The sequence below is a fragment of the Vipera berus genome (assembly GCF_964194415.1).
Source record: "Vipera berus genome assembly, chromosome: 3".
Classification (NCBI taxonomy): Eukaryota; Metazoa; Chordata; class Lepidosauria; order Squamata; family Viperidae; genus Vipera; species Vipera berus.
In genome coordinates, this window is record NC_138204.1 from 148,215,545 (window position 1) to 148,339,762 (window position 124,218).

A 124,218-nucleotide genomic window follows, 5' to 3' on the forward strand; every position below is an offset into this window, starting at 1 on the left:
ATTTGGCATATTTTGAAGGAAGGTAGAAAGAACAAAAATTTGTAGCACCCAAAAATGAGGTCTTGAAACCAATTGGACTTGCTACATGCACGATTAAGGAAGGGGCTAGCAGCTGATATATTATAAAGACAGATTCTGCCCAGTAAAAGAACATTCCTGAGACTCACTTTCTCAAAAGTGCATGCTTTCTTTCACCCCAAACATTCGGTCATTTCTTCATATCAGTCTTGTTATTGTTTTTAAAGTTCCAATTATTGTTCCCTTTGAATTCATCAGATATATATCTTCATTAACATCCTCCACCTTTTTGAAATAGCGCCCAGCTTCATCAAGGAGAGTTGAAGAAATAGGGACTGTCTGAGAGGAGATCTGTATGGCTCAATCTTTGGTGATCGAGAACACTTCACTGTGTTGGTTGATTGTTATACCTTGTGCTTGCATTTTTTTTATTGCGTGCTTGCCAGCAGCAAGCATTTTTGTTATTATAGTGAACATTTCAATAAAAAACTTAATCTACATTCATCTGATGTCAATTCATGTGACTAGTAGCAAGAAGTGAAGACAAAACTTTTCTATCAGATTCATCTTTCAGGTCACCAGAATTTTGTGATATTCTTTTGTAACCTGGGTATTTCTCCATATATTTTAGAAGAAAGAAGCCCAGTCTATAAATATAGCAAAAAGCAGTTGTTTATTAAACTGTAACTACTTCATACTAAGGTGGGGTTGAAATAGAATCTGCATGCCCAATACACAGAGACTATCCACAGAAGAAGTGAGGTAAGAAAGAGATGGAAAATTTGCATTGGAATTTCCTAGCATTTTTGGATTTAGCTTGGTCCAGGATGTTCCCAGTTTTGTAGTTGAACTATAGTTGAGTCTGTTCACATATTGTGGCATTAAAGAGTTTTCATTGTGTCTTCTGACTGCTGGTTGATGTTCATGAATTGCTCTGCTAGTCTTCTGAATATTCTCTTCTGTTGGAATTTTTATACTGTGAAGCTCTTCCAGTTGGAACAAACCAATTTTTCCAGATCAGAACTCTGATGTTTCACCCCCATCTTAATTTGCTTCATGTAGAAACCTGTGCTGATTGATTTTTGGCATCCCCATTAAGTACTAGGATAAGAATTATAGTACTGAGTTGAATGACAAAAGAAGAATATCTTTAAAAAAAAAGGTTGTATATTCTAATTTGAGTGAGATCGGTGAACTAATATTCTCAATGATTAAGAATAGATTGTTGGTATCATATCAGTTTCTCAGTAAAATGCAATTCAATATTATACATCATGGCAGGCAACTTGTACACAAAAACCTGTAGCAATCCATTTTTCACCCTTGTAACAATCCCAAAATCATTTGTTTTCTTGAAAATAGACTTGATGCATTTACAGAAAAGAGCAGAAATATTCAGTCAATCTGTCTCCTCCACTGACATAACCAACATGCTCCTACTTGACCTCAAGGTTTATCAATCCATCCAGGAATTAATGAATAAAATTATAGATGACGCCATAGGCTGCAAAATGTTTACCCACCCCTTTATACATGCCTGCCCAGAAATCCCATTTATCAACCTATGTATTTAATATATTCCCATATAAGTGAAATTCCTTTCATCATCCCTAAAAGCTTTTGAATCTGAATCTAATCCATCTGAGCAGTGAGAAATCAGCATTTCCATATTTCTGTGCTACTAGTTCCACTATAGGCTTAGTTTGACTTTTTTTTTGATATTACTACTGGTAGTTATTTTTGCTCATTACCATTTTCATTTTTAAAAGGCCAATGCCCTTTTTCTACCACATTTTCCACATTATCTACCACACACACATACACATTAGAGTGGTGAGATTCCTTAGGCTAGTTTTATATTACAAAAGATTCCAAATAGACTTTACCAAATGAGTTGTAAATGTCAGAAATTTTAGCGGTCTGTGCATGAGGCATTTTAAACATTTGTTGTTGTTAGCTGTGAAGTTGAGTCCGACCCATCGCGACCCTATGGACAACGTTCCTCCAGGCCTTCCTGTCCTCTACCATCTTCTGGAGTCCATTTAAGCTCACGCCTACTGCTTCAGTGACTCCATCCAGCCACCTCATTCTCTGTCGTCCCCTTCTTCTATTGCCCTCAATCTTTCCCAGCAATAGGCTCTTCTCCAGTGAGTCCTTCCTTCTCATTAGGTGGCCAAAGTATTTGAGTTTTAGCTTTAGGATCTGGCCTTCTAAGGAGCAGTCAGGGTTGATCTCCTCTAGGACTGACCGGTTTGATTGCCTTGCAGTCCAAGGGACTCGCAGGAGTCTTCTCCAGCACCATAGTTCAAAGGCCTCAATTCTTTGGCGCTCAGCCTTTTTTATGGTCCAACTTTCACTGCCATACATTGCAACTGGGAAGACCATAGCCTTGACTATACGCACTTTTGTTGACAGGGTGATGTCTCTGCTTTTTAGTGTGCTGTCTAGATTTGCCATAGCTTTCCTCCCGAGGAGCAAGCGTCTTTTAATTTCTTGGCTACAGTCCCCATCTGCAGTGATCTTGGAGCCCAGGAAAATAAAATCTGTCACTACCTCCATTTCTTCCCCATCTATTTGCCAGGAATTGAGAGGGCCGGATGCCATGATCTTGGTTTTTTTAATGTTAAGTTTCAACCCAAGTTTTGCACTCTCCTTCTTCACCTGCAACAAGAGGCTCTTTAGTTCCTCTTCACTTTCTGCCATTAGAGTAGTATCATCTGCATATCTTAGGTTGTTGATAGACCGGGGCCAATTCGCGCTGTAGCCATGGAGTTGGGTAGACCGGGGACTGTTCGCTCCGCACCTGCACTCCTGGCACCTTGGGTCCGCCGCGGCTGGTCTTGGCTCCCTCACTTTGTCTCGGTTGGAGGTGACGGGTCGCTGTTGTCGGTGGATGGCGTCCACTTCCGACTCTGCCCCGTCCACATTGCCGCAACTGCTCAACTGGTGGATGGATCCGCCCTCTCTCGCGTTGGACTCCTCGGCCGCGTCCCAGGCTAGGAATTCCTCTTGGACATCCCTCAGGGTCAACGTCTGCTTTGTGAAGATTTTCTGGCACAGCTTCCTGTCCCTCAACCCACAGACGATCCGATCCCGCAGCCGGATCTCTAAATTTTCAAAGTTACAGAGGCGAGCTGCCTGCCTCAGGGCGGCCATGTATTGCTTGGCAGACTCACCTGGCCGCTGGTCCCGTTTCTCGAAGCGATACCGCCAGGCGATCTCGGACGTCTCGGGCTTGAAGTGCTCGGTCAGCTTCGCCAGCAACTCGTTGTACCCGACGCTGTGGATGTCTTTGGGTGCGCAGAGACCGACCGCCAGCTGGTACGTTTCCATGCTGCAGCTGCAGAGTAGCGCCGCCGCTCTCTGCCAGTCATCTTTCACCCTGTTTGCCCTTAGATAGCACTCGAGCTGCCCCATGAACGCTTCCCACTCCTCTGGGCGGTTGCTATTGAAAAGGGGATACTGACCCAGTTGTGCCATTCCGCCGTCTCGGTCGTCCTGCGTCTTGGTTCGGGGCTGCCAATTGGATTCTGTCCGCGGCTAGCGTTGTCCGGTGCAGGATCCCACCTTCGTCGCCAGTGCAAGGTCGTGTGGTCGCACAGAGAGACGGACACTTGAGCTGGGTAGTACTTCTTTATTTGATCAGGAATGAAGCTGAAGCAAAGGGGTTACCTGGCGTCTCTTTATACCTGCCCAGGTGAATCGCAGCCAATAGATTCAAACCTGGGCTTCCCGCCAGTGCAGGTGGCCAATGGATTTAAACCCTGGCTTCCCGCCAGAGCTGACCATGCCCTGGGGCTGTCAACGACTAGCTCTATTCAGGCTTTCCCGCCAAAAGCGGTTATAGCCTGGAGGTGTCCAGCCCCCTGCTGTGCTGACATTCCGTGTATGCTTTAAGAGCATACACTACAGATACCCTATTATAACTTTTAACTCTAAGATGACCTAGTGGGTCTGTCAAATTCTACCCATGTTCCAGGAGGCTGCTTTGGTATGGACTGTCTCCAGTCCTACCAAGACTGAGTGGGTGTGAGTGTTTGAACCACTCAAACTACCCAGATGTGGGAATATTTCCCCATGCAAGGGTGGTATACTATTTGGGAGTTTTTCTGGACTCACAACTCCTGCTTGAAGAGGAGATGGCAACTTTGTTCAATTTCATGCAAGGTTACACCTTGTCGCACCCTAGATAGGGGAGAGGGGGAGGCTTCAGAGAGTCACTCATGCCATAGTCACCTCACAGCGTGACTACTGCAATGTGCTTAACATGTGGCTGTCATTGAAAAGCAGACAGAAACTGCAGTTGTTTCAAATTTTAGTGACAGGGACAGTGATGAGCATAGCTCGGTATGGTTGTCAGTTTGCTTCCAGGTCTGATTCAAGGTGCTGGTGGCCATCTATAAAACCTTACATGGCATAGGGCAGGGGTGTCAAACTGCTGGCCTGCAGGCCGGATGCGTCATCCGGAAGCCACGCCCACCCCATTGCTGGCAATGGCGAAAAGGCTCCGATAGGTTGCGCGAAGTCACGTGACGTCGCGAGTTTGACATGGCTGGCATAGGACCTGGTTATTTTAGGGGGCGCTTGTCTCCCATTGTATCTGATCAGGTGGTTCCATCTGGCAGGTTGGTGTGCTCCAGGTTCCATCGATTAAACAGAGAAGTCCATCTGTATGGACCTCAGGAATGCCTTCTCTGTAGCAGAGCCTGCCCTCTTTAACAAGGTTTCCCCCTGAAATTCAAATGGCTTCCAACTTACACACATTTCAAAGGGCTCTTCGCCCAGGCCTTTCTTTGGTGAGGACGTCTGTCTTTTCTTTTTGTTTCCCACTGGGCTTGTTTTCTTTGCCATTGTTATTCTCTCCTCTTACGCTGCTCTGTGGTTGGGGTATTGTTTTTTGTCCTGAATTCTTTTTTAACAATTGTAAAACTCCTTGAGTTACTGGGTGTCAGGCAGCATATATATTTAATAAATTATTATTATTACCGGTTCTCAACAATAAGAAGTCACAGCTGCCATTTCTTTAGCTCAGCAGACCCCAACCTTCTGGGCGTCAGGGACTAGTTCCATGGAGGATGGTTTTTCTGCAGACAAGGGGGGAGAAGGCATGGTTTCACGCGCTGCCTGGATCGTGCCCGTGTGTAGGTGAGGTTTCGCTCGTTTACACAGCCCGGTTCCTGGTAGGCTGTGCACTGGTGGCAGTCCACAGCCCAGGGTTTGGGGACCCCTGCTTTAGCTGAAGTTAGCCTCAAATTACTGTGGTGATCTATTTGTATGTTGGAGAACATTTAAATACACCAGTAGCTTAAATCCTATTGTAGTTAATAAAAAACAACAATTGCAGAAATTGCTCAATAACTACTTCTTTGAGATCTATTTGCTGTTAAAAGGCTTGATTTCATGCATACATTTGCTTTGTTTTAACTTAAAAGGCTTTGGATTAGTCCAATGGACATTAAATTAAGAGTCTGTTGAAACAATTCTTCCAGTAAGGTACAATCAGCAGCTGTGCACAATGAAGTGCTGAATCAGATTTATTAGCCCAAAGGGCAGGGTTATTAACACTCTTCTGGGTTGTTTCCAGTGGCACCATTCCAGCCATGCAAAGTGTCTTCCACTTGCGGAAATTCTGTTTTTAGCCTTTTATGTGTGCTAGAACCAATACTTTCCCAGTGCTTGTGCAACCTACTGCACAAGTCCACACACAAGGCATTTTATAAGCCCCTGAAGTACTTTAGAAAGCAGAGAAGTTCAGGCTCAGATGTGGTTGCAGACCTATACTCCCAGCCTCTTACCATTGCATGGCTGGGTCTACTAGTTGTGGGTTACAATGTCTGCACAATTCATCAGGCGGGTGTGTGTGACAGTTTTAATAGTGATTCTTCCATTAGCACTAACAACATGATGTCACTTATATTTTTTTTCACTAGAGCAACATTGAGGAAAGCCTTTTGTTCCAATGGAGGGTTTACTGAACCAAATTGTTTGAATAAATCACTTGCATTGTGAAGGTTGCAGAAGACAATCTGCTTCAGGATAATATACTTGCAAAGCAATGTAATACTACTTGCCTCCACTTAACTGAAGAACAACAAGGAGATTTGCATCAAAACCTAAAGGAAATGGTGCAGACAATCAGCTGAACCTTCTAAACACTTATTACTATTTTCTGACAGACCTCAGCAAGAGATCCATTTCATGAGCTAAGAAAAAGATGTGCTGCAAATCTTTTCCTTTCTACCTTTTAATTTTGTAACAAGAAACTTCAATTTTCTCTGCGTGTGTGATATTTTATAAGGAGTGCTTTACTAAAATTGCCTTTATGTTTTTTATTATCATGACTATATTAAGTGCCCTACTAATGAAAATTATAATTCTAACAGAAACATAGTTGTGTTCTTCCTACTGCTCCTTCAAATTATTGTCCTTTGTTGGTATAAAACAAGAACACTTACTCTAGTGATTTTGACTGCTATAGCTTGTAGGGATATCATTCTACTGGATATTATTTGAATTAATTGTGAAACCTGTGGATTTACAATTTCTATTAATATAATAAGGTAAAGGTAAAGGTTCCCCCGCACATGCGTGCTAGTCGTTTCCGACTCTAGGGGCCGGTGCTCATCTCCGTTTCAAAGCCAAAGAGCCAGCGCTTGTCCGAGGACGTCTCCGTGGTCATGTGGCCGGCATGACTAGACGCCAAAGGCGCACGGAACGCTGTTACCTTCCCACTGTAGTGGTCCCTATTTTTCTACTTGCATTTTTACGTGCTTTCGAACTGCTAGGTTGGCAGAAGCTGGGACGAGTAACAGGCGCTCACTCTGCTACGCGGCTACGCGGCACTCGGGATTTGACCTGATTTAATACTATATAATTAATAAGGGCTAAAGTAAGTATAATTAATAAGGGCTGAAATAAACTATAGTATAGGACAAGAAAGTATTAATTCTCATAAAATGACAGACTGATGTAGGAAAATATTAGAATTAATATTGTAACATTAACTTGTTTATTGAGGTTTAACACAACTCTCTTAATGGTAAATTTATACACAATACATATTATTTATCAAGTGAAAGATACATTTCAGAATGGAATCTAGTTACAATTTTGTTTAATATATCCTTCTATTACTCTTAGTCTTTGCTGTACCTTTTTCTAAATATATCTTTTTCCATTATTCCTTACAAAGGAAAAGTAAATAATAGGATACTGTATAATGCTAAGACTCAGAATGAAATTTATTTTTTATACAGACTACCAGGAAATATATCTACACTTACGTTAAGCTGTATGGTACCATTATCATACTATACCATTTGGACATTTCTGTTATTTCTTTATAATTTGTATGAACAATTGAGCATTGGGCCAAATCCCTGGATATACTAAAATGGTTTAAAATCCTAGTTTTAATACTCCTGCCAAGTAAGAAAAAGTGCTATCAATTCATTTTGAACTAAATGTAAGAGACAATTTTTCCAATATAACTTAAAATCATGACAGTTGAGCCTATAGTACAAATATGAATGTCTGAGGTGTAAAATATTAGAAATTCCCAAGAATCTGAGCCCAGTGTATGACAGGATTATTCTCTTGGTACACAACATCTGTGGCTCACTCATCAAACATACTAAAAACTTCCAAAGTGGTTTTTGTTCCTGATTCTCAGTTTATAAAACTGTTTTATAATTTTTGCTGTCATTTTTATTTATTATGATTTTTTGACTGCTACAATTACTGCATTTTTGATTAGCAAAATAAAGTTGTATTGTAGAACTGGCTTTATAATACTTTTCAACACTGACTTTTGATTCAGAGAAGACAAGAAATGGATGGTTAGGCAAATATGTATCTTACGTTAGTCAATATGCACTTCTAAAGCGTATATCTGCACACCTCTTGTGCTGCTATAGGAAGTATAGGAGATATACAATACATACATTTATAAGATTTGAAAAGCAATCCTGAAACAGACCAAGTGATCTCTCATTTTTCCTGCAATTATAGCATTGTAGTTATGGCATGTTTTCCACACAAATATTAAAGCACCCATGGCCCTTCCAACTTCTCCCACAATTATAACTATGTGTTGGTGTGTGATGCTTTGCCCTGTTACATACTACAGATTTTGTGTTGTATTCAGTAACATAATCACAGAACAACAATTGTATGTGAACAAACTGTAGGCATAATAATGCATCAGAAATGTCTATTCTCAGTTCTGATTTCAAGATCACAAACATAATCGGGAAAATGCTATTAAACAAAATCTGATCAATATAATTAACAGTTTTATAGCTAATGTAGCTTGTGGATCAAATTCTCCATGCTCATCTATTCAACCATAGAAGTCAAAGAGGACAGGCTGCAAAACTTGTAAAGGCCACAGTTGTGGCCACAGATCCAGCTTTGACACATGCTGTTGTTGAGCTAATCCAAAGGCATGAGTGTTATTTGCTGACAAAGTCATTTGTGATGACTTCCATATATCAAACTCTAGAGAGAGAAGTTAAGTATCTGTTGATGCCAATAATTTCTGACCAAGAAAGATGTGATCAGCACTCATGTTCAATAGGACTGATCCAACTTCATAATTAATTCACAATCCAGATTAAATTATGGGAGGTCTCACATGAAAGAAAAATAAGAAAAATACCATATTAATTATGAATCAACTTGCTGTTACCCTCATAACTGTTTCGTAGTGAGAAAAAAATGCAATATTTAAAGGACTAGCAAATATGGTTATGTACCATGGGCATCTCTTCAAGGAATAATGTGTGTTAAGAGATACCTTTCTTCAATGTAATAGTAATAATAATACTAATAATAATAACAACAATAACAATAATGAGAGTTGGAAGGGACTTTGGAGGTTTTCTAGTCCAACCCACTGCTCAGGCAGGAAACCCTATACCATTTCAGATAAATGGTTGTCTAGTCTCCTCTTAAAAACTTCCATTGATTAAATGTTTTAACTGTCAGGAAATTTCTCCTTAGTTCTAGGTTGCTTCTCTCTTTGATTAGTTTCCATCCATTGCTTCTTGTCCTGCTTATTTTTTTTTAAAAAAATATTATTTGGAGGGGGGGGTCCCATTTCTCATTTAAACAATGCCTTAAAGTAGTTCCTCACCCTTTCAGAATCTTGTTTGATTATTTTTTTGTATATATATATATATATATATATATATATATATATATATATATATATATATATATATATATATATATATTAATTATTAGAATTTTTTAACATAACATCAATGATTCAGTAATTTGTAAACAGTATGTCGCCTGGGTAACATTTATAAAACAATCCTTAACAATTAATTTCTATGATCTATATTCCATATATTCTTTTGTTTGATTTTTAACAAGAACATTTTTCATTTATTCTATTTGAATGCTGAATATTCCTCCTGGAAGAGTCATTTCCCCTAATTTCTTCTTAAGAAATACAGTTGCAAGTTTTGTTTTTTTATGACTGGGCTAACACAAGAGACTAACTCAACAATGTATTCATCACATTTCTTTGCTCTTGAGCTCAGCACTTCACACACCCAACTGGTGGGTGAAGGAAGGAAGAAGCCCCAGAAGCTGCAGGCTAGGAGACTGGGAAGGCCTTAAGCCTCTGCTTCTGTGTATATCATCCCCTACACTACACATTTGTCCCACAATTTATAAAGGAAAGAAAACTTGTATGGAATAGCTCTGAGAAAACCTCCACTATAAATAGGGTTGTGGAGTTTTGTCTACATCCACAGCAGATACTAGAGACTAAATCTTCTCCATCCCCATTGACTGTACTGTCTGGGACACCTGGGGATTACAGACTGGGTCCCAACTTGCATTTCAGCCTAGGACAAATATGCCCTGGCAATCACTTTTTCCCCCATGTCCCCAGGATATTGTTTTGATACTATCCCCAGTTTTATTTATTTATTTATTTATTTTTATTACATTTATATCCCGCCCTTCTCTGAAGACTCAGGGCGGCTTACAAGCTTAGCAGTTGACACTTATACCGGTAGCAGCCTAAAGTCAATGGTTTTGCTTTATCATGCTCGGTGCACCTGAATTCAGGGCACCAATGCCCACTCTATCAGCCAGAGTGGAGGTTACAGCAGCAGCAGCAGCAAGATAGGGATTAGCAATGGGAACAGCCAATTTTATGCTGATAATAGTTTTCTGTTGTTTTAAAGATGGGTGCTTTGGGAAAAGATTCTTAGTTCTGCAATACCTAGAGACCACAGTTTCCTCTTATTTGCGACCTACAGTAATATTTTTTTACAGGCTGTCAGCAGTCTGTTCCTCTCACTCCTTTTGGTGAAGTCTGGAGAATGTACAAACTTTATTCTTCTATTTATTTGTTTTCAGAAAATATGTGCTGCTTATCCAAATCAAGGTTTATCTACCACATTATAATCACAGTATAATCTTTTTTTAAAAAAATTAAATAATACTTTAAAGTACTAAAGCAATATTTAACATGCTAAAAAGTACATTTGTTACATATTAATTCAAAGTGGTAATGTATTAAGAGATAACAAGTCTTGGAGAGTAAGAACAGTTTTGCCCAGCATTTAAAGACAATATTAATAGACAAGAAGCGACGAATGTCCAAATGGTGAACATATTCCAGAATTGGGGGACAGTTGCTACTCCTAGATAGCCATTTGCAGCATTTTCACATGGAAGGGTAGGGAATAGGGCTTCTAGGATTACATTGTTTTTAATGTGCTTCTGAGGATAACCAGAACATCTTCAGATAACGTAGACTCATGAAGGACTTTGTAGCTTTAATACCATCACTCTGAATTGGGACCATTAATGAATCAAAAGCTACTGATTCTAAACTATTGTAGGATATCTATAGGTACCTCTTTCCCTCATTAAAGTATTTTCCCTCCCGTTTTTTTTAAAGTTGGATTATAGAGATGATATCATCTGGATATTCTGTACACTATTATGAACATTGCTTGGAAATGTACACCATCAGTGTACACAATCAAGCAGCAGTTAGATTTATAATCCAAACAAAAGAGAGGAAATAAATTAAGAATGAAGAACAAAAATCTCTTCCAATATACAGATCACAAGCTGAAACCTACGAAAAAGAATGGGCGTAGTGCCATGTGTGAAAGAATAACTCAAAAAACTACTGGTAATGTAAATTACATTTTTTTTTCAATTTAAAAAAAATGGGAAAGGGACTTCTGTGGTGATATGCAAAGCCTTTTGTCAATATTTTCTTACTTTGCAAAATCTGAGTAAGCTAAATTTTCAGATAATTGTGTAGGTAGTCTTTGACTTACAATTATTCATTCAGTGAACATTTGACGTTACAATGGCACTAAAAATTTCTTATGACCGGTTTTCATATGATTGTGGCAGCATACTCATGGTCAGCTGATCAAAATTTGAGCACAATGACAGTTGCATTGTCTTGGAGTCATGTGATCACCGTTTGTAACCACCCCAGTGGCTTCCGACAAGCAAAGTCAATGGGGGAAGTCAGATTCACTCAACAACCACATGATTCACTTAACAACTGCAGTGATTTGCTTACCAACTGTGACAAAAAGACCGTAAGATGGGGCAAAACTCAACTGCTTCACTTAGCAACAGACCTTTGGGCTAAACTGTTATCTTAAGTCAAGGACTACCTTAGAAGGCTAATGAACAAATGATGATGATCTCTCTCTCTCTCTCTCTCTCTCTCTCTCTCTCACACACACACACACACACACACACACACACACACACACACTCTCTCTCTCTCTGTGTCTCTCTCTGTCTCTCTCTGTGTGTAATAACCCCTAGGACATTATATGGTAATGTCCACATCAATTTTAAGGTGATTTCAAGCTCCTATAGGGAAATCGTTTGTCTAATTGGAAATGTGCTTGACATTAAAATAATGTTTTTCTAATTTACTCATATACTAAATTGAATAGTAGTAACAATGACTATGTGACCAACCAACCAGAAGTAACATGACTGGCAAATGAAAGCAAAAACAGTACCAACAGTAACAGGTGCCTTGGATGCAATCCCAAAAAATCTGAAGCACCACTTTAACACCATCGGCATTGACAAAATCACCATTAATCAATTGCAAAAGGCAGCTTTACTTGGTACAGCATATATCCTGCAATATCTATAACACCATTAAACAACATTTGCCTATCCCAGGACCTTAGGAAGAACTCGATAAGTGGATAAAAATACCGAATCCAGTGTAAACATTTGGCTGACTGTGTGACCAACCATAATAATAATAATAATAATAATAATAATAATAATAATAATAATAATAATAATAATAATAATAATAATAATAATAATAATAATAATAATAGCTTCTGAGTGTTCATATAAACTCCATGCCCTGATTGCCTAGCAGAAGGAGCTAAACCCTGTAGCACATTTTTCAATGAATGGCCAAGAATCATAGCATCCAATGGACGAAAGTTGATCTGACATATAATTTTTACCACTCTTAGACTGTGAATCTAACTGCAGATTACTAGGAAGAAGAAGGAGGAGGAAGAGGAAAGGGAGGAAGAAGAAAGAAGGAAGAAGAAGTAGTAGTTCTTTTTTAAGTTGTTATTTCTATTGTCATGAATTGTCATGGCATACCTCTGCAAAGAAAACAGAAAAGACAAAGAGAAAAATGCAGATAAAATTAAAAAAATACTAAACACGTTTTCCTATTTTAGAGGGTGACTCAAGTTAAAACTCAGATAGGAAGATATGGAAAAGTGCTATCTCTGTTCCTAGATCCTGCAATGATTAGATGAAATTATCCTTTGTTGTGCTTTATGGGACAGCAAATTCATACCTATTGTGAATTGTACTGGGCACTTGAAATAATTGCCCCAGCACTTGGTCAAATGGGACATGAAGTTCAGCCAACATGTACATTTTATTTGGCATTGTAAATAAACTAGAGTGAATATGTAAGAAGCAAGATAGAAACCAGCAAACTCTGTAAGTATGCCCTTGGCTGTGATGTGAGTAAATTACAGTATATCTATATATTTATAGCTATATATCTATATCTGGTATACTATGTGTGTATACATATATGCATATATACATAAATACATACATACACACACATACAGACATGTATTAAATACTGTACACATACTCACGCATATAATACTCACTGACAAAACATTGATGCAATTGCCCCTTTACTAGTGAAATACTTCACTTTTCAAGAGCAAAATTAAGTATTCAAAAATACTTAATTTTATTAAGAAATTATGTGAAATTCCACAATAGAAATTGAAACCATATTTGGAAGTTATGTGAAGTTCCACAATAATTTGACTGGATCAATCAGCTGTTACTAGACTGAAATAAAGCTTTTCAATAGTTTTAACTAAGACTAAAGGCAATGCTACGGCTATTTTTATTCCTGGGTAGCAAACCAAGCTGATTGCCATCTACTGCAAATTGAACTTGGTAAAATGGGTAGATACATTTTATACATCTATAAGCTCCAATCAAGGTTGTGTAGTAAGTGTTCAAAATCAAAGGTTACAAGCGTCATTCAGTTAACTCTTGTTATAGAGCGCAGTATTATTAAAGAAAGAAGCATTTGGACTATTGTAAAATGGCCCAACATAATTAACTGTTTAAAACTAGATCAGATGTTGGGATGATGAAGCCTCCTATGTAACTTACTTGGATGGGACTTATTTCCATGTACATAGGACTGAACAGCCAAAGAACTTCGTCATTTTAAGGGAATAGGCAAGGGGTTTTGAGTGACTGAACCAATTGTGTTTAATAATTAGAGGCCATCAACCCATAGAAAGTTTACTAAAGTGAAATAAATAATCTAGAACAATAGTTTACTGCCTGATTCTGAAAGCTGTCTTTGGTGCATTAAGGAGTTCTGAAGGCTTTATTGATGGCACTTAAGCAAGGCAGGCTTAAGCTTCAGGAAATTTACTCAAGTCAGTGCATTCAGCAGGGATTACAATAAGGTAAGCAATGTAGAACAGAATGAAAGCTTTATTTGGTTTAAAGTTATGAGCTACCTTGAACTTTTTAGAAAAATGAAATAAGACATGCTTCCAGTAAAGAAAAGATATATGAATTGATGCTTTGTGTAATTTCAGAAAAGAGTGTGGAAAGCTATCAGACTCATTTCTGGATATTTAGTTATTTTGTTGTTGTTAGTTGCGAAGTCGTGTCCGACCCATCACGACCCCATGGACATTCCTCCAGGGCTTCCTGTCCTCTACCATCTTCTGGAGTCTCTTTAAGCTCACACCTACTGCTTCAGTGACTCCATCCAGCCACCTCATTCTCTGTCGTCCCCTTCTTCTATTGCCCTCAATCTTTCCCAGCATTAGGCTCTTCTCCAGTGAGTCCTTCCTTCTCATTAGGTGGCCAAATTATTTGAGTTTTAGCTTTAGGATCTGGCCTTCTAAAGAGCAGTCAGGGTTGATCTCCTCCAGGACTGACCGGTTTGATCGCCTTGCAGTCCAAGGGACTCGCAGGCATCTTCTCCAGCATCATAGTTCAAAGGCCTCAATTCTTTGGTGCTCAGCCTTTCTTATGGTCCAACTTTCACAGCCATACATTGTAATTGGGAAAACCATGGCCTTGACTATACACACTTTTGTTGGCAGGGTGATGTTTCTGCTTTTTAGTATGCTGTCTAGATTTGCCATAGCTTTCCTCCCCAGGAGCAAGCATCTTTTAATTTCTTGGCTGCAGTCCCCATCTGCGGTGATCTTGGAGCCCAGGAAAATAAAATCTGTCACTACCTCCATTTCTTCCCCATCTATTTGCCAGGAACTGAGAAGGCTGGATGCCCTCTTAATGTTGAGTTTTCTTAATATTGAGTTTCAAGCCCACTTTTGCACTCTCCTTCTTCACCCACATCAAGAGGCTCTTTAGCTCCTCTTCACTTTCTGCCATTAGAGTGTTATCATCTGCATATCTTAGGTTGTTGATATTTCTCCCGGCAATCTTAATTTCCACTTTTGACTCATCTAGCCCTGCCTTTCTCAGGATGTGCTCTGCATATAAGTTAAATAGGCAGGGTGACAGTATACAGCCTTGCCGGATTCCTTTCCCAATTTTGAACCAATCAGTGGTTCTGTGTCCAGTTCGCACTGTTGCTTCTTGACCCGCATATAGGTTTCTCAAGAGACAAATAAGATGGTCTGATACTCCCATCTCTTTAAGAACTTGCCACAGTTTGTTGTGATCCACACAATCAAAGGCTTTAGCATAGTCAATGAAGCAGAAGTAGATGTTTTTCTGGAACTCCCTAACTTTCTCCACGATCCAGTGTATGTTGGCAATTTGATCTCTATTTCCTCTGCCTCTTCGAAATCCTGCCTATACTTCTGGTCGTTCTCGATCCGCATACTGCTGGAGTCTAGCTTGTAGGATTTTAAGCATAACTTTAATTATTTAACAGCTATAGATAATTGCCTTTGGTGATATTTATTTATTTATTTATATGTCATTGGCATTAGACGGTCTTAAGAAAAACCCCCATTGCACACATATTGTATGCTTTTTTAAAAATAAATAAATAAATGAAGCCTTCCGTTAAGCAAGGATTTCGACAGGGCGCTCCTTCCTATTCTGGAAAAAGATCCCATTGCCCTCCTGACGATCTTTATAAACAGCTGATGATTGCAAAGCAAGCCAATCAAAGCAGCGCAGCGAAAACCCGGGCAGGGCCAAAGGGGAGCAAGCGCTGGCGGATGGGGAGGGGGAGAAGAGAGAGAGAGAGAGAGAGAGAGAGAGAGAGAGAGAGAGAGAGAGAAAGGGAGAGAAAAAACGAGTGAGCGAGCCTTAGGCGCCTCCCCTTCTGATTTCCTCTCACGCCCACTTCCAACAGCGAAGGGGGTTGCCTTCCTTTTCTTTCGGCTTTTGTCGCTTCACGTTAAAACTTAACTGGTAGGAACCGGCGCCGACTTGGGTAAGTTTCCTTCTCCGGTTTCGGGACAGATTTGACAGCAGCGAGACGGTGCTTCGCCCGCTCGCGTGGTGGGGTGTGCAGATTTGTGCCCGCGCAGTTTGGCTCAGTCTGTCGCAACGGGAAGGAGGCGTAGGAGGGGATTAAGCGTGGCTCCTGGCGAACGGGAAAACCCAACCAGGAAGGAGGAGGAGGAGGAGGAGGAGGAGAGGAGGAGGAGGAGGCGGCGCCGGCAAGCGCAGCCTGCATGACCTGCCAGCAGCAAGGAGGAACCTCCGGGATCTCCGCGTCAGCAGCAACCCCAGCGATGTGCATACATGGGAGGGTGTGCGTGTCTCTGCCCTGGAGGGATGGGCCTCTGCAGGGGGGCGTGTGACGGGCACCAGGGCGGGAGGCGGCAGCGCTACCGCTGCTTGCCTCGGTAAGGATTCTTCCCGGATAAGTTTGGACTTTTCCCGGGGAGGGAAATCACCCCCCAAACCCTCTTCTTCACTTTAACCTTTTCTTTACTGGACCCGAGGAAAATCTCTCGGGCCAAGAGACCTTATGGAAGGATATTTGGGCTTGCAAGGTGGGGACGGCTCAGCCACAAGGAAGACCCCATTTATGAGCTGCATTCGTGGTCGTGTGTAGGATTACGCTAGGCTTTGTGGGTGTGCCAGAGAGAGGGCAGCTTCCAGGCAAAGCTTTCGTTGCACAAGTACGTTGTTTTATCCAAAGGATTGTATGTTAAGTGCAGATGAAGTCTTCTCTCCTGTTTTTGTTCACAAATTATCTCATTTTTCTTTCCAGAGAAAATCGGTTTAAAAAAAGAAAACTCCAGGGTGATGGCACCTTGCCCAGGCTGTTTTAGCATTAGAAGGCACCTTCTCCTGTGAATCACTCCAGACCAGAAAATAATATAGTGGACAAGCATAACAGGTAAACGCAGTGGCATAAATAAGATAATGTAAATGGAGCAATCTTTGAACATGGTCCCCTTGAAAGTATTTAGGATCTGATTAGTGTTGAATAAATGGAAGAATGTAGTAATAGCAGGGCATCCAATTTTTTTTCCAGATGAGAAGTACTTTTGGCCTTCAGAAGATGCTATTTTCAGCTGTTGCCATCCTTCATTTTTGGTTGGGGTGGCTGAGACTGGGAATTTTGTAATATCTTGAACCCAGAGTCCCTATCCCTGATCATAATTTTACAAAATTGTTTCTTATTCTTTTTACATTGGATGCTGTTTCTTTCAGAATGCAGCATTCTTTTAGATAGACATCCCAATAACATCAGGCTGGATGAATTCACATATTGGCCTGATTTCCTATAACTTCAAAAATACATTCCCAATTCATTTCTCAGGTTGTAAGAACTACTCTGGATAGTATGGTTGGCATATTGTTCATCAGTATCTGTCCTATTGTTCTAAAACTTAAGTTAGAATGACACAATAATAGAAGAGGCCTCGATTATGTCATTACCTTATATACATAATTGTATAGTGAGCACTTGCAATCTATGTTTTGTAAAAAAATTCCGTTTTTTTTATTATATCCCTGTTTTGTTCATTAAGGAAAAAAACCCAAATTAAGCTGTATTTTGTAGAAAGGCTATGCTAGTGTTTCGATAATTAACTAGCAGAAGCTCTCCACTATTACTGTATAACATTTCACAGCTTATTAGATTTCTTAATACTTTTGTGTTTTTGACCAGATTGAATAGTGGATTTTAATTTTAATGAGGTAGGCATTAAGAGGTCCTGGCCTGTGTAGTGTTTCCTGTTTGATGGGTGTCTTAAAATGATATGATTATCCAACGCTTTTTTTTAGAAAAGTGTGCTTCCTCAGACTATTTATGCCTTAATTAGCAATAGAATTTTAGCATACCTATTTCTTTTATTTAGAAACACTTGGGAAAGTTTGAGAATTTCTTATTTCAAAAAAGAGAAAGTCTCTGTATAAGCTGGTCACTCGGTAACTTTATGTGAAATATAACCTGTTAATAACAGCTTGCAGTAAAATTGGAGTTCAGCTTGCTGCTGAAACAGGCTGTGTACTACTTTAGGCAGTGTTGTAAACTAAAATATTTATACCGAAAATTCAGTCCTTTGACTTCCAAGTCAGCCTGGCTGGGAATTCTAGGAGTTGTAAAAAAAAAACACACCAACACAGCTAGAAAGCCAGGCGGGGGAGAGAGATAGTTTTGACGTTTAAAGAACGTTCAAAGCAATAATCCAAGGCCACTGTTTCCTGCGAAGATCTCAGCTCCCTTGCAAGCCAGGGCTTTCCAGAAAAGCGACTGCTGCTCAGAGCGGCTGGGATTCTTCGGGTGGGAGGATCTAAACGGTAGCGAAGGAATTCCCCCTCTCCCCTCCTGCTTCAAGTTCTTAGTTTCACTTCTGCCCTTCCTTGTCGAGGTCTAGAGGAAGCGAGGAAAGCCCCTTAGCCACCCCTTCCTTCCTCAAGTCCCGCCCCCTTCTCTCCGAGGCAGACCGAGAAGGGGGCGGGGCCCGGGAGACCCGATGACGTCACCCGGCCCGCTTCCTGCAATAGAAAGTGAAGGAAGGTAAAGCAACCCCCACCCCCTTTTCCATTTAGCTCCTTTTCTCCCCCCCCTCAAAAAAAGCCCGGAGGTGCAGCCGGCCGCGCGCTCTACTCTCTCTCTCTCTCCCCGCCCGCCCTTACTGGAATGGGGGAAGGGCACCAGGAAAGAGAGAGGGGCGGGGGGGGGGGAAGAAAAAAGGGAAGTGGTGGCGGCGGCCGCCTCAGCAAAAAGCCCAGCCCAGCCCCCTCTTTAACCGTGTAGGGTGTCTCCGCCCATTGACACCTTCTTTGAACCTCCCTCCTTTTGCCTATGGACTCCTACTGCTCCTGAATTCTCCTGTACAACAGCCTCCTTTGCGCCTTGATTTCTCTTTAACTTCCACGCCTAGCCCTCCGAACACCTGCTCTGCTCTCTTTCGAGTACCTGATTTTGACATGCCCCACCAAAGCCCTGTTTGGCCACCCCCCCCCCAGCGCTCTGCAAATAGGGAGTTTCTCCACCTGCTGCCCCGGTACCGCCGCACCCTCTCCTCTCCCTGCTACCTGGGCTTTGTATGGTGGCGGGAGAAGGATGGGAAGCTGGGCTTGAGGGGCGGCTAGTTCAGGCTTCGCTGCTAATCCCGGGTGTAAACGACGGAGGGAGGAAAGGAAGCAAAGCCCGGGGCTCCGTGTTTGGTCTAGAGGCGGGAAGAGGGTTGTGGGGTTTGCAGGGGAGGGTGGAAGCCGGGGAGACTGTTGACGTGTAGCCCGTGAAACATGTGGAATACGCGGAGTTGGGTAAACGGTACGGAAAGGTAATCGTTCTGAGCAAAACAGCACCGAAGATCCTTGGAGGGAGCGCGGGTTGGAATAAGGTGCGAGTTCAACGAAAGAGACGTGGATGTGAAGTGGCGAGAGGGTTCCTCTCCAGTAGGCTTCTCGGGGGAAAATGGGATACTTGCGTCTTGGGAGGAAGGCGGGAGAGGCTTGCTGGAGCTGGAGTTCCTAGCTATCAGCGAACACCTACGGACGTGAAGGAAGGTAGCCGCGGGGGAAAAGAGCCCGGGGAGATGGCAGGTGGGCAGGGAGCTCCCAAGTTGGAGCAGATGCGGGGAGAGTTGGCGGTGACTCTCGGCATGGAGGGAGGGGCGCCGAACTTCCCGCCAGGATGAGGCGCGGTCCCCGAGGAGACGGCTTTCTAGAGGGTGCGTAAGAGCCAAAGAGCCGCTGGGGGGGTGGGACGGCCGCGGCATGTTTCTGCTGCAGCCATCGAGGAGCCAGGCGAAATGTTTCTCGAGGCTGAAGCGCGGATTTGGGCACCTGGCACAGCAGAAGAGGCTGCTTCGCTCGTTTCCCAGCCCCCGGTTTTATTCCGGGCTGTTTCGGAGGCCCTTTCGGCCCATCCTGGCGTGCCTGGAGCGACTGGGGTAGAGAGAGTTGAACCGAGGAGGAGGAGGAAGAGGCGCTGGAGGGGTGGGGGGCGCTGCCGTGTTTATATGTCTGTGCAGAGCCGGCGGAGGGATGCGTACGGCAGAGAGGGGAGGCCTTAGTGAGGAAGAGGATTGTGGGGAGGGGTTTTTTTTTAGCGCCGGGTCATGTTTGTGGAGGAGGCTGTCAAGTAAAGGAGGATCCCAGACGTCGCCGCCGCCGCCGCCGCCGCGCTGGGGTCGCCGAGCTTCTCGGCTGCCGCCGCGGTGGCTGCTGCTCTTCAGGCCGGCGCCGCCATCAGAAGTGGCGGCCGCGGCGGCGGCAGCAGCAGCAGCACTGGCTGCCTACTGAGCGGGGTTGCGGGGGGGAATCCAGGAAGGGTGGCGGAAGGCGAGAGCTAAGCGCGTATACCCCTCCCCCCCCGTCTGCAAGCTTCCCCGCTGGCCGCTTCTTTTAACCCTACGGAGCCTCTGTGTCCTCAGAGCTGGGGGAAAACACAGCCCCCCCTTTCCCCCCCCCATGGAGTCTCCTTTAATCATGAAAGCTTCGGGGCAGGGAGAGTCGGGCTTGAGGCGCCAATGCGAGGGCCAGAGAAAAGCCTGCATGGCTCGCGTTGTAGGCTTTGGCTGGCGCGGTTTTGGCTTGGCTTGCATTTGCGTGTTTGCTCCTGTTTCCTCCTGTCCTTTTCGGCTGCATGCGTTTTTATGCTCTGGCGTCTGCAGCTTCAGCAAGGTAAGGTTTTCGCGTCTGGGCTGTGGCCGTGGTAACCAGGCATCCCGGTGAGTTCTCCCTCCCTCGGGTCGGTCCTGGTTTGCACTCGTTCTCCTCCACCTCCTGGCATGTGTGCTGTGCTTTGTTCAGTTCTGCGTTGCACAGGGGTTTTCCCAAGCTCCTCCCTCTTTATTCATTCATGTTTTTCCCCTTTGCAACAGTACTTCTCACAGGGCTACCCGCCGTCACTGCGCCTCATTTCGTTTCCATTTTTCTCTAACGTAGTTTTGTTAATTCGAATGGTTCCCCTCCCACCCACCCCCACCCCCACCCCCACCCCCACCCCCAAACATTATCCTTTCTCTTTGCTCAGTTACTCACGTAAGAGATACGTGATGTTTTCCTATTTGAAAGAATTGTCACCCAAGCGCTTTTTATAGCCTTAACTATTCTAAAAAGAGAAGGGAAATCCTGCTGGTGGCCAGCGGAAGTACTACTCTAAAAGAATAAATATTATGTAATGTGCTTTTTATATATGGAGTCTAAAAATTCTTGAATCGCTAGGGTAATGGATTCATTTTCCCTAATAGCTGACCAGTCAGTACTCCAGCATTCCTGATGAAATGTGAAGGAAAGACTGAACTCTTTAAATACTGTTTTGTCTAATATGTTGGCAGCATAAGTTTGATAAGAACCTTGATAGCCAATTAAAGAACTATCCATGTCTCACATAGTATTTTTCACATTCTTGTTTATCTAGCAAGACCCTGAAGAGTAATAACATTGAAAAAACAAGAGTTCTGAAACAAAGAGAGAAATGAGTTCTTTTCATATTGGGGTCAAAGAAAATAATCCCTTCCCTTCAATACTACAAATATTCATTTGTGAACTTCTCCCCTTTCGCTGCATTATATGATTCCCAACAACTATTTCAGGGGAGAAAAATGGCTGTACATTAAATTCTCACAATTTAATCATTCTGTTGGGCCGATAAATCCTGAATAAGATATACGTTCTATTAAAAACTAACTGAAACGAGTAGTCTAGGAAAGATGAATTAGAATTATTTTTCTCTTGAGCAATACAAAGGACGTTTTGTGTTTCTGCAGGGTGCATAATTTGTGTTTGATGGAAATCCTAAATGGGTTGTTAGTACTTTTAGTTTAAAGGCCTTTTGATTTCTGTCTGAGATCTAGGGAAATATTAGCAGAACAGATTTGAAATACCATATTGGGTTATTTATTATATGTACATAATAAATATTTCTGCAGTGGAGTTTTAAACTATTTGGGGAGGTATCTCCTTCATGAAGGATTTTATAGTTCCTTAAAAACTGTAAGATTTAATAGATTTGATCTGACCCAGCAACTTTGTCACAATCTTTATATTAGAACCTATTATTCTGGTCACATATTTTGGTGGCCTAACATAGTGATAGGTAAAGCAAAACTCTACTCAGGCTGGCTTGAAAGTGAATTGTCCTGTAGAGACACTTCCATTAGAAGTGGGTTGAAACTTTAAAATAGTTCTGTTTTTAATAATTGTAAGTCGTAATTTATGTATTGCTTTTTAGGTTGTGATTTTTGCTTAAGGAGGTGATTGTAGAAAAAATTATGTTGAGTGTAAATAATTAAGGAATGAGCTAGTTAAACTTTTAGTTCTAAGTACATCATTTTTAAAGATTATCTGTGCTACAAACTAATGGGATGTTTGCTGCTAGATTATTTTCTGTGCCATATTCTATGAAATTTACAAGTATGAAGTAATAATTACTTTGCATATAAAGGTTAGCCGGGTCTCATGTGATTACTGTTGTCCATATTGTTATAATGTAATCAGTTCATGAAACTGATATTATATGTTTATACCATCGCTTCTGACATTATTTAATCTAATCTTTCCCCCCAGTATGTGGATTAATTGACCCCTTTGGCATATATATGGATCTTCTTTTGATCTATTCTCCACTTCTGCAAAACTACCTATGATTGGATGAGAATGCCTCGAACAAAACAAATAAATCCCAGAAATTTGAGAGGTAAGAAAGAAACATTTATGTAGGAGTGTTAATATTTCTATAAATTAATTTTAAGATAAAAATAAAGAGGTAATGTTAAAATGAACTTGCTTTAAAATTAGTGTAATGGCAATAATTTAAAAGAAATTAAATTACTTAAAACTAACATACATTTCAATATCCATTTTCTATCTTGGACACATGCACTCTGGTCTGTTTAGTGATCTGTTCATCTAATTTTAAAGGTTAATATTAGAACATTGTTCATATATGCCATGGTCTCCTATATATACTGAATGCAACCTGACTTAAAGCTTTTTTTGTGACACCTATGACATTTGAAATTGGTTTTGGTTACTGTTTTCTTCAAAAACCATTCTAGTTTTAAATGCTTTGTGTAATTTACATGAATTCCACCCACTTCTCATTTAGTGACTAGGTTACATTCCAAAGACTAGCTCTTGAAGTAAATGGTCGCTAAATGAATACATGGACACAGAGAAACGCTGCAAAGGACTCTTGTTGCTGTCATGTCATTCAGATAAAGTTCTACATATAGTTAGTCCAATGTTATTCTTTGGTCTACATTGTTTTTAGGTGCATGAAATTTGGTTATGAATGCATAGATTGGTTTGAAAACGTTTTTTTTAATTACCATCATATTTGTGAATGATTGCTAACTGTGGTAATCACCAAACTGAGGAATGGGTGGAAAGTACAAGCAATGCATTCATACATATACATATAAACATACACCCAATCTGTAAATCAGGATTTGTGATTATTTTATGTCGTGGCTTGTCCAAATAAATACACTGTAGTTTCTGGGTTGCACATTACGTAAAGTTTTTTTTCTGGTTTGTTCCTCTCTTGTGATAATAGATGAAAAAAATATGAATGCATTGCTAAGTACTTTTCCTTCACTGCTTGTCACACAAGCACATTTTGTTTGTAGTGAGTAAATTAGTTGATTTAATTAAGACAAAAAGAGTTGAATGAAAACTATACATTTGGAAGGTGTCTTTCTATGTACTACTTTACCTCTGTCATCTCTAGTTAATTCAGTAAGCAATTAAAAGGCAATACTGTTATACTGTTTTTAATTTCTCATTCATTAAAATACATCATTACATTCAGCTTTTTAATTGAGGTTTTCCTCATGATGCTAAATATATTCCACCTGTAAAACATGCACTCATAATGCTCTTAAAATACTAATATAATGTCCTGTCTTTCAGTGAAATGCTTTGATAAAGAACATGATACATGTAAATTATTTATAAATTGGAAGGTTTGGTTCAAGTGAAGGAGATAATTTTTCCATTAATACTATTAATCTCTTCTCAGATTTTCCACTTATGCTTTTGTAAAATACTGCAAAATGCTTTGTTGGTTCTGTCCAATTTTTGTTAGCCCTCTGGGTTTTACGATCATCTTTTGATTTGATGCTTCTTAGGAATAGAATACTTGCTGAGCTAAGGAAATCTAAGTATGGAAATTTACTTTCTGAAATAACATATTTATTAACTACTTAAGTTTGCAGATTTGAATCCTCATCCTTATCCTCATTATCCTGTATGACTTCCATTGTATGTACATTTGATAATGAAGCTTTTTGCTGACCACTCATGGAGGACTCAGTCTCTTAGTTTAGAGTCCATTTTCACTTTGGCATTCATAATTTTTAAGAAAAAACTTGTCTCTATTCTAATACAGGGGTTCTAACCCCCGGGCCACGGCTTATTACCAGGTTGCTGCCAGTTCGGAACCGAGCTGCGGAAGCAGTGAGTGAGTGCACATGTGCGCAGCTGCATTTGTGTGAGCAGTGGGCATGCATGCCCGCTGCTCATGCAAATGAAGCTGTGCGCACATGTAGAACCATTACCTCTCTCTCTCCCCCGCCAGTCCTCAAAGCTGGAAAGGTTGGGGATCACTGTTCTAATACAACAATGTATGCTTAACAGCTATTAAGAATTGAGAGAAATGGTTAAATCTTTTGCCGAATAAAATTATATATGATAGCTTTATGCCTTGTCTCATGGTAGTTTACTAGGTAATGTTACTAGTATGCTACAAGTAGAGCTTGATTTACCACCATTCATTTAGTGACCATTCAAAGTCATAGTGACACTGAAAAAAGTGACCTACAACTGGTCCTCACACTTACACTGTCATAGTATTTCCAAAGTCACATGATTAAAATTCGGGCACATGGCTACCGGCATTTATTTATGATGGTTACAGCATCCCAGGGTCATGTGATCGCCATTTCCCGGATAGCTTCTAAAAAAGCAAAGTCAAAGGGGAAGCCTTATTTGCTTAATAAACACATGATTCACTTAACAACTCCAGTGATTTATTTAACAACTGTGGGGGAAAAAAAGATTGTAAACCTGGGCACAGTGATGGAAATTCTGGTCTGAATAGTTCCTTTTTTGCCTGCTGCTAGTGATAAAATATTGTCCAAGAAGTTTTTGCTTGATGGCAAATAAAGTCACACATGTTGGTTCTGCAAATTTTCATTAGTCAACAACTCAGTTACATAACTATTGCATAGGACATAGGTATATCAATAGAATGCATTCAAGACAACTAAAATAATCAGCCAAATCTCACTGGCAGACAAAAAAAAGGAAGAAGAACTATTTCAACAATATATTGGTGTTTTTTCTCTAGCCATATGTATAAATTGAAAGTCTCCATTCATTTTGTTAAAAAAGTATTGATTTGCTGGGGTAGAAACCCTATCTGTGTCAAAACCGTATGAAGAAATGTGAAGAAATGTTTTAATCTAAGCCAGGGGTTCTCAAAGTTAGCAAAACTGCAACCCCACTGAAAAGATAAATTAATTCTGCCACCTCTCAGGAATAAAACAAAGGATTTCATTCAGGTTAGGATTGAGCAAGAGATAAATGAGTCCACTTGTATTATGAAATTTTAAGCTTTAATATTTTTATGTACAGTTTTTAAATAAATATTAACAAACTGATAATTGCAAACATGTAGACTTCTACAGATGCTCCATAGAATATGTATGTATTATTATGTGCCATGCCTGCAAAGATGGTGGAGAAGACAAATATTTCCAAGAAAAACTAAACCCCACTATTGGTGATCAGTGTCAATGCATCATTAACATGGAATGAATTTTCCAAAAACACATCAGCAGCTAAATCTTGCAGAATTAGAATGTTGTCCGTATTAATGCCATTAAAAACCCGACTCCATAGAGTACATAATGGAAGTGATATAATCAAAGCAAGTCACAAAACCTTACTGAGGTAATGATAGATTTTAATGGATACAACATTAAAACATTTTGTAAAAGAAACAGATAAGTGATTATAAACATTTTCATTTCAAAAACTGTATAAACATCAAATCGAATTTTTCTTTTTGAGTTCACAGAATCCTCATGCCTCTGCCAAAAAAAGGAACAGATTGATGGGCATACAAAAATTCAAAGTCCAAGCTTGACAGAGGAAAATTTAAAAAGAAAATTGCAAAACTTTTGTAAACTGTTCACAACATTCCTGGGAGTTGCAAGTTACAGTTTGAGAATTATGAAAGGTTGCCCCTTGAATGAAATAAAACGATGTTCTTTTGTCATTAAATTTTGTGCCTAGATTAAATATTATGACTTGAGTGATGTCTCACTGCATGTCATAAGATTTTATAGGATTACATATTAACCATGACTTATCTGTTGGCCACTGAGCTTTAAATGGTCACCATTATTTGACCAAAATGTTCATCACTGTTGCAGAGACAAAAAGAAGTATGTTTGAGGTTTGCTTGCAAGAATTTTAAAGATACGCTATCTGACGCCAGATATGCTATTTGACGCCGAAACCAAAAAGGCTTTTCTGGCAATTTGATTCCAGTATAAACATATTTCAGTTTTGGAATGAACATAATGCAGAACATCTTGACACAATCCCATCTGTGCTTCTAATGGATCAGAACTAGGCTGATTTACAAAATCTGGAGGAAAGCTTGCAGGAAAGAAATATTTTGTCCCATTAAGATCAATATTTTTATTTCAGAAATTGACACGTGCATGACTGTTTTCAATCTAAGCTCAGACCCAACATAATATGAATAAAAGGAATTGTAGAAGGGCTGTAGAATAGGATCTCCGCATATTTGTGTGTGAAAAATAGTATTGTCATAGATGCTAGGTAAAACAGAAATCAAAATCCTGTGATCTAAAAAGTTCTATTCATATCATATTATGAGCTATGGGTTGACTCAGAAACTCTTTTATTCATCCTTACTAGTATGTCACTATTTTCCAGAGCTCCATAATTATGCACATTACCGAGAATGCAAGCCTAGGATCTTTTAGGGTTTGGCATCTCAAAAATTCAGAACATGTTTACCTTAATTCTGTTGGTGTGTCACCCCCTCCCCCTTCTTCCCGCCCAGACCCTGCCAAGGACAAAAGAGGGTTGGTTGTCTGGATGTCCTGTCTGGACTTCTGGAAGTTGCCTGAGATAGTAGCCCTCCTCTCACAGAGTCTCTGAAATTTGCATGAGGATGCTTGCATGATTTTTGGAGGCCTCGGGCCCCACGTGTCAGCAAAAAATGGCATGACTTGTCACCTGTGACATTTGTGTTATAGGTTCGCCATCACTGGGCTAGATATTTCTGGGGATAACAATAATGATGTCTTAGAAGAACCTTTAACTGAGCATCTCAATGTTGCTAATCATGATATTCCTGTACTAGATTTTGTCCTGGGGCTAGATATTTAAACTTCAATACTTCATGTGATTATTGAACAGCAAATGAAGGCTATACTCAAAAGAATATCATGCTTTTCTTTATTTAGAGAATACAAAGGGAACATGGACAAAAGCTGAACAAATCAGTGATTTAGCTTTTGGAAAGGAATATTAGTCTCAGCAAGTGGTGGCCCATGGCTGACCTTATCTTGACTTAGCAGTTGAGTAAAGTTGGTTAGAATTTGGGTGAGAGATCACTGGTGAGAACCAAGATTATACATCATAAGGAGTCTTATATAACTTTTCCTGAGTAACACATTTTTAAAGGCATAAGTTTTTTAAGCTTACAAAAGAGTATGCTATTTAATAAAATATATTTGCCACAAAAAGTGCTATCGGACTCCTGATTTCTCCCCCCACCACTATACAGTAGATTAACACAGTTCTTCTACAAAGTCTGCTCCAAGACTGAGGATGAGACTAAAAAGAAATTTTTAAAACACAATGGGAAAAAAATGCCCTGTTATCCTAGAAAGAATGAATCAAAGATTTAAGCCCAGGAATTTATTTTGAGCTCACAAATTGAAACTCGGGTTTTATATAAAATCCATTCCTGGATACTTTATTTTCTCAATTGATAAAGTGAGAAAAGTTGTTTTGTTGTCAGTGTTAAAAATGGAGAGTCAGTAAACCTTGCCAATATCATTCAAAAATTTCCCAAATATACCAGTTTGGCCTGATTTGTTTCCTGCCCAGTTCTGATCTACTTAACAGATGCTCTAGGTTATACAAATTTAAGCTATAATAAATATGTGAATTTTCCAGATGGTGCAACACATTTGTTGTATTTTAAAAAAAACGTCTGTGCCATGAGAGCTCTTTTAGAGCAGTTTTATTTGTCAAACTGTCTCTTATCCTCCTGTTATATTTATTATTTGTATAAGTAGACAACTTAACTTGAAAAAAACTACACTTAATGTTTCTGTATTGCTCTATATGCCATAATATTTAAGTCAGGGCGGCATATAATTTGGCTGAGAGACTTTTTTCATTTTCCAGTGGAAATACTGGTGTTGAAATGGTAGCACTAAACATTCAGTATTTTAGTAATCATCTAAACTATGAAAACAGTTAAAATATATTCACAAAATTTTAACAGCATTGTTTTAGTTATTTATTTTATCACTTCAATTTCTATGACTGCTGACTTACAGACAACTTGGGTTCATGTCTCATGAGAGTACTCAAAGCTTTGTTAGTAGTGAAGAAGAATGAGTAACACTTTCCCTGAAAATTGCAAAAACGCTTTCTGAGAATAAATTTAAGTTTTGAAGTAAAATGTAACTTGCTGACAATACCAACAACCATCCCAAATCCACTTTAAAAAATTAGAGAAAACAAGAAAAAAAATGTAAGGTCAGAGACCTGCCATTTCTACTTTACTAATATTTTCTTGGAGTATGTCTGCAAACATAACCTTTAAAGGGGAAAAAGGAAGGAATTAAAGACACCAAAGCTGCAATTAATGAGGAATCCAGTGTAGTAAATTGATTAAATATTAGTGCATGTTTGTTTGAACATTATATACCGGTAAGTTAGAATTGGTTGAAAGGCTTAAAAGGAGCACAGAAAACAACACAAACTGAAGTTAAGCATCTGTAGCTGAGAAGACAAAAATCTTCTTGGAATAAAGTGATTCAAAATGTAAAGGCAGAATAGCATAATGTACATTACGTTACTGTACCCAACAAGTGTTAACTGTGAGCAACTCTGATAAGAGTCAGTTCCTTAGAGGCGGGTTGACTACAGGAACACAAGGACATGTGGGTTTTTTTCATTTCTCCTTAAGCTTCTAGCTTTTTAGAGATGTTAAATACTAATTTCTATGAAATATTTAAAGGACAGCATTGTTTTTAGAACTTTAGATCAGGTGTTCTTTGGTATTGGGTTGGTCCATTTTTCTTAGATATCAAAAAAAAGATTCATATCGTAGTCGGAAATGGATGCTAATAATGTCTAGGATGAGAAGGTAGTCTATGATCACAGTGGATTTTCCTTACATTCTCAGCTGTAAAATGAATCTACTATGTGAAATTCTTTTGGATTTATGGTTGTTTTTATCTTTGTTGAAAGTTCTATACAATTAGCTGTTCATTGGCCAACAGGTAAAGCATGTTTATCTCCCAGCATTTTAACAACTCAAAATAGTTCTTGTCTCTAATTCAGTTAGGTTAGAAATGTAATTTTGAAGCTATTAGATTGTGTACTGCAGGCATGTCAAACTGCTGGCCTGCGGGTCGGATGCGTCACACCGAAACCGCACTCACCCCATTGCCGGCAATTGGGGAAAAGTCACGATACGTCACGCGACATCATGTGACGTCGCGAATTTGACATGCCTGGTGTACTGTATATATTGTAAATTGGTGGCTGAGTTGTGCTAAATTAGGGCTTATGGAAAGATAAGGCCATCTGAACTTTATTTTAAATTGTGTTTGCAATTCTAATGGAATTCTATGTTTTTCCTTTTCAATTTTTTGGTTATCCTTCTAAAAAAAATGTTTCTGCCATTCTCTTCCTTTTTCTTCCTTATCTGTCTTCACTTAGCAAGTAATCCTTTGGGATTCTCCCCATGCATTTTAAGAAACAGGCAGTTGAATACAGCTATGGACTTGTACCTGCTTGTTAATTTGAATCCTGTGCTTCTGGTAAACAATGCTGCAAATGTGTCTCTTGAGTCAGTACCCTAACGAATCGGTCTTTTTCCCCCTTAGGCTTTGGAAACACAGCTTTGGCAGCTGTAGCAAACACAGTTTGAGGCGGGGTTGAGATTTCTAATAAACTGAAGGCTTTCAACCTTTCTGAGAAATCGTCTGATAGTATATTATTTCTTTTAGGTTCAGTGCTTAATTCTCCTCCATTATTGAAATAGGAATTCCCAGATTACTTTTTTAAAAGTTGCTTAATAAATATTTTAATATATATATAATTTTGACCTGATTGTTTTTGGAAAGGAATGCTTTTGTTGGAAAGCCAAAAAGAAATATGGTTAAGTAAAGTCTGGGTGTTTTAGAAAAGATCTGCCAAAGAAACTCCCTCCTAATATTTATAATGGTCAATATCATCACTGAGGAACTTTTATAGTACCGGTACTAGTGATCAGTGGACTAATGTGCTCTTTTCTCTCACACAATTGTAATGTTGATTACCATCACTATTAATTCACATTATTTGAAAGTCTACAGAAAAGAAGAGCAATTACATGCTTCTATGTAGAGACTTTTCCCCTTTCTCTAGTACACGGGTCGGCAACCCGCGGCTCCGGAGCCTCATGCGGCTCTTTAAGCCGTCTCATGCGGCTCCCAGGCCTCCTCTGTCATTCTGCAAAAAAGTCCCATTGAGAGAATGGGGCGGCGGAGGTTTGGAGAGCTGATGCCTTTCGGGGCCAAAAGAAATGCAAACGAAGGCAGCAGCTCTCCAAACGGGGCAACGGCGGTTTGGAGAGCTGTGCGCGCAGCTCTCCAAACCTCCTCCGCCCCGTTTCCAAGGCTGCCGGCTTCGTCCATGTTTGAGGAAGCCAGCAGATCTCCAAACGGCCGGCGGCGGTTTGGAGAGTTGCGCGCGCAGCTCCCCAAACCTCCTCCGCCCCGTTTCCAAGGCTGCCGGCTTCGTCCATGTTTGAGGAAGCCAGCAGATCTCCAAACGGCCGGCGGCGGTTTGGAGAGTTGCGCGCACAGCTCTCCAAACCTCCTCCTCCCCTTTTGCAGGGCTGCTGGCTTCCTCAAACATGGATGAAGCCGGCAGATCTCCAAATGGGTGGAGGAGCTCCAAACCTCCGGCGCACCGTTTGGAGAGCTGCTCCCTTCCGCGTTTCTTTCAAATGCGGACGAAAGCAGCAACTCTCCAAACGGGGCAATGGCAGTTTGGAGAGCTGCGTGTGCAGCTCTCCAAACTGCCACCATCCCGTTTGCAGAGCTTCCGCCTTCGTCCATGTTTGACGGTGGCAGCAGATCTCCAAACGAGCGGCGGCGGTTTGGAGAGCTGCACGCGCAGCTCTCCAAACCTCAACCGTTCTGTTTGCAGAGTTTCCGCCTTCGTCAAACATGATCTCCAAACCGGTGGCAGTGGTTTGGAGGCCCTGGGGGGAGGGGCAGGGCGCTCGGGCAGCTCTGGTGGCGCCCGGGCTGAAAACGGCCCCGCGACCCAGCGCCCATCGCCAGGGAGACTCGCCGCCGCTGCCGCGCAGGTGCCTCCCAAGGCTGCAAGCTTCGCACGGGAAGCCCGGCGTCCGGGGAAGCGGCAGCAAAAGGGCCACCTCCCTTTCCCCCACCCGGCTTCAGTTGGGAGTTTTGTGCTCTTGAAGTTGGCGAGGACTTTTCGGGCTAGCTAGCAGAAGAGAAGCTGGGCCCTTCCTCCTCGGGAGCCATGAGCAGGTGTGGGAAGTGGTGCAAGCGCGGCCTCGTTAAATTTGCCCGCACCCTCTTCAAACTCGTCACGGGCAGGCTTAGCAAAGGTAAAGGCGAGGAGTAAAGGTGACGTGGGAATGGCAGGCGGCAGAGGGAGGGAGGGAGGGAAAGGAGCAAGAAGACCAGCCGACGCCATTCGCTAATCGTTGGGTTTAGGGAGCGGAAGGGTTCCCGGTTCCCTTCGGAGAGGGCGTTTGCTGCGCTTGTGGTGTTTTGCAGGTCGAGAAAGGTGTGCTAACTGTTTGTTGGGTCACTTCTGGGCGATCACGGGGGCCCTGGACGATGTGGGGTTTTGCAGCAAAGCCTGGTAGGAAAAGGCTTCATCGGGACACGCTTTCCTGCTTAAGGGGCTTCCGAAGCTACGAATCGCCCTTTCCAGTTTGCAGCAGTAGTGGCAGCAGCTGGAAGGCGGCGTGAAAACCGGTCCGCGAACCTCTTGTTTCCTGGGCGGAAGAGTTGGAGCCTGTTGTTTTGCGCATGCGCGTGCATGCGCGCACATGCGCACCCTTCTTTGCGGCTCCGAGTTTTTTCTTTTCTGGGGGAACCGGTTCCGAGTGGCTCTTTCACTGTTTTGGGTTGCCGGCCCTTGCTCTAGTAGGTTACCATAGACCAATATTTATGAATTCATTACGGATACTTTTATACAGGTCAACTTTCCTCTTTGTTTTTATTTAGACTTCTAGGGCTGCAAGGTGTATAACTGGTACTGCATTGCCAACACCAAATTGGGTAATATTGATTTTTCCCCCCAATCTTTTTTAATTATTGGAAAGGGAAGTATTGATATTTTCATTGAGTAAGGCTTCTTTCTTGATCAGTCACAGTTAGCTTGCAACTCGTTAATGTATAATGTAAAAGCTGAGTTTTTAGAGCCAATATGTGTTACATTACATTTGCTTACATTTTACTGCATCTGCCGTTTTAAAGCCTATTTCCTCAGTTTGTGGTGATCCTTTTGGAGTTCTTTGCAATCTGTTGTTGATTTTATTATGTGAACAGCTTGGGTATCATCAGAAAATCTGGCCACCTCACTATTCTTTTTCAACTTCAGAGCATTTACAGATAAATACAAGTGAATTAGCCAAGCTGTGATCTCCTGAGGACTTGCACACCTCTCAGATATGAAAATTATTGTTTTCTCCTTAGTATCCTTTACGAGTAACTGGTCCATAATAGTGCTTGTCTTCCTATCTCATAGTTGCTAGGTTTGTTTAAAAGACTGATGAAGGACTTGACAATCAAATTCTGCAAATTCAGTACTTCAACCTTACTCTTTATCAACAGGCTTGCGGTAGTTTTAAAAAATATGTGAATTTAATCAAACAGATGTGTTTATTGTAGAAAAATACTTATTCTTCTACAATTTTTGTGTTGTTGTGAACAATCTTTAGATTAACTGGTGTATAATTTCTTATGTAGACTTGATCTCTTTTTAAAACTTATGTTACTCCAACTGTTTTCTAGTCCGCAAGAACATATGTTTAATAATTGCCTTCTTTAAGTAGAAGAAAATAAGCCCTAGCCACAAGGCAGATCCTTCTCTTAAACAGGATGTCAGTTTGATCCTATTCAATTTAATCAACTGGAAAAGATAAGAGAAGCGCAAACAAGTATTGCAACCTTTACCTTCCATAAGTCCTATTTATATCTTCAAGATTGACAAATTGAAAATAATCCATAGTAATAGGACAATAAATTACTATGGTTTCAATGGTTTGGCCTATGTCAGCAATTTGGCTTCAGGGTGGGCTTACCTGTTTAATTTTAGTCTGTCTAGTTTATATGTAAAGTTGGAATCTAATGTAAAGATTTACCTACTTACCTAAAGAATTTCAAAACTATTTTTTCTCTCCGACTGGCTCTTGCCCCAGAGAAAAATAAATCGGGGATCGCATTTGATATTAAGTGGAGTTATCACTTTCCTTTTTTTCCTTTTTACCACTGTTTTGTTTCTTTCAAAGAGAGGCAAACCTGGGGATGAAGTTCTTTCAAATATTGTAGGCCAACATAATCCATAATTTGGGATTGTTATACTTTAGCTACAGAGCAGAAATTATCTTTTATGAATAAAATTTTGATTTTTTTTCCTTAAGAATAAAACGTGGTTTTTTGGTTGTTCAAAAAGTGTTCAATCTCAAACTTCAAGTTTTTCGAAACAAGAGCAGTTGATTTCATCTACTGAAATGAACATAGACTGTGCATGAATTCTTTCCAAATTAATAAAGTATTAAATCTGGCATAAATAACCACTTTGGTAAATCTCCATTTAGGAATATTAGATAAGTTCACTGCTTTGGTTATATATAAAAATAATAAAGGCGGGATATAAATGAACAGCTGTTGCTTGTTCCAAATATACTTATATTGAATTTTAAAGGGGTAGCTAAATATGCAGTTAACTACCTATTTTGGAATTTTAAGAGTTTTAGTAGCTGGATAATGATAAAATATGGAAGAAAGATGAATAATTTTCTTTATACCATGAATACATTTTTTTCTGGTCTAAAAATTACAAGTTTGTTTATTAAAAATTATCTACAAAGTTCTTATTTAAAAACCCAGCAAAATTAATACAAGAACAATTAACACTAATAAGAACAGTCAGGTTTCAATAATGGCACAGCGGGGATAAGAAAGAATATATTGATCATTTATTTTGAGTGATTCACCTAACTTAGTAATAATGGACACCAGAGATGCAGTAACAATATGGTTTTGTTTCTCTGATGTTCAATCATTAAAGCATGCCAGTTAATACTGCTTGGATAGGGAAGAAGATCAATAGTAGATTTAGCATTGTGTTTCTTAGTCAGTGAATGGTTAGGTATGCAAATTGAAATGATAATTAAAACTGGCATATCATCTGAGTGTGGGCAAAGACCTTCTAGGCTGGGGATTTTTACTTGGAATTTTATTCCAGGTTTTCATCATATACGCTTAGAGAGATCATAACCCACCCAGAATCAAAAGTAGAAAACTCCTAATTTTGCTTGTGTTGACTCTTAGCATTATCCTGGAGACTTTTAGAATCTCCTCAGCCAGACTTTGAAAGCCTCCAAACACCAAATCATGACCTCAGCCACATCTCCCATTTTATTCTGGATGGAAATACAGAATTGGGTATCATCCACACATCTACTGTATATCATACTAAATGTCTATGAATGACCTCTTATAGGTTGGAAGAGAAGAGTGAGCCCTGGGCCACCTCACATTACAGTACCTAAGACCTCTTTTTTCTCATCATAGGCACTGACTAGCATTGCCACCTTACAAAGGAGCAAAATCACTAAACCATAATAATATAGATAATCCTTGATATATGACTGTAATGGAGACTGCTTATCACGGTGGTGCTTATCACAAGTGGTGATGACCATTAAAAGAAATGGTCTCGCTTATGACCCCTACCCCCTGCTCTACCTAATGTAGCCATTAACTGAATGCACAGGTTTTAAGAGGAATACAGGGTGCCTTGAGTTGGGGAGATCTTTAGAGGCCTAGTGCAAGTCCAGGCCTGCGTGGCCCAGGCCTCCCCCATTACCCAAGATATTTCATGCTCCGCTTGCCACCCCTTAGGTTTCCACAGACCCTTCCCTTTCCTACCAGATCACTGTAGGCCTTTCCCTTTCCCACCATACCCTGCCGGCATTTTCTTCCTCCACCAGGTCCTTGCAGGCCAAAGGCCTGATTCCCACCCCACCAGCCTCCGCACCATCCTCCTTACCTTTTGAAGATCTCTGCTCTGCAGACTTTGTTAAGGCAGCAAAATGGACAGTTCATCCATGGGTCTTACAGAATTAGTTGCCATTTTGGTGCACTCACAAGGAATTATGGGCAGCCACATGACCCAGGGATGGATGGCCTGTTCTTCTGCAACATGAGGTCTGATATTTTCAAAAGATAAGTATGTGATGGGTGATGGATGTGTGGGGAGTAGGCCCAAGGCCTCTGCGGTTCTGGTGGGACAGGATGTGGAGGAGAGATGTGTGTGTGTGTGGACACTGTAGTCTCCCCGCGGTCAGTCATAAGGGCGAATGATTGTGGGGCACTGCAGCAGCCATAACTTTGAAATTGGTTAAATGACTGATTTTCATCCACTGCTGGGGATCTAAAAGTAAAAAAGACAGTATCAAAGACCATTAAGACTTCCAATAGGACAAAGATGTCACTTCTTTTGTCCCACTCCTGTCCCAGGCCATCTATTAATACAACTATTTCTATCCTATACTCAGCTGGATGAAAATCTAGATAACCCCTTTTTCCATGATCATCTGTAATTCACGGCTCACCAATTTTATGACTCCTCAAGAATGGGAAGCAAATTTGGGTAACTATTCCATATCACCAACCTTCCATAAAAATAGAGTGATAGTTGGTGGACTTAAGGCAACTTTCTTGAAGAGGAGGCATACGGGGTCTCTTTAAAAGTAGTCCATACTTGTTCCTCGTGCAATGAGATCTTAACTACTTCCCAGATCCAGTTCCTTATCCCATCCCGACAACCTAAACCAGCTAGATGAGTAGGGAATAAATTTAACAGAACAAGGAACATGTGCTTGAAATTCACATGTGAGAAATCTCCCAGTTAACATTGTATTGCAGACATGTCAAACTCGCAATGTCATGTGATGTCGCACAATGTATTGGGACAATTTTGCCATTGCCAGCAATTGGGTGGGCGCAGCTTCCGCGTGATGTGTCTGGCCTGCGGGATGGCAGTTTGACACCCCTGTTGTATTGCATCAGTGGTATCAACTAATCAGATTTTGACCATCAAGCTTTTAGCTTGGAGTAAATGTGAGCAATTTTATCATTGCCCAGTTAAAATATCCAGTTAAAAGGTCACAGCAACATTTTATTGGAACTTTTCAGGCCAACATTCCTTAAACATTTTTAGGACGCTTTAAACACTATAGCTAGATTGCATTCCATGTATGCAACATGGATAGAAAAAAAGGCTTGCCCTTTTCACTATGACATATAACTGAATCTGAGGTTGAAATCTTATCTAAATTCACTCTTGGTCTTCACTAGTGGAAGAATAACATATAAACTTTATCCCTGGAAAAAAAGAGCCAATGATATGTTATTCGCAGTTTAAAGAGTTTCATTATGCAAGAATTAAGGTTGAAAGAATTTGTTTCTACATTTCTTCTCAAAAGTGAATTGGAATTAATTCAGAAAAAGGTTTAGGAAAAATCAGGAAAAATAAAATATCTAAATGTGAAGTGTCCTAATTATTTTTCTTATTTTTTGCATGCAAAAAATCCTGTTATGAATTCACAAATTGTCACAAGAATACATGTTATAAGCTTTATTCTGATAAATCAGTAGATTGGGTAATGTTCTGCTCTTTGATTCTCTTTTGTGGTTAAATAGCAAATATTCAAACATAGCCAGGAATTATAAATCTGTCAGGTGCAAAGAATTAGATTAGGTTGCAGTATAAATTTATTCAAGCCTATATGCATGAAACTGGTCAGTTAAAGTTAAGTTCTAAATTGGCATTACTGTAGATAAGAGTTAACACAATTCAGGAGGGGTTGAACTTGGAGTGCTTGTGGGAATGCAGCGACTCTTAAGTTGATTATATGTTTAACTTTGCTCATACACACCCCAGCTCGGCCTGTTTTCTTCTAAAAAAATCTGACCACATATGTATGTAATCAAAGCTTTTTCTTCTCATACAACAAACTTCTTAAAATCAACTCCTGCAGAGTTCTTTATCGTGTGAAGCAGGCTTATTAAGTAGAAAAATAAAGTTCTCCCCAAACTTTAAATTCCTATGTTTCAAAGGTCGATTTAGAAAGTAGTGTCAGGCATCCTTATTTTTGCACAACTCCAACAATCCCATTCCTCGCCTTTTTCAGTCACAGAGCTCTGCAATAACACAGTTTATCAAAACAAAAAGGCTGCAACTGAAAAAAAACTTTTAAAACAAGTAAGGTAAATATGCAAAATTATATGCCTAAGAAGTAGAAGGCTCATTTAAGTATCTGTTTTAAAAGTATTTAAAAATGGCTGGGTTTTCCACAATGAACTTGCTTGCTTGCCTTGCTTTCCAGTTAAGTTCAGTTCCAGAGCCTTTTCTGCAAGCCACAGCTGTCAAGAGGATCAAAAGGTTTGATTCTGAAGAATTTTTCTTTCCGACAAGTTTCTTCAGACTTAGGAAACCTGCTAAGCCTAGCCAGTGGAAAATTTGGCCCTCAGAGCTCCTTTGGAAACACATTCAGATGGCCATTTTTTCTACTGGAAATCAGCTGTAAGTTGATTACTGAGAAGATTCAACAGACAGTTCATTCCTATGTTAAAAAGATCCATCTTAGGAACTTAAGTGATCTGTGCTTTGAAAAGCTCAAATCTTGTACACAATATCTTTGAGACAGTAGGTTTTAAAAGCAGAAATTTCATGTACAAAACATAGATGAAATTTTGTGGTGCCACAAGACTGCATAACTACCACAGCAAATGAATGCCTCTATTGTGCAAATATCTATTGGAAGCAAGGTTTACTTGGAACAATGAGGTCTGAGCTCACCCCCAGGATTGTCTGTTAGGCATTGTGTCCTAGGCAAGGTATCATGTTGTCACTCTTTTTTCCTTTTTTGAGACCCAAATCCCTTTAAAAATGTATTTTTACATTTGCTTGTTTGCTGGTCTTTACTGTAGGATGTAAAGTTTATCAAATGCATTTCTGTCTATTATTCTTCAGAACCCTGCTATGCTTTTTCTAATAATTGTAACCCCTAGGTTTCCAGTGAACCCCGTTCCTACTCTTCAGTAAGATTTGTGGAATTACAGGTAGTCCTCGACTCATAACCATTTGTTTAATGACCTTTCAAGGTTACAATGGCACTGAAAAAAGTGACTTATCACCATTTTTTACATGGCCTTGTAGCATCCCCATGGTCACCGGATCCAAATTCAGACGTTTGGCAACTGGTTCATATTTATGACGATTGCAGTGTCCCCAGGGTCATGTGATCACCTTTTGCGACCTTCTGACAAGCAAAGTCAATGGGGAAGCCAGATTCACTTAACAACCATGTTACTATCTTAAGAACTGCAGTGATTCACATAACTTTGACAATAAAGGTCAGAAAATGGGACACAACTCACTTAACAACTGTTTGGCTGAGCAACAGAAATTTTGGGCTCAGTTGTGGTCGCAAGATGAGAGCTACCTGTAGTCAGTATAGTGTGGTTAAACTGGGGCCCTAAACTATAAGGTAGATTATTAGCTAATTTTCTGATTTAATAGCATTGCTAAGTAGTGATTTATACAAATTGCCAATACAATCAAAATACAAAATTATGTAATATGTTTGGTTAACATTAACATATTTTAATGCAATGTTATATTTGGCTTCCAAAAGCTAAGAACCATAGTGTAGCGATATCGGTAACGTGTTGATACTAGGACTCAAGTCAGTCACTTTCTTTCAAATCCAAACTATTTCATTGAATCATTTAGAAGAATAAATGAATTATATATGTCTCTTGAGTGATCAGGTGGAATATGATAATGTGCTTAATTAACTTAAAACCTGCAAATATAATGGTTTATTCCCATTCAAGTGGATATAGGGATGCAGTAGGTAAATCACAACTAAGCTCTTTGCTATCTATCAGTCTGTCTGTCTGTCTGTCTGTCTCTCTCTGTCTCTCTCTCTCTCTGTGTGTGTATTGATTATATACATTTTTCTACAGCATCTTAAAACAATTTGACCAAACAGTTCTTGATGTGTCTTTGATTGTTAACTCTTGTACATGGTTCAGATGCATTGTTTTTGCAAGATAATTTTTGACATTCAAAAAAATGTCATTGTGGAAAATGATACATCTTGCAATTTATGCTTAAATCGTCAAAAGGTGGCTTAAAATGATTGGTGTCTTGTTTTTACACATACAGTAGTGGATTCCATTCCTGTTGATGAAGAAAAAGCTGATATTTGTCAGTTATTGTTTCCTTTTTCTCACTTGATAGCAGTAAGCAGATAACAGAATAGCTAGGTTGGCACATCATATTATTCACCAATTACATTTTCATGGGTTTAACTTACTGAATTAAATTATTGTTTAGCTTGCTATGCAAAGGCCACTCACATGAAGGTAGAAATATATTTCTGTGATCTAATTGTATAGTTGATTTCAGTATTACAGGAATTCTATATCCAGTTTTCCACTTGGCGCTGTCAAAATGATTTATTGTAAGTGTTTGTGATAGCTTTGGATGTACTATTTTGATGTAAGGCAATAAAAATGGAAAAGACTTTCAATAAGTATCCAGGTTCTTAACCTGGAAAATATGCACAATAGAACAGCAGTGAAAAAAGGCATAGCGTTTAATGGGGAGGGGGCCAAGTGATGAACTATGAGCCATAATATCATGACATAAATCTTGTGACTAATATTTTGGCATCTGATGTTGGAACAGAAGTGTGAAAGATAGGTTCAATGTACATTTCATCTTTTTTTTGTCATTATGCTTTGATATGGAAGCCTATGGATTTAGGCCATAAAATATTATGTTAAAATAAGTAGGGTACAGACCAATATAACCAAGGATGATGGCAGTGATATAAAGAAAGGAAATTGGGGCTGTGGTGGCAGGGATCAGTTACTACCATCTTTTCTGGAGGATCTTTTGCTGGACAGTGTTACTGAGGAATCGGATGGTTCCTAACATCCCAAGCGCAAAGCCTGCAATACTATTATTTTTCTTTTATGATGAGACTTTGTAGATAAAGAACCATCTATTCAGATGAATATTTCTATACAAATAGAAATCTTTTTGTACCTTTGTATTTCTTTCGGTGCAGAGACAGTTTATCCATGCCCCCCGATAGCTTCTAAATTAGATTGTTGAGTGGCCATTGTTGCTTTTTCTAGACTAACTAACATTTCTTAACTTGACTGAATATCTTAACTTGAATATCCTGATTGTTTTGAAGCTTGAATTGTGGAATTATTCTGAACATAAACCAAGTCATTGAAATCATATAACCTCTATAAATGTTTCTAATTGTGGGATTTTCTGAAATTGTATGGATTCATCGTGCAAAGTTGCCCTTCTTTTGCTGCAATTGTCCGATGCTGTGGAAGTTCTTCTGGAGATTTTTATGATCAATAGAGCGGCATCTCTGTTTAACAACATTATTTACAGAGCTTGTACTACACCCAAATGCTTTAATACTGCTATCAATGTGTATCTGTCCTGGAAAGTGGACAACAGAGTGTCATGATTAATTTGCCCCATTGATTTCAGTAGGTTTATGGTAAGCATGATTAATTCTCATAATGTGTGTGAGGACCTTCCAGAGCCGAGACCTAGGAAGCTTATTAAAGGCTTATTTATGTCTGCCTAATTTTAAAACTTCTGTTACAATTCTGTTTCCATGCCTGCTTAATGGGGAAAAAAACCCCAACACTTGTAAGTAGGATAAAATCTCAAGAGTAATGATTATACCAGGGCTTGGCAGCCTAGGATTTGCTAGTTCAAAAGTGGTCCTAAAAACAATTCATGTTTGTAATTCTATCTCATACCTGATGTAGACTACGCTATTTTAATAAACTATAATAATTTGTACTGAGTAATACGCCCACATATAAATATAGATATGTGGTTATAGTATACCTTCAGTTACTGAAGTCTCTTCTTCCTCCCTCCGTAAGCATTTATTTCTCCAACCACAAGAGGCACTCCAAGACTTTGCAGAGCACACCTTTGGTTTCCTAAGAAAGAAACCCTTCTCTATGGTTTGCCCTGAATAGTCCTTCAAGTACCAGTGTATTTGTGTGTATGAGAGGGGGGGGGACAAAGGGAGGGAGGGAGGGAGAGAGAGAGAGAGAGAGAGAGAGACTATCCTTTGATAATACATGGCCACTGGCCCCTCTATGGAAGAAGGTTGCTGAACCCTGGGTTAATCTTAATACTAAAGCTGATCTAATATTTCAGGGTCCTGCCCAAAGATGAATGAGGTTTTCTTCTGACACTTTATCATTCTATATATTTTTAAAGTAATTGTTTAAAATAAACCTTTGACTCTAGTTTCACTTTATTAAAACATCCCAAAAGTCTTAAAAAGCAATCCAGTGACATATTCTTTGTTTGGTGGTGTTCCAAGAAAACAAAGGAAGCTTTTAGTTTGAGAAACTTTTCAAAGATAGGATATCGTTGTAGTCTTTGGCTTAAAATGTTACTCACACTGAAGAATGACAAAAAGGATGCTTGAAATCCTGGCAATTAAGGAGCAGAAGGCAAAGCCTTTCTGGAAATGTTTGAGAAGAAGTTTTTTTTTTCCAAGTGTGGGGAAAGTACTTAGAGTCCTAATTTGCCATTCTCTGGGACAATGTTTCCCCCCCCCCTCCTTCCACCAGCCCAATGCAGATCAACATGCACAGGTCTTTCTAATACAGTACGAAGAAAATCAAATCAGATTGATTGCTGTTTCTTTAAGACAACAATTAAACAGGGAGGAGTAAGAGTGATGTTTTGACTGCTGGCATTTGTGGCCTCTTTCTTGGCAATGTTTCATATTCCCTTTGCTTGCGTAAGAGGTGGACTGTCTTTACTGTAGCTACTGTTGCCATGGAGAGATAGCGGGGGAGGATTCCTAGGATCCCTAAGCTTGCAAGAGATTACGTCTTAGAATTGCGCTTTGAATATAGCATGATGTGGCAGGGCAATTCAGGTGTATTGTGCCATTATAATGGGGGATGACCTGTCAGCTCTCCGGTAATGTGACTATTAAAAAGCTGTCTAATTATTCTAGACTATGAGAAAAGGTATAAAGCAGTGCATATGAATTAATTGGAAGGAAGGATTTAGGAACAGGAATTATTTCTGTGGTGTTTTAAACAATGTTGCATTTCCTTTTATTTGATATAAAGGAGAAGTTTACACTATTAGGACAGCTATAAATAGAAAGAATTCGTGAGTGATATCTGTATGAAGTCTCTATTGCAGTTTGGATTGTCATGTGAACAAACTTTAAATGTAAGATTAATTTGCTTTAGAATTCAGAATACAGTATATTTTGCATTTGCTTTGTAATCCCAGTGTTACATTGCAGTGTAGCAGTATGCAATAAGAGTAAACACTGTCATTAGTGCAGTTAAAGTATTTTACCAGCCCAAGAGTTAGTCACTGGGAAATTTTTAGCATGAATGAAAAAAATTACTGTATAGAAAAAGGCTTTGTTTGCTTTGGTAAGTTCTTCTAGGGGTTTTTCTTTTCATTTTCTCCATCAATTATTACTGCACTAATTGAGCATTTGAACAAAGGTAGATATTGCTACTTTTCTTTTTTAAAGACTCTGTAAACTGTAGTTGGGATCTTTTTTTTTAATCATAAATTTTGATGACTTCTTTCTCTGTAATCCTAACATTTCAGTACAATATTTTAGAAAATGTGGATCGCTATTTATGTCTATAGTTAAGAGAATGTAAATATGATTTTGCCTTTAGTATTCATATTTTTCATATTTGATAGCTTGCAAATGTTCTGGCAACAACTTTGAGTAAATGCCTTATATTAAAATGATCCTATTGCAGTTGGAAACAGATATGGAATGGAAAAGGATAAGTAGGAAAGAAAGTTGCATCATAGGTACAGAGCAATTCATAGTTATTATGTGATGATAATGTTGGTTGCAGTTAATGGACTGACTTTTTTTTCCTGGCAACTGAATTTGCAGGCCAAGCATATTGAATTTTGAAAGACCAAGTGTTCTAAATGTAGATAGTCCTTACTTCTTGCTTCATATCTTGAGATATAATGTAGCACTGTGAGTGGATAATTATGGACTGTATAGTAGAGATTACCTCACTTATGCAAATAGTCACTGATGGGGTTTGAATATACTAAAATTACCCTGTGAAATAGCTACTAGTTACCATGTGCCTTACTGATGTTTGGTTCTTGTGTAGTAAATGTTTCAAACATCAAGTGGGACTAACAATTGATTTTTGAATGCTTGCGCTAATATATATTTGTTCCAGCATTCTAGACATATTATAGATTTTGATAGTCTTTTAAAAAAAAGATGAAATAAAGTTTCAAACTTGTATGAATATCAGCAACAAGGTGGTACAATCATATGGTGCAATAATTCATAGGAGAAGGAAACTGGTTGTGGTGGTGTCTTAAAGTTAACTGAAAAATATTAATAGGTAATATTATTTATATCAAAATAATTTGCTTTTTTAAATAAGAGTTGAAATCCAAATCTGCTTTAAAATTATCTGTTCACTTTACTGTTTTATATGATCACGGCAAGTAGTGATCAGTGTTGCTGACTCTTTTGTTAACTATATAAAGTATGTCTGTGGCTTCTTGTGTTTGTGTAACTTTCTGGTTATTCTTTTTTTTAGCATTGGGTTGGGGAATACTGTGCTGCAGACTATAATGCTGCTTTATATTTATGTACTAACTTTTTTGCTGCTGTTCTGGTACGTCTTTCTCCAGCTTCATAAATATCGTACTGCTGTTTATAGCTATCAAATGGGTTGTTTTTTTTCTTTAGGGAGGCACACAGTTGTTTTACTATTAAGCTTCTTAAAGGCTTGAGGATCTAAAATAATTTGCTTTTTTTGGAATGTACTTTAGAAGTTTGTTTGTCTGATTGTTAGCTTGAGTAGTAAAAGTTATTTGACAAATAGATCAAAATCAAAACTGTGTTGCTTGACCTTACAATTATTTTTAGCTGCATTTTTAGCTGTATAATCAACTGAAAGAAAAGAATAAACTGTTTGACTGTGATGTTTCACAGTGCAGGATTTCAGTAAATAATTCTTGTGCAACGGAAGTAAAGCATGACACATCTCCTGATTTTATTGCAAAATGCCCTTATAATTGAAGGGAACCATGGAATGTTTTCATCTGTGTTATGTTGTGTACTTGAAGTGGATAGTATGATTAGAATTAGATCTCATTGCAATTACATAGCAAATTGTGACAACATCCAGCACAACATCTCAGAATTCCAGTTCATTATATAGACAGTATACTTTGGGCAACTGTATCATGCAGGCAGGAACAGCATATACTGAATGGCACAATCAAATAGCTGGCATTGTGTTCAGAAACATCTGCACAGTATATGAGATAGAGTATATGAGATAGAGTATATGAGATAGAGTATGAGAGAGAGAGAGAGAGAGAGAGAGAGAGAGAGAGAGAGAGAGAGAGAGAGAGAGAGAGAACGCCTCTTGTAGCATTATTGTAATCCCAAACAATTAAAAATCTATGGGTTTTTAGACAGTTCAGTTAAAGGCTTCCTCAAGGATATGTTCTAGTGATCTCATGACCACTTGCATAGAGTACTCTTAGAAACTTTATAAAATGGCTTATTTTTATCACATTCTGGGATGTTTTTTTACATTCCCTATCTAGCCTATAGGTATTGGGGTTTCCTTGCTTCATCTAATATTAATGAATCTAGGTTTGGTTAGCTTTTTCTAGATGAGCTAAGGTCAGCTTGATGCTGCCATCTACTGTGATATATAAAGTATATCAATATTTGAAATTTTTGGTTCTGTCTCGCTTCTTTGACTCGGATAAATCTATTTTGTTTTGTAAAAACTCTTTTGCTTTTCTTAACTTTGATAAGCCACCCTTGTACTTGAATTATAGTTCCTTACATTCATACATTGTATTAAGCCTAAGTTTGTTTAAAGCATGATTTATTAAGCAAGTCTGGGTTAGTTCTGTAGATGAGCAAAATAATGATGATTGATTTCCGTTTCTGTTTTAGATTATTTGCCTTGCGTGTCTCAGGACTGATTAAAAGTTTAGCAATATGCAAACAAATATCTATAAATAATTCAGGAAGTCAAAATTGCATCTCATAAACCTGTTCATACATCATGTTATTTATTTATTTATTTATTAATGGGACTTATATCCCGCCCTATCTCCCGAGGGACTCAGGGCGGCTAACAACAATAACATATAATAAATACAGAAATTAAGATAAAATTAAAATTAAAGGTCTCTGTACAATAAATTAAAATTAAAAATTAAAATAAATTAAAATTAGAGTTAAAAATTGTAAACATAATTAAAATCCCTGTCAGTCCAGGTCAGCCAGGTGGAAAAGGAGTGTTTTGAGGCCGCGGCGAAAGGACTGGAGATCTTGGGCCATCTGAAGCTCAGGGGGGAGCTGGTTCCACAGGGCTGGCGCTCCCACAGAGAAGGCTCTTCCCCTGGGGGTCGCCAGCCGACATTGTCTAGCTGACGGTACTCCAAGGAGGCCTTCTCTGTGTGAGCGTACTGGGCAATGGGAATTTGTTCCCGGCAGCAGATTGTCCTGCAAGTATCCCGGGCCTAGGCCATGTAGGGCTTTAAATGTAAGTACCAGCACCTTAAATCTCACCCGGAGGGCAACCGGTAACCAATGCAGCTCACGCAGGAGGGGTGTAATATGGGAGTATCGGGGTGCTCCCATCACTACCCGTGCAGCCGCACTCTGCACCAGCTGAAGCCTCCGGGTGGTCTTCAAGGGCAGCCCCATGTAGAGAGCATTGCAGTAGTCTATACGGGAGGTAATGAGTGCGTGGGTGACTGTACGTAGGGCATCTCGGTCCAGAAAGGGGCGCAACTGGTGTACCAGGCGAATCTGGGTTATGATGCTCAGGTGCTACTATTAAGTTAACAAACACTAGTTTTATATTAGTTTAGTGCTCTTAAATGAACAATAGGTTTACTGGTGCACATACATCAATTTGTGCATGATATGTAAATCAGAAAGAAATGAACCATATTATGGCTTAGTGTGATTTATAGAAACATCCTGTTAAATGGGCTAAATTCTATTTTATTAAATGGTTAACTTCAGTAGGAAACATGAAAACACAAGGAGAATTAGAGAAATGCAAAAAATACTATGACATCTCCCCATTTTTATTTGCTGATACTATAATAAATATATTTTATTAAGGAGATGCTAGTTCACAAAACCTCATACTATAATAAATTTGTTGATCTTTAGGTTTTCATAGGAGTTCCCCCTGCGCTTTAAAGTCCCACTTTGTAGTTTCTATTGATGTCTTTATTATTCTGAGTTATTATATCTCTTGTTTTGAATAGTAAACTTTAGGATGCAGTATTGTAACATTCTTTTGGCGGTTAATATGATGATAAAATTTAATTATAATGTGGCATTGATTTATTATAGAATAAAGACCTCCAACAAGGCCAAATGTTCAACTGCTGATAAAAAAAACAACAACTTCTATGCTTTTGTGTCCCAAATCGTTGCAATCTCATTACAGGGATTTAAAATTGAAAGCTAGATTTTTAAGGTTATGTTAAATCTCATACAAAGTTCGAACTCTTGGGTAGTTAGCTCTTATTGAGGGAATCAAGGCCCTATGGGCAGCTAATCATGAGTGAAAACTGGACTTTAATTGGTTTACCCAAAACATTTTTCAAATAAGGTAAGAAAACCTGGATGCAGGTAGGGAGTAGGCATAGAATGAGGCTTAGATAGATTGATGTGAAAGGACTTATAAGATGGCTGTTGCAAATCAGCTATAGATAGCCTTGCTTAACAACCAATTGCTTAGCAACTGAATTTACACCAGATTCCCCCCCCCCAGGTACCGATGACCCAATTTTGAAGTTCCAATGGCCGCATCCCCTCCACCACCCCCACAGTAATTGCATTTTGGATGCTTGGCAACCAACTCACTTTACAGCCATCTGTAGCATCTCATTTTCACGTGACCATAATTTTTGATGGTTTTTTTTTTGCCAGTTTCTAGCATTTATTTCCTGTTTCCAGCAAAAGTCCATTGGATAAAATAGATTCACTTAACAACCATGATATTCACTTAACTGCAGCAAAAATGATAAAATCAGGCATGGTCACTTAACTGCAACAATTTACTATTGTAATTCTAGGCTCAACTTCGTATATAGAGGATTAACTTTATTTGAACTAAGGGAAGGTGAAATCATTCAGGCATAATCAAAGATATTGTATGGTGTATTCAACCATGCTCTTGAACTGCAAGAAATTTGTTTTCTCATTAATGAGTATTTTTGTGGTAGGTATGTTCCCCATAGCATCACTTTGAGAAGAGTTGCCCCACTGACAGTCCTTACTCTCTTTGGCACGCTCTCAAACTTTCAGATCTACCTACTACTTCATAGTTTTGATGGTATCGATTTTATGGTATCGATTTGTGTAACATTACTGGTGTGATGAAACAATGCCCACATTACTGGAGATCAAGGGTGGAGTATCATGAGGACTTTTTAAAGAAAAATGTGGTAGCTCAACTGCTTATACATACGTTCTCCTATACAACTGCATTACTGCTTGACATGCACATGTGAATCTTTGAAATTTAACATCTATCTATGTGTTTCACGCATCAATAAAAATAACAGCCACTGATGGTGCCTTCAGGTGTAGCTTGAGGAACAGTAATATTATTAAGTCCATTTGTCTATTTAGCAAATGGTGGATTAATGTACTGCATCCTGATTGGGGCAATTTAACTTTATAGAAAAGCTTTCATAGCATGCTTATTAATTGCTGCTGCTGCAACAATAGTTGTAAGAGTTATTTACTGACATACTGTATCTGATGCTAGTATTGATACTCTTCCTTTCTTAACATGTACAAAAAGTTATCCATTTTTATTAGCATTAACTTTTCTTGTACACTGGAGAATGTTTGATTCTAATAATTACTTATACAAAGCTGACTCCTAGTGGCAAGACTAAGTCTATACAAGCTCTCATTGACCTTTTGTTTTGTAGGAGTCGAGTCAGTTTTCAATACTCTCTTTAATCTTTATATTGAAGAAAAGTATATCATTTAAATCCCCAATTTTAGAAATGTGGAATCCAATTACAAGTTCTTCAAGCTGTTGGACAGGAATGAGGAAGTTCTGATTTTGTGAAAAACAACAATATTTTGGAGGGGTATAATACAGGTCATTAGAGAAGCTAGGGCTCGCACACAGCGTTCATTCTTTCAGCAGGAGAATTCCAGTACGTTTTAATCATTGCACTTAATAATGTTAACGTTCTCTATTTTAATAAATATTTGAGGATGTGGAATATGTTTGGAGTGAACTGCGTGTGCCAGTTATGATAAATGGGAAGAAAGGAGAGGTTCATTGTATAAAGGCTGAGAAAATAAAGCAGCTCTTCTGTGAATTCTCAGAAGGAAAGCTGTGGGTCATACCTGATCATTCAGTCTGTTACCATGGTTATATAGCCTTGTGGTCCTAAACGAGAAATAGTCGCTGAAAATAACGAATCCATGTGTCTTTATAGTCTGTGAATTCCAAGATATTTGCGAAATACCATCTGCTTGTCCCCATCTGTTTCTTTGGAACAAATAATTAGAAATGCAGTGCTAAGCACTGTACATTGTTTCGATTGCAGTGAACTAGTATGAGAAAATATAAAATGTATCCAGTGTAGTGAAATTATTCCATGTTTTAACAACATGCATAATATCATATTGGCTGTGGAAATCCATTTAGTTGTAGATGTTGGACTGAGAGTGGTTTTCCCATGGCCTATTGGTAGTAAAAGATCTCTGTGAAATAAGATTGGCGGCATGTGGCTCTCCATATATTTCAAGTAACAGGTAAACTTCGAAAGAGTTGAAACCTATTTTAGGATCTATGTTTAATATACAGGTAGTCCTTGACTTACAACCACAATTGAGCCCAAAATTTCTGTTGTTAAGTGAGACAGTTGTTAACTGAACTTTGCCCCATTTTACAACTTTTCTTGCCACAGTTGTTATGTGACTTACTGTAGTTGGTAAGTTAGTAACCTGGTTGTTAAGTGAATCTGGCTTCCCCATTGACTTTGCTTGTTGGAAGGTCGCAAAAGGTGATCACATGACCTTGGGATACAGCAACGGTCTTAAGTATGAACCAGTTGCCAAGCAGCTGAATTTTGATCACATGACCGTGGTGATCACATGATTGTGGTGATGCTGCAAAGGTGGTAACTGTGGAAAAATGGACATAAGTCACTTTTTTCAATGCCGTTGTAACTTTGAACGGTCACTAAATGAATTGTTGTAAGTTGAGGACTGCCTATACTGCATATGGATGTGCTATGCCAATCACATAATTTGGAATTAATGAAAGTTTTCAGTCTTTAGAGGCAGTCCAATAGAAAATGGGTTGAAACCAAGAGATTTTCAGCTTCCATATGACAAAGCGACATTGTCACCAGTTGCTCAGTAATGGCACAATAAAGGAACACTTAGATGAAGGTACATTTGCTTACTATCAATATAATTCAAGTGCATTCAGTCTATAATACTTTGCACAACCTAACCCAGGGGTAGGCAACCTTGGCTCTTTTATGACTTGTGGACTTCAATTCCCAGAATTCCTGAGTCAGCCATGCTGGCTCAGGAATTCTGGGAGTTGAAGTCCACGAGTCATAAAAGAGCCAAGGTTGCCTACCCCTGACCTAACCTATTACTTACTTTCTAGGTTGGGCCCCAAAATTTTGTACGAGTAGTCATTACTAACTAACAGTAATTGGGACTGGAATTTCGATCACTAAGTGATGCAGTCACAAAGTGAGATGCCACATGACTGTGACTGTGTGATGGAAGTCCCAGCAGTCCCTGTTGCCTTCATTCAGTGAAGATCACGGGTCATTAAGGAAAGACTTCACGTGACCGGGACTTGCAACTTCCTGCTGGCTTTCAAGATGCTAAGTTAATGGGGGAGCAGGTGTTGCAAACTCCGGCCATAATAAGTTTTTTCATAAGCAGTTCACAAGTAGGTTGTTGAGTGGGTGGGTGGGTGAGTGCTGTGGAATGTAGGTGCAGACATTTTTGTAAAGTTGCATTACTGTGAACCAATGAGGTTTTACTCCACATCCACCAATCTTTTAGAATCCGAGTGTTTCAAGACCAGTTCACTGTTAGTGAATAAAATTTACATGATAGAAATATAACTGAGTAACCATAATATTACTTTTTTATCAGTTTTATTGGGAATGTATTTTTCGGGAAACTCCCAGTTCCTTGAAGCAGAAAGTTCTTGATATATTCTGTAGCATCCAAGATTACAGGACAATTTAAGACATTATAGGAAGAATTAATTCAATTGCATTTTAAGATAAAACTTTTAAAAGAGCAGTTCTGCTGTGGAACCAGTTATTTAAGGAAGCCGTGGACACCTTTTTACTGGATGTCTTGAAACAGAAGTACGAATCTTATGGCTTCCAATGTATTATTGCATGGCTGTTTTTTCTTTTTCTTTTTTGGGAGCTGCCAGCTGAACGCAGCCTTGTATCTGCAACATTATTTTTTATCAAGTTTGAGCTCTCCATATTTTATGCTGAATGCTAAAAAGAGCTATTGCATTTTATAGAGCCATAAAGAAGAAGGATCTGGGAATACATAGTTTGAAGGTAGAGGTGGGACTGTAACTGAAATAGAAAGATGTCAAATAACAAGGGCGAGGCATGGAACCATTGTAATGGCTTCTTTCATTTCTTTTTGCTTTCAGCAGTCTGTAAAACTGCTATGAATTTTTGTTGTCTAAAACTCTGGCTTTGGGCACACAATAATAATGATAATATTAATAATAATGACTCATAAAGTTTGCCACAAAGGTGGGACAAAATAGCATTACCATTGTGGTCATCATCAAATAAAATTGTTGCTTGTATGGGATTGGAGCTATTCATATACTTGAATTTGATTGATTTGGAGAACTGATAGCAAGGAATAGAATTGCATTACTGGAATTAGAGTAATCATACACAATCAAGCACACAGCCCTATAAACTAAGGGGTGTTAGCATTAAGAGGTTTTACTTTATTTTTAATTTTTGTTTTGTTCAGTTATTTTAGGTAACAGCCATTTTTTATCTTGATACTGATTCTACCATTCAGAAATTACTACAATGATTTGCAGTGTAGGGGGAATTCTGAATAGACACTGCATCTGCTTTCCGTGTTTTCAGAAATACTAGATTACTGTGGGCATCAACATTTAAAGCATCTCCACTGTTGATGGATCAGTTAGATGTGTAGGTGGAATTGATTATCATAAACATTTGCTCTGTAGGCAGTGCTTATTTTCCAGGCTCATATATATTTTTTGCAAAACATTCATTGTAAAAAATAAAATTCTCATTCATCCACCCTCACAGTATCCTGATGTTTTAATGAATAAAAATTACACATTTTGGAGTATAGGGAAATATACATGCATGTATGCACACATGCAAATGCATAATTTTGTGAAAGATTATTGGACTCTAATCTTGATTCAAATCCTAGTTCAGATAAGGATTCATTGGATGGCCCTGAGTAAATCTCATTTTGACTCAGCAAGGTGATGTGAAAATAATAGCAACCTGTCATGGTTGTCATGGCAATAAGTTGAAACAGAGACTGTAAATCAATTTGGCAAACTCACCGATAAAGAATAATAGTTCCAGTTTTTTATTTATATATACACATGCATATATACTTTTAAATACTTGGGGCTTTATACAATCAATTAAGCAAGACATTCTGGGTAGCTTTATTGTAATCTTCATATATTGCTGATGATCACTGAGCACATGAAAGCATCTTGATTAACTACTTGAGTAACTTCACTAACTACTGATTCTACCTTAATGAATCTGGTGCTTTTTGAATATTTTAGCCTACAGCCTTCATAATTCTAATAAAATGCAGTACAAACCATTCATATTTCCCCCCCCAACACACACTAAAACTACATGGCCATGTCAATGAAGTCATTAGGAATTGAGAACGCTTCACATAGTCTTCTTTTTCTGTCCAAGACAGTTGGAGAGTTAAGAGGAGAAAAGACATTAATATCACTCATGTTAATTTAGATCAGGGATGAGAAAAATTCTGACATGCCAAGCTATCTCATTAAAGGAAGAACAAGTAAGAATTAGTAATAGGAATGCCTAATAGATAAGTTTCTTGCTGTTTAAAATTCTTTTCACTATACAGATTAGCAGATTAGAATTCATGAGTGTTTTAATTTTGTCCTTGTGTGTTCTCTTTCTGCCAGTTTTATTTATACAAATAATATCCTGCATTGACATTGTTTTGTGCTTTTTTGGAAGCTGCCAAATACAAATAAGTGGCTATGATGCTTACTTTTCAAATTGCAAAAATGATATTCCTTTGAGAGTTTCTATATTGTTTTTATGTGTGCATGAAACATGTCAAATATAAAAAGTGTGCATTCTGCATGTGCCTTAGGAAGAAGTCTCAAGTTAATAACTTGAAAGCTACATTTTTTTGTATTAAACTGGCATTCATGAAATGCAAAATGAATCCATTGTTTTTGCTTCTTCACTGGGCTCAATTCTATGATTGTTCAGGTAGCTGCAATACTGTAACTAAATTTGCCTCCATTGTTTTCCATGCTATAAAATGTCCAGAATGAACGATTTGACAATTTTTCTATAAGCTGGGTAGTAAGTACTACTTAGCACATACTAATATTGCACCAATCTTTATAGCTTTAGGACAAGAATGAAGGAACCAAGACTTATTTTGTGGTCCTATTGTTCTCTATGGTTAAACATTTCATTTGATTTTGTTCTGTTGGAATAAAATTCAGAAGAGGAAGATACCTTGTTTCAGATTTTCAGTTCATGTACACCTTGTTTTCTTCCTCCTTTGCAGAAAAAAAACCTTTAATGGACATAGTTTTACCCTAGAGCTGGAACATTATCTTTAACATCTGGCCTATTAGAATGTGTGGCGATCAGAAATCAGCTAAATTAGATTTAGCTCAGCACCTCTGATTTAGAATTCGAAGATGATCAGTTATTTTCACTATATATGTTAAAGCTTTGACATTTGAAAGTAACTTCTTTCTACAGCTGTTTAAACTGGTTACACTATGGTAAATCTCATCACCTTTCTGTTGCCTTAGACTAAACTTCATCATCTTAAGGCATTCTTTCATATTTCTTTTGTCATATTTGATTATCTTCATTTTAAAGCATTCTTTAATCCCACTACGTTTGGTGTCTATTTGTTAAATTGAAGCTTCTAGATTTTTATTACAGAGAGAGAATTTTCCTAGGGACAATATTAAGTCTTACTTCTTTGTAGGACTATTTTTATTCAGCAGAAAAAGCAAGAATAGGTTGTGCTAATTAATACTTTAACAGTTTTTAATAATAACATGGGGTTTTGCCCTAAGTTTCTGTAGTGGGCAACATTTACATTATGTATGTGTAAACTACTCAGTAATATCAAGAATATTTTATAAATGGTTATTGAACAACTGTTAGTTGGGAAAGTGTAATACTTAAAAATAAGTTTTGCTTTTTTAGTTTTAATATTTTTTTCTTTTAGATAAAATTGAAGAAGCACAGAAAGAACTAAATGAAACAGAAGATTCTAAAAAAGGTAAAATCAAGTTCGTTCTTGTTCTTCCCCATCAGCCTCATAATCTAAAGACTGTGTTGTTCTGATGTGAAAAAAAGTTTAGTCTGATTTGGAATAATTTTAATTAAGAAAAAGCAGAAAATAAATTCTTACAATAAAACAATAAAAAGCTTGAATTGTACTAGTATGAAGAACATTTTTTCCAATGGAAAGATTAATGCTCCACGATACCCAGAAAGTAATTATTGGAATTATGCTATCATTCACTGCACATACTCCTTTAGGCTATTAATTTATTTTCTTCATGGCTGCACATATATGTATATACCAGGGGTCGGCAACCAGAAAAAGCAAAAGAGCGTCCACACACGCGAATGCGCAAAAAACCCGTTTTGTTTGGGAGGCACCTGTGCAGTGACGGGTCTCCCTGGCGACGGGCACTGGGTTGCGGCGCTGCCTCCAGCCCGGGCACCACCGGAGCCAGCCCCGGGACCTCCAAACCGCCGTCCGTTCGGAGAGGTGCGCACACAGCTCTCCAAACCTTCCCACTCTCCGAACGGGTGGCGGCGCCACCTGTTTGCAGAAACGGGTGGCGGTAGGTCTGCAAGCTGCCATAGCCCGTTTGCAGAGTTGCCGCCTTCAGAGTTGTTGCAAACAGGCCGCGGCAGCTTTCCAAATGGGCGGCACCACCGCCCATTCCGAGAGGTGCGCGCGCACCTCTCCAAAGGTGGCGCCACCCGTTTGCACATCTGCTGCTGCTGGTTTGGGAAGCTGCCGTGGCCCGTTTGCAGAGCTACCGCCTTTGGAGGAAGGCGGCAGGTCTGCAAACGGGCTGCGGCAGCTTTCCAAACGGGTGGCACCACCGCCCGTTCGGAGAGGTGCACGCGCACCTCTCCATATGGGTGGCGCCACTCTCCGTTCGGAGAGGTGCGCACGTACCACTGCCCGTTCGGAGAGGTGCGCGCACACAACTGCCTGTTCGGAGAGGTGCGCGCGCACCGGGCGACTGGGAGCCGCAGGAGACGGCTTAAAGAGCCGCATGCGGCTCCAGAGCTGCGGGTTGCCGACCTGTGGTATATACAATATATATATATACTGTAAAGTGTATATTATAAATTCTTTAAAATATAGCTTTACATCCTGCAAGATAGTATTTGCCCTGCTAGAAGTGCTGTGAATTATTTTTTGGGAAAAAAATTGGGAACACTTGTGACAGGTTTCAGAATACACTATAAGCATGTGTCTGTCCTGATCTATTTGTTATGGGTCTGAAAGGACCTTAAAGTCTGCATCTTAATAAGTCTCTGTACTATACAATATAAAACACTGGATTCTGATTCAATAACTGAGTAGAAAATTCATTTCTCATGCAGAATTTCAAAGAACATTATTAAATGCCAGAACCATCAGAGCAGAGATTATTTTGACAATAAAGAAGGAAGCACACTGTGTGTGTTGATTTAGTTCTTTAACTTTTAATGCCATTCTAACTTTATTATGGAGGAAAAGTTAAATGCTTTTTTTTGCCAAATACAGAATTTCCACAAAGATACCGTAGTTTCCGGCGTATAAGACTACTTTTTAACACATGAAAATCTTCTGAAAAGTCAGGGGTCGTCTTATATGCCGGGTGCTGAAAATTTAGGGACAGTGCTGGCTGGAAAACCTGGAGCGGATCTCCCATTTAGTCTGCGCAGGGAAAGCGGGACCAATTGGAGAAGAAGCTGCAGTCTGTGATTTTTTACAGGCTGGGGTCTGGGCGTCTTTTCTTCTAAAGTTGAAGAGCAGCTGTAGTATATCCCAACTTGAAAGGCAGGTGGGGAAGGCAGCAGCCAGAGCAGCGGCTTAGCTCTAAGGACACATTTGACTCAGGAACTGGGCGGGCTGGCTGGAAAACCTGGAGCGGATCTCCCATTTGGTCTTTTTTTTAAAAAAATCCCATTTATATCTTGCCCTTCTCCGAAGACTCAGGGTGGTTACAATTTAAAGCACAAATCAATGTGCTTAGCAATAGCCTTCATTCTGTGTATATGCCTGTTTATTAGGGCTTTCACCCCCCCCAAGCAGCATTATTACAAAGTCAGCTAATTGCCCCCAACAATCTGGGTCCTCATTTTACCTACCTTGGAAGGATGGAAAGCTGAGTCAACCTTCAGCCTGGTGGGATGCGAACCTGCACTAATTGCAGGCAGCTTGTGTTACTTAAGGCTCTGCGCAGGGAAAGCTTTAGAGTGAATTAGGAAAAGTGAAAAAGTGAATTAGGAAAATAGGGAATGGTTGCTGGAATCAGGGGCTGCCACAAAGAAGAGGGAGTCATGCTATTCTCCAAAGCACCTGAAAGCAGGACAAGAAGTAATGGATGGAAACTAATCAAGGAGAGTAGCAACCTAGAACTAAGGAGAAACTTCCTGACAGTTAGAACAATTAACCAGTGGAACAACCTGCCTCCAGAAGTGGTGAATGCTCCAACACTGGAAGTTTTTAAGAAGAGACTGGACAGCCTTTTGTCTGAAATGGTATAGGGTTTTCTGCCTTAGCAGGGGGTTGGACTAGATGACCTCCAAGGTCCCCTCCAACTACTTCTTCTTCCTTCTTCTTCTTCTTCTTCTTCTTCTTCTTCTTCTTCTTCTTCTTCTTCTTCTTCTTCTTCTTCTTCTTCTTCTTCTTCTTCTTCTTCTTCTTCTTCTTCTTCTTCTTCCTCTTCCTCTTCCTCCTCTTCTTCTTCTTCTTTCTTCTTCTTCTTCTTCTTCTTCTTCTTCTTCTTCTTCTTCTTCTTCTTCTTATTATTATTATTATTATTATTATTATTATTATTATTATTATTATTATTATTATAGTTTAATCCACTTGCACTGTTTTATGTTTACATGTTTGATGACAAACAGCCTTATGTTTATAAGTGACAGTTTTCCTACTAAGCACCTGCATGTCATAAGCATTTGAATTAAAATTACCATATTAAAATCAAATCTGATGTTTTTTAATTTTTATTTGGTGTGCGTTGGAAGAGGGGTAGTCTTATACGGCGAGTATAGCCCAAACCCTATAATTTAACAGGAAATGTAGGGGGTTGTCTTATACGCCCAGTCATCTTATACGCCGGAAAATACGGTATGCACTACATTTTCAAATGGTTGTAGCATAAAGTTCTGTGACGCTTTTCATGGTCGTGAAATGTTTAGTTTGAACAGAAAAACCAACAACTAGCTCAGAACTAGCACATCAGTTGAAGGTTGGTAAAATAAAAAATGTTATTGAAACCATAATGCAGTGTTGAAAATACTCTAGAACCAGAGGTTCTTGTTGATTATAGCCAAGTATTAATCTGGTTTGTAGTAGTCTACAAGAGCAACTTGTAGAGGTCACAATACAGAATAATTCATGCAGCAGTTCCTTGGATGAAGATTAGACAGAATTGAATGGGCAACAGTTGTTTCCTGCTTCTGACTTTGTGAAACACTTTACAAATAAGCCATGCAGAGTTATTCTTTGTTTCTGTCCTTGCAAATTAGATGAACTTATCATCCATAGTTACAAATAATTCGTACAAGTAATTATCCACAGTTACAGATAATTTGTGTTGAGAGTCCTTTGGCTGCAAGGAGATCAAAACACAAATCAAATCCTAAAGGAAATTAATCATGACTATCCTTTGGAAGGACAGATACTGAAGCTGAAACTCAAATATTTTGGCCACCAAATGAGAAGAGAGGACTCATTATAGAAAAGATCCTGATTTTGGGAAAGATTGAAGGCAAAATGAGAAGGGGACAGGAGATATGTCATCAACACAGTGGGATGAGTTTAGGTAGACTCAGAGAAACAGTGGAGGACAGGGGGGCCTGGCATGCTATGGTTCATGGGGTTTGTGAAGTGTCGGACATGATTTAGTGACTGAACAACAACAGCACATAATTTAGGTATTATCAGTCAGTCATTTTGAATTGACTTTGCTTCGCTTTCTGGACCTACTTTATTGGTTACATCTTAAAGCAACCCAAGGAATTGAAAGACTGACCATATCTGGTTAGCCATATCTGGCTGTGGAAAGAGGGCCTATGGGAGTCTGGAATTGTTTCCTCTGCTAGTATGAGAGATGGGGGTGCATATCTAGCCAACCTAGATGGTTGAAATGTATAATCAGTCCTACTCCTGGCTGTCCAGGTGAGAGTGGTGAGAGTGAGAGTGGTATGGCTGAGGAATGGTGTGCATGGAAGGATTGGATATAGTGGAATTTAAGCAGATGCCCCAAGTAGTAGGTGATGTGTGCTAGGCAAAAGTATTCAAGTGCTTGGGTAAGTTTGTCATCCATCTGATACTGCATGTGTGAGGTAGTAATGGTGGTTTTTTTTGATTGGGGATGGCAAGGCAAGGCATTGGAAATAGTGTAGGAGGATTGGGTAAATGTGGTCTGGGTGACTGAATGTGCAGCAGGAGGAAGGCAAAAACGTCATGGGGAGATACGGCAAGGGACAGAGTGGGCTGTTCTCAGGAATTGCAGCTTCAGTGTTTATTACCAATGAAACATTTTACTGCTCTGCACGTAGTCCTGAGATTAGACCTTCAGTGTTCCTGCCCTCCATCTGTTACTATTAAATGTAAAACCAACTGTAATAAGACTCATTGATGACTTAATTCAGAGGTGCAACCTAGTTTGTATTACTCAAACTCTGTGTGTGTGTGTGTGTGTGTGTGTGTGCGCGCGCGTGCGCTCTTAGAAATTTGCATTCTGGGTTTTGAGCATGGCATCAGCCTTGATCCTGGGACAGGGAAGGTAAGGTGGCTATTGTTATCTGGAAATCTGATGGCTCTCAGGAGTTCTGTGCTGAACATAGCCAGATCTAAGAACCTGTTGATCTAGGATGGAAGGATCAGTTGGGATTTTTACTACTGTAGTATAAGCTTTCTTGCTGGGTAGCAGCTTCCTTGTCTTTACTTCTCGACTCTGTGGTTCAGTTGGTGGTGGATTTTCCCAGTTTTATGATTAGGAGAGATTTCAGCCTGACAGAGGCGGCTTGGGAGTTCAATACAGTCATTTAATTTGATCCAGCTTATTAGGGGCCCTATACATAACTGGAAGGTAAAATACACTAGATCTGGGATTTGTTTTGGGCAATGGTGATGTATCTGGTTTTGAGGAATATTGCCATTCAGTCCCTTGTCATGGACAAATGACTCACTTGGAGCCTTAGAGTTCTCAGCTAGTGAGAATAAATTTGATTAATTTATTCTAGATGACTAATCGGCTCAATTGATTCCCAGAAGTAGCTTGGAGATGTTCCTGAAGCTATGTTGAATGACCTGTCCAAGGTCTTAGAAATCAGCCGGTTGAAATGAACAGGCAACAACAATCCTGGATCTAATCCTTTCTTTGCAGATTCTCTCCATCTGTGAATCCCAGAACCAGCCCCCCACCCCACCCCGGTTGTCAGAGAGACTCTGTGAGATGAAATGCCTAGAGTGCCACTGGAGGAGACAAATAACAAATAGGGGCACAGATAAAATACTATTAAACTTTACTTTGTTGTAACAAGAGCAGTGAAAATGGGCTCATTTTGAAGTTGGATTCTGCCTGGGCAAGTCATACAGAATTGAACTGAGGTGCAATCTCAGTTATCTGGAAAGAATTCTGGCCTGTCAGTCCTGAGGAAGTGGACAGGATCTTGGGATCATGAGTTTGGATGTCTGTATCCCTTCTGGCTGGTTAAGACCTCCTGGGAGGTTATTTGTTGAATCCAACCCGTGGTGAATGCTTCTTTGCCAGTCTCCCAAGCCTTTCCTTTTGGGGGAAGATTGTTGAGAGGGTCCTTAGTTCCCAGCTTCAAAGGGCTTTGGATGAAGTGGATCATCTGGACCTTTTTCAATCTAGTTTCAGGCTAGGCTTAAGCATCAAAACAGCATTGGTTATGCTTGTGGATGACTTGTGGAGGGCTTGGGATGGAAGTGGTGCATCTGTCCTTATCCTTCTGGATCTTTCAACATTCAATATCCTTCTGGAATGGCTTAGAGGGTTGGGACTGGGAGTTTTGTGGTGATGGTTATCCTCTTACCTTGATACCCATTTGGAGTGGAAGAGAGATCTAACCCTAGCAGTCAACTCTTTCTCTATTCCTATTTAATTGCTGTTTAACATCTATATGGGGTAAGATATCATTATGTGGATGCTACCCAGTAGTACATTTCTGCCCCAGGCTGTGCAAATGATGCTGTAGAGGTGCTTACCCAGTGGATTGGGATGAACATGTTGCAGCTGAACCCTAGCAAGACAGAGTATTCTGGATGTCTCGGGGTTTTGAGGCCTTCTGATTCTGATCTGTTCCAGTTATAACTCTGGATGAAGTAGCACTCCACCAGACAGAATTACACACAGAATTGGTGTGTAATCTGGGACTCACAACCCCTGCTTGAGGAATAGGCGGTAGATGTAGCTAGGATGATCATTGCACAAATCATTGCGTACATCAGTTGCATCGATTTGTAGATTGAGAGGTTCTAATGCCCGAGTCATTTCTTGTCTGTATTACTGTAGTGCAATATGCTGTACGTAGGGCTGTCTTGAAAAGCATTTGAAAGTTTCAGTGCTTTCAGAATGCAGCATCACGCAGTATTGGGTACACCAAGATTGTCAATGTAATACCTCTACAGCAAGAAGCTGATTGATTCTAATATGCTTCTGAGTACAGTTCAAAATGTGGTTTTTCACCTTTCACCTTTACAGGGCCAATTTATTTGTGGGTTTACATCTCTGGGTCCCTTCTATGAAACAATGCCATCTTGTAAGATTCAAGAATATTGTAGTGCCTTCCCTCTGGAACATCCCCCCTCCATAAATCTGGGTGACACTGACTATGTTGCCCTTTGGAAAGTCTGTAAAATCCTGGCTTTTCCCATAGGGATTAGGAGGAGGGGGTTTTAGTGAAACCCAGTACTGGTCAATATTGTTGACAGAGGGAGCCTCAGCGTTTGTATTTTGCATTCTAAGTTTGTTATATATGTATGTGCTTTATTTATTTATTTATTTGTTTGTTTTATATACCGCCCTTCTCCCGGAGGACTCAGGGCGGTGTACAGAGCAATAAAGTAAGAATACAATAAAGCAATAAAGTGAGAAAATTTTAAAACCCAAATCCATCAGGCCAGGCCGGCTTGTTGGAATAGATAAGTTTTTAGATCACGCCGGAAGGAGCGAAGGTCGGGGGCCATCCGGATTTCAGCTGGTAAGCGGTTCCAAAGGATTGGCGCACCCACCGAGAATGCTCTCCCCCTGGGGGTCACCAGCCGACATTCTCTGACCGGTGGCACCCTGAGGAGGCCCTCTCTGTGGGAGCGCACAGGACGGAGGGATGTTGACGCTGGCAGTAGGTGCTCCCGTAGGTAATCCGGACCCACGCCATGTAGGGCTTTGTATGTCATCACTAGCACCTTGAATTTCACCCGGAAGGCAACTGGAAGCCAGTGCAGCTCACGGAGCAGAGGTGTAATATGGGAGTATCGGGAGACCCCCAAAAGCACTTGTGCAGCTGCACTCTGCACCAGCTGAAGCTTCCGAGTGGTTCTCAAGGGCAGCCCCATGTAAAGAGCGTTGCAGTAGTCAAGACGAGAGGTCACAAGTGCATGGGTGACTGTACACAAGGCATCCAGGTCCAGATAGGTTCGCAGCTGGCGCACCAGACGAACCTGGGCGAAGGCCCCTCTAGTCACAGCTCCTATATGATCTTCTAAGGAGAGCTGTGAATCTAAGAGGACACCCAAATTGCGAGCCTTATCTTATCTTGTTGTATTTATGCTGTTTTTATTGTTTTGCATTTGAGACACACAAAGTTATATAAATAAATACAGAACATATTATGGAATATAGTTGAGTCAAACTTCATTTTAATCATATTAATATTAAATCCAGTATCCAGACAGGTAGCATTATTAATCTGTTCATAAAGCTATAATGGACCATACTTAAGAGTGCATAAACACTTACACTATTTTTTAATTTATTTGCTTGTTTAATCAGTTATGCAAGTGGTTTGCAACGGAGTAGTAAATGATGGAAATGGAATAACAGGTATTGATACATTTCTTGTCTTTGTTTAATATAATATATAAAAAGTTTAAGTAATACTTTGTAGAAGTCAAAGAGATTATAAGAAAGGGAAGACTCTGGGATTGTCCCGATTCCTGAAGTTTTCTGTTGGACTCATTCTGCTGAAGCATGTACAGTTCAGGTAAACCTGGGCGAGTTACTATGAGTTTTTTTAAATTAGTATCTTAATAGTTGCCAATTCTAAAAAGCATGGATTAAAAGGAATTCAGCATTGTGTGAGTTGAAACTGCTTTGTAAATTAAACTGTTCATTTGGTGACGTGATTTTATTTCTTTGTATTTGGGCAGACATCTCCAAGGCTATTACAAGAGGCAGCACAGACACAGTTAAAGGTGTGAAGCGTAAAAAGATTGTAGCTGAGAATCATCAGACAAAAATACCCAAATCACCTTTGAGAACTCCAGCTCAGGCAAAATCTAAAGAAAAACTAGAAGACCGTTCATCATCTTCTAAAATTCTTCCTAATACTTCAGAGCTATTAAAAGAACCTCGTAGTTTGGCTTCACAAAATGGGAAACAAAATAAACAAAATGTGGGGACATTTAATAGCGAGGTAGCTGTTAAAATATCTACAGCTGAGACCATACCACACACAAAACCATCTCTGTTACCTCAGTCCTTGGACTTAAATAAATGGTCAGTAGAAAAATACAGCTCAACTCAGCCAAATTTACCAGCGAAAAAAAGTCCCGCTAGCTGTTCAAGTTTATCAGAGATAGATAACAATGAATGTATTAGTTTTGTTGATTGTAATAACTTGTCCTCCTGTACAAATACTGCATTTGATGTCTTACTGAAAGCTATGGAGCCTGAACTGAACACTTTAGCACACGAGTGCCCTTCTAGTGGAAAGGAGATTGATAAACTGAGACCGCACAGAACTGTCAACACCTCTTCCTCTCTTGCATCCAATACACTGAGTGCCAGTCATGATGCTTCATTACAGCAAAAAAATGTAGCCGCGTCTCCGTTTTATCCTTGCACTTCACAGACTGTGCATGTAACACCATCAGGGAAGACTTCACAAGCACAGATGCACTCAGCTGCTCACTCAAAAGAACAAGTTCTTGCAAAAGCTGGACAACACAATCAACAAGTAGCTGCAAGCCCACATTTCACTAGTTCGGCGGTACATCAACAGAATCAGGAAAATCTAAAACTCCAACATATATACAGCACAGCAGTAACTACTTCAGTAACCTCCCAGTCTTCTGTTTCTCAGGCTTTTTGTCAAAACCATCTAGTAGCAAAGTCGTCTTCTCCTTTGTCAATTAATCAAGCTCTGCTACCCAGCTCTACTGCCCAGATACCTATAGCTCCCTTGTACAATTCAGCCCAGATAGCCTCAGTTGTCAGCCATGGCGCAGAACAAATATGTAACCTTCTTAAAGTCCAGAAGCCTAAAAAAATGGGAAAATATGTCTGTGAATATTGCAACAGGGCCTGTGCTAAGCCTAGTGTTCTCTTAAAGCACATTCGCTCCCACACAGGAGAACGACCGTATCCTTGTGAGACCTGTGGATTTTCTTTTAAAACTAAAAGCAATTTGTACAAGCACAAGAAATCCCACGCCCATGCTATCAAAGTTGGACGTATCCTCCAGCCAGACTCTTCTGGGCTGTTTCTCTCCCATGAATCAGATAAAGCACTTAGCATTCATTCAGATGTAGAAGAAAGTGGTGACAGTGATGATGAAGGCACGGCTGATGAGAGGCAAGATGATCAAGGATCATTAGAACTGGAACCAACTCATGTAGTGAAGATCCCTTCTAATTCTAAATGCTTACGCAAAGGTAATCCCATTTCATTAAGCAACTCAGAATATACGGTAGGCAATTCCTCATTTCAGGAGTCAACTCTTCAAGCAAGAACAGCTTTACCTAAGGTAATTGTTTACCCCATAAATATGTCTCCTTTACAACACGATTGTCCCAAAGTAACAGTCCCCAGCTCTACAGTCACAAATGTGAAATCAGATACAACTTACAGTGACTTGATAAAAGATTTTGATACAAACAAACATCAGAAAAAGCAAATAGATATTTCTGAGGAACAGCCCGGGACCCCTATAGGGGCAACAATACATGCACAGTTACAAAGACAGCAGGCAACAGATTGTTCTCAAGAACAAGGAAAATGTCTCCTGAGTCCTAGAAGCTTAGGTAGCACTGATTCAGGCTATTTCTCACGTTCAGAAAGTGCAGACCAGACCATGAGTCCACCAGCTCCATTTCTGAAGGGACCCCCCACAACTGAAAAAGACTTAAATAAAATTTGTGTGCCACGAATGAGCACCACAGTGGTAACTGTTGCACAGACTACTTGTGCTGACAAGTCTTTTCTTTCATCTGGTCAAATGAAACCACCTTTGGCCACAAAAACCCTTGAAGAACGCATTTCAAAATTAATATCTGATAATGAGGCAGTAGTGGATGACAAGCAATTGGACAGTGTGAAACCACGTAGAACATCCCTTTCTAGAAGGGGCAGCATTGATTCTCCCAAATCCTATATTTTTAAAGATTCCTTCCAGTTTGACTTAAAACCAATGGGGAGAAGAACTAGCTCAAGTTCTGATATACCAAAGTCTCCTTTTACACCAACTGAAAAGTCAAAGCAAGTTTTTCTCTTGTCTGTACCAACCCTTGATTGTTTGCCCATAACCAGAAGTAATTCTATGCCTACTACCAGTTACTCAGCTATACCTACCAATGTAATACCTCCTCCACATCCACTGCGTGGAAGTCAGTCTTTTGATGATAAAATTGCCTCTTTGTATGATGATGTCTTTGTGCCAGGACCTTCTACTCCACAGCTCCAGACTGGACACACTCGCACACTTGTACGTCAAACAGCAATAGAAGATTCATCATCCAGTGAAGGGCACACACTTGGACCGGCACGATCTGTAGATGACAGTTATGGATGCAGTGTATCAAATGAATTCTTAATGGCAAGAAGCAAGTCATTTGTACAAGGCTCAAATTTGGATAAAATCAAAAAATCACATCAAGGCCGAGGGATAATGTTTGAGTGTGAGACTTGCAGAAATAGATATAGAAAACTGGAGAATTTTGAGAACCATAAAAAGTTTTATTGTTCAGAGTTGCATGGACCAAAAACCAAGGCAGCTATTCGAGATTCTGAACATAAAACTATTGTGAACAGTACACAGCCACAAATCCTTCACTACCGAGTAGCGACGTCAACCGGTGTATGGGAGCAGACATCTCAGATAAGAAAAAGGAGGAAAATGAAAAGTGTTGGAGATGAGGATGATGAAGCATCCACAAATGATACTAATAGCCTGTCGAAGAATATTGCAGAAGTAGATTCCCAACATAAACTAGGAGAGGCTGCCTTTAAACAAGCTGCTCTCCTAGATTCGTACAACACTTCAGTTCAGAAACTGGCACAGGATGAGACAGAGACTCAAATCCCTGAGCAAGCCACTGAGCCAAAAATGTTGCTGCATAGGAAGAATCACAGTGTTCCAATTGTGCATGAAAAAAAGGAACTGAAAAGGCAAGGAGCTGGAATTTCTGTGATTCAGCACACTAATTCCCTAAGCCGACCTAGTTCATTTGAAAAAGCAGATTCTTTCGAAAGAATATCACCTATTTCTTTCCCAGCTAATAAGCCTGAGAAGTTCCATTCCTTGAATCACGCAATTAAAGAAGAGAAGCATCCACTCTTAAGTGCTTCCCAAAGTCTTCAGGCGGCTGAAGCAATAAGACATCAAATTCATCATGAATGTAGAGTTTCTCCTAATGAAAGGAATGCAACAGTACAGCCACTAAGACTTGTTCGCCAACATAACATACAAGTTCCTGAAATACTGGTTACAGAAGAACCAGATAGAGACCAGGAATGCCAGTGCAGTGATCTCGAGAAGACTGAAAAATTCAACTGGCCTCAGCGAAGTGAAACACTATCAAAGCTACCCACCGAAAAACTTCCCCCAAAAAAGAAAAGAATTCGTTTGGCTGAAATTGAACATTCATCTGCTGATTCCAGCTTTGAATCTACACTTTCTAGAAGTTTAAGTCGAGAAAGTAGTTTATCACGTGCGTCTAGCTTCTCGGCATCTTTTGATAAAGATGAACTTGCTAAGAATGAGAATATTTCCAAAGCAGACCCTGTTAATAAATCATTGGATTTCATTGTAATTCCTCCCTGTTCAAATACACTCAGTGTGCCTAGTCCTCATTACAGAGAAATGCGACGTGCTGCTTCCGAACAAATTAATTGTGCCCAGCCTTCCATGGAAGTATTTGACTCTAGGAGCAAGAGCTTTGATTACGGAAGTGTGACTGCATCAAAACCTGCCTCACTTAAAGAGATATCCTCTTCCAAATTGACTATCAGTAGTGGTGGCACTGGACATGTGCCTCTTTTAGAAAGGAGGAGGGGACCTCTTGTAAGACAGATCTCTTTAAATATTGCTCCAGAAAAGAATCTGCCCGACATTGTATCACATGCTTCTTTGCAAACAGCTCTTCAAGCAGATACTTCAACAGAGTCTTTTCAAAGGTTGCAAAGTTCTGAGACACCTTTGGAGGACATTTCTTCAGGCTCTCGGCACCCACAAAATTATAGCAAGACTTTGCAGGAATCAGTAAAGAGCAACAACTTTCTTAACTTTCCTTCCACTGAACAATCTACAGGATCGAGTCTAAATCACCATGATCAGCAGTCCTCACTGAGTCATAATTCCCAAGCGTCTCTTAAAGGAACAACATTAAGAACTCAGAAAAATGCTAGCCAGCACTGTAAGCAAGAGGATTGTTTTGCACCTAAATATCAACTTCAGATTAAAACCTTGCAAGTAGAACAGCAATATCCTTCAGGTCTTCCAGGAATAGCTGGCATGGATCAAGCTGGGCCTTCGTTAGAAATATTTAGTAAATTAAATAATAACATGTCCAAGCCATATGTAGCCCAGCCGTTGCAACAAACTGTTCCTAATAATAACAGCAGCTCAGTCTATCAGGCAGTACCTTTTGTTGTTCCTGTACGCATTCACAGTAATGTTCCATCTTATGGCTTAGCTTCTGTTGCACCCATTCCTCAGATTCTAGTTACCCAGGATCAAGTAAGCCAGCCTCTTTGCATACTAAATACTGCATCAGTGACAGTAGCAAAAGATCAAGCTTCAATGCCAAAATCCCACAAAAATCATCTGAGGTGTTTGCCGTGTTCCCAGCCAATATCTTTGTTTGAAAACTTGGTTTATGAGACAGAAGGCAAGATGCCAGTTTCATTAGGATCTTTAAATCTGATTCAGAAAGTGCCAGTTGGTGGACTTTTCCCTCAACAGGAAGCCACAGCTTCAAGTAAACGCATGCTTTCCCCAGCCAATAGTTTAGACATTGCCATGGAAAAGCATCAGAAACGTGTTAAAGATGAAAGTGGGGCTGTTTCTATCACAGGTGCTGTATCATTGCATCCATTGAACATTAAACCAAATGAACTTAATAAGCAAAAGAAGCCACTTTTAGTACGACAGAGCTGTACCACCGAGGAAAGTTTCCCATTGGATCCGGATGATGAAAGCGGTGGAGTCAATAATTCACCAGATGTCTTGTTGTCTGGTTTACCTGAATCTGCCCAGTCTAAAGGTTATTCATTTGTAAAAGACTCCTTAGAACAAGATAGCCTACCAACTTCTGGAACCACAAACTTTGCAGTTGGAAGGCCTCGGATATCCCCAGGATTTAATGAAAACAAAACCTCCGATATCCACAGCCAAGCAAATTCTGGAACTAATTTTTCTGCTGTAAATACAGGTGATACACAGAGATTATCTTTTCCAAGCCTAAAGACAGCAACAAACTTTACATGGTGTTACCTGTTAAAAAGGAAACCAGTACATATATTACAACATGACCAACAGTCTTCAGCTTATTCTTCCTGGTCTGTCAGCCCCAATAATCCCAATCCACTTGGTTTGCCAACAAAAGTTGCACTTTCCCTCTTGAATTCAAAACAGAAAGTTGAAAAATCATCTTTTACTCAAGCAATAAGCACCACCTTCAAATCTGACACATTGGTCTACTCAAGCAAATGGGAGAACAACTTACTTAAGGTATTTAATAACTGCATTGACTACACTTATCTTAAATGGGGAAATTCTAATTTTAAAGTATTTAAATAGCTTTTTTAAAAAAAGTGTAACATTTGCATTTGGGAAGAACTTCATAGTGTTCTGTATATTTTTGTATTACTAATACAGCTTAATTATATTGTTGATTAGAGATGATCACATTTCATGAGAAGCATAACTTTAGCAGTAAAAAAGCCAGTTGATTCTGGAAGGAGCTATGTATATTCTTTGAACATTTGACCTTTGTGGAATGGGATATATAATTTCTCTTAAATTCACCAGTTGAATATGAATTTGTTTTAAGAAAGTGAGATGAAATATTAAGGCCTTCATGTTACTTTATAGCACAGTTTCACCAAATCAAGGTTAATCATACTAGAGGTGTGTAGTAGTTGGATAATATTTGCATGAACAAATAGATATTTTTTTATAAATATTTTATTAATTTTCTAGTTTTGCAATCATAAGTACTTAACGAACATTGTGTCTGGGTCCATTAGTAATTCAGTGGTACATACTAACTTCCTCAAACTAGATCCAATACTATCCCATAGTACTTCCTCTCTTCTTCCAGTGGTATATATTTTTCCACACTATGCAAATACAATTCTTATTGCTGTTAACACATATACAATTGAATATCAACATATTTATCACATTTTTCTAATATTATACATAATATCAAGTGTCAGTTTAAAATATCTTTTCTAACTAAAACATCTCAATTGCATTTGTGCTTAAAATCCATTTGTTCACTCAATATCCTGTTTTTCCCACTTTTTAAAAATTTTGATTTCCCATCAGTGTTCAAAGTGTCTCTATTGCTTATAGTTTTCACATAATAAGTTATATTTGGGTAATCAAAAACTTCCCTTATTCAGACCCTCTTAGGATTTTCATATTTCCCTTCTCATACCAAAATATAGTATTCTAGTTGCAGATCCTATCCTTTTAGTTATAATAATACTTTTATTTCTAACAATTATCTATTCTCTTAGCCATGTTCAGACATCTATTTAATAATATAATATCCCATCTAATGGGTCAAAATCTCTATTTTCTTCAGTCTTACTCTAGCTTTCTTCCTTTGCCAACTAACTTTCTAAGTCAATGCATTTGAGTCATCAAGTAGTTCTTCCTCTATTTTTGTGTATATTGTTTGGAATAAGAATGACAATTTGATTAAAGTATTTTTGGAAGAACACTCAGCCCATTTATATTCATTAAACAGCCTCCCTCCTTGTCCAATTTTCCACTGTACGATCAGCTCTTCTTCCTTATCCTCAAATGTGTTCTGAGATCTTGACAAGTAAGATATCTTTCCCATTTCCAATATTATCGCTACGTCTTCTAATTCTTCATTTGTCTGAGTCTGTCTTGCTTCCTTCTTTTAGGTCCTCCATCTTTGGATCTGCTTCCTCTAATTTTCCTTCTATTTTCTGGGTTACTAGTTCCTTCTTTGTAGTCATTTTCTGAATTTGCAGGTTTAGATTAGAAAATTGTTCTTTTATCTCCTTTGCATTATTTTTAGTCTCATCATGACCTAAGGCAATTGTCTCTTGTATTGATTTCAACATAGAAAGAATTTCTTTCTGAGATTCATCAACATTTTCTTGTTGGTATGTCAAGCCGGGGGCTTTGAAGACAAGTGTTAGGGATGGTTTTTTACCATTTAAGGCTAAGTGTGGAACATCCATTTTTTTATTAAAAAGTTTTAAAATACATTTTAAAAACATAAACTCCCTCCCTCCCCCTCCCCCCCTGACTTCCCAGAGCTGAATACAGGGTATTAACTTTTACAAACTTAAGCTAAAATAAGCTAACTGACTAAAAAAACCACTTAAAATTCTATCGTAACATTCCAAGTTAGAAACTTTGTCGCCATCTTTTGCGACATGAAGCTTTCGGAGCGCGACTTGCAGATCCTCACGCACCTGCCTCTTTGATCGCGCACCTCCCACTGCTTCACTATAAGTAAATTCTTGAGTTGTAGTTATAGATTTCTGTTGTTCTTGTTCTTGTTGCTTTCGTCTAGCTGCAGCCCATGTCACTCTTTGAGTCTTAGATTCTTCTAACAATCCCTGGGGCTGCGCAGTTTCCAAAGTTTGCTGAGCTTCTTTTGCAGTCAATGAAATAATTTCTGCATCTCCCTGTATATTTTCCATTTGTGCCTGTCTCGCTCCTTCTTCCTTCCTTCTTTTAAATTCCGGGGATGGTGGAGAACCTGCTTTCAGTACATTGCAATAAAAATCTCGTGCCTTCAAAACTGTATTAAGACGATATCTTGTACCTACGTAGTTCACCACCAATCCATTTGGTATCTCCCATCTAAACTGGAGCTGCCTCTTCTTTAATTCATCTGCCAAAAAACAAACTCTTTCCTTTTCCTTAAAATTCTTGGAGGAATTTCTTTCAGAATCAAAACCTCTTGACCAGCCACTTTAAATCTGTTATTGTAAAAAGCTTGAACAATCACATTTCTAATTGATCTCTTTGTGAAATAAACTACCACATCTTTTGGTAATTTTCTTTGCCTGGTAATCCAGGAGTTGACACGAAATATTTTATCTATATCCACCATAATATCTTCAGCTTGACACCCCAAAATCGGTTCCAGAGCTTCTGCTAAAATCTCCTTCAAATTTTCCCTTGAATCCTCTTTCAAACCTCTTATCCTCAGGGCAAACTCCATGTCTCTGTATTGTATCATTACCACATCATCATCAATCTTATCCATTTTATTCTCTGTTTCAGACATTTTAGCCTCCAATCTCAAATTATTTTGATTTACTTCTTCCACACGTTCATCCAGATGCTCAATACAAGCTGCCAGCCCCTGAAATGCCAATAAAATGTCCTCTCGTATTTCCTTATTTTTCTCATCAATAAGCTCTGCCATTTGCTTAGATATTTGCTCAGATTGACTTTTTAAAGCATCTTGTAAAGCATCTAGTAAATCTTTTAATGTCAATGCAGGTGTAGGTGCTGCGGGGGGTGGCATCAAAGTCTGTAATACAGACTGTTGCTGAATTGGTGATGCGCCCGCACTTCTCGAAGTAGAAACTCTGGGTGGTTTAGAAGCCATTTTAACACCCAATTAACTTTCGTCTCTCACCAGCCAAGCACTTTCAATTCTTGTTACAAAGAATCACTCAGGCGCCATCTTCCCCTTCCTTTTAAGACGATCGTTAAAACAGAAAGAAAGTTGAGATTCCAGAGTTAAAGTCTTATACTTGCTAATTATACAGCTCCCACATCCGCTCTGCCTGCATCAGTTGCTCAAGATAATCAAATCCAGAAGGAGTGGATTCAGCGTCTTGCTCTGCTTAAAAGCAGAGAGGTCCTCCAATCTGGAGTATCTCCGGGCTTCGGGGGAGCTCTCACCCTTCAAGCCCCAGAATAAATATTCTAGGGCTCTAGGGGAGCTCTACCTCTACCCAGAATGCTCCCCTTCCCCTCTTCGCCCGAGGGGAAGGGTTTTCAAGCCACAGAACAGCTGATCGTCGCTGCTCTGCGGCTTTAACAAGATCGGGGGGCTGGCGGTAGATCCCAACTGTCCGCGCCGCTGAAGAGCCACCCGGAAGTCAAACATCCATTTTGTTTTTCTATGTGGTCTTTATATTCCAATCTATTTAAGGATTTAAAAAGTTTCAGTTAATTGTCATTTGAACTCCAAATTATCAAGCCAGCCGTCCTTAAGTCTCCCCTAAACAAATATAAGGAAAAATTCAAGTTTTTCTGTCCAATGAAAAACATATTCCTTTTTGTACAGAGAGAAAAAAGTAATTAAAACTTGTTCATCAATCAAAGGTTTGTAATCCAAAGTATTCCATCATCTCAGTCAGTAATGCATGTTTCTTCTACAGGGAAATAACTCATGACACAGCTCTAAAAGTCAGTTAGTATTTGTATTTGTAATCCAGGCAGGCCAGTTTCAAAATAGTTTATTGTCTCTGCCAGAAAGATAAGCAGCCCAAGAGGGGTCCCCCCCCCTTTTCTCAGCTTCAGTCTTCAAAAGTGAAAGTTTCCAAGGACAACAAAAGTCTTATCTGAATCTGGGCTTCAAGCCAAGTTTCCTTTAAGCATAATAGATTGTAGTGCCGTGGTTCACCACTAGATGTCATTGACGCCGTCTTCCAGCTTTTTAAATCCCAACTTACATTTGCAAGCTTTTCAAGTCTTTTTTCTAAAAAAGTCTCAAAAGCACTTTTAGTCCCGAAATTTCAAAGCTATATATCTGTATTGATTCCAAATTAAACTTGTACTTTTCTCTGTTTTTCCCCCAAGCAATTAATTTGCCACTTTTCTTTTCCTGAGGGAATGGGGCAGAAATTCCCCTTCCCTCTCTCATCGGGTGGGGGCGGGGGGGGGAATTCTTTGCTTTGGTTGTTTTTTTCAGTCATAAATAGAGGATAAAGTCTCACCCAGTTCCATCCATGTTGCTCAAAGGTTGCTCATTAGTGCTTATTTTCTTTGGTTGTCAGCAGCTTCTGACTGGCCACATGAATGTGGCCTGACTGGATCAACAAGGGTCCCCTCCGTGATCAACAAGGGTCCCCTCTGTTGCCTCTCTAGGGTGACTTTCAACTCTTTTTAGGGTCCTCAGCAGGACAAAATTGAATGTGGAAGATGGAGCCCTGACTTCCTGTGCCCATAATGAAATAGATATTTTATCAAGCTGAAGAAAATATGTGAGGAAGATTTATTTCAGACAATATATTGCCCCCCAGCTTCCAATGACCACAGGCAGCTTATAATTAAAAAAATATACAAAACACACTAAAGAATGATATATGGGTCCAGAAAAAAACATATAACCAATAACCCATCCGATAGCTCACATTTTGGTTTAATCCAGAGCCTGGGAAAATAGCCAGGTCTTTAATAAATTCTGGACAGCATCGTGATGGAAGCAATCTGCATATCTGAGGAAATATTGTTTCAGAGGGCAGGCACCATAACAGAGAAGGCACGTATCCTGGGTCCCACAAGATGACATTGCTTAAATGATAAACTTCACAACGCGCCCACTCTTATCTATCCATTCTTATGGAACATAATGCAGTTTAGACTTTTATGTGCTTATAGCAGCAATAATCATGATAGTGAACTGTTAGGATCAGATGAAATTCTCAGTACTCAGTTCAATTTACAGATCTATTAGTAACATACATTCCATGAATCACCTACCATTTTTTAAGGAAATGGTAGCTGCTTCATGGAATTTATAGTATTTTAATGAAAAGACAAAACATAGATGTTTATATAAAGCAGTTGCTCTAAAACTAGCTATGGCAACATAAGAGTAACATTATATGCTAATAACTGAAGTAAAGATTAAATAGCTCCCCCTCTTAGATCCTTAATTGCTAGCCAAGGTTATTTTGTGTTAATATTTCAGGTTATATAAGAATACTGATTTCAATTGTTACTACTTTGCCCAAATGTAAAATTACTTAATTTACTGGAAAGAGTGTATTATTTCTCATTTTTTGTTTAATCGCCCCTCCTTACTCCAACATTACTTTTGTAGCAATCTTCTCAGTTGAAAGCTGGTAAAACGCAGGTCATAGATACTGGATTTATTGAACAGTACACTAAAATGTAGAAGATTTATTTCCTTGGTTATGTAATTTTTACTGGGTATGCTCAGATTAAATCTGAAAGACATAAAGAATAACTATTTGTAAACATAAATGTCATCTTCAGAAATTACATGTAATGTTCCTACAAGTTTATACTTATTTTTGAAATGCCATGTGTATATCCTTGTTAATGAGAGCCCAAACATAGAAATATCCCATATTTAATGAGGCTAATCTTTATTGTTGTAATTTTTTTGAAGTAATTACAGTTCATACTATGGATGTATTACCATTATATGGTTCTATTTAGTATGTTCTTCATCTTTTTTCTTGATAGCTCGTCAAATATTTACATGAAAAGAAATACGAGAGGCACAGTTTAAGTGTCTGTAAAAAATGCATGACGCCTAGAGCCTGAAAGTTGCCTCTACACATTCATTTTTTTCCCTTCAGAGTCCTCACTCACAGTGAGGAAGAAGCAGTGATTCTGACTTCTTTAGTAAAAGGCAGGTGGAGTTAGCTTGCTTTCATTTTACTCTCCCTTGAATTAAACTATTGCACATTTCATAATGATTGAAGTGAGCATCCTAGTCAACTTTGTCTACATTAGATAAGCCTGTTTCGTATTTGGATAGAAGACAATTAGAAAATTCCTGGGGAGTTGGCAGTAGTGAATGTACTGGTCTCAAGGAAGCTTTATGGGTGTGCTTATGTAGTTAGTAGGAATCAAACTCCACTTGTGAACACTTTTGAAGCATATACCTGTGAGTAAAAGTCATACAATTTGATGGAATTTACTAGAATGCATTGGCCATTGGTTGTCTCTTTTCTTTCTTCCTTTGTTCAACACCATTTCCTTCATCACCTTCCTATTTCATTCACATGCTTTTCCTTTCCTGTTTCTGGCTAGCCTTTCCATTCATTCTGTCTTTACAGTTTCTTGTTTCTTCCTACTTCTATTGATGTATATGTGTGTAAATATATACTGTGTTTCCCCCAAATAAGACCCAGTCTTATTTATTTATTTTTTTGCCTCCAAAAGAGGCATTAGGTCTTATTTTCAGGGGATGTCTTATTCTCTCCACAGTCTCACCACACTGCGGCCACACCAACAGCCTCATCCAGCAGGAGCCCACGTGGCTGCCACCACCCCACTTCTTTTGTGGCCACTTGCGCACGTCGCCCCCTGGCCTCCGTTTCACTGGCAGAGGCCTTCAAGAAAGGCCTCTGCAGCTGAGAATGGAGCCCCATGTTGACATGTGTGTCACCCCCCTGGCCTCCATTTCACCAGCAGAGGCCTTTAAAGGGCCTCTTTCCTGAAGGCCTCTGCCAGCAAAACGGAGGCTGGAGGGGTGATACACGCATCAACCAGGGCTCTTTTCTCGGCTGCAGAGGCCTTTCCTGAAGGCCTCTGCTGGTGAAGCAGAGGCCAGGGGCAAACTGCACAAGCGGTGGCGAGTGGCCAGAAGTGGGCTGACAGCAGCCACATGGGCTCCTGCTGGACGGGGCTGTTCGTGCTGCTGCCACAAGTGAGGCAGGTGTCAGGGTGTGGGAGGCCTGGCCACAGGTGCCCTGAGGTTAGCGGGTGTGGGGCATGTGGGGCAGCTCCTCCCCCTCCCCCCATCTACCTCGGCTCACTTCATAGTGGTGGCACCTCCAACAACCAGACGGAGTGGGTGGGTGGCCAGCTGCTCAGGCTGTTAATTAGGGCTTATTTTGGGGGTAGGGCTTATATTAGGTGCACGTGTAAAAATCAAACGGGTTTATTTTCAGGTTAGATCTTATTTTCGGGGAAACACAGTATGTATGGATATGTAATGTATCTATGAATATGTGCTGTGTGTGTGTGTGTAGATAGAAACAGAAAAAGAGATACTATAGATAGTAGCTGGATGGCTTAGTGGCTAGAGTGCCACACTTTGTTGTGGGAGACCCGAGTTTGAATCCCTGCTGGTACTTACATTACAAGTAGGGTTCCTTTGGCAAAGACCTCCTGATGCTTCACCTGTTTACCTTGTATATGAGAGTGACACAAGGGATTCATGCCACCTCAGACATGACCCGGATTAACAAGGTCTTTGCCAGATATTGGGGAAATAGAAAAATCAGACGATAAGTGGGCTACTGGAACAAGTCATACATGGATGAGACAAAAGACCTGGAATTGATGGAATGCTACTGCAACAGTAGAACTAATGAGGGGGGAATATATGAAATGGACAGAAGATCTACATCCATGCCAACTGATAAACAGCTAGTTACTCAGTGCTTCAGCATAGTGAAGGGGAAGCTGTTGCCATAGCTTAAGTCAGACCAACTACATATTATATCCTGGAGACCCAGAAGAACAACTGGATGTGCAGCCAACACCTAAAGCTGAATGTTACTGCCATCCCCCACATTACAGAGCACAGCAGCTGATATGAGGCATAAGATCATGGATAAACTAGCTACAGTCAACCCTTGAGACTGATTACCAAGGTTCTTTGGAGAAATACCATCAGTTAACATGCTAGAATATGCCAATATAGCCTTCATGGCAATCCGTACTACCACCATAACTGAATGAACTGGTACCTACTACAGCAATTCTGGAGATGCTTGATTATGCAGTCAAGAAAAACAGCAGTACACAGAGAGAAAGAGAGAAAAAGAGAGGGAAGGTTTGTTGGAGGCAAGATCAGTTCAACTCAGAGGTTAGTCAGCTGGTGGAACTACAGAAGTGTGTGGAGATTAAGGATAAAACTCAGCTACTGAAAAAAATGCAAGGTCTGACTTCTTCTGAAGCCTTAAGGACTACCGTATTTTCCGGCGTATAAGATGACTTTTGAACCCCTGAAAATCTTCTCAAAAGTTGGGGGTCGTCTTATACGCCGGGTCGTCTTATACGCCGGAAAAAAAACATAAATCAGTCGAGCGTCCCCGTTCTTGCAAAGCAACTTCAAGCCTCCTTAGTCCAGTCTCCCCTCCATTGTGACTCTCCCTTCCCATCCCCATGAGCCTCTAAGCCCCTTCCCTTCCCCCTTGCAAACGCCAGACCCCTCCCCCTCACCCAAGCGGCATCTGAGCATAAGCAGAGCGCGCCCTGCTACCCGCTATCTCTCCCGGCAGACGCCCGCATCCGGCCTCGCAACCAGCCGCAGAAGCCCACGCCCGGCTTTCCTTCCCCCCACCCGCACCCGGCTACCTGTTCCTGGGCCCCGGCCCTAGCCGCGGGCCAGCTCACCAGCGACCAGGCCGACGGACTGGCCACTGCTAGAGGCGGGCGGGAAGAGCTTCGTATATAAAACGCCTCGAGAAGGGGACGAGCCAAACGCATTGGTATTTCGGAGGAGGCGTGGCCGCGGATCAAGGAGCGCTGCCGGGTTTGGGGGGTTGAGAATGTAGTGGCACCTGCCCTTGTGGAGAGCGGGCTTCAGTGGACGGGGTCGGGGGGGATCTCGGGGGAGCCGGCCGAGGGTCGCTATTTCCGCGTGTCGGGGCCCACCGCCCCTGGCTGCCTTCCCGCTCCCTTCGCGACGGCTTTGGGAGACGCTCCCCGGCGGATCGGGGAGGGAGCACCCGCCCGCTGCCAGGCCGTTCCAAGTTTGGGGAACTTCCGGGGACTTCCAGCGGGCCGGGGAAGATTGTGTCTGCCAGCCCGTTCCAGGAACTTCCAGGGACTTCCGGCGGGCCTGGCACCCCTCTCGCCCGCAGACCACGCAGCGGCCCTCGCCAGCCGGCCTCGGCATGGCCGCCCCAAGCCCGCCTCTCCAGCGTGTCTTCCGAGCCCAGCTGGCTGACTGCCTCCTGGGCGGGGCTTGGCTCCAGACACGCGGCTGCTCCGTCTGCAAATGTGCTCTCAAATGGGTGGGTGGAAGGAAAAGCCCCTTTGGGCTTCAAAAGGGAGGCTTTGCACCATCTGCATCAAATGGGGCTGAATCGGGCTTGTGTCGGACACTTGGTAACTGGCATGTAAGTATTTTCCGGCGTATAAGACGAAAAACCTTGAAAATCTTCTTAAAAGTCGGGGGTCGTCTTATACGCCGGAAAATACGGTACTAAACAAAAGCTCAATGCACTGGCTAGCAGGCTAAGACGATACACTAGAGAATCAGAGGCCAAGAAGAAAAAATGCCCTGTTCTCGAAAGAACTATTTAAGGTGTACTCCCAGTAGTACAACAAAACATTAAAGCAGAGCCACCAACACCAGAAACTGAATAGTGCTGGAAGAACATACGGGAGAAAATAAAAATACATAATACCAGTGCAAAATGGCTGTAGGATCTAAGAGCAGACTACAGCAATTTCCCAGAACAGGAACCAGTCACCATCACAGTAGCAGACATCCAACAGTGGGACAAGAACATGAAGAGCTGGACAGCACCTGGCCCAGATGTGATTCTCATTACTGGCTAAAGAAAGTAATAGCAGTGCATGAATGTTCAGCTTATATAGGTGAACCAGCTGCTAGCAACAGACTCCCACCTAGACTGGCTAACATGAGGAAAGGACAGTGCTGATCATAAAAGACCCCACAAGGATGCAGTGCTGTCCAACTATTGGTCATTAACCTACCTTCCTGCAACATGGAAAGTCCTACTGGGCATTATTGATGCAAGTTATAGTATAGAATGTGCCAGTACATGAGCACACAGGTTCAAAACTCCAGTTGCTCATAAATATAGATCTAAATAGCCAATTTGAGCACAGCCTGGATTGACTACAGGAAAGCCTAAAACTCCATGCCCCACATATGGATCTGTGGATGCCTGACACGATACAAAGCCAACAGAATACTTTCCTCAAGAATTCAAAGGAACTGTGGAAGACAATACCGGAAATCAACTCAAGGCTGCTTGCACAAGTGGCCATCAAGTGTAGCATATACCAAGGTAATGCACTGTCTCCTCTCTTATTCTACATAGGCTTGAACTACAAGGATTGAAGATAGATACAAGTTCAAGACTGGAATTACCCTTGAGATACTACCTCAACATGGATGACATCAATCTGTATGCTAAGAGCAAATGAGACTTAGGGGTGATGTTGATCTATGGAAAAAACATTGGAGCTGGAATTGGAGAACTGGAGGCCTGGACACAACTAGACTGATTGTAATCAAGAGAGGGAAAATATTTAAGACTGAGGGTGTGGAATTATCAGGAGGCCACATAACAGACATACAGACCAGCTAAAGGTATCTTGGTTCCTACAGTCACAATGAAGTGGCAAGGAAAACAGCAACATTCAAATACTGCCAAAGGATAACAAGTCCTGAAGAGCCAGCTCAGTAGGAAGAACAAGATCTATGCCATCAGTCTAGACATCCTTAATCATCAGATACCTGGCAATACAGTGAGCTGGCCAAAGAAGGACATGGAACCTGCTGATGTGAAGACTTGAAAGCTCCTCACAATGTATGGAGATTTCTACCCCAAGTACAAAAGCCAGAAAAGGGGCAGGTAGGGTTTGGTGAGTATCAAAGCCACTGTCCTGAATGAAACCAGTAGTATCTAGGAATACATCAGTAAGATGCCACCCAAAGATGAGCTACTGAGAGAATGGGAGGAAGTTCAAGCAGAGGAAATACCTTGGCAAGACTAGACCTTGCATGGGATGTACCATTAACAGATAACAGAAATAGCTGACTTTGGAAACTCTTATCAGTAGCTGTAAAGGACTGGACTAAAACACAGCACTGAAACTCTTATCAGCACAAGAACAGGCACTAAAAACCAGGTTCTACCACATTAGATAAGACCCAAGATTGTGCACAGAAGCTTTAGAAACAATCCAACACAAAGTGGCAGAATATAAGACGCAGGCAAGAACTACATACACTGAAGGACACAGCCAAGTAGGTGGCATTGTGTACAGGAACATCTGCACAGTATATGGACTAGACTATTTAATGTCCAGATGGGAGGTGTTGGGCATTGGAGGCCTGGCTGCAATGGTAAGCGGGTGCAGAGGGCATGGGGTATCTCTGCCCCCCCCACACACACACCCCTGCCCTAGCTTGAAATGGAGGCCAGGGGCAACACACTTGTGAGCGGCAGAAAGCAGCCACAGAAGAAGTAGGCTGACTGGGCGAGGCTGCCGCCACCAGGTGAGACCGTGAGAAAGATATCCCCTGAAAATAAGACCTGGTGCCTCTTTGGGAGGAAAAAAAAAGACTGGGTCTTATTTTTGGGGAAACACGGTATGCAGAACCCTCAAACTCTCAGGGCTATCTTAGAGGACCCGAGATTGAGGAAGACATGTACCACCCATAGGGGTAAGAATTTCATATAAGTTTAATTAACCTTTGGAGGAATATCTTAAATCCAGTGTTGTCCTTTAGAAAAACTGAATAGATCTTACTGCTTAATAAAAGTGATCATCTTTATGAATATCTTATGCTAATGTACAAGACTGTTCTGGATCAGGAATATGAATTGGAGAGGCAAAAGCATATTATATAATCCAAATTCTGATTCCAAAAATGATACCTGGGTTCAGATAGACATACACAAGAATAATAAGTCACTGCAGAAGTCAGTACCAAGCCTGTCAACACTGTAGAGTATGGTTGTCCAACCATTTGCTTTGCATGAGCCACATTGAGTGAAAAACTGTCTTGAGTCACATATAAAATTTATAATATAATGTTTATAAATTGCATAACAAAGTTAAAAAGTTTATGATCTTGTGGGATGCATTACTAGCTGTCCAGGGTCACATGTGGCCTGCGGGTTGGACATGCCTGCAGTAGACAGTGTCTTTCATTCAGGAAGAGAAACATAACAGTAAATATCTACCAGATATTCAAACTTCGAGGATATTTGATCATATAGAATCATAAACACAACATTACAAGAGCCTTTATACTGGTATACTTTATACTCAGTATACTTTATATCAGGAGTCCCCAACCTATGGGCTGCAGCCCATTACTCGGCTGTGGCCTATTGGCCAGCAGGCCATGGGAATGGCTGGCAGATGTGCAGGTATGCGCACAGCCCCACTCGTGAGCATTGTTGCGAGCGTCACAGGAATTTGCTGCCCCTCTCGTGTGAGCAATGCAAGTGTTCATGGCCCCATTCATGTAAACATCGCCATGAGTGTTGTAGGCGTTCATGGCCCCACTCGCGGGAGTGTCATGGACGTTTGCGGCCCCATGTGCGAGTGTTGCAGGCACTTGTGGTCCCACTCGTGTAAGCGCTTATGGCCCCACTTGCATGAGCAACGGGTGTTCGCGTGCACACATGCACATGCGTTCACCCCCTTCCCCAAAAAAAACATTTCCCCCCCTCCCCGCTCTGGGTCACCAACCCCCCAAAGTTGGGGAATTCTGCTTTATATTACATACTGAGGTCATTTAGTCTGTAGTATAGCTGCATTTCTTTTGCTTTTTAATATGATGAGGCACTTGAAAGAAAAATAGAAAAATAAATGAACAAGAAAAATAATGCAGTGAAATGGAAATGAATAAGCAAAAAAAATTAAAATATCACAGAGAATATATTTTGAATATATTATTAATTATGAGTAGCTGAATATATTACATTGTTTAAAAAGATTAAAAATTGCTATAAAGCTTTAAGCTAAACATGAATATTGGGAACCATAGTTAGCACAATATAAATCACTGATAAAATTATGCTCTATAATACATTCAATCAATATTGCTAAGAATAGGTATCCTGTAAATCTGAAATCACAGAGAAACTCAAACGTTGGATAATTGTGTAAATTCAGTATTAAGTTGTAGTCAGGGAATGGTTTCCAGGTTATGGTATACATCTATTTCAAAGTGGCTTCCTTTTGTAGCTGTATGTTCATTTAGGTTGAGTGAGTGTACTGGGAATCTAGGTCTGGATGTTGAACAGACAATCTTAGGCTAATATAAACTGATTTTGTCCAGGTTCCATATGGTTTAGGCTTAAGATTATAGAAAAGGAACTTTTTGACCATCTTAAATAATTTGAGATTTCATTGTCAGAATTATTGGAAATATTGGTGGAAATTATCTATATTAGCTAGTGACGTTTTTGATTTTGGATTTAAATACATGTACAGATAGTCCTTGACTAACCACCATTTGTTTAGTGACCCATTTGAAATTACAACAGCACTAAAAATGGTGACTTATGGCTGTTTTTCACACTTATGACCATTGCAGCATCCCATGGTCACGTGATCTAAATTAGGATGCTTGGCAACTGGCATGTATTTATTATGGTTGCAATATCTTGGGGTCATGTGATCACTTAACAACCATGTTACTAACTTAATAACTGCACTGATTCACTTAACTGAATCTGTGAACTGTGAAAAATGGGGCAAAACTTAATAACTGTTGCTTAGCAACGGAAATTTTGGGCTCAATTGTCATAAGTTGAGGAGTACCTATATACAAGGCAAGTTTGTCATTCATGTACATCCTACAATTTTTGTTACTACAGTATCAACATTCTATGAGTCAGCTTTATAATTGTTATACTATGTGGCAATTGGTGTATGCTATTTCCAGATGGTTCATTCTTTCAACTAACCTCAGCTTTCCAGAAGCTAGTTGCCCTATATGCGTGTGGGCATGTTAATTTCTGGGAATTCTAGAAGTTAACATCCACATATCTGAATTGACCCCAAGATGGAGGAAACAAGGATATTTGTTCAAATAGAGAATTAGCCTTTTAAGTACTTGCTAGTGCCTGAATTAAATGTTTCTGAACTGCATTTTTTTCTAGCTTCAGTACTATAGGTGATACTGGATACAATCATAGTTTCTCTGTAAGGTGTCAGGATAAATAGAATGAATAAATGCAGTGGCATAGAGAGAACAAATGTGGTCATTGGCAAAGAATTTTAAATTCTTTAAAGAATTTTTTTTTAAAAAACTTACATTTAACTTTTAGTTAGCCTAGTTTGAAAGCAAATTTTCCACTTTGCATTCACTGTCTGCCTATGAATATTATAATTAACAGCCATGATTTACATTCAGGAGCCAAAAGATTTTGAATAAATGCCCTCTTCAGTGTCTCTTTTTGATTCCAATTAATATGGGGCAAAGTAGTGAATCTAGTGAAATTCTACTATTGTCCATATTTAGGCCAGTGATTGTTTCACTAAACAGCAGCGGAATTCCCTATTACTAGTGTAGCTGTAAATATTTGTGGAGGAATTACACAAGAAATATGCCTGATTAACTGCCTTCTCCATCTAATGTATTCCTTATGTGGAGAATACAACATCCTGAATTCTCAGCCAGCATGGGCCATACCAGCTAGGATTTCTGGAAGTTTTCCTGGTGTTAATAAAAGCAATACACTACACACATAGTCCTGAATGGTACGTGAATTGAAAGCGTTGCTTGGGTGGTACCCAAGTACGGTACATAGTGGATGGGGTTATTATACTGTCTGCAGTATTGACAATCATTAGGAATGAGGCTATAGCTAAGTATGTGTTATTCTTTATTTCTTTGTAGCCTTTTTATCTAGTTCTTGAATAAAAAATCCATTCAAGAGTAGCATAAATAATGGGTTGTAGAGGGAAGAGGGTAAAGCATTGCTTGATTTTCTTTTCTCAGTATGATAACCTTATTCAATATACATGTAGTAGCAGAGGAATAATAGATGAATATATAGGTTTTGCTTCAAGAAAAGCTGAATTGGCGTAACTGAATGATAAAAGTTGATCAAAATATTTGGCATAATTTATTGTGCCATTGCTAGTAATACAATAAATAGTTCTAGAAACTGTATCTTTTGATTTCTAGAGAGGAAATTTACCCATTTAATATCACTAGATATAAAAATTTCATGTTTTGTCTAACAGTCTTATCAGAAATATGAAAGTAATTTTCGATTGTAGTGAATTTCACACCTATGTTTTACATCTATTTTACAATGTGTAATTATAGGATATGTCCCTGCCTTGAACTATATACCTAGGAGAAACTAGGCCCTTGGAGACATTTTTTAATAACATTTAGTATTTCTCAGTGATAAATGTGACATATTGCAACAGAGGCTTACAAAAAGAGCATATATATACATATATACATATGTATATACATATATACATACACACACACACACATAATGCTTCTACTTAGCTAATTCTATTCCTAATTGCATAAATGATTAAATCCATTGTAATCAATGGTGCTTCTATCTACATAAAAGTACTTTGTCTCAGGTGGCATTCCTATAATTTGAACTAAAGATAATTATTTTCAATCTTATATAGAAATTGTGCATTGCTTATGAATCTTTCAATCATGTTAACAAGGAATATTAAAATGTAAAAGGAGCTGATTTGTAAAATATGCATGCATTTTGAATTGGTTAATAGCTGCACAAATGGATTGAATTGTACCCTACTTATAGAATAATTTTGTTTGAGTTGGTAGATTTCTATATTAATAGATGCTACTAATCTGCTAGTTAAATTTGTAAGAGTTTATTTATATTTATCTCAGCAGGCATTAGTTAAACAAAAGGCAGCAAAGAAATTCAGCAATAAAGAAAACTCTGAACTAAGTACTGATCAAGATATTGAGAACATAGCCAAAAATGAGCCAAGAAGAGTTAAAATATTTGATGGAGGGTGAGTGTTTTTTTTCTAAAAGTGCTGTAACTTTTATTGATTATTTTGAACTGAAATCTGATTATTTCATCCTCTATTTTTGTGAAATAGAATTTGTATTTCATTATGCAAAATATGGTTAGGCTGAGATATTATCTCTAGATTTAATTTAATGGTTTGGGTAATTTGGTAGATTTAGTGTTTTGGTTTTCTAAATTGTTATCTTTTCGTCTCAGTTGGCTCAGCGTTTATAGTTTTAACCATTTCCCCTTTTCTATCTTGCATTTTCTTATTTAATTATTCAGACTCAGTTCTTTAAACATACAGACCTTTCCAAATTTAAAAAACTTTCAATTTTTATATTGAATCAGGTATTCACCCATGTGTTATACTATGTTGCACTGCAAACATAACATCTGTTTTTATGCCTCTTAGATGCAGCATATGGAAACCTTTATAGAAGGTTGAAATTACATAAATGATATCTTATGTAAACCATAAGATGGGTTGATAAACCCTAAACCACATTCCATGTATCCAGTCCTTCTGCCAGCTCCTATTCTTTTGAATTAGTATCATCACCCAGTTGTTTAATATGAAATATATTAGGTCCACGGTTTTTAGAAATCCTTGAGCGGTCTGTTCTGACTGGAAATGTGTTATTCCCAACACATCTGGAAACTAGTACATTAGGAAGATTGCTTTAGAGTTTGTTAAAGGTTCAGCCCACTAGCAGAACATCTGATATGCTGTATCATTTGATTCTTTTAGCACAATTTCTGGCAAATTTGTTGGAACAGTTTTTGAGGTAGAACTTAGAAAACAGACATCTGAGTCTTTTGTAGCCAGGTAGAAACATTTGACAGTTTGAATCTATTAGAGTGTTTCTCATAGTTGTTATGGGTGTATCAAGTCATAAAACATGAATTTTTGGGAAAACAAATTCATGAGGTTAAAAGAAGTGTAGCTTGATGAAAAGTAAAATAAAAGTCCTAATGCCAGGACACAAAATCATAACTGGGCAGTAGAAAAGTCGCTCTCCAGGGTTCAAAATCACATATTGCCCCAAAACAAACTATTTTGTTAAAAATACACTGTGATTTTCAAGAAAACACAAACACGCATACATACAGAATTTGCAAGCAAAACATCCCACTGTGCTTTCTCTTCAATAATCTAGGACAGTGTGTTTCATACTTGGCAACTTTTAGATGTGTGGGAAATCTGACTGGGAAATTCTAGGAGTTTATGTCCACACATCTCAGTTGCCAAGTTTGCAAAACTGCTCTAGGAAGTTTCCTTGTACTCCAAATATATCATTCCCTCCCCCCCCCCTTTTTTTTTTAACCAGACTGCCGTGCTGGGCTGCTGTTCTCAGATTTTCAAACTAATTTTAAAACATTGCAACAGCAGAGTTATGAGCTGATTTCTGTTTCAAGTGTTTGCCAAATTCCATGCCTAACATTTATTATCATAATATTGTGCTCACATTAGATTATTTTCTGTCCCTTTTAAACTAGATATAAATCAAATGAAGAATATGTCTATGTTCGTGGGAGAGGAAGAGGAAAATATATATGTGAAGAGTGTGGGATACGCTGTAAAAAGCCCAGTATGTTGAAGAAACATATTCGCACGCACACAGATGTCCGTCCATATCATTGCAATTATTGCAATTTTTCCTTCAAGACTAAAGGTAGTTCAGTTGTTCATGGATCATTGTTTTGGGTCCGCTCACTTCCCAGGATGCTTTAGCAGATTCTTTTCTGCTGAACATGTCAGATTTAAGTTAATACATGATCAAGGTATAGAAGGTTTTCTGTAAATTATATAGACTTTATAAATGATAATCTATAGAGATTATAGAGATTTTTGTAATTTTTAAAATTATTGCTTCAAGATTTGAAAAGTTGTTATAAAGCTATGAAAACTTTAAAAGAATTTATAACCAGCCATGTCTATTACTTAAGTACGAATAAGACTTTCCTTGCCTGCCAAAACACCCAGGAGGAATTTTGGATACAGAAGGATCTGCCCCTTTTGAGAACACATCCTGTATATAATTCGTCATGCAGACATACTCTGCAACGGTATTGGTTTTGCAATTTTAATTCTTGCAATTAATTTAGATTTGACGTAGTATTAAAAAATATAATTGTGCTGATTTGGGTAAGCTACTGTTTCTTCTGCTTTTTATCAGGAGTTACTATAGTCAAGGATATGTAAGAAAAATGTAAGAACATTTTGAATATATTTGATTGCCCCAAATACTAAATCATTGATTGTGAACAAATTTAAAAGGCACTGTGTGTTAGGGGCATGCTGGTGTCTATTTGTTCCGCCATAAATCTAGTTACCGTATATACTTGAGTATAAGCCGAATTTTTCAGCCCACTTTTTGGGCTGAAAAATTCCACTTCGGCTTATACTCCAGTCAACAAAAAAACTTACCGAGGACTTGTGCGCGGCCGAGGCTTTGGTGCTTCCGGGATCGCCCGCACCTCTCCCAAGCCACCGCCGTCCGAGACCTGCCGAAGTTTGGGGAGGTTTGGGGAGGTGCGCGCGCACCTCCCCAAACTCCGCGCCTTGCCTGCCTGCTTCTTTCCGCAGCGGAAAGAAGCAGGCAGGCAGGGCGCGGAGGAACGGAGACTTGCCGACGTTTGGGGAGGTTTGGGCGCCTCCCCAAACCTCGGCAGGTCTCCGTTCCTCCGCACAGACCTGCCGACGTTTGGGGAGGTTTGGGCGCCTCCCCAAACCTCGGCAGGTCTCCGTTCCTCCTGCCGACCTTTGGGGAGGTTTGGGCGCCTGCCCAAACCTCCCCAAACCTCGGCAGGTCTCCGTTCCTCCTGCCGACCTTTGGGGAGGTTTGGGCGCCTCCCCAAACCTCGGCAGGTCTCCGTTCCTCCTGCCGACCTTTGGGGAGGTTTGGGCGCCTCCCCAAACGTCCCCAAACCTCGGCAGGTCTCCGTTCCTGTTTGGGGAGGTTTGGGCGCCTCCCCAAACCTCCCCAAACCTCGGCAGGTCTCCGTTCCTCCGCGCAGACCTGCCGACCTTTGGGGAGGTTTGGGCGCCTCCCCAAACGTCCCCAAACCTCGGCAGGTCTCCGTTCCTGTTTGGGGAGGTTTGGGCGCCTCCCCAAACCTCCCCAAACCTCGGCAGGTCTCCGTTCCTCCGCGCAGACCTGCCGACGTTTGGGGAGGTTTGGGCGCCTCCCCAAACCTCCCCAAACCTCGGCAGGTCTCCGTTCTTCCTGCCGACCTTTGGGGAGGTTTGGGCGCCTCCCCAAACCTCGGCAGGTCTCCGTTCCTCCGCGCAGACCTGCCGACCTTTGGGGAGGTTTGGGCGCCTCCCCAAACGTCCCCAAACCTCGGCAGGTCTCCGTTCCTGTTTGGGGAGGTTTGGGCGCCTCCACAAACCTCCCCAAACCTCGGCAGGTCTCCGTTCCTCCGCGCAGACCTGCCGACCTTTGGGGAGGTTTGGGCGCCTCCCCAAACGTCCCCAAACCTCGGCAGGTCTCCGTTCCTCCGCGCAGACCTGCCGACCTTTGGGGAGGTTTGGGCGCCTCCCCAAACGTCCCCAAACCTCGGCAGGTCTCCGTTCCTGTTTGGGGAGGTTTGGGCGCCTCCCCAAACCTCCCCAAACCTCGGCAGGTCTCCGTTCCTCCGCGCAGACCTGCCGACCTTTGGGGAGGTTTGGGCGCCTCCCCAAACGTCCCCAAACCTCGGCAGGTCTCCGTTCCTGTTTGGGGAGGTTTGGGCGCCTCCCCAAACCTCCCCAAACCTCGGCAGGTCTCCGTTCCTCCGCGCAGACCTGCCGACCTTTGGGGAGGTTTGGGCGCCTCCCCAAACGTCCCCAAACCTCGGCAGGTCTCCGTTCCTGTTTGGGGAGGTTTGGGCGCCTCCCCAAACCTCCCCAAACCTCGGCAGGTCTCCGTTCCTGTTTGGGGAGGTTTGGGCGCCTCCCCAAACCTCCCCAAACCTCGGCAGGTCTCCGTTCCTCCGCGCAGACCTGCCGACGTTTGGGGAGGTTTGGGCGCCTCCCCAAACCTCCCCAAACCTCGGCAGGTCTCCGTTCCTGTTTGGGGAGGTTTGGGCGCCTCCCCAAACCTCCCCAAACCTCGGCAGGTCTCCGTTCCTCCGCGCAGACCTGCCGACCTTTGGGGAGGTTTGGGCGCCTCCCCAAACCTCCCCAAACCTCGGCAGGTCTCCGTTCTTCCTGCCGACCTTTGGGGAGGTTTGGGCGCCTCCCCAAACCTCCCCAAACGTCGGCAGGTCTGCGCGGAGGAACGGAGACCTGCCGAGGTTTGGGGAGGTTTGGGGAGGCGCCCAAACCTCCCCAAACAGGAACGGAGACCTGCCGAGGTTTGGGGAGGTTTGGGGAGGCGCCCAAACCTCCCCAAAGGTCGGCAGGTCTGCGCGGAGGAACGGAGACCTGCCGAGGTTTGGGGAGGCGCCCAAACCTCCCCAAAGGTCGGCAGGAGGAACGGAGACCTGCCGAGGTTTGGGGAGGTTTGGGGAGGCGCCCAAACCTCCCCAAAGGTCGGCAGGAGGAACGGAGACCTGCCGAGGTTTGGGGAGGTTTGGGGAGGCGCCCAAACCTCCCCAAAGGTCGGCAGGAGGAACGGAGACCTGCCGAGGTTTGGGGAGGTTTGGGGAGGCGCCCAAACCTCCCCAAACAGGAACGGAGACCTGGGGAGGTTTGGGGAGGCGCCCAAACCTCCCCAAAGGTCGGCAGGTCTGCGCGGAGGAACGGAGACCTGCCGAGGTTTGGGGAGGTTTGGGGAGGCGCCCAAACCTCCCCAAACAGGAACAGAGACCTGCCGAGGTTTGGGGAGGTTTGGGGAGGCGCCCAAACCTCCCCAAACGTCGGCAGGTCTGCGCGGAGGAACGGAGACCTGCCGAGGTTTGGGGAGGTTTGGGGAGGCGCCCAAACCTCCCCAAACAGGAACGGAGACCTGCCGAGGTTTGGGGACGTTTGGGGAGGCGCCCAAACCTCCCCAAAGGTCGGCAGGTCTGCACGGAGGAACGGAGACCTGCCGAGGTTTGGGGAGGTTTGGGGAGGCGCCCAAACCTCCCCAAACAGGAACGGAGACCTGCCGAGGTTTGGGGACGTTTGGGGAGGCGCCCAAACCTCCCCAAAGGTCGGCAGGTCTGCGCGGAGGAACGGAGACCTGCCGAGGTTTGGGGACGTTTGGGGAGGCGCCCAAACCTCCCCAAAGGTCGGCAGGTCTGCGCGGAGGAACGGAGACCTGCCGAGGTTTGGGGAGGTTTGGGGAGGCGCCCAAACCTCCCCAAACAGGAACGGAGACCTGCCGAGGTTTGGGGACGTTTGGGGAGGCGCCCAAACCTCCCCAAAGGTCGGCAGGTCTGCGCGGAGGAACGGAGACCTGCCGAGGTTTGGGGAGGTTTGGGGAGGCGCCCAAACCTCCCCAAACAGGAACGGAGACCTGCCGAGGTTTGGGGAGGTTTGGGGAGGCGCCCAAACCTCCCCAAACGTCGGCAGGTCTGCGCGGAGGAACGGAGACCTGCCGAGGTTTGGGGAGGTTTGGGGAGGCGCCCAAACCTCCCCAAACAGGAACGGAGACCTGCCGAGGTTTGGGGACGTTTGGGGAGGCGCCCAAACCTCCCCAAAGGTCGGCAGGTCTGCGCGGAGGAACGGAGACCTGCCGAGGTTTGGGGAGGTTTGGGGAGGCGCCCAAACCTCCCCAAACAGGAACGGAGACCTGCCGAGGTTTGGGGACGTTTGGGGAGGCGCCCAAACCTCCCCAAAGGTCGGCAGGAGGAACGGAGACCTGCCGACGAGCCTTGGCCACACAGGGTATTCCTGTGTATTCAGGCTTGCAAAATGGCGGATCGAGCCTCTGCTGGCGGCAGAGGCTTGCAGAACGGCGGATCGGCTTATACTCGAGTCAATAACTTTTTCCAGTTTTTGGGGGTGAAATTGGGGGTCTCGGCTTATACTCGAGTCGGCTTATACTCAAGTATATACGGTAATTAAAAAAGAAATTAACCTTTTTGTAAATTATATAAAACTGAGATGACATTCACATCAAAATTTTGGTTTAATTTTCTCCCTCATAGCATTTAACATTAACAAACTGGTTTATTTTATTGCTTATTTTAATTAAAGGCAATGCAAATATAAAGTTAAAATTGTATGCAACTATAGAAGAAAAAATAGGGACGCGGTGGCTCAGTGGGTTAGGACGCTGAGCTTGTTGATCAGAAGGTCGGCAGTTTGGCGGGTCGAATCCCGAGTGCCGTGTAACAGAGTGAGCGCCTGTTACTCATCCCAGCTTCTGCCAACCTAGCAGTTCGAAAGCACGTAAAAATGCAAGTAGAAAAATAGGGACCACTATGGTGGGAAGGTAACAGCGTTCTGTGTGCCTTTGGCGTCTAGTCATGCCAGCCACATGACCACGGAGACATCCTCGGACAAGCGCTGGCTCTTCAGCTTTGAAACGGAGATGAGCACCGGCCCCTAGAGTTGGAAACCACTAGCACGCTTGTGCGGGGGAACCTTTACCTTTTATAGAAGAAAAACTACTGCATGTTATTATAAAATTGGTTATTTTAATTATGTCAAGACTTGTTACAATTTTGAATAAATCTAATTATTTTACAGTGTAAGAAGCACTGCAAAAATATAAATGAAATGGCAAAATTCAGAAAATCAGCAATAGTCTGGGTTACTTACCCAGTTGTCTTCCGGGTGAGGTTCAAGGTCTTAGTTATGATCTTTAAGTCCCTACATGGCATGGGTCCGGGGTACCTCGGGGACCACCTGCTGCCGGCTTCAACTCCCCTCCGTCCTGTGCGTTCCCACAGAGAGGGCCTCCTCAGGGTGCCTCCGGTCAGGGAATGTCGACTGGCGGCCCCCAGGGGGAGAGCCTTCTCTGTGGGTGCCCCGGCTTTGTGGAACCAACTGCCGGTGGAGCTCCGGACGGCATCGGACCTCCGAACTTTCCGTCGTGGTCTGAAGACCCATTTGTTTGAATTGGCCGGTCTGGCCTGATGGGGGAGCTGTGTTTTAAATTGTCATTTTAGATTGCATTATTGTTTTTTAATTGGGCACTGATTTAATCTTTGTTTTAACTTTTGTATAGTATTGTATTTTTATTTATATGCCCTGTGAACCGCCCTGAGTCCCCAGGGAGAAGGGCGGTATATAAATTAAATAAAACATAAAACATAAACATACTTTCCTTTAAAAATCTCCTTCAAATCAAGCTCAATTCCTGGTGTCTTTACAGATAGATATAGCTTTCTGGACAACAGTGTAGAAATAGTTAGCCATTGTCTTCTTAACCACTGTTATATTTATAAGCCTTATTTTGCTTAGTCTAGGACAGGGGTAGGCAACCTTGGCTCTTTTATGACTCATGGACTTCCAGAATTCCTGAGCCAGCATAGCTCAGCTTGGAAACCTCTCCCTTTTCCTTCAGCATGCCCGGCTCAGCAATTCTGGGAGTTGAAGTCCAAGAGTCATAAAAGAGCCAAGGTTGCCTACCCCTGGTCTAGGAGTATCAAAAATAATGTTAAAATCCTTGGGAGCAAAAGTAATTTATTGACTTCCTATACATTTCTGTAATTTAATATAAAGCTATCACAAACCACAACATCATGCCCCAAATGATATGTGACAATTGGCATGCTTATGGTCATTTCTGTGCTGCTATGCATTCAACTTTAACAGTAAAACAGTGCATTATTGCTTTTGTTTTTATTTTAGGAAATTTGACAAAGCATATGAAGTCCAAAGCGCATAGCAAGAAGTGTATGGATTTGGGAGTCTCAGTGGGATTAATAGATGATCAAGATGTAGAAGACTACGGTAAAGGTTTTATAATTCTTAAAAATTCAGTTGTATATTTGTGGTTGTGATATTTCCCTTTCCCTGCTCAGATCTCCTATTCAGCTGCTTTCATGGAAGAAGCATTTCAGATACATTGCACAGCCAAATCAGTTTGGGTTCACATGCATCTCAAATGGTACACTTCCAAAATTTAATTTACTCACCAAATTTCTTTAAGTGATAACATAGGAAAAAGTTTTGAAATCTCATAAGCCTCCATTTAATCAAACATGAATTAATTAAATCCAATTTAATTCTGACTGATTTGATTCTAAACAAGAAGATCAAAATCTCTGTTTTGATATCCTAATCTGAGTCATAGGATAGAGCATATTAGATAGAGGATACTTTTTTTAGCTGAAGTATATAATAAATTTAATTAGGAGTCTGGCAAAAGAGGATCCATATAAATGTTTGTAAGCTGCCCCAGAATTGCATCTGGACAAGATGGGGGGGCACATAAATCCAATCAATCAATCAATCAATCAATCAATCAATAAACAAACAAACAAACAAACAAATTGCAAAATGTATACACGGATTCAAATGGGGAGATTATTGTTTAAACAGACCTATGAATTAGGATCTAAAGCAACCTTTGCTAATTTGGATCTCCCTCCCCATATATTGGACTATAAATTCTAACATTTAATTCAGTATATACAGATAGCTCTGGGTTTAAAAAATTGTTGTATGGTATTTCTTTATATTCAGTTACTGCAATGCTATGTTGGTCATGCCTCTACAACAACTTTGCCAACCTGTTACTCTTCAACTGGTCTTCCAAAGGTTATATAGTTTGACAATTCGGGAAGGAATATCAGGCTGAGGAAAGTTATTACGTAGAATATAAAAATACTGCAATTCGATAAGTATATATCAGATACCGTATATACTTGAGTATAAGCCAAATTTTTCAGCCCACTTTTTGGGCTGAAAAATCCACTTCGGCTTATACTCCAGTGAACAAAAAAAAAAAGAACTTACCGAGGACTTGCGCGCGGCCGAGCTACTTTGCCTGACGCTGCTGGGGTCGCGTCTCGGCCGGGGCCTTGCAGGATCCGGCCCGGGCGCCTCTGCTCGCCCTCAGCAGCACCTGGCCCGGAATCACATGCGAAACAAGCCCGGCAGAGGAGCCGGAGCGGCGAGCAAAAACGCCCGCCCGGATCCTGCAAGGCTCCGGCCGAGACGCACCCCCAGCAACGGAGCCGCTCCGGCTCCTCTGCCGGGCTTGTTTTGCATGTGAGCTACTTTGCCTGACGCTGAGAAGACCCGCTTGGGCACTCGGGTTGGTGTCAGTCTCCGCAGGCCCTTCTCGTTTCCAGGAACGTCAAGTGTGCTTGGCTCCCCACCCCCACGGCAGGGCAGGGCAGAGACTTGCTCGCCCTTCTGATGGCCCTGAAGAGAAACGAAGGGCTTGCAAACTCCCCGTGAGAAGCTGGGCGAAGTGCGCGGCTGGGCGAGTGTGTGCCTGCGCGCGTATTTACGAAAGAAAATAGGGATTTCTACTCTCTTCTTGGCAGAGGAGCCGGAGCGGCGAGCTCCTCTGCCGGGCTTCTTTGCATGTGAGCTACTTTGCCTGACGCATCTCTAATGACTTCAACTTCGGGTGCTAGTTAGAATTTATATCCAGATTGCCTCTCAATTTACACACCCAGAGCCAGAAATGGCATTTTATCCCAGCAAAGTGACCAAGAAGAGAGTAGAAATCCCTATTTTCGGAGCCGAGAAGAGAAGCGCGGCTACAGCAGTCGCTGAAAAATCCAGCAGCAGAGTTCCGCAGAGGAATAAAAAGCACGAAGAAAAGCAAAGGAAACGGTGAGGAGGAGGAAGAGAGACGCCTTGGCTTCGTGCAACTCTCTCTGGAGTAACCGTCACAGCGGCTCCATCGTGTCTCCAAGGTGCAAAGCTCCTCCTCCCCAATGCCTTCCTCGGGAGCCCTCGGGGCTTTTGAGAAACTCTTTCCCGCTGCCTCGGCATCAGATTCCGCCGCCGCCACCGCCGCCTCAGCTGCGGACGGCCGAAGGCCCAGCCTAATCAGCCGCCAGTCCCCAGAGACCCGAGAGCTGGCACATACGGGTCTGCCACACGGAAAGCAGGGAACAGGGTAGTTAAATATGGCTCTTCCCTGCCGCGTTCTCAGGTTACCTTGGCGCCCCACCATCGCCACGGCGGAGAGAGAGAGAGAGAGAGAATTGCGCGCGAGCGAGCCCGAGCTAGAGTTCCCCCCAAGGGGGCGGAGAAAGAAGAACTCTCGGAGCATTTCTTTCGTAAATACGCGCGCAGGCACACACTCGCCCAGCCGCGCACTTCGCCCAGCTTCTCGCGGGGAGTTTGCAAGCCCTTCGTTTCTCTTCAGGGCCGTCAGAAGGGCGAGCAAGTCTCTGCCCTGCCCTGCCCTGCCCTGCCCTGCCGTGGGGGTGGGGAGCCAAGCGCGCTTGACGTTCCTGGAAACGAGAAGGGCCTGCGGAGACTGACACCAACCCGAGTGCCCAAGCGGGTCTTCTCAGCGTCAGGCAAAGTAGCTCACATGCAAAACAAGCCCGGCAGAGGAGCCGGAGCGGCTCCGTTGCTGGGGGCGCGTCTCGGCCGGGGCCTTGCAGGATCCGGGCGGGCGTCTTTGCTCGCCGCTCCGGCTCCTCTGCCGGGCTTGTTTCGCATGTGATTCCGGGCCAGGTGCTGCTGAGGGCGAGCAGAGGCGCCCGGGCCGGATCCTGCAAGGCCCCGGCCGAGACACGACCCCAGCAGCATCAGGCAAAGTAGCTCACATGCAAAACAAGCCCGGCAGAGGAGCCGGAGCAGCTCCGCTGCTGGGGGCGCGTCTCGGCCGGGCCTTGCAGGATCTGGGCCGGGCGCCTCTGCTCGCCGCTCCGGCTCCTCTGCCGGGCTTGTTTCGCATGTGATTCTGGGCCAGGTGCTGCTGAGGGCGAGCAGAGGCGCCCGGGCCGGATCCTGCAAGGCCCCGGCCGAGACGCGACCCCAGCAGCGTCAGGCAAAGTAGCTCACATGCAAAACAAGCCCGGCAGAGGAGCCGGAGCGGCTCCGTTGCTGGGGGCGCGTCTCGGCCGGGGCCTTGCAGGATCTGGGCCGGGCGCCTCTGCTCGCCGCTCCGGCTCCTCTGCCGGGCTTGTTTCGCATGTGATTCTGGGCCAGGTGCTGCTGAGGGCGAGCAGAGGCGCCCGGGCCGGATCCTGCAAGGCCCCGGCCGAGACGCGACCCCAGCAGCGTCAGGCAAAGTAGCTCACATGCAAAACAAGCCCGGCAGAGGAGCCGGAGCAGCTCCGCTGCTGGGGGCGCGTCTCGGCCGGGCCTTGCAGGATCTGGGCCGGGCGCCTCTGCTCGCCGCTCCGGCTCCTCTGCCGGGCTTGTTTCGCGTGCGAGCTACTTTGCCGGCCGCTGCTGAGGGAAGATCTCTGGAGAGGAGCATAAGGTGAGCTGCTGCATTTCCCAGCTTCGGCTTATACTTGAGTCACTAACTTTTTCCATTTTGGGGGGGTAAAATTAGGGGTCTCGGCTTATATTCGAGTCGGCTTATACTCAAGTATATACGGTATTTAGATCTGAATATGTTAATTTACATGGCCAAATCTCAGAAAGATGCACCATTGTCCAAAATCTACCAGCAAATATGAAGGTTTAGCCTATGCATTCTGCAAAATGATCTAATAAGGGGGCCACATAATTGTGAGTCACTGGAAAAGAATGAACTAAATGGCTGCATATCTAGAGTTTAAGATATATTTTATTTATTTAATAAATTGAGATGGCCGCCTAGCTCATGAAAATGGCTCGGGGCAGCTAGCAATTAAAACCAGAGTAAAAACAATAAAAAGCATAGAAATTGAAAGTAGCAGAAAGCTGAGAATGCTCATAACACTCACCTTCAAAATACTACCTATCAAAGTGAGAAATCCAAAAATCAGTGAAAAGGCAAGGAGCATGGTGGCTTGCGTAGTTAGGACCTTGGCTTGGAGGTTAGCAAGGCCGCATTTGAAACCCAAGTGCCGCCGTTGGGTGTGACACGAATGCGATGTAAGTGAAAAGGCCCAACCCATTGTTACACAAATAATGAATTCTGCCTTATCTCTTCCTTTCCATTATTTTGGACATTCAAAGATGCAATAATGAGCCAATTTAATCTCTGCTCTATTTTATACTTTTAGGTATTGTTGGCTATTCAGAATCGCTAGGTTGAAATGCTTTAATTAATTAAATCTTCTGAATCTTTAAAAATCAGAGAGCATTCTATTTAGTAAAATATGTGCTGTGTATTTGTGAGGTAAGCCTCCTTCCAGAATACCTAAGGATAGTGTTTGGATGCACGTAGTCCTTGACTTACGATCAGTTGCTTAGCAACCATTCAAAGTTATAATGGAGCTGCAAAAGGGTACTTATACCCAGACTTGAAGTTCTGACAGCTCCTCCACCCCTGCAGTCATGTGATCGCATTTGGGCACTTAGCAACCAACAAACATTTATAGCCATTTCCATCGTTTACTTCTGGTTTCTGCCAAAAAAAAAATGACCATTGCAGATAATGGTTTCACTTTCAACCACAGCATTTGTTTTAACAACCACTGCAAAAATGTTGTAAAATCAGGTCACGTGGGTTCTTTGACTGATGACCATTATGACATAGGACAGAAATTTGAGGACTATCTGTATACATTAAGAAAAATAAAATTTAAAATTTATATTTCTGTTCTAGGTCTAAACCCTGAAGCTGCCCAGGTTCATGAGCTAAAATGTTACAAACATTTTAGAAAATTGATAGGGATGACAACAAAATATGATGATCTCAATCTGGCCAGTGAGATTCTAAGTTATACGTAGTACTTTCCTATATTATCCCAAGGAGTGGCTTGGTTTTATATCTGAGGCCAACAGACCGATTTTTGTGGTTGTTTCGATTGTAGCCTGTATTGTAGTGAACATAATTGCACTTTAAATTATCATGAAAGCACTTAGCATTCTACAGTTCTTCCTCAGCATCAATTATGTATTTGTTAATAGTATTATTCTGTTAAATATATGGATTATTTTTCCTAATCTTTTCCCATTATTTGTTATCTTTCATAAAAATTGACAGGAAAACGTTAAGGTTAATGCTCAGATATAAATTTAAGCCACTCTATTAGCTATTCTCCATCCTTGAATGTCTCTTATTTGGTTTTCCTATATTTTAAAGCAGAAGAATAACTTTGAGATTGGACCGTTTTTGAGTGAAAGGAGGAACTAGAATGTATTCGTTAGAAAAGCTATTGTTGGTCAACAAGAATTTGTGAGCTTTCCATCACAGTTGTCCTATAGTTTCAATTTGGTTTTGTGAGGACTTGCTGCTTAATGATTGGAGGATTTAGAAGAGCAGAGTTAGTAGACTGTGTGATGTTTTCTTGTTTCAGATTCACTATCAATTGGGTATTGGTAAATACCATTTAGCTTCCCTTTTATGTTCCAAATCACCCTTGCATCTTTCATCTCCTGATCTAAAGAATGTTCTTCCCACCCAAAATATAAGGTTAATATGTTTGGAATGCTGGCTTTTGAGCTAAGCTGTCAGACCAGGTGAACCATTCAACGTGATATAGTACAATTTAGGCATATCATTTTCCACAGCGCTTGCCTGAGCTTTCATTGCACATTCCATTTAGATAACAAATCCCCAATCCCAAATTTGTTTGTTTGGAAGAGGTTTCTGTTGAATTCCATGGAATTTCTATAAAAGGACTAGTTTAGTTCAGGATTGGTTTCAGGTCACTCACAAGTGTTGATCTGAACTTCAAAAATGTTTAAAATGTGATTCTTCTCCAAATTTTTGATTTATACAGATATATCCGAGCTTCAGAAATGTTTAAAATGTGACACTTCTCCAAAATTTAAATGTATACAAATATGTAATAGTATATATTAAAGTATACTATTTTAATTTCTGCAGAAGATTACAGCATAATTTATCAAGCAGTTTCCCACCAAGATATTTATGTGGTAAAATCTATATATTTTCTAGCTTATGGTTGATGACAAGAGCCCCTCCAACAGTAGAGAACTATTTGAATAATACTTTAAACTACTTTTTATAAAAAGGAGTTTGACAGCTAGAAAAGCAGTATTATTTCAGGATAAATTTTAAATCTCCGATGCATTTACGTTGCTTCAATATGAGTTTCCTCAGTGGATGTCAGTATCAGAAAGAAAAAATAAAAATAAAACAGATATAAATATCCAAATTTTTAGAGGTTTAAAATTTAAGCAAGGAAATATGTAAAACTAAAATTGGAATAGATACAAATTGATATAAAAAGATCTTTTCTGCACAGAAAGAGATTTTCATTGTGAAAATATGAAAACCTTTCTATCATAATGTTTACATATAGAAATACTGTTATTTACATTTATTTAAATTTGGTATTACTATACTTTTTATAGCATTATGTCCCAGAAGGACTTTTTCCCTGCTATTATAAGTGGCTAATTAATGAATATGTTATGCATATGGTATTCTACACATAAAGAAAATAAAATATTTGGATCTTTGCACATAAATTCATTGTTAGTTTAAATAATAACCATATTTTATCAAACTATAGCTGAATTTTCCTTGACAGTTATAAATCTTCAATGATTCATAAATACTTTTAAAATTTAATAGTAATTAAAATACAATGCAAATAGCTTGGTTGAAGTAGAAAAACATTAAGTAACGTACAGTACAGAAAGAAGAGTTACCTTATTCAATATTATATCATTTCTTCAACATTTATCATTTCAATCAACATTAATGTCTAAAGTTAGTCTGGATGGCATTAAAAAGCCTTAGCTCCTAAGAAGTATTTTATTAGGGAAAAGGGAAGAAAGGGCTTCTAACCACATTATCAACAACTGCTTCAGACCTTACTGATAACATTTTTAGCAAGGTAAGCATCTCCCATTTGTTGTTACTCAATACTGGAGCTTGTAGAGGGAATAATCTTTATTCTTAAAAGCAACTGCTTCTTGATCATTTGTATTGTTAAATGTTTGCATTAATCAATATAGTTTAATATGATTCAGAGTTTCAGAATGAATTTGAGAGCAATCAACCAACAGCAGTTCCTCAACTGTTTGGACTCTATGCTTTTTCTCCCGGGTTGATTGCTGTGAATTTAACAATAGCATTGTTTATTACAGATAGTTCTAAGGTTATGACCACCGATTCAAAAATAATAGGCAAACATAAATGGCTAATTTATGTGAGATAGTAGAATTTTGTCAAGCAGAATACAAAATAAAATCAAAAGAATAATTGGTGGCAGGGGGATATAATTGCTAATGGTTTTCTTATTTATAGTTATTAGAAAGATTTAAAATAAAAGAGTATGCTTTTGAACATTGTAAGACTGAGCTTGAAATAGAATTGTGTACAAATGGTGAACATGGAATTGCTAAAATATATAAACTTTTATTGAGATTTGAAACAAAAGAAGAAATGAAAGATATAAGATAAAGTGGGCTAAAAGTTTTGATTATAATATACAGTGCAACAGGAAAGTATATGGTTGAAAGGATTGAAATTTACACTATAATTCTAAAGATAATTCTTATAAAATGCACATGTCATCAGAGAAATTGTCTTGAATGTATAAAGGCACTTCAAATTTACATTGGAAATGTGAACAACACAAAGAGGTATTTTATCATGCTTGCTGAATGAGGAGGACTAATGACTGATCCTCAGAGTTCTGGCTGTCGCGGTGACCGTGCTATTATGATTTTGCATTCTGGGCACTTGGTGCCTAGCTCATGGTTATGATGTCACAGCAAGCTGCAGTCACATGATTGTAATTTCTGATGTTTTCTGCCAACTTTCCAAAGGCAAAATCAATGGAGAAGTCAGCAAGGTCAGAAGTTGCTTCCACCATTTCTTCACCCCATCTCCACTCTCTGTAGTGACTGCCTGTGGCACTCCCTGCCCCTCTGGTGGAATCTGCACAACAGCCCATGCTTTGTAGCTCCCCTCAGCGGCAACCCCGTCTGGCTATATTCTCCCCCGCAGCTTGATTTCCTGTGACTTCTGCCCCTATCCTCACTGAGGTTACGTGAATTCCTTGCTTAATGCCCCACATAGTTCTAGGGTTACAACAGCGAGCAGGATTGCCACCACTAAGCAATGTGATTACATGTCTGCCCTTTACAGCTGCATCATTTAGGAATGGAAATTCTGGTAACCTGAGGACTTCATGAACGGAGTTCAAATCTTGACCATAAAATTTACTTGACGATTTTTGTTCAGTAACTCTTTCTCTCAGCCTTGAGCTTTCAGAGCAAAGGCAGTAAATAAATAAAAAGAAGAGGAAGGAACATAACTCTTATGATATGGATCTTTACATTATTTCAAACTTAAAGGAGCCTGTTTATACCTTTTACCTTGATAGATATATAGAATGTAATGATCTCTTGAACTAAAATGAGCTATCTCTATTATTTGTCAATAGCTTAGATTGATAGACAGCTGCTATGAAAAATGTGCATATACCACAGATTTTTACTTTAGTTTATGAATGGGTATTTCCATAAACAGCCCTCTTCATCCCATATTCATTTGACCCAAGGCCTGAATCTAAACATAAAAATACAGCTTAAAACAAATGAGGTAAATTGGATAAGATTTTCAGGCATAGCGGTCGATTAGCAAATGGTAATATTTTTGGGCAGAGGAAGAACTTATTGGATTAAATAAATACATTTTATTATGCTACAGAAAAAGTTTCCCTTGCTCTTCCACTTCACATACTCCACCCAAGTCATCAAAGAAATGACTTTGAGGAGGAGAAGGAGGAGGAAAGAAGGGAAGAAACAGTTTAAAAGGAGATTTTTCAAGTTCCCTTTCATGGAAATAAGATTTTGTTTTAAAAGATAAGGGGAGGAATATAAAAATGCATGACTTCTATAAGGCTAAACAATATACTAACTGGACTTGAGTTGTGGTATTAGTTAATAGTGATAATATTCTGTTAGTTTCTGTCTATACAATTGTACCAGGCAAAGTGAATTGCTATTACATTTAATAAATTTCAGTTGAAAAATTTGATTAAAAAGTATTGAACTATGGTTAGAGTGTGTTCATATTTATGATTTATTTGTGTCAGAGAGCAAGGTAATGGCTCTCTATTGTGTGACCGCAAACTGCGGTCTAAAACTAAAAGAAGAATAAATGTTAAGAACTTGCTTGCTTCTCTTTTTTAAAATTTATTTTTAAGCGATACAAACTATTAAGAATTTTGGAGTACAGAGGGACACTAACAAAATTACTGCCATGAGAAGGAAGATTGTGTAGCGAACTTATCGCTTGTAGAATATGACTAATCAGAAGCAGTACAGAGACAATACAGAGAGAGTACAGAAGTAGGACAGGCTACTATCATGCATCTTCCCAGCATTTTCAAAAAATGGGATTCTATCTTTCTTTTCTTTTCCTGGGCAGGAAAGCACCCATCTTTTTTAATTGCCAGAAACTGTATATGGGGCAAAGTGAGACTTAGAGGTATTCTTGAAAAATTGTTTTGGCTGGAAGCTGGTGCTTTACATTGTCACATTATTATTAGTTATAATTAGTTATTTCTTTTCCTCATCCATCACATCTATAATCATTAAATTATTGTAAAGTAAAGGTAAAGGTTCCCCCGCACATGCGTGCTAATCGTTTCCGACTCTAGGGGCCGGTGCTCATCTCCGTTTCAAAGCCGAAGAGCCAGCGCTTGTCCGAGGATGTTTCCGTGGTCATGTGGCCGGCATGACTAGACACCAAAGGCGCACGGAACGCTGTTACCTTCCCACCTTCCCACCCTATTTTTCTACTTGCATTTTTATATGCTTTGGAACTGCTAGGTTGGCAGAAGCTGGGACGAGTAACAGGCGCTCACTCTGTTACGCAGCACTCGGGATTCGACCCGCCAAACTGCTGACCATCTGATCGACAAGCTCAGTGGCCTAACCCACGGAGCCACCACGTCCCTAAATTATTGTACATATACTTAAGTAATATAGCCTGCTCTCCTTTTATACTACTGATGTGAATTTGACACTAACAACAAGATACATATACTATGCTATGATTGCCTGCCCAATTCCATTAAAAGACCCTTGTGGATGAAAGAATTGCAAAGAATTATGCAATTCCTGGCCCCTGTGTGTTCTAAAGAGTCTTTTGCTCTTTGTATTGGAAGCCCTGCATTGCTCTAATAAAAAACCTCTGACTACTGTATAATACCTCATCAGCCATCTTGTAGGAGCATTCTCCATAATTTTAACAAAATGAACCATGATCCTTAAATAAAAAAAATCAAATCAACTGAAATAAAGTAAAAAAAGGTGGATTATTAAAAAAAATTAACATTGAGCTTCTGCACTGAAAAAGACTACCGTGGCTATCTCTTTGAAAACTGTTAAAAAGACACGGGCTATCCATCTGTTACACTGCATAAAGTTGGCTTTTATAGGGCTTTATTAAATCTTAGTAATGTCTTAGTGTGTGTACAAGTGGTTAGTTGATTAAAACTGAAATGTGCTGTATCTGAGCGGGGATATATTACATGTCTAAATACTGCCCCTTATTTTTTTTTTAAAAAAAAGTCTGAATGCTTCTTCCATAAACAGCACATTTTTCACCACTTATGGAATCAACCAGTGCAAAGTGCTACTTTTTGGCTGGGGTGGATGGGAGGTTTCAAATGGATTTCTGTATATACTGTACTTCCATTTACTTGCATGAAATTAATGTTCAAGGAAAATAAAGTAAATGCAATGCAAAGAATCTCCTTTGAACTGCTGGGCTGTTAGAGAGGAATTTAATTTTGTTCTCTTTCATAGGTGAGAAGCAACGTCTAAATTATGAGCAGTCTGGATTTGATCCAGAGGACTCAGATGGGCCAGAAGATGAAGACAATGAGAACGAAGATGATGACGAAGATAGCCAAGCCGAATCAGTTTTATCTGCGACTCCCTCTGTTTCAGCCAGTCCACAGCATCACCCCTCAAGAAATGCTTCTCATGAGGTTTCAAGTGCTGATGAAGAAAGTAGACTTTTGGACTGTTTTGCTGGGGTTCACACAGACTCTGTGGATGGCCTGCCAAAAGCACTTCTCACAAAAATGACAGTACTTAGTACATTGCAGTCGGACTGCAGGAACTCAGGGCCATCAGCAGCAGCTATTTCCAGAGAAGCAAAAAAGGAAAGCATGCAAGACAGAGAAACAAGCACAGAGCCCGCTGGGTCTTCAGAAACATTTCACACGTCACCATGTCATCAGATGTACGTGGATTTCCCAGATACAAAAGAAGTCTTAGGAAGCACTTCTCCTTCTATTAGTACTACATCGACTTTGAAGGTGAGAGGAAAGAGGGTTGTTTTTTTTTAATTGCAGAATTTATTGCAGAGAAAGCAGGCAGTGCTTATTGTTTTATTGGCAAAATAATGCTTTTCTGGGACATAGGTATTAATCATGCTGACCCGGGCATTTTCAGAAAATGAGTCACTACCAAATTGGAAAATTAGATTGCATGTTGTGCACCTTTGTTGCAATGAATTGTATGGGATTTGTTTTTGAAAACGTTACACTGATACAACTTGCACCCATACTTTAAGGGCTGAATTGAGGAGAATGGAAGTTCCCAAGTTATATCCATCCGATGTACAGAAATTCTTGTTTCCAGTTTTTCTGTCCAACCTGGTTGAGGAATTTGAAAACGTAGGATTGAAGCATTCTAGTTTCAGTATTCGCATTCAAAGTTGTTTTTGTGTAGTCCAGCTGAGGACTAAGATGCATATCACACTCTGGACTTGCTATATTCTACTTGCCTGGATGTGAGTGATTTTGTATTGGGGGAAAAACAGTGGGGGTCTGTTATGGTTTAAAACAGAAATTGGTTCTTTTTGCAAAGTAGTGGATCAATTAAAACCAATCTGATGTATTCCAACTACTTTGAGCTTCACTGCTGTTTATGTCTAAACTTTAGTCTAACCATGGAATGGTGTACAAAGTAGGACTAAAGACGCATTTGCCAAATACTGCAGGCTAAGCCCACTTTAGTTCCCTGTTTTTCAGAAGGAACTGAAAAGCATTTGATATAAGATTCATGGTAACTGTGATCAGAGTTGCAGAAGTTCATTATTTTACTTATTTTGTGACAGTATTAATAATAGCAAGCTTCCATGTTAAGTTCTCTGAAGTGCTATCTAGACCGGCTTTATATCAGATTTGGTTATTGTGAACTGAGGATTCGGCCACTATGTTGGATGAATTGTCAACCCATATTTCTTGATTTTGCTCCATTTTGGATTTTAACAGCATTTTGAAAGAGATTAAGCACCTCCTCAACTCACCTAGACATGTGTTTTCCTGCCCTCTTCAAGATAACAAATCTTGCAGGTCCTTCTTAAGAAGCCTTCTTTGGACTGTGAATACAAAAAAGAAAAAGAAATCTGTCACCCAGTTGCTAATGACCATTTTAGCAAGATGCTTTAAAATAAGTCGGTATCTGATATTTGTGTGCAATTCAATGTTATCATCTTTAGTGCCCTTCATGGCACAGGGGCAATTTATTTCCCAGATAGATTTTATCCATTGGGATCTGGGAAACATGCCCTCACTGTTGTGGTGCTACCCTCTTTGGATGAAATTTCTCAAGCGATCCACGTGGTTCCCACCTTGATGATTTTCTATAACTCGGTTGATCTCCAAGGCCTTAGGGTAGGGTGGTCATAGAGGACTTTCAGTTATGTTTATGGAAAGTGGCTTGCCTGGACATAGATGAACATTTTGTTATTGTTTTCTGTTTATCTGAAGTTAGGCTGCCCAGAGTTATTCTGAAATCAGTTTGCCTCTAGATTTAATAAATAAAACTGTTCTTATTATTATTTATTTTATTTTATTTAGATTTATATACCGCCCTTTCCCGAAGGACTCAGGGCGGTTTACAGGGCATTTAAAAAACAGTCAATACAAATTATTACTGATTACATTGTTTACTGAGCCCATTTTAAATCCTTACTTGGCCTGATTTTAACATTAAAATGTTTATTTTTAGGTTTGGATAGTTGTTGGGCAGTTGTTCTGTTCAATTCCATGACATTTTCCACCTTGGATATGCAGTTGTCCCTAGTAGAGAAGCCAACTTCATTTAAATTACATCAGCAGAGCGAGATTTAATTGAAGTTCTCATGTTGTGATTGTTTTGGTTTCTAAATGCTTGAACAGTGCTACAATCCATGCATTTCAGCCTAAGAAGGAACCAGCAGATGCATATTTCAGAACTATTACCATATTCCCTTTCTCATGCTTTCTCTTTTTTTTGTGCAGAGCACAGCTTCTTCTAGACTTCCTTCTGTACCCATAGACCAGAGTACACAAACTACAGTTGTCGTTCCTTCAGTGGCATCCCCTTTTGGGGAGATCCAAGAGCAAAAGCATGGAGAACAACACACCATGAAATTATCAACTCCGCAGACTCATCTGTTTAGCCACCTGCCTTTGCATTCTCAACAGCAAAACAAGAGTCACTATGGAGTGGTTCCAATGGGGGGGATCCACGTGGTACCTGCTGGCTTAGCCACATACTCTACTTTTTTACCCATTCCAGCTGGGCCAGTACAGCTCACTATTCCTGCTGTCAGTGTGATCCACAGAACTACAAGTGCTCTTGGCGATCCAGCCTGTGCAGTCTCCAGCACTGCCAATCACCTTGGTATAGCAGAAGTGAACAGTGTGGTTCCCTGTATCCCTATAGGCCAAATTAATGTGCCAGGCATCCAGAGTCTGAGTGCACCAGCCCTGCAGCCTCTTCCATCCCTGAGCATGGAAACGGTGAATATCTTAGGCCTGGCCGGCACCAGCCTTGCACCACAGATACATCATTCGGGATTAACGCTCAATGCCGTAGGGTTACAAGTGTTGACTGCAAGCACTTCCTCTCAGCGCATCTCTAGTCCTCAGGCACACATTCCAGGCCTGCAAATATTGAATATAGCACTGCCAACTTTAGCTCCTCCGGTGAGCCCTAAGACTGCAGATGATCAGGGGATTGCAGAACCACCAGCCTCCAGAAACAACCCTTGTGAAACGGTCCAAGACCAGGGTTCTGGAAACTTAGCTACTCCGGACCCTGCTCAGATTGCCAGTGCTCTATCTTCTCAGAAGGCACCTGCCGACAAGCGGTACAGCATCGAGAATCGATTGGAAGTGGCCCCTGCAAGGGACTATCGACGGCATGATATCCCGGATAATCCGGACTCTGAAAGTTCTGACTCAGAGAGTCCCAAAAAACCAAAGTGCAATATTAGTGCTATTCAGGTGGGACAGCCTTCTGGGTCAGAGCCTCCTGCAAAAGTGAATTCAGACATTTTATCCAGTTCCCCCAGACATCAGATGGTCCCTCAGGATAAAGAATTCCATCAGCCAAAAAGGCTGCCAAAGGTGGACTTGAGTGATGGCAGCAGCGATGATGAGGACAGACTAGTAATTGCAACCTAGGGTGTTTTGGTTTCATGTTGGGTTGTGTGTGGGATTGCGGATGTTTTGTTTTGTGTGTATGTTTTTTTTTAAAGTAACACTTACTAGGTTTCTTTGCAAACCTCCCTTTTACTTAAAGCACATATTTTCTGACACAAACTCATTACTAATCTTTGTGCAATCATGAACTCTTGACCAATAATTGTTGTTTCTTGTCAGCTCCGGCCATTTTTTTGTACATGTTGTATAGACAATTGTGCCTTTTTTGTGTTTTATGTTTAGAAAACTGTACAGATGGTCAAAATTATATATTATATGTACATTAAACCTGAGTAGTTACTTTTGTTTCGTAAGTAAACAAAAATCTCATGTCAAATGAAATGATTAAATTATATGTTGCACTGTTAAATGTAAATTTTTATGGCTGTGGGGCGAAGTTTGTATGTACAGATTCAGTTATGTACAATTCCATATTTATTGTACCCATATTAGTCTGGGGGGAGGGAAAAAGTTCTGTCCATTTTTCTCATGTATGACATTAGCTTTACACTTAAAACAAAAATCCCGTATCTGTGTTATTGAACTATTTCAGTAAAATTTTTGTTTACTGACTTTACTACTGGCTTAAGTTGTACCTCTTTCTAAATGAACCAACAAGAAAGAACAACTTTATTCTGTGATGATAATGATGATGACAAAAACATTAAAATTGTAAATACATTGCTAATAACCTCTCCCTTGTTCCTCTCTATCCTGTCCAATTAGTTTTTTAGGAGAGTTACTGAAAAAGTGATATATTCTTTTGTTTAGCAGTATTGTAAAAAGAACTTCCAGAATGTGGAGTTTTTTTCTTGTTTCAATAGATTTTTTTATATTCTCAGAAAGCAACTTTGCTTTTTTTTGTTGTTGTTGTTAAAGTCCTTTATTAAAAGAAAAACAAATGAAGGAAGGCTCATGCTATTTCTTGTTAAGTTTGGCTATTTTATTAAAGTCAGGCTGCCACAGAATTAAATATAGTTACCTTTACGACAGTGGAAAACCCTTCAGGCTACTTTTTATTTTTTACTGAAAAGCAAGCATAAAGCCTTGCTTTATGCAATAGCAATGTTGAAAAAAGGTCCTTCTGTTGTTTCCATTTTTAACCAAGTTAAGATTTAAATGCTACAGTAGCTGTTCATTTCTGTTATAATTTTAAGTTATACTTGCTCTGTAGCTTTCTTGCATAAGATGAAGATTCTAGAGCAAGGGGTCCCCAACCCCGGGCTGTAAACTGGTCCGCAGAAGTGAACAAAGCTCCGTCTGTGTATGCATGGGATCCAGGCAGTTTTTTCAGTCCACGGGAAAACCATCCTCCATAGAACCAGTCTCTGAGGTCCAAAAGGTTGGGGGGCCGCTGTTTTAGAGTATATCTTTAAAATAGATGTGTTTCCTTCAGTAAGGCAAGACAGCAAGTAACATGGGTGTCATCTGTTTCTTATCTTTGAAGGATTGGACAACAGATGTATAGATTTCCAGGGGGAATCACATCCTATACAATCCTAGTCCATAACTATATATGAGAAGTAGGAGTTCATATTTAAAGGCAACATTCTTAATACTAAGGGGAGGAGGGGATAGAATAGACAATTTGCCTTCGACTTTATTTCCCTTAGAATGCACAATTCCTGGTCACATATCCTGGAAAAGAAAAGAAAACTTCATTGCTTGCTGAAAATAATACCCCTTGCATTATTAAGATGACAAGAAGTGGATTGTATGCTTATATATAAGCCACTGGAATTTTCGTAAATGTTGATTAACACTGTACATTCTTAAAGTGGTAGCACAGAATAAGCTTGACTAGAGGAAGAAACATATGGCAATAACAATGCTAACATTTCAGTGGAAAACTCAGCCTTATCTGCTGTTTCATATGATGTCAGTGGATTATATGATTACCTTTCAGAACACTGTTGAGCAGACTTCCAAAATCCTGCAAGAGATCAAGCATAAAGTCACTTGATTTTCTTGCCAGACTCTTGAAACGTTGCTGAAGGTTGTCTAGGCCAGGGGTCCCCAACTCCCGGTCCATGGACCAGTACTGGACCGCAACATGCCAGCAACTGGACCCCACAAACAAGCAAAGCCCCATCCGCAGGATGCAGTCAGCACACAAAACCACGCCCCCTCTGGTCCACAGAAAAACCTCTCCATGTAACCAGTCCCTGGTGCCCAAAAGGTTGGGGATCTCTGGTCTAGGCAGCAGAGATCTAATGTTGAGTAGAAGCTGTAAGGAAATCATGCTGTAGTTTAAGACACTTAACATTCAGATAAACCTATATTTAACAATATGAAAGACTGTTAGCAAGGACCATTAGATCACTATGGTTTATCCCTACAGAATACTATTCTAGCCACTTTAAAATTCCCCTGAAGCGAACGAAACAATTCTGCATTCCTGAAGTTCAGTCAGGGAAGCAAAACCTTGCATTCAGATGAGCTAATTAACCAGGCATGTTTAGCTTTATTTTGTTAGACAAGGTTTGTTTTGCCCAAAGAGGTCAAATGTTAAAACAGACTTGTTTGATTTGCCACCAAACTGTCAAGGAGGTTTGTGTGAAGTTTCTTGCATCCAGAAAAAAGCTGCTCTTGACATAGTGTCTGATTTAAACACTGGCGAGCAGTTTTATGAAAATTGTTATTGAAGTTGCATGCCTGCTGAGTTTTGTGATAATTTTGAACTGTAAGGTTTACAATGTCATATGCTGAAATTCAAAAGTAATTCAGTGCTATCCCCCCAAAATCGGATTTGTCCATTCTCTTTTCTATCACCAATAAGTTCAACGGCTGAGTAGGAACATGAAACTAGATTTTCCTAGCCCAACACCCTCCCTATGGTTACACACATTTCTCCAAACTATCTAATGTCATCCAAATGCCTCATCAAATTTTTTTCAGAGCAAATGCTTACTAAAAGGAGTGCTATAGTAGCCATTTTTATGAAAATGTATTCTTTTTAATAAAGTTGTCTGTAAACTTCACAATCAAATGAATCCAAAATCCCTTATGAACTCGCTGTGAATTGCAAGCTGAATCACTTAATTTTTTGGAATGTGATTATGTTTTATTTTTTTTTAAAAGCACAAGGAAATATCCCAGCCAGAAATGATAATACAATACAAAATTGGGATCCATTTTTTTGAGTATGATTAGGAGATTTTCCCATCAGGAATTATTTGGAAACCAATAGACATGTCAGTGTTTCCAATAATGATCTAAACCAGAAGGGATTTCCTATTTATATGATCAGATTTATTGTGGAAGCCTATAGGTTTTAATTAAAGATATTGTCACGGGGTTTTTTATGCCATTCTCTCAAATCAGCACCATAGTCCTGCATTTTTAAACTGCTGAGTCAATTTACTTAAGATAGAGCTTAAGAGGGGTTAGATTTCTCTCCTCATCCCAGTGCTTCATCTCACTCATTTTGCCATAAATGCACAAGTTCTATCATAGCTGGCTTTAGTAGAGCAGAGCCAAGTTTCAAGTATTTTTTTTTCTTATTGCAAGGATTGAGGTTTATTAAAATCATCAAAAAGGCACTTTTCAAAGAATAGGACAGCATTGGTTAGAGCATCCTTATTTATATTCTTCAATTCATCAGCTGGATGTTTTCTGTAAGATGAGGTTGGTGACACTGGTAATTCTGCCAGTAAGTATGGCAAGTATGAATACAGCCATTTATTCTCAGCTGTGATGATGAACTGACTAAGTTAGGAATAGTGTCTGCTAGTAAGCCCTTGTCCCTTTAATAGTGACTTAATAGGAATATAAACTATGAGCCGTGGTGGTGCAGTGGTTAGAATGTAGTACTGCAGACTACCTCTGCTGATTGCCAGCTGCCAGCAGTTCAATTCTCACCGGCTCAAGGTTGACTCAGCCTTCCATTCTTCTGAGGTCATTAAAATGAGGACCCTGCTTAGAGAGGGCTATAAAGCACTGTGAAGCAGTATATATAAGTCTAAGTGCTATTGCTATAATCATACAATATGGAGAGGGAAAAAGGATCAAAGTCTGCAAGCAGACCAAATTATCTCATACCATATTTGGAGAAGGGATAAGATTGCACCTGGGACAGAAAAAGTTACCCACCCTTCCCTAACATTGCAACTCCATCAGGTGATTCCTCTTTCCATGCACAGTAGCATTTGAAAAAAACTTGTGTTCAAAATCAGGTTTGCCGATTACATATAGTTTCTATGAGTGTAAGGTGGTTGCCTTTCCCAGCTGGCACCTCCCAAATGCATTAGGACTTAGAATGGTTAGAAGGGTGGTGTTTACACATCTGGATGGTGCCAGGTTGGGGATGCTGATTTTGGGATTGAAATTTGTGCTCTCCTGACTCCATTCAATGTACCATTCCTTAATTCACACATAACCTTTCTTCTTAAGGGATTATCCAAGATAGTTAATAGTAATAATAATAAAAAAGAAGAAAGTGTGGATAATTGATAGAGCAGTAAAAGGGGGTAGTCAAATAGAAGACAAAGAATTGGAGATAACCACAAAGTATCAAGATCTGAAAATCTTAACTGAAAGATAATGGGATATATTGGCTATGGCGGTCCCAGTGGTTATCAGCACACTGGGTGCCATACCAAAAAGTTGTGGATGCTGCTTAGAAAATCTGTGCATTGACAAAATTTCCATCTGTTAGTTGCAAAAGACCACGCGGCGTGGAACTGCACATATACCATGCCGATACATTACAACATCCTAGATTCTTGGGAAGAATTCAACATGTACGAAGGCCAACTCTAGCTAAAGGACTGGCAGCAGTGACATCAGATTGTTGAGAATGGATAATAACAATAAAACACTTAAAGATACTTAGTTTTTGAGAGGCTATTTCTGCCTTCTGGCAAACACAATGTATCAGATAGTTGGCTGATCAGAAAAGACATGAGCAATCGATTCCTTGAAAAACACACAAAAAACTTCAGCTACATGCTGACTTTAGAGCAACCGGTAGTAATAAATGTTTTGGTTTCATTTCATCAGATTCACTACAACTGCTAGCATGTAATTTATTGCTTGCAAAGTGCAAGGGAGGCAAAATAGAGCTGAAACACTGAAGGCTACTTTAGAAGCATACCAGGTCAAAAAACAAATCGAGACAAGGAAGGGCTTGTCCCCCTTTCAGAGGGATTAAAAGGTCAAAGGCCTGGCATAGAAAAGCAGGGCAAAATCCCACACAAAACCCTGACTGCAAGACCCACCTAATAAGCAGATTGCTTAGCCCTCCCCACCAGTACAAAAAAAATGCCTTTACCTACCTCTGTTGATGATACATCTCTCAGCAGAGAATGTCTGTTCTTGCACTACATTGTGGCCCTCTTCGAGGCTTGAAGACTGTCAATTTTTTATTGAGATTTATTGGCTTTTGGGGGGGTTGCTCCTCTGCACTCAGCAGAAATGGTCATTAATGGTCTACCATATCCCAAAGTTTGCACTTTTAAAATTTAACTTAATGATCAGCTTTTATTTGCAGATGTCTTCCTGAATGGCATTGTGTCTATTCTTGGACAGCACAATATTGCTTCCTTAGCAATCAAACTGTAAATCCCTAAACTGAAAGGTTGAAGGCTTGGAATTCTTCCCAAATGTTTTTTTTAACCCAACCCCAGTGGATTTTATATCCTGAAGAAGACTTCTCCTCTGGTACTGATAGCATAATCCTATATATGCCTATTCAGACGTAAATCCATTAAATTCAATGGGAATTACTCCCAGGCGAGTGGAATATAGGACTGCAGTTTAATTTGCAACTTTATCTTCTTTGCAACTGCTAATCAGTAGCGATAAGGAGATACTTTCATTAAGAGCTTGAATCTCAAATAATTTGTGATAGTATGGCTGATTTGAATGCTCACAAGCGGGAGAGTTGTATCTAAGCAACAGAGCACATCGTTATTTAGTATATATGCTAATAATCCACCTGGCTCATTTCCTTAAAAAAATCTATTTAGTGCAGAGCAAATTTAATTAGTCATTAAAGAGCAAAATTCAAAGGAAAATAATTAATCTTAATATGGCAATATCTTGTAAGATGCCTCTCAGAACAAAAAACTCAACAGATTTTAGAAAATGGTTTTATCCAACAGATCTTACCTACACACACAATACATCTTACCTCCAATATTGTATCTATGATAGCTTCCACCCCACATCCATTGTCCATACAATCTGAGCATCTATAGCAGGGATGTCCAACCTTGGCTTGTGGACTTCAACTCCCACAATTCTTCAGCCAACATGGCTGGCTAGGGAATTCTGGGAGTTGAAGTCCACAAGTCTTAAAATTGCCAAGGTTTGACACCCATGACCTATATAGCGAAAGAGCCTTTGCGAGGACATTTATTTACAAATGTCCCTACATGCATGAAACAGAACTCTTAGTTCTTATCCCTATGGAAGCTGCTAACTGCTAAGCTTGTAAGCCGCCCTGAGTCTTCGGAGAAGAACGGGATATAAATGGAATTAAAAAAAAATAACTATGCCTCTGCTTTAGATGTTTATGTTGTATGGAAGATACTGCAATGTATCTGTTAGACAGAGAAGCCTAGTTTCAATAGATTTATATTAAGCCTAATATAAATGTGCTGGTATGTTTCAGATGCAGTGAAAGTCATGAGATAAAATAGCTATTACGAATCCTTTTACATTTTTACTGACCTATTGAAGATCAGGACTTTATTTTGTATCACGTTCAGATGGATTCACATACCCCACTAAACCATAACATAGTGGTTTGTATTTACCTTAGAGCAAAATGTGGAGACGCTGATATTGTGATTCTTCAACTATGGCTTATGGCTTAGTGTTATATAAAAACTAGTGTTAAGCTAGTGTTAACATATTTGAGCCATACTTTTTAAGTCAAGTTCAAGCTTAGTATAATCTATGAACCAAAATATAAGATAACAGGGAAGTGATAAGCATGTGTATATTTGGGTGTAGCTTTTTTCTGCTGGCTAAGCTGCATTCCTCAGTACATAGGTTCTTGGATGCAAGTTTGAGTTTTTGGAACTACCTTATCTCTTAGCAAGGTGAAGCTCAGTGACCTTCAAACCAACCAAAATTCTGGATGGAATTTTGTTCAAGCCTGGAACTTACTACCTTTGCAGCTTTTATCTAATCATCCATTTCCAATCTAAACCCACATCTCAGGGTAAAATTGATGTAATGGTAAAGTGGAAAGACGATAGGACCATCTGTGATGCCCTGAACTCCATGAAGGAAAGGAAAAGTGCACCTATAATCAATAAATCAGTGAGAATTTCTGCACAGTGAGAGATACCTCTGCTATTGTTGGAAGGGAAAATATATTATCTTGGAAGATCCCTGAAACAACCTGTCTTGTTGTGCTATTGCGGTCACAGTAACACTGTGTATAAAATATTTCTCCTGGTCCCTCTAATAATAGTAGTATCATCTCCTTCCTCCAACTCAAAGCGCAAGAGGGCTGTTTTTAGTGTTGCAAAAATATTTTTTCCTATTTTTAGAACACTCCTTTGAGATAGGCTAGACCGGAATATTGTTGTGTGGTTCATACAACATGAAGCCATTAAGCCTAATATGGTTGGCTTGCTTTCAGCTTGACATGACCTCTCATTAGTATTTAACACTATGTGCAAACCATGCCATGATGCCTTGTTCAACAAATGTGTTTTAAAAACTCCTGCCTTGGTACAACACAGTGTTACCACTGATTAGCTTAACATCTCCTAATGATCCTCATTGCTCAGCGGAAATTTAAAAGAATGTCTGCAAAGCTCTGTTCCTGGTTCTCTAAAATTGATTGTGTCTTCAAGTTGTATCGACTCCTTTGGCTTAATTATCCCACCTTATTTTTATATGGAGGAAGCAGGAAGGTTGATTTTTTGTTCCACTACTAAAAGCATTGCAAAAAAAAAAAAGTTACCGCTGACTACTACTAAACTCTACTTTGCATTTTACTCCATTCCAGGTTTTTTTTTACTATCATAAAAATGTAGAGTGCAGCACCATCTTGTGGCTTGATTCTTCTACTAAAGCAATACCATTGCTAGAGAAGAATCAGTCTTTTCAAGGAACAACTCATACCTGGGATCAGCTCGAGAAAAATGTGGCACAAGATAAGGACGGATTATGTACTTCTTATATAATCCTATCTGCCTGTTTAGGAGGAAGACAGACTTTAGCATTCATTCCCAGATAAAGAGGTAATTTTTCCCCAGTGTGATACTCCCAACCCCCAGTGTAGATTGCAGCTTCCCAGGTGACACATCTCCTGCCTAACAAGGCAACTGAATGCATTTCTTACCTTGCTTTCTTGAATCCTACATTTTGAAGAACCTAGCAAAGGCTTGTCATCAAGGCAGGATCTGAAGAAGAAGAGCACACATCTACCACCCTGTTGCTAAGTAGATCTAGATTTGGGATCCCAAAGGTGCTTTTTCCATAAGGCGATTGAACTTTCTTGGGGGGTTTTTTTCTTTGAAAACATTTTGCTTCTCATCCAAGAAGCTTATTCAGTTCAATCGTTTTCAAAGAAAAAACAAGAAAGAAGTCCAGTTGCTTTTGGAAAAAGCACCTTTGGGACAACTACGACTTGAATGATTGAGAATCTCCATAGATATCTAGATTCGGAATATTTATTTAGTGTTTACGTTTATAGAATATAGACATTCAGTGAAATAGAACAGACCGTAAATAGGAACACCTTAAAAAGACAAATCAACAACAGCAGCAGCAGCTGTGCAATGTAATCCAAATCACTCAGATCCGACACAAACTAAGGGGGACAGGTTGGTCCACTCTCAGAAGTTGTGTTTCAGTGGAAGAAAGCATGTAGGTCAAATTCACTATGGAAGAATGACAAGGTGCCAATTAATACAATCTCCATTATAATGTGAAGGTCCAAAAGTCCTACCTGATAAAGTCACATGGGCTTACAATTTAATATTTGGTCACCAGGCAAGGCCAACACCTGTGCATTTTTTTTCATGTCATGACATTTCTTTCCCCAAATAGATCCAAACCCAATTGCTGCTGGACAGATAAATAGGGTAGAATATCCTGTTTTCAGTATGGTCACTAGTCATCCATAGAATTTTAAATGTAGAAAAAATAGGTGTTTGAAAGCTTCCATCATACAAAGGGCTATTACCATTATTATTACTGTAAAAATATAGTATTATGCAGTATATAATACAGTACAGTGCCTACTGAATTAGTTCGCATTTTCTCCCAAATTTCATTACTGAATGCCCTCTATGCAGGTTCAGAAATTTTGGGTTGTTTACCATTTCACAGTTTTGTAGGAAAATACTCTTAAGAACTACTGTATTTTTTACAAAACCCTTCCCTTACGATAGCTAGGAGCAAAATCCAAGCATTCATTCTTTGCTGATTTGATTTGATTCTGGCTGAGTGGATTCCTTCCTCTTTCAATAGTGCCACTTCTTTAATCACAACCCTAGATGGAGAGCTGCCCAGGTCCTCTCAAATTTTGAAATCAATTCCTTTTAATATATGGCAACAAATCTGAAACAGGCAACAAAGCCAAAACTCATTCTATTTGATAGCTCATTCAAACTCATTACCAAATGAATCTTATTAAGGCAGTGGACAGGAGCAAAGTAATAAAGAAAATAACTAGGGCAATTTGGGGAATGTGTTATAGGCCATGTTAACGAATCCAACACCACTGTACAAGAGTTTAGTCCTCAGGGATATTGAATTATGGCTTATATCCTGATTCATAATGTTTGCTTCAGTCTGCATAATACATTTAACCAAACAAGTTGAAAGGCTTAGTTGCTGCATTTGTACAATGTGGAAAATTTGGATAGCATTGACTTGTTTATTTGTCTGTCTCTTAGCATCTGTTTGGTTGGTTAATTGTTCAGCGTTTTGAGCAAACCCAGAAAACATCACCAGGCTAAGCATCCTGTGTGGACATAGCCTATCTTTCTGCTTTCACAGGACCTTCTTCATCAGAATGAGCAGCTTCCTCCAGCAATGATGGGGAAATTGCAAGTATTGACCTCTTAACTGCTAGACACCAATTCAGCAGCACTGGAAACATCAGTGATTTTATTTCCAAAACCAGGTGAAAAATGGGCAGGCAAACTATGTGCATCCTATCCCATCCTCCCCCATGGGTGGAACTACTCAAGAGCTCAATCATTTTCTCTTTTTCTCTCTCTCATCTGTGGTCCTAAAGGAATGCAGCTGGGTTTGGAGATATCATCCTGGAATGTATGTGTGGGAAGAAACATCCTCACTGGCAATCAAATACAATATTGTATCTGGATTTTTTTTAAAAAAGGTTGAGCAGATACATTCATAACAGCATGTTTTATCAGTGCATTCATATGTCTTGGGGTTAGAGGGGTGGGGAGTCCTTGAAAATGCACTTCCTTTTTTTCTTTTATTATTACTTTTTCCAACACAATTTGTATCTGGTGACCATTTAAGCATCACCAGAAGAGCATCACTAGAAACTAGAAGAAGCATTTCACAAAAGCAATGCATGCTAAATTATAGGTATACATGGACATGTGGATGCAATTCCATAATCTAAATAGAACTGTAATCTAGCTATCCACAGTCAGTTGGACTAAAACTGTTAGAGGTGAGCAGTTCAGTCAGAACCTAAGTGATTGCTATGGTATTGGTGAAAAGCACGATTCCTATTTTTCCTTATTACAGTTCTGAACCTTTACCTTGGACTTGGCTGGGACAGCCTTTCAGAAAGTAGAATAGGGGTGTCCAATCCTGGCAACTTTAAGGCTTGTGGACTACACCTCCCAAAATTCCCCAGTGATAGCTGGGGAATTCTGGAAGTTGAATTCCACAAGTCTTAAAGTTGCCAAGGTTGGACACCCCTGAAGTAGACTGTCTTATGTAAAATATGTCACATAACTCCCTTAGGTTACAAACCAGTAGCTATCATAGCATGGAACACAATGAAACATACTTCTCAGTAAACATGTCTAGGGTCACATTGTTAGCCCCTCAGCATGCCTGCCTGATAACTTAATTTTTAACAAGGAAGACATGAGATCAAAGATGTATTTTGTATGCTTCTGTGTCATACAATGCAAAATACAAAATTATGTCGGAAGCATTGATGCGCTTTGGTGGCAGAAGAATCAATGGGTGACATCACCATTGCCCGAAGTTGGGGGCTCCTTTCATATCTCCATTAAGTTGCTCAGTGAAGTGGTACTCCTCTATCTACTCGCGATAACATGCTTTCGAACTGCTGGGCTGGTAGGAGCTGGAGTGAGTGACAGAAGGCCATCCCACCATGTGGCGGCAACCGGGTCTCAAACACAAGACTGCTAATGGACACACCACCGTCCTAACCACGTGAGCCACCATGGCCCAACTATTTGTAAATACAAAGAACCCTTGCTATTGGGAAATATTGAAGTGATGATAAAGCAATGTGTTCTATATTCAAATGGATGATTCTAGAGAAAGATGTACTACAGCCAACTATCTCACTACGCTTGGCAGCTGAACGTCAGAGAAGAACAGTTACACGTATAAACAAACAAAGTCATTTGGAAAGGAGAGTTTCAGTGCCTATTGAGATCCTATGGGCTCATTATGGTACTGAACCCATAGCTTATGTATTATTGCACTGTTTATTAGATTAGAAATGATCACGCTTCTGTTTCTAGGAAGGAACCAGACCTACTGTTCTTATTAAGAGATCCATGCCCAGAAAAAACCCCCAGGAAAATTGAAGAAATCGTGCCCAAATATACTTAATGTGAGCTCTCTCTGTGTGCTCTCTCTGTATGTTGTGTGTGCATGTGTGTTTCTGGGTGTATATACACACAAATTCTATAAGTGTTATTTCTCTGGCCTTTTTTGTACAGATGAAAGATCATAATCACTTAGTTACTAAATGCATTTTTAAAAAGTGTGTCAGTTGTCTTTTTACTCTAGTGAGCATTGAATAATTGACCATCTCAGTTGAATAGCAATGCCACAATCATGGAAAACTTCGTACTTTGTCTGTGTGAACTTACCACTGCATCTTTAGGAGAAGATTCAGTAGATATAAGGAACAGACAATTTTCCCGTTCTTCACAGACCATAATGTAGCTTGCCTTTGCGTGACACACCGAATCACAAGTTGGCCTGCTGCATTTTAGCCTAGTAGTGCATCGTGTTAAACTAAGCCATGCAATAAATATATGATTCCTTATGTTTTGCAAAACCAAAAAAATTGGGTTGAATAAACCATGGGCAGATATGTTGTGCAAACAGAGTTATAATTATAAAATTGCCTTTGATTTAGGATGCTAGTTTGCCACTAAGTAAACTGCTGTTTTATTAATATAGTTTAGCGACATTCCAGATTTGTTATAATTTGCTTTGAATTTTTCTATACAGCTATGAAGTGCCTTGAGTGTGATCATATAGTAGCAAGATAAGTGTAAATTAGTGAACTAAGCACTGAGGCTGGGATATATTTCAGTGATTTATTGGACAAGTGTCCACAAATATGCCTGAAGTAAGAGATTTCCCCCCCTCTTGCATCTTTTAAATTATGACTTCATCAACGTTGGAAGAATGCAGCGGGAAGGGAGGGCATGACAATGGAAGCTCTTTGATGTGGGTGAGTGCCCAGATTTGGGTGGCGTGCTTTACCATGCCTCTTTCCAGCAGGCGGGCCAAACTCCTCCAACGCTGAAGCAAGGTTGTAATCCAAAGTGCCAGAGCTTCCAGGCTGTCAGTTCGAATCACTTCTCAAACAATGCCCACCTTTGGAGCACTAGGCCTAACCACTCCAAACTGGGCCTTACAATGGTGCTTCCCAGTTAAAATCCGGCTGTCTGTGGAAAGCAAATTGCAGTGCTAATTAACTGTTAATGCCTGCAGATGTTTGAGGTTTAAGAATATATGTTTTGTGGCCTGCAACAAAGGATGAACAGGGGCTGCGGAGGGGACTTCAAAGGTCCGCTAATCCTCACAGATGTGGCTCCCAAGGACAAAAGGTGTGTGGGGCTTCAATGATGCACCATTTCTGAACGATTAGGCTTCTAATTATGGAACAGTAATGTCCCCTGGCTCAACAGAATGAAAGAACCAAAGAGATCAAACCTTCCCAAGATAGGGTGGAACCTTTTGAATCCAGGTCACAGAAGGACACAGAGAAATCTATAACACACACACACACACACACACACACACACACACACACACACACACACACAGATTTTAAAAGACCTTCCAGAATCACAAAAGTCATTCTGCTCCAAATGTGTATACAGTATATGCAAATATACACAATTATACCTGATAAAGAATTCTTGTCCTCTTTTATAATAGGGCTGTGATTGTGAACGTTCACTTTCTTCCTATTTAAACTATTTATAAGGTTGTTGTGGGACTAAAAGTGGAGGGCCAGATGCATGTTTCCCAAACTTCTTAAATATATTATTACTAGGCTGTACACCTAATAGTGAAAAACAAAAGAATAGAACGTAATGAAAATGTGAATTTCTCCACTAAATATCAAGGTTCCACCCCTCCCCCCAAAAAAGTCCAGGGTATTTTTAGGATTAATACTGGAGGGGTGAAAAGTATTAAGTGGCCTCTCTTATCTTGAACAAAAGCTTGATGGGCAAAGAAAGCTTTTTGTGGTATAGTGAATACATTTTGGTTTACTGTTAATCCAGCTATTTCTCAAAGCACAGAAATAGTCAAGAAAAAGGCTTTTTACAAAAAGGTCCAGATCTTTGTTAAGATGGTTCTTTTAAAATAACAGATGGTCCAGGCTAGTAAGGATTGTATTTTTGTCACTTTGTCTGTTTATCTTTACCTTTAACTATACTTGTTATTCAAGAAATAGCAGGTGAAATTGTTCACAACAGGGAGGTTCCTATGATACCACGTGTAAACCTAACATGTCAAGTGCCAGAAATGTAACAGCTCTGATAAGAGCAAAGAAAGATCATTACTCCCAGTTGTTCATTGGGTATTTATTTAAGCCACAGTGTTGAGGGGAACAAAACAAATTAGTAATTTGATGATTACATGATCCACAAGTGCTCTCTTTTCATCCAGACTGGACAATTAAAATTTACTAGGGACACTTTCCTAACTACCTGCCTAAGACCCAACCCATATATTCTTCAAAAGCCTGAAATCACTTTTTTTATCACCCATATTTCCCCCCCCCCATTTTCAAACATTCGTTAACAGACACGTACTTTTAAAACTCCTCCAGATTTAAGGAAATTATGTTTTTCAATACTCTACATCATATTCTTCATTTTAGTGTGTCATTTAGAACTAGGAAATGTCAGTTCATGCTGTGGTGTCTGCATCGATCTGATGACTGCTGTATGATTATTCTTCCTAAAAGCACGGTTGGGTGGTTGAATGCCTATCAGCATATCCAAAGGCAAAGAGTTTTATGGACAAACTGGGATTTCAGAGGGCCCAGGCCTTTGGAGAGGATGATTGAGATCCCTTTCCTCCTTTCTGTTCCCCTCTGCCATCGTTGTCCCTTTGCCTTCTGCTGTTTCATGTCTTTTGTATTGTTCTCTATAACAATTTTAAACTGTCCAGAGCTGCTGGAAATTGGATGGCATGCTGCTGCTGCTGCTGCTGCTGCTGTTATTATTATTATTATTATTATTATTATTATATTATTATTATTATTATTATTATTATTATTATTATTATTATTATTATTATTATTATTATTATTATTATTATTATTAGCACAGTCAGTCTGCTGTTTAAGAATGGATTTGGCATATTTACCCACCTATCAGAATCCTTCCAAGGACTTGGGTTAGGCAGATAACCCTAGTTTAATAGCACTAGCACTAGCCCTTAGGCTTATATTCTGCTTCTTAGTGCTACACAGCCCTCTCTAAGTGTTTTTACAGAGTCAGTATATTAACCCCAACAATCTGGGTCCTCCTTTTAGTGACCTCTGTAGGATGGAAGGCTGAGTCAACATCGAACCAGTCATAATCGAACTGCTGGCAGTCGGCAGAATTAGCCTGCAATACTGCATTCTAACCTCTGCACCACCACAGCTCTTGATATTAAAGGTATTGTTGCAGGATGCTATTATTATCTGTTCACAAGAATGTGAACAGCTGCCAGTTCTTTAGATGGTGTTCGCCTTCATATAACCAAGTTCTTCCCAAGAACTTAGGATATCATAATGTATCAGCGTACTCTATCTATGGATCCAAACAGTGTGGCCTTTTGCAATCAACTGATGAAAATTTTGTCAATGCACAGATTTTTTAAAAATGCTATTACTATTACATTTATATACTATACAACACATATGTTTAAAATATATATTTAAAAATATCAGCCCAACCAGGACTCGTGAAAACTGGAAATAAAGAGGAGAAGAAAAAAAAAGGCACTGATCTTGCTCAGTGACCAGAGGGACAAAGGTAGAGGAAGTGCACTTGGCAGAGACCCACAAACTCAAAAGAATGAAATTTCACTGTTCTCTTTCTCTTCCTCTGCAAAAGTACCATACACATTTTTTTCTGGGCCAAGCTTGCACCTTTTTATTTTTTGACCTCTAAAGGCTCCTGGGAGCCTGGCCAGTAACTGTGTAACATCCACAGAGGGATTAAGTTTGAAATTCTGGCTTGCTTTGTAAGCATGCATGTGAGGGCACATGCACTATTTTACATCTTGGTTTTGAGAGGGAAGGTGAAAAGAATACAGCCATGTTATCAAAAATAGGCAATTGCTGCAGAAGGTTGGCAATGTAATCTGACAGTGCATTGCAGGTGCAAAACTAAGGAACCTGTTTCTAGTAAGTCCCACTTTACAATCAAGTAAACAATCAAGTAAACAATCAAATAAACAATACCCCAGTCATGAAACTGCCAAAGAAGCTAACAGCAAACCAAAGAATCTCTAAGACCATCCCCACCAACACTAACAGGGAAAGCCACTAGAACAGGGGTGTCAAACTCAATTTCATTGAGGGCCGCATCAGCATTGTGGTTGCCCTCAGGGGGCCGGGTGGGTGTGGCCTGGGTGGGCGTGGCCTACTGGGTGGGCATGGCCAGCTCTACATCGTTCGCATCAAGGGTGCCTATGGGGGCCTGGGCAGGAGTGGGAGAGATCTGGGGGTCTCTGGCAGAAGGAGGGTCTCTGGGCCAGGGCCAAGGCAGTGGGGGCCGTTCCCTCACTGTTTCCAGGATGGCTTCGCGGGCCGCATGAAACCACTTCGTGGGCCGGATCTGGCCCCCGGGCCTTGTGTTTGACATGTCTGCACTAGAATATAAACTGACAGCAAAATGCACTCCTTATTAGCACCGATGATGTTACCTAGTTGGGTAATGAAATGTCTCCAAAAAAATGAGCAAGGTCATAGAGCACCAAGGACCCGTCAATAATTCTTTCATAATGTTTGGTTCTACTTCACCTCTTGTGTGTATGTGTGTGTGTGTGTGTGTGTCTTGGTCAGTACATTTTTCATAAAGTCATCTCTATTGCATGAATGATACCCAATAGCAATCAAGGCACCCTTGTGCTTTTGAACAGAGCATGTCTAGTTTCAATCTTCTTCCTTCAACAGAACTGATTTTTCCCCAGGTGTCAATCAGCTCCGAAAAGCTGCTTAAATGAGAAAAGTCTCATTTAAGGGAAAACCACAACACTACTTAAAGCTAGGCTTAAATCTAGGAGAGCTCATTTGCACTGTTGCTGTGAACAAAGTCTGAAGAACATTTGTCTGGAATAAGTGTTATTTAAGATGGACTTTGCAAGAAGCCTCCATTTCAAGGAGCTGTTCTGCAATACAGTACAATGATGATCATGATTACGGTACAAAGATGATCATGAGTATCATCTTAGAGGAATGATAGGAAAACCGCAGCTACAATATAACTGTTATTTTACAGGACGGGTTTATTTCTTGAATAGAAATTTGCAGTCTGTGAAACGAAATACTTGGGTAGTTTTTAAAAAAAATCAATACCATAATAGATCAATCTGCTCAAACCCGTTGCCCACTCCAATATTTGCCCAAACCTGTTGCCCACCCCAATATTTGGAACTCGGTTCACACTAGCTAGTTCGATGGGTTGGCGATCTGGGTGGAGAGTAATTATCACCTAACCATATTTGGAAGACATTTGTGAAATTCAAAACGGAGTGAAATCAGTTAAGGAATTGGTCCACGGGTGAGGAAAAACAAAGGGAACGTGCTTGCTTAATCAGGGAAAGATACAATGAGGCTCCTTATTGTTCAATTCTACACCAGAAA

General features: G+C 40.4%; 1 protein-coding gene across 1 annotated transcript; it reads left to right on the forward strand.

The window, feature by feature from the left end:
• The first annotated feature begins 15,970 nt into the window (after positions 1-15,970).
• HIVEP1 (HIVEP zinc finger 1) lies at positions 15,971-107,846 on the forward strand. The gene is made up of 10 exons (XM_081324400.1): positions 15,971-15,985; positions 16,775-16,903; positions 22,537-22,666; positions 54,191-54,244; positions 62,609-68,409; positions 84,467-84,591; positions 86,091-86,266; positions 92,302-92,403; positions 103,270-103,787; positions 105,759-107,846. The coding sequence occupies exons 3-10, from the start codon at positions 22,621-22,623 to the stop codon at positions 106,926-106,928; spliced, it is 7,992 nt and encodes a 2,663-aa protein (XP_081180526.1). The 5' UTR covers positions 15,971-15,985; positions 16,775-16,903; positions 22,537-22,620; the 3' UTR covers positions 106,929-107,846.
• The last annotated feature ends 16,372 nt before the right edge of the window (positions 107,847-124,218 follow it).

Coding starts and splice junctions, on each gene's coding strand:
- HIVEP1 (XM_081324400.1), top strand. CDS start 22,621: ATGAGAATGCCTCGAACAAAACAAATAAATCCCAGAAATTTGAGAG. Junction 68,410..84,466: donor GGGAGAACAACTTACTTAAG/GTATTTAATAAC, acceptor TTATCTCAGCAG/GCATTAGTTAAACAAAAGGC. Junction 86,267..92,301: donor TTTTTCCTTCAAGACTAAAG/GTAGTTCAGTTG, acceptor TTTTTATTTTAG/GAAATTTGACAAAGCATATG.